The sequence below is a fragment of the Mercenaria mercenaria genome, chromosome 7, assembly GCF_021730395.1.
Source record: "Mercenaria mercenaria strain notata chromosome 7, MADL_Memer_1, whole genome shotgun sequence".
NCBI classification, from domain to species: domain Eukaryota; kingdom Metazoa; phylum Mollusca; class Bivalvia; order Venerida; family Veneridae; genus Mercenaria; species Mercenaria mercenaria.
Window position 1 is genome coordinate 49,765,625 of NC_069367.1, and position 144,179 is coordinate 49,909,803.

The 144,179-nt window shown below is 35.2% G+C and overlaps 2 protein-coding genes and 1 long non-coding RNA gene across 5 annotated transcripts; 1 reads left to right on the plus strand and 2 right to left on the minus strand.

Moving 5' to 3' along the window:
* The first annotated feature begins 30,633 nt into the window (after nt 1-30,633).
* LOC123555845 (uncharacterized) lies at nt 30,634-119,971 on the plus strand. Its single transcript, XM_053548376.1, has 24 exons — nt 30,634-30,737; nt 41,395-41,519; nt 43,910-43,980; nt 44,892-44,926; nt 48,984-49,044; nt 50,747-50,810; nt 54,422-54,502; nt 56,385-56,494; nt 58,030-58,064; nt 76,107-76,229; nt 78,080-78,250; nt 87,964-88,133; nt 90,304-90,408; nt 91,791-95,392; nt 96,227-96,326; nt 97,123-97,183; nt 101,143-101,267; nt 103,055-103,204; nt 108,011-108,134; nt 110,644-110,864; nt 114,380-114,500; nt 116,247-116,426; nt 117,280-117,375; nt 117,544-119,971. The coding sequence occupies exons 2-24, from the start codon at nt 41,424-41,426 to the stop codon at nt 117,744-117,746; spliced, it is 6,105 nt and encodes a 2,034-aa protein (XP_053404351.1). The 5' UTR covers nt 30,634-30,737; nt 41,395-41,423; the 3' UTR covers nt 117,747-119,971.
* LOC123554200 (uncharacterized) lies at nt 59,926-71,659 on the minus strand. 3 transcript variants are annotated; one of them, XM_045344174.2, is made up of 2 exons: nt 71,500-71,659; nt 59,926-61,079 (listed from the first exon to the last, which is right to left on the minus strand). In XM_045344174.2, the coding sequence occupies exon 2, from the start codon at nt 61,052-61,054 to the stop codon at nt 60,494-60,496; it is 561 nt and encodes a 186-aa protein (XP_045200109.2). In that variant the 5' UTR covers nt 61,055-61,079; nt 71,500-71,659; the 3' UTR covers nt 59,926-60,493. The 3 variants fall into 3 exon arrangements, with proteins under 3 accessions (XP_045200109.2, XP_045200110.2, XP_045200108.2); XM_045344175.2 differs by lacking the exon at nt 71,500-71,659 and adding an exon at nt 69,475-69,619; XM_045344173.2 differs by lacking the exon at nt 71,500-71,659 and adding an exon at nt 67,009-67,090.
* Nucleotides 119,972-139,728: 19,757 nt separating the features above from the next.
* Nucleotides 139,729-142,974, minus strand: LOC123555414 (uncharacterized). Its single transcript, XR_006687270.2, has 3 exons — nt 142,554-142,974; nt 140,751-140,913; nt 139,729-140,128 (listed from the first exon to the last, which is right to left on the minus strand). It is a non-coding gene; the product is annotated as an uncharacterized LOC123555414 (long non-coding RNA).
* Between the last annotated feature and the right edge of the window lie 1,205 nt (nt 142,975-144,179).

Here is a 144,179-nt window from a genome sequence, read left to right on the forward strand (position 1 = left end):
ATTGGAACCCAGGATCATAGACAGTTTATCCCTGTTATCTAATGAGTTAAAAGTAGGTATGTAACTAGAAATATGCTGAAACAAATTGTATCTCAAGTCATCATACAGTGGGCAGACAGTTAAAACATGTTCCTCACTTTCAATTACATTATTATTACAAATTGAACATGTTCTTTGCTCTAGGGGAATACCCTCAAACCGACCAGTTTCAAGGCGTAAGGGGTCAACCCCACATCTGAACTTGGCATAAGCACTTCTATGGTGGCCAGGCAAAATACACTTAATATAAGCCTCTGTCTTATAATCTTGCTTAAACAAACGGTATGTCCTCAATTTATTCCTTCCATTCCCTCTTACAGCATTCTCAGCATTTAAATTACATTTCCAGTTGTCTATAAGTTTCTCATTCTGTTTCTCTAATACTTTATCTTTTATTCCCACTTTATCAATATTTGAAATGTCAATCGCATCTAAGATGTTTCCAACACCCCCTTCCATAAATAATTTTCTTAATCTAAAAGACCAATTTTTGCATGAGGTATTGATTTGTGACACTGACCATTGGTAGATATTATAATTCAATCTACTGCTGGACATAGATCTAATACGATACCATTGACTGAGAACTGATGATAACTGTTTAATATATACATCTACCCAACTAATATCCCCATTTACCGCCACATTTGGGGTGTATTTACCAACCCCCATGAAAAATCTTGCTGCTCTGTTCTGAATTGCTGATATACAAGAAAACTGTCTATCACCCCAAATGCAACCCCCCAAATTATGTATGAACATCAATCAGGTTGAAAGGACTTGCATTTCTTTTATCAAGTTCTAGTAAATTATGGCGAATTGAATGCCAAAGTAATAAATTCCTATAAATATATGAACATATACTTAAATAGTAAGATAGAAGAATGTACGTGCGATACGGCTTATATCGTGAGTCGCCTATAGCCTGAAAGAGAACATAGAACAAATCTAAACAAGGAAATTCATTGATGCAAGCATCAAAGACGCCGCCAAGTGTTGTGTCTGAAGTACGTTTATTGCAATATGAGAAATCACCTAATCATTACTTTATTAGTCTGACCGGCTACAAATTATCAACATTAGCACATGAAACAATATATGTTATAAACTGTTTAAAACATGAAGAATAAACATGATAGAAAAGTATTACCATGCAATACAAATCCTCTGCTTGCAATGACATTGACATCTCGAGTAGGTGGTCTCTTTACATACAAAATTAAAGTTATTATTTCACTAAGGCCAGCACCTGTGAAATATCTTATATGCAGGAGCGTGTGTATGAAGTTTCACAGAAATGCAGTTTGTTGGAAAATGAGGTTGTGTTAAAAGATAATTATTTCAAAGTTGTGGTGCACAGAAACCATTATTTTTATTATCATATAATGTAATGAGTGTTTTCTGTTCATTGATGAAGTTTCATAGACCTTAGTCACCTACATTATAGATTTCAGAATGAAGATTATACACACCATTTTACTGTTTCCGTTGCCAAAACAACCGAAAATTTTGTCCAAGAAAAGAATGATGTTACACGAGTAATCTCTATATTGCCCCTATTCACAAAGCATGAATCTTTCTTGTATACTTTTGGAATATCATAGAATTCATTTTTTTTCGGACGAACGATTAACTTGAAGTCCTCGTTGAACCGTAAATAAGACAAAAGGTTAAAAGTAAGTTAACAGTGGCACTTCCTTCGTTCATTTCAACATATATATGCTTATTGATTCCTTTATTTAATTTGTTAATACGTTTTACAATGAATTTTATGCAGGCAAAGTGTAATTTTCCGTATTTTTATTTTTTAATATTCTCTTCGAAGTTACTGAAATGGTATTGTAAAATACATGAATGCTCACTTGTCCGCAATTCACACGTTGCGGTATATCTGCGGTGTGTTCTATTAATAGAAAATGAGATAGGTAAGTAGGTCATGCTAAGATCAGAAATAGAAAACTTGACTTACAGAGTAACCTCCCATATCAATAAATCGGATCAACATTTTGACGAAATTATAAATAAAAAAAATCTTTTCTGCTCTACAAATAAGGAGAGGAAAGGCAGATAACATTGTTTTATATCACATAATAAGTTGCATTACATACATTTTTTATGTTTTCTTTTTGCCATTTTTTGTTTATTCACTATAATCTATTGTGCATTATCGTTGGTCATTTTAAAAACTATTCACTGTGTTCAGTTTATCACTCCGAAACTATTCATTACCATCTTTACAGGGTCCGAAATAAAACTGTATCCCATATATTCGACGCCGCCTCCTGGGCGGCGTCGAATAATCTAAGGAAATCTAAAAATAGATGCCTGGAGAAAACTCCATTACTTGAATTTAGGGATCTATAAAAAGACATCGTTTTAATGTCTGTCAAAGTTTTAATGTATTTTCAAAATTTATTTCGATGTTTCTAACACCATAAAAAATGGGGTATTCTGTTCACTGTGATTAGCTGAACTAAAAACATTTCCAGGATATTTAATGTATATTTTAGTGCAGTTTGTTAGAATTTACATATGTGTAAGATATGGATATCAGAGCCAGTAGTTTCAAAATTAAATGTCAGGGAGCTGTAAATGTAAAAACAAATATTCTAACATTCATTATGTAATATTCATACTGACATTGTTATAATTCTGAGAGATTCAACAATACTGTGAAATACAATTAAGCTAATTAAGCTATTTCTGCATACATAAAATGCTAATCCCTGTGTACCATTGCTCTGATACTGATACAAAAGCAGTTAGGTTTGAACTTCTTAATGTAGCAGTGTCATTTTTAACACTTTCATTATGTTGTCCATTTAATGTTTTTAACTCCTCTCATATTTCAGATTTGTCAACATGGGCCTTTAAACCTTTTATTTATTATTTAACATAGGGCCTTTAAAGTATAGAAAAGTGAGATGTTGTCACCATTTCCACGAACTGATTATTTTTAGATCGGCTAGTTTCACTTTGTTTCGTCCAATAAGATTGGAGTATTGGTTGTTTTGTGGTCATGTGATCTTGGTTTGCGATAGAGACCGCCATGTTTAATTTCTGGTTAGCAAGGCAAAGTGGCGTATCAAGTAGTGTTTTACTTTTTATAAGTTGGTATGGTGTATTTGGATATAGGAATTAGCACAGTTACAGCTCTTGGGGGTGTTGGTACACAGCACAGGTGTGAGGAGACTGGAGAGTGTTGTTACATGTACATGTAATGTGGGTGTTTATTCTACAAATAAGACCCGGACATGTTATACGTCTTTATGGGTTGGATGATTTATGTGTTCAAAGACATGTACCATATTTTACATGATGACAGAATGAACTGATATTTATACAAGAAGATTATATAGACAATTAAAAGTAGTAGAAACTACTAGACTTGACTAGACTTCCTCCAATCATGTAAATTATTAGTATTTCGAAAATGGAATATAATTGTAGATATGCCCTGGTAGATACATAGTCTTTTTTCATTTGTGGTTAAATATTTACTACAATTTATTCAGATCTGAAAACTAGTTGTTCCTGTGTACACAAAAGCACACATGTTTCTGTTTGCTAGAGCTAAAGTTTCGCCCATAATCTGTCAGATAAGCCCAACCTACTCTCTAAATATGCTAAATGGCTTTACCACCGCTGTATCTGACAGGTAGGACCCGGCGTTTAATACACAAGAGCTGTCCGTAAGACAGCACGCTCGACATTTCTCAGTGCTTGACTCTGAATTAGAGCTTTGCCAGTAAAAACTTAGAAAAACTTTAACCAAAAATACCTAGGTTAAAAAGGGGCATATCTCTGTCAAATTTCAAATCACAGTTATGGGGTTTGCTTCTCCTGGTGTAGACTTTGATATTAAATACTATTTTAAGTTTCAAGTCAATAGCTTTGATAGTAACAGAGATATTTGACTTAATCATAAAACTTCTATAAAAAAGTCTAAGTTTAAAAGGGGCATAACTCTGCCAAAATTCAAAAATCAGAGTTCTTGGGATTGTTTCCCCTGGTGTAGACTTTGATAGTAAATACCTATTTTAAGTTTCAAGTCAATAGCTTTGATAGAAACAAAGATATTTGATGTTATTAACAAGTTTAACCAAAAAATCTAAGTTAAAAAGGGGCATTACTCTGTCAAAAATCAAACCAGATTTATGTGGATTGTTGCTCCTGATGTAGACTTAGATAGTAAATAGCTATTTTAAGTTTCAACTCAATAGCCTTGATAGTAACAGAGGTATTTGACTTTATCAAAAACCAAAAATTCTAAGACAAAAAGGGGCATAACTCCATCAAAATTCAAATCAGAGTTATGGGGATTGTTTCTCATTGTGAAAACTTCGATAGTAAGTATCTATTTTAAGTTTCAAGTCAATAGCTTTGATAGTAACAGATAGTAATAGACTTTATTAAAAAACTTTAACCAACGGCGACGCCGACGCCAACGCCGGGGCGAGTGCAATAGCTCTGTTGCTCTACTTTTTCTTCGAAAAGTCGAGCTAAAAATTAAATGTAACTTAAATCATATCAAAGTTTTGAATGCAATTGCATTACATTGAAATTAATATAAACAAAATTTCAAACTTTACTTTCAATTTACTTTGCGTTTAATAATTCGTGAAATTCTTTTTCCTTTGCAATTCAGTTGCTCATAAATGTTATGATTTTTTTTATTTGGTGGTAATTTTAGGACAATAAATCTGATGATTTATATGAAGTAAGTAATTCTTCATGTAAGTAAATTTTGAATGCCAAATCAAATGATCAAATTTCACACAATGTTCAAGGGCTTTTCAGTAAAAGGTATAGATTATGTTTGAAACCCTACACTAGGATCGTTCGGGCTCGAACATGGGTGCCAGGTTCAAAGGCGAAAAGAGCACCAAAATGCACCTTATTTGTCTAAAAAATCTACTTTACATCAACTAAGACTGAGAAGTAACACGCTTTGGTGTATAACTATTATTTCTATGGAAATAAATATTTTTGTGTAAGTTGTGTCCGTCTGTACAATCTGTAGACTAGCTATTAGGACCGTTAAACAGTAATTTTGGACGTTTTTTGCCTTAAATTTCATTAACTTCAATTTGATATAAAACTGTTTGGAATAACATATCAGACTAAACTTTCTTTTAACAAGTAGTTGGAACTAATGTCTAACCGAATACACAATAATTCCCGTCGGGAACATTTGCTCACTTTTGGCCTTTTTGCCGTAAAATTTTAGCCGTAAAGTGATTATTAGGTACAAATACATACAATTCTAACACGATCCGATTCATTTTCCTATTAAACAAAGAAGGCAGAAAACAGTGAATTATTATACAACAAATCACTGTTCTGACGTCAAAATTATTACGTCATGGCGTCAAACGGCATAGCGGCGCGCTGGAAAAGAAACCGATTGAAAACGGGCAAATATTTAATGCACGTCATCAAGGATGTACTTAAAAATCCTTTGTAACGTGTTAGAATCGAAATAATATATCTCATTTAGTGATTTGCTCTTGAATAAATCATTGTTTGTCGTTCAGATGCGTATTATTATATCATTCGGGCTGCGCCCTCGTGATATAATTCCCTCGCATCTGAACTCCAAACAATGATTTATTCAACGACAAATCACTGGATGAGATATATTATTTCTTAAGTAAACATTTCCTTTGACAGAAAATAATAATATCTAAAAGTTAGTTACAAAACACCGATAGACAACATTTGTTCTTCCGTCTGTACGTAATTTAGGCTTTTCAGGTTTCATAACCTGTATTACCGTACTTTTACGTACGGAAAAGGTCTGTTGTTTTTTTCATTAATTTTGAAGATATTTTATTGAAATAACTTTAACAAACTTATTCAAGGCATTGTCTAAAAAGATACGTAATTTGTATATATTTACCGCCGACGGTTCGTTCATGGGAACCTCTCAAAATGTACTAGTTTCGTGAAAATATATGCTTTCTCTTAATGTAATAAATAGATGGGTGGGCTATGTCTGACAAATCAAAACTTCATTTCCTGATGTCCGATTTTAATAAATGATACGTTGTGGGAAAGAACAAGCTAGTACCTAAGTGGAAAAGGCTAGAAACGTGATCGAACGTTACTAACCGCACCTTTCTTAAGAAATAATTTAAAGCACGTGCACTTTTTTTTTTGGCATGTAGTGTAAAAATATCCCTTTTCTTTTATTTCAGGCTGCTGGGTATAGTGTATCACTATTACGTGCGTTTGCACATAGAGAGAAAACTTTGTATATCATTTGATAGAACTTCATTACATGTAACTTGCCTGCCCACTTAGCTCAGTAGGAAGAGCGTTGGTCTACGGATCGCGGGGTCGTGAGTACGATCCCCGGGCGGAGCGTATGTTCTTCATGACGATTTGATAAACGACATTGCGTCTTAAATCATTCGTCCTCTATCTCTGATCCATGTAGGGAAGTTGGCAGTTACTTGTGGAGAACGGGTTTATACTGGTACAAAATCCAGGAACACTGGTTAGGTTAACTGCCCGCCTATACATAACTGAAAGACTGTTGAAAACGGCGTTAAACCCATCACAAACAAACAAAGAAAAACATGTAACTTATAAACTTACATGGATAAAAATTACAAAAAAAACAGTCTTTGTTACTGTCTTTGCATGTCTTTGTGTGTCTGTCTCCGTGTGTTATGGTTACTGCGTGTTTGTCCTTGTGTCTGTCGTTGCATGCCTTTTTATGTCTTTGTGATAGTTTCAGTGTGTGTCTTTTTAACTGTCTTTGTGTCTGCTTTTATGTCTGCCTTTGTGCGTCTTTGCATGTCTTTGTGTGTAGCTTTGCATGTCTTTGTATGTCTTTGTTACAGTCTTTGTATATTCTAGTGACTATCGTCGCAAGCCTTTGTATGTCTTTGTGACAGTCTGTGCATTTCTCTGTGTTTCTTTTTAACTGTCATTGTGTCTGCCTTTGTGCGTCTTTGCATGTCTTTGTGTGTATCTTTGCATGTCTTTGTATGTCTTTGTTACAGTCTTTGTATATCCTAGTGACTATCGTTGCATACCTTTGTATGTCTTTGTGACAGTCTGTGCATTTCTCTGTGTTTCTTTTTAACTGTCTTTGCATGTCCTTGTGTCTGCCTTTGTGCGTCTTTACATGTCTTTGTGTGTATCTTTGCATGCCTTTGTATGTCTTTGTTACAGTCTTTGTATATCCTAGTAATTATCGTTGCATGTCATTGTATGTTTTTGTGACAGTCTGTGCATTTCTCTGTGTTTCTTTTTAACTGTCATTGTGTCTGCCTTTTTGCGTCTTTGCATGTCTTTGTGTGTGTCTTTGCATGTCTTTGTATGTCTTTGTTACTTTCTTTGTACATCCTAGTGACTATCGTTGCATGTCATTGTATGTTTTTGTGACACTCTGTGCATTTCTCTGTCTTTTTAACTGTCATTGTGTCTGCCTTTGTGCGTCTTTGCATGTCTTTGTGTGTATCTTTGCATGCCTTTGTATGTCTTTGTTACAGTATTTGTATATTCTAGTGACTATCGTTGCATGTCATTGTATGTTTTTGTGACAGTCTGTGCATTTCTCTGTGTTTCTTTTTAACTGTCATTGTGTCTGCCTTTGTGCGTCTTTGCATGTCTTTGTGTGTGTCTTTGCATGTCTTTGTATGTCTTTGTTACTGTCTTTGTATATCCTAGTGACTATCGTTGCATGTCTTTGTATGTCTTTGTTACTGTCTTTGTATATCCTAGTGACTATCGTTGCATGTCTTTGTATGTCTTTGTTACTGTCTTTGTATATCCTAGTGACTATCGTTGCACGTCTTTGTATGTCTTTATTACTGTCTTTGTATATCCTAGTGACTATCGTTGCATGTCTTTGTATGTCTTTGTTACTGTCTTTGTAAATTCTAGTGACTATCGTTGCATGTCATTGTATGTTTTTGTGACAGTCTGTGCATTTCTCTGTATGTGTCTTTTTAAGTGTCTTTGTGTCTGCCTTTGTGCGTCTTTGCATGTCTAAAAGTGTGTGTCTTTGCATGTCTTTGTATGTCTTTGTTACAGTCTTTGTGTATCCTAGTGACTATCGTCGCATGCCTTTGTATGTCTTTGTGACAGTCTGTGCATTTCCTTGTGTGTCTTTTTTAACTGTATTTGCATGTCCTTGTGTCTGCCTTTGTGAGTGTTTGCATGTCTTTGTGTCTGCCTTTGCGTGTCTTTGTGTGTCTTTGTTACTGCCTCTGTATAGATATCCTAGTGCTAGCATTGCATGTCATTGTACGTCTTTGTGACAGTCTGTACATTTCTTTGTGTGTCTTTTTAACTGTATTTGCATGTCTTTGTGTTTGCCAACAAAAACAGCATTAGTTTTAAAGATGAACACGCGGATACATACTTACCTGATAAAAAAATAAAGAAAACCGCGATCTGAAAAACAACAGAAACAACAGCAGTATTAGTTTTAAAGATGAACGCGCGGATACATACTTACCTAATAAAAATACCGAAAACCGCGATCTGAAAAATAACAGAAACCTCCAGCATTAGTTAATGGTAAACATACATTAATATCAGATCACAAACGCAAACATGGATATAAACCTGTGAGTCGGAAAATAAAGCGTCCAGGTTAAACTTGTAAATTTTGCATTCCTACAAGATGGAAAAACACCGATACTGTGATCTGAAAATTACATGGACTTGTTTCTTGTCCGATAAAGAAAAATCTCAAAAGGCAAGGGCCTTTCAGTTTCTTCTGGATATTTTTCCCTTTTTGAGAAATCAAACTTGCAATATTAAATGCCAATGTATTTAGTATTTTCAAACTCAAGACAATCCTTGGTTCACGCTGCCAAATTTAAAGAAACTGCCTTAGCTTTAAAGAAAAACACCCTTAAGAAACAAACCATAAATACCAAAAACCGCGATCTGAAAAACAACAGAAACAACAACAGCATTAGCTTTAAAGATGAACACGCGGATACATACTAGTACTTATATAATGAATAATACTGAAAACCGCGATCTGAAAAAAACAACAGAAACAACACCATCATTAGTTTTAAAGGTGAACACGTGGATACATACTTACCTAATGAAAACTACTGAAAACCAATATTTGAAAAACACCTGAAACAACAACAGCATTTGTTTAAAGATGAACATGCGGATACATACTTACCTAATGAAAAATACTGAAAACTGCGATATGAAAAACAACAGAAACAACACAATCATTAGTTTTAAAGATGAACACGCGGACACATGCATACTTTATGAAAAATACCGAAAACTGCGATCTGAAGAAAAAAAAACAACAACAGAAAACAACAGCATTAGTTTTAAAGATGAATATCTGAAAATCAACAGAAAACAACAGCACTAGTTTCAAAGATGAACACGGGGATACATACTATAGAAAATACCAAAAACTGCCATCTGAAAAACAACAGAAAACAACAACATCATTAGTTTGAAAGATGAACACGCGGACACATGCATACTTTATGAAAAATACCGAAAACTGCGATCTGAAAAAAAAAACAACAGAAAACAACAGCATTAGTTTTAAAGATGAATATCTGAAAATGAACAGAAAACAACAGCACTAGTTTCAAAGATGAACACAGGGATACATACTATAGAAAATACCAAAAACCGCCATCTGAAAAACAACAGAAAACAACAGCATTAGTTTTAAAGACATACCTATCTAAAGAATAATACGAAAAACTGAGATCTGCGAAACAACAGAGAGGCAACAGCATTAATTTTAAAGATGAATATCTAAAGATCAACAAGAAACAACAGCTTTAGTTTGAAAAAATGAACATCTGAAAAACAACAGAAAACAACAGCATTAGTTTTAAAGATAAACACGCGGATATATACTTAGCTAATGAAAAATACCAAAAAGCTTGATCTGAAAAACAATAGAAACCAACAGCATTAGTTTTAAAAATGAACATCTGAGAAACAACAGAAAACAACAGCATTAGTTTTAAAGATGAATATCTGAAAAGCAAGAGAAAATAACAGTATTAATTTTAAAGATGAACATAAGGAAAACGACAGATTATAACAGCATTAGTTTTAAAGATGAACATCTGAAAAATAACAGAATACAACAGCATTAGTTTAAAGATGTATATCTGAAAAACAACAGAAAACAACAGTATTAGTTCTAAAGATATACACGCGGATACATACTTACCTAATGAAAATACCAAAAACCGCGATCTGAAAATCAAAAAAAAAAAAACAACAGCAATAGTTTTAAAGATGAACACGCGAATACATACTTACTTGATGAAAAATACAAAAATAAAAAAAAAACGAGATCTGAAAAACAAAAGAAAACAACAGCATTAGTTTAAAAGATGAACATCTGATAAGCAACAGAAAACAACATTAGTTTTAAAGATGAACACGCGGATACGTACTTATCTAACGAAAATACCAAAAACCGCGATCTAAAAAATGACAGAAAACAACAGCATTAGTTTTAAAGATGAACACGCAGATACAGACATACATAATGAAACATACCAAACACCGCAATCTAAAAAACAACAGAAAACAACAGCATTAGTTTTAAAGATGAACACGCGAATATATACTTACGTAATGAAAAGTACAAAGAAGCGCGATCTGAAAAATAACAGAAACCAACAGCATTAGATTTAAAGATGAATATCTAAAAAACAACAGAAAACAACAGCATTAGTTTTAAAGATGAACACGCGGATACATACTTACCTAATGAAAAATACCAAAAGCGCGAACTGAAAAACAACAGAAACCAACAGCATTAGTTTTAAGGATGAATATCTAGAAAACAACAGAAAACAACAGCATTAGTTTTATTGATTAACACGCGGATACATACTTACCTAATGAAAAATACCAAAAAAAAGCAATCTGAAAAACAACAGAAAACAACAGCATTAGTTTTACAGATGAACACGCGGATACATACTTACCTAATGAAAATACCAAAAACCGCGATCTAAAAAACAACAGAAAATAACAGCATTAGTTCTAAAGATGAACACGCGAATACATACTTACCTAATGAAAAATGCCAAAAAGCGCGATCTGAAAAACAACAGAAACCAACAGCATTAGTTTTAAAGATGAATATCTAAAAAAGAACAGAAAATAACAGCATTAGTTTTAAAGGTGAACACGCGGATACATACTTACCTAACGAAAATACCAAAAAGCGCGATCTAAAAAACAAGAGAAAACAACAGCATTAGTTTTAAAGATGAACATGCGGATACATACTTACCTAATGAAAATATCAAAAACCGCGATCTAAAACACAGCAGAAAACAACAGCATTAGTATTAAACATGAACACGCGGATACATACTTACCTAATGAAAAGTACCAAAAAGCGCGATCTAAAAAAAACAACAGAAAACAACAGCATTTGTTTTAAAGATGAACACGCGGATACATACTTACCCAATGAAAAATACCAAAAAGAGCGATCTGAAAAACAACAGAAACCAACAGCATTAGTTTTAAAGATGAATATCTAAAAAACAACAGAAAACAACAGCATTAGCTTTAAAGATGAACACGCAGATACATACTTACCTCATGAAAAATACCAAAAACCGCGATCTAAAAAACAACAGAAAACAACAGCATTAGTTTTAAAGATGAACACGCGAAGACATACTTACTTAATGAAATATACTAGAAAGCGCGATCTGAAAAACAACAGAAACCAACAGCATAAGTTTTAAAGATGAATATTTAAAAAACAACAGAAAACAACTGCATTAGTTTTAAAGATGAACACGCGGATACATAGTTACCTAATGAAAAATACCAAAAACCGCAACCTAAAAACAACAGAAAACAACAGCATTAGTTTTAAAAAATGAACACGTGGATACATACTTACCTAATGAAAAATACCAAAAAGCGCTATCTGAAAAACAACAGAAACCAACGGCATTAGTTTTAAAGATGAATATCTAAAATACAACAGAAAACAACAGCATTAGTTTTAAAGATGAACACGCGGATACATACTTACCTAACGAAAATACCAAAAAGCGCGATCTAAAAAACAAGAGAAAACAACAACATTAGTTTTAAAGATGAACACGGGGATACATATGTACTTACTTGATGAAAAATACGAAAAAGCGCGATCTGAAAAACAACTGAAAACAACAGCATTAGTTTTAAAGATGAACATGCGGATACATACTTACCTAACGAAAATACCAAAACCGCGATCTAAAAATCAACAGAAAACAACAGCATTAGTATTTAAGATGAACATGCGGATACATACTTACCTAATGAAAAATGCCAAAAAGCGCGATTTAAAAAACAACAGAAAACAACAGCATTAGTTTTAAAGATGAACACGCGGATACATACTTACCTAATGAAATGAGATATTTCCGGTAATGGCGGCTAGCAAGACGTACAAAATATAAGAGAGAAGGAAACGGTTGAAAATGTATATTTAGTGGCAGTTAACGTTACAGCTTCGTTTTGAGTGATGTACTAAGAAACCAGTTATTTGCTTAGCGGTCAAAAACACTGTTATGACGTTAGTATTGTAAGTTTTCGAGCTGATAATTTCTCAACGCTTGTAGACAAAGGATTCCCGCGTTACGGAAATATTGCTTGTTTCAATGGACTATTTTGGATTCAGTTAGGTCGATTAGGTCGAGGAATGAGATATTTCTGCTTCAGGTGATGTTGTCGCATGGATGGGAAATGAGAAAACTACAGAAATATTAATTTTTACAAAATTTGCTGACGTCACATTGTTTATAAACAGCGACCATACTTTGTTTACAGTCAACATTCCAATTGTGATCGATCGTTTACAGTCAACATTCCAATTGTGATCGATCCAACTATCGATTTTAAGTTTATATCTGAAACTGTGGATATCAATAATTGTCCGAAATGCCAAAAACTCCAGCAGGAAAACGCACAATTGAACAGACTGTTAGTCCCACTGATAATGTAAGCGGAGATCACGTTCGAGCACCGCCAGCTCTACGTAGATGCAATTCATTGCAAGAGTTAACTGAAATTCCAACCGATAAGCCAGTTACTCTCAGCCACCAAGGTAAAACATTCAACATAACTGAGCTTGTTCACTCAGCTTTCATTAGCCCAGGTTTTAATGAGACTATCATGCCTTCCATATTGAATGGTGTGGCACCTGCCATTTCTGCCATAGTTGAAAAAAACTTGAAACCATTGATAGAAACCATAGAAATTCAAAGCAAAGAAATAATCTCCCTTAAACATGACCTGTGTGAAAAAATTGACCAACAAAACCGTATAATTGAAATGCTGAAAAGTGAAAATAAATCCTTGAAAACCGAATTAAATGACCTGAAAAGACAAGTCAACATCCTAGAATCAAATCAAGATGATCTGGAGCAATATGGACGGAGAAATTCACTTAGATTTCATGGTGTTCCTAGGAATTCAGCTAAAACTACAGATGATATTGTTGTTGAAATAATTAATGAGAAAATGAAAATAACTCCAAAAATAACATCCAATGACATTGAAAGATCCCACCCAATTGGCAAGCCAAAGGATGGTAAAATCCAAATTCTTTGTAAATTCAAAAGCTGGAAGCTGAAAAACCATGTATATCTTAACAAAAAGGTCATGAAATCTGTTAAAACTGACACATACAACGTGTACATCTCAGAAGATTTGACAAAAAACAGACAAGAAATTGTCAAAGTCCTCAGTATGGCTAGAAAGGCTGGTAAAATTGATTCATACTGGACCCTAGATGGTAGAATATTCTACAAAGTGACAAATGAGTCAGAGAAGATTCTAGTCAAGGGAAATTCGGATGTAGAAATATTGCGAAAAACTGTCGGTGACATGGAATAAATGCACAAAATATTGACAGTTCATGTGTTTACCAGTCATGACATTCACTTTACATTATCACGTATAATTAAGTTTGCTGTTGTTATAAAAATGTACATGTCATTTTGCTCTACTACCCATATTTAAAAAAATCCTTCTATACTCATGATCATCTGATCAGATACATCTCATACATTGCAGATATTGAACAATGTTGAAACTTCTTACCTTGTGAAGTTTATATTCCCAGAACAGTTTTTCCTTTTTTTCACTTTTAAATATCCAAATGTTCTCTGAATATCCGCACTGATTACCTTTAACTTATCTTTTAATAATGTTTAGTACTTCACATACAAATATGTTTGACATAATGCTCTATCTAACAGTAAACAAAATGTCAACTACAGTTAGCAATTTTTACATGTTGCGTAGCTGTGCGTTCTTTTTATATAGATATATATGTTATGAAACGAAGCGCTCTACATACTATTCAGTTCGCATATAGCACCTACGTTCAGTATTGGCATACTGCTTATATTTTAAGATTGCATATTGTTGATCTTGCTTAGTTCACCAGTAATCATTTAATCCTAAATTGTACTAAATATGCAACTGGGTTATAACTGAAGAGAACAAGCAGCTACGCCACTGTCGGTGGAAACTACTACCCATGACGAACTTTAATTTTCGGGAAAAGTGTGAATAATTTAATGGCGAGGCGTATTTGAACGATACTGCGTCAACAATGTATTACAAAGCTGCAAAATCAAATCAAACTGAATGTAGTAAACTTGTTTTCGCGTGTTATGCATGTGAAGTGTAATCTAAATAATCTAAATATTTACTCATATGGAGAAACAGTCTGTGATCATCTTAGAACATCTGCTCGTACTGAAATGACACGAATACTATGACTTCTTGTAAACGTTTCGAAATGTTTTATTATAAAGATTCCCACCTACTTATGTAATTTAAACTTAGCTTTGATTAGAAAGTGTCGTATGTGACTTCATATAAATGTTCCAAAGTGTTATTATAATAATAACTATTATTATTATTATTATGTAGACTTCCACCTACTCTTAACTTTAACCCAGGATGTATCGTATATTACGAATAAGTACTAAAATGTAAAAAAATGTAAAAAACTAATACAATCGCATTTTTTTTTCACAACTTTTTTATTTTAGATTTTTGTTTCTAGTTGTTTGTTTTCGATTGTGATGATTATGTGATCGGAAAAGTGAGTGATGTAGCTAGCTTCTGGACTTCGTTAGTATTTTAACTATTGTAGTCGTCGTTTTGTATTACATACTAACGAACATATGTTATAGATTGCCGAAAAATTGTAATAGGCTGTTATAATGTACATATTACTTTTGATTACATTATGTTTTCAACCCCAAATTTCCAATCGGAAAAGCAGTATCGCTCATGTACGTACATCTTCTTCTTTTGTTTTTATTGTTGTGGACAAACATTTGCATTTTTGAACTTGGATGTTTTTACGATGTACGCTTCAATGGAACGCCGATGCGCAAAATCTCGGTGAACTATGGCTTTGTATTTGATAATGGTTAATATTTATCTAAATGTTTGAATTAGCTATGTGCCATCGAGTTGCAATCGGTCATTTCTATTGCAAAGCATATTGTAGTGGTTTCCTCAAGAGAAACTGTTCCGTCATAGAAATAAACATACCTCTTCTCTACTTGTAATCCTTGTGAAAATGCTTGTCATTATTTCTTTGAATGTTGTTTGTATGATGATGAAAGATTTACTCTCATGAGAAGTTTGTCTATGTATGATATATCACTTGATTTGTTATTGTTCGGTTGTGAAACTCTCTCTCTTGAGGAAAACTCATATATCTTCCAAACAGTGCATCGTTTTTTGAAGAGTTCAAAACGCTTTTAAGAAAACTGTATACTTTATTATTATATGAGTATGATGTTTTCTAGAATGTCCACACCCGCTATAAATAATCCTTTACTTTCAGTAATTATTGACAACCGTTTTTTTTTTTTTTTTTTTTTTGTTTATTTAAATTATACAATGTATACTTTTGATTTTGTAACTACATGTATTAGTTTTAAAGTTGAATATCTAAAAAAAGAACAGAAAACAACAGCATTAGTTTTAAAGATGAACACGCGGATACATACTTACCTCATGAAAAATACCAAAAACCGCGATCAAAAAAAACAACAGAAAACAACAGCATTTGTTTTAAAGATGAACACGCGGATACATACTTACCTCATGAAAAATACCAAAAGCTCCAATCTAAAAAGCAACAGAAAACAACAGCGTTAGTTTTAAAGACGAACACGCGAATACATACGTACCGAATGAAATATACTAGAAAGCGCGATCTGTTTTTTCTAGATATGATTTTCTACATCGATGTTTCTATGTTAAGAATGTAACCAAAGACGTATAGAATGTAACCAAAGTAACCAAAGGAATATAGGTGGGTACAAATGTAGATGGCTGCAATTGATGTACGTTTACCAATGTTCAGTCACAATATGTAACCAAAGACATATAGAATGTAACCAAAGTAACCAAAGGGATATAGGTGGTTACAAATATATACTTTTGCGCAGAGGTGCACTTTTTGGGCTATATATGTGAAAAACCGTCCGGTTTTCAGAATTCAGAGTTTCCGGTATTCAGAGTGCTTTTTTAATTGAACTTAAAAAGAAAAAACTTGGAATTTTGAAAATCGTCCGATTTTCAGAGGATTCCGGTTTTTGGAGGGTCCGGTTTTCTACTGTAATAGAGATAGAGAGAAAGTGCACCAAAACTTTAACTGAAATTCTAAGTAAAAAGGGGGCATAATTCATGAAAGATTGGTTTCAGAGTTATGCACATTGTGTCATATGATGTGGGTGATGATGTGAAACAACTACCTGAAATTTGAATTAAATCCATTTATTAATAACTGAGATGGGGGGGGGGGGGGGGGGGGTAATTGTAATTGCAGAGATAAAGAGAACGTGCATGAAAACTTTAACCAAAGTCCGGACGCGGAAGGACGCCAACGCCGACACCGGGGATCGAGTAGGACAACTCTCCATATTTTGTATAGTCGAGCTAAAATCGATTTGCTGATTTTCTAGTGTTACCTGCATTTTTTGTCGACTGAGCTATTTTCCATATGCTAACTGGTCAGTTAAAATGAAAAAAAAATACGGATATTTGCTTGCCAAGTATTTAAATGTACTGTTATTTGAAGTGGACACGTCCACACGTTTGCACGGTAATCACATTATCAGTACTAATAAACTTTGATAATGTGGCAGTTGAGTCTAATAAGTCCAGGGGTGTTCAAAGATAATCCGTCATAGATCTATTGCAAAGCAATTATTGGATTTACCTGTATTGGACAATAAACAATGTCGATTGTATTCAGGTCAACTGCCACATTATCAAAGTTTATTAGTACATACATGATACAAATATAAAACAGAGCTATTTTTATAAATGAAAACTAAACATGCCAAAGACAAGGGCGTATTCAGAGGGGGTGCGGTGGGTGAGAACGCATCCCCTTTTTTCGCCAAAGTTTGCAAACTTCATTCCGTTAAAAGCCATATCTATATGTTTTCCGGTATTTTTTCCGGCTCGCTTTGCTCGGCAACTAACATATATACTTTGTCAGATGTTGCATACGTAACTTTCCTGCACGCAAAGCAGTTATTAACTTTACAAAGATTGCAAATTGGGTGCCCCTACCTCAAATCTGGCAAGCATATACTTTTTATAGCTTAAAATTGAGATAGATCTATCAATATTCTTTACAGTTCGACATCATACCAATTTAACCAAGCTACGGCCATGTATTTTCTTCTAAAATTTACAAATCTACAAAAAGACAGTGTAAAAATATACGTATGCGCAAACATTGACACTAGCCTTTTACCCTCTCCTGATCTGTTTTGTTGTTTCTTTCGATCTTTTACATTTTTTTTATTTTTAATGTTACTCGGCTATCAGTATGTAAATGAGTACATCGCCCCTGGGAATAACCTCTAGATTTTCGGATGCTGCTGGAGAATATTGAATAAATGCGTTACTCTGAAATCACACTGGATATTAGGCTACCTACTCATGTGAGCGATACCGTCCTTATGCGATTTATATACATATAAGTTGTTTAATGTAAATAAATATAATGCCAACATATGATGTTGAACATTTTAAAGCTGCTCACCCGCACAAAGGTTTACGGATTCACCGCACTATATGGTTATGTAGGAAAAAGTAAAGCGTTGCAAACGGTTTTTTTTTCAATATAGCCATATAGTGCTGTGAATCCGTAAACTTGTTTTCATCATCCATTTTCTCAAAACCTTACGTAGATTTTTGCTTATTTTGTTGATTATACCTTTTCATTTTATATTCTTGTTACAAAAATGTTGCTTTTGAGAAATCTAATTTTTTCGCTCAAACTGAGGCAATGCAGTCATTCGTACCGGTGAAAATATCAGTCATCAATAATATTGACATGACTATGAAATTTGAAAAAAATGTATCGAAATTCATGTTTTTTGACGTTTTGAGACGTATTTTTCTTTGTTCAAAGTTCAAATATTTAACTGCATTTGCCACTCTCCTTGGTAGAATTATACATACTCAACTACAAAACGTATGGATCCTATACCTGCAATTTATGTTTGTTGATAAAATTTCAATTATATACACACTGTCGCTGTTTTTGATGATACATCTGACGATGGATAAAAATCAACAAAGATACCTACCCGTCTGCACATAGATAGCGTCTTCGTTATGTCAATGAATATTCATAAAACTCCCCTAAGCAATATAACTTCCCCTTACGGTACACTAAATGAACACAATGGTAACCGCTGTGAGGAGCTTGGTTATTTATAAGAACTAGATGATGGAGTACATCATGTGAAACCCGACCTTTAGTAGATCTATATGATTAGAAAGATGTAAAGATGTGAGAGTGGATCGTGTTGGCAGTATTTTATCAATTTTAAGCCTTCCCTAACACCCATTCACTACTACACATTCTATCCTCTCTTCTTGAAGTACTTCTTTTTTCTCCTTCGGTCTCTTTCTAAAAACGACAAAACTTGTGGACGCCAAGTGCACCTGAGCGTATGATAAGACGTTTCATTTCTTCCCGCAAGGGAATTCGGGCCCCCTCTCCTGATCTGCGCATGAGAGAGAGGCTTCGGCTTCATCAATTTGCCTGATATCGAATCGGGTAATAATCGCCTCAGTTTATTATGCTCATTACGCGACTTACAATATACACTAGAGTGTATATATAAGTGTCTTACAGGTGGAGACTAACTGATGAAACAGAAGCAGATATGGAAATCCGGGTGTCAAACCCTATCTCTTCTTGAATAGACCCCTAACTGTTTGTTCACTAGAGGTGTAACAATGAAACATTGTGGTTACTGTCAGTCTCAATTTCAAATTCTGCAATGCTAGCTTACGGTTCTGGGTCTCTTCGGTTCATAGTGGCTTAGGAACGAAGGCGGGGACAAGGGGTCACCTACCTCCCAATCTTGGCCAAAATTGACAAATTTTCTCAATTTAACACTGAAATTTTACAACAAAAAAATGGCTATGTCCCCAAATAATTATGAAATATAATCTGGAAAGTAGATCCCTCGGAAGCACCGAGAACAATGCAAACAGTGAAAATTGCAGACTCGGTTTGACCGAGTCTGTTCATGAGCAGTAATGGAAAATGCAACACTGCCCACACTCCCTAGCACCGGCTTAAACAGTATTCAATTTTCAGATCTTAATAAATTGAAATCAATGATCCCGAAGGACTAGAAAATATAACAACAGTGAGATGAAGTCGGGGCAACTTTTTACGGCTGCCACACAGAACTTAACATCCGCTGTTGTGAAGTAAATATAATCTGAAAAGTAGATCCCTCGGAAGCACCGGAGTTGGAATCAATGATCCCGCAGGACCAGAAAATATAACAACACTGATGAAGTCGGGGCGACTTTTTACGGCCGCAAAAACATAGGTTGTGCCCCTCATTCCCGAAATGCTTCCTACGGGCCTGGTTCAGGAGCACATTACTGGCTTTGTAAATCAAATTCAGTCGCATACAGATCAGTTATATTCATCGGGATACTATTAGGAATTCCAAATACCTTTTAGATCTATACGCTATATTAAAAAACTTTGAGAATCCTGAACCGATTTTAAACACTTTAAAATTGCTTGAGTTTGCAGGGCGTCGGAACGGGGGGAGGGACATGGGGAACGTGTCCCCAATAATCCTGTCATAATCTAATTTTACAAATGAAAACTTACGAAAATTTGACTGTGCCCCCTTTCCCCTCTCGCCCCCTTAAAAAATGGAGGTCTGACTGGTACGAGCGTCTGAAATACATACAGAAGTCAGTTTTAGGGGTTATTTCGAGTAGCAGACATTGACAAAAAGGGCAGAAAATCTGCCAAGGTAAATTTATAGCTCCAGAAAGGGAGTGTCATAATGTCTATAGGCTGCAAATTTTGATTCCATACCTCATGTTTTTATTTCGATGTAAATGAGATGCGAAACCAAAATTTGTAGTCCCGTTTGGCGCCATATAACCTATACTGTGTCGGTGCGCCTTAAAACCCAAATAAATAAATAAATAAATAATGCCTATAGGCAATACTCTATCTGTAGACACCGCTGCAGTGAAATATTAGTTGAAGAGCTGAATTCGTGAATATATTAAGCACGACAAGACAACACTTACTGACAGACTGTTGCTTCTGAAGTCGAAATTCAGTCGGTAATTAAAAGTACACACAAGAATGGGTCTATATGGATGGATCTTAGTAGCAAATATGAAGAAATTATGCAAGAACAAGTTTTCTTCGAATAGGGTAGCTGAAGGGTATAGAAAACCCAAGTTTTATCTCCATCTTGGTTGGTCATTGCATGTTATCGCTAAATTAGAAAAGGCATCTGCGCCAATTTAATGTTCGTTCCGATAACAACGGTATCAGCTCGATTGACAGGAACAACGAGGATGGTATCACGATACATCGTCAGAGGTATCCCTTTTTCTACACAATGTCTTTGAAAAAAACGCCCTAATTTTACTTTGCTTCCAGTTTTTGTGAAACGAAAGCAATGGCTTGCCTGCTTTTCATTTTCTTAACAAAAAAAAATCCTTATATAATCCTAAATGATACCATTATTTATGAAAATAGATAGCATCGCCTTAAAATATCTTCATTTTCGCGACAAAAACGTACTTTTTCACAATTATTCAAATCATATGAGATAGAAATTTGACATGGATATAGTTAAGGTATGACCTTACACATTCAATACAAAAACTTTTCAAATCTTAAGTAAAATACGGAATTAATACAGATTTAGGTGTGAATATCCAGTACACCTATATAAATCACACATGTATAATATAAATCAACAGTCCATAGGAAACAATATATTTCAACTCAGAAAATACTTCCCAATAATAAACAGCACATACAAAAGAAAAATACACAGTAATAAAACCCTCTAGGATGGACTTGGGTTTGGGGGATGGTGGTACATATAAAAACAAAAGGAGAGAGAGAGAAGTAGAGAGTGGATATTTGGTGATATCACCCAACTGATTCACGGCGTTTATAGATTGAATGATCTATACACTATAATAGGCACTTTTCGTAGTTCAATAAAAGATTCGTGGCCGAGTGGTCAAGGTCGCTGACTTCAAATCACTTGCCCCTCACCGAGTTGGGTTCGAGCCTTACTCGGGGCGTTGAATTCGTCATGTGAGGAAGCCATCCAGCTTGCTTGCCGAAGTTTGGTGGTTTTATCCAGGTTCCCGCTCGTGATGAAATAATGCACGGAGGGGCACCTGGGGTCTTCCTCCGCCATCAAAAGCTGGAAAATCGCCATATGACCTATAACTGCGTCGGTGCAACGTTAAACCTAACACAACCAAAAATCAATAAAAGATTTGCCGTAGCGATAAAAAGATAGATACACACTGCTCATTTCAAGTAATACGAATATGATAATTAATAATGGATATAACAACCATAACATCACAACAATTTTACAAAAAGTTTAAAGCATTCGTTGATATCATTGAATGTATTTCATTTTAGGAAGTTTTAGAAGTCCCAACAAATCTGAATCTCCGAGACCCTTACATCTATAAATTAATTAAAGACCCTTCAAGCTGACTTAGATATCCTAGAAAAGTAGAAGCTGTTTTTGGGACATGGAATTTAACCAGTCCAAATGTCAAGTAATCCGCGTCACTAAAAGGAAATATCATATCCCAAGAAAATGCTCCCTACATGGTACAATTCTAGAATCGGTCACATCAGCCAGATACCTTGGCGTGGATACATTAAATGACCTGTCATGGGACGGACACATCAATAGGTCAACAAAGAACTCTCCTCCGAAGTAATGTCAAAGTAAATTCTGAACCCCTTAAATACATAGCTTATCAGATCCTAGTTCGACCACAACTGGAATATGCATCTGATATGAAATCTGGTCTCCCCACACCCAAACTCAAATTGAATGATTAAAATCTGTCCAAAGGGTATAGATCTGCGCGCTGGGTCAAGTCTGACGTCAGATGCACATCCTGTGTCACACAGATGTTGCAGTCACTAAATTGTCGCTGACTGGATCTTCGTTGTATTGACTGTAGGCTCTCCATGACTGCTGAGTTACAGGTTTTAGATCAGCCGCAACAGATTACTGCAAGTTCTCCTTTTTCCAATGACTGTTTCTCACTTGAACAGCCTGTCACCTGATATCCCGCACTTACCAACACTGAAACAGTTCAATATGGCCATCTCGCTGCCATTCTGTTTTTACTTTTAACAAGCTTCTTATTTTCTTCTTTATACTACTTTTACTATTCTCTTAACATCCTTAGTGACTTGACGCACCAACTGCTTACGTCCTTGTAAGGAATTTGACAGAAACTGGGTGGTATGTAGGTAGGTAGATCAGTCATAATACTGACCACCCTGACCCGCTGTGCCTTATTACAGAAATGTTAGAAAATGTGTTTTGTCATATATCATCCTCATCTTCATCTTCAGTGATCGCCTCATTCTACAAGAGTATACTCGCAATTTGGTTAAAACTTTGTACACATGCGTGGCATGCAGGACTGACTTGGCCCGGCGTAAAAGTGTCTCTAGATACAGTTGGACTGGCTTGGCCCGTGTGGTAAGAATTCTCTATGTACATCAGGTTAAAAACTGGTAAAACGGTAGCTCGAGTTTAGTTGTTGTGCTGGCTGGCCAAGACCGACTTGAAGCCTTCCAGGTTTGTCTGGTCAACAGAAACTTGAGGCAGTGAGTTCCAAAGAATGACAGTAGCGGGATAGAAACTTTGCTGGTGGCTCTACGTGCGAGCTCGGATTTTGTAAAGACGTTGGATGTGCCCCCTGGTGGATCTGGCATGTACAAGTGGTGGGTCTGGCGTGATGTCGACTAAGTTGTGTATTATTTTGAAGAACATGGTTGTTCTTGCATTGTTTTGCCGGTGTTGTAACATGCTGGTGACACTGCTTGTCCGAGCATAGTTGAGGAGCACAAATCTAGCAGCTATACGCTGAATCATTTCAAGCTGATGGATGTGACTTTCGGAGAAGGGACACCAAACTGGTGAAGCATATTCCAAAGTAAGGCGGACATAGGTCTTGTATGCATTGACTTTAGCACTGGCCGGACTGGAACGGATGTTTCTACTGAGAAAAGATATGGTCGAATTTTCTTTCTTGGAGATATTATCGACATGTTTTTGTTTTTTGTTGTTTTTTTCAGGAGAGGTCGTTTGAAAGAGTAACGCCAAGATACTTTGCACTACATGTAGTTTTCAGGTTTGTTCCATGTAGACTATAGGCTGTAATGATAGGGTTTCCCTTCTTTGTAATGAGGATGAGTTCACACTTCTCTGGATCGAAGTCCATCTGCCAGTCCTTCTCCCAAGTGCTGAGACTATCAAGATCTGCTTGAAATTGGTGTCCGACATCCCGAGTCCCCGAATGTTCGTGTACATGAAATCATCGGCAAATAGACCGGTGCTGGATTTGACCTTGGAAGGTATGTCATTTATATAGGCCAGAAAGAGTAGAGGCCCAAGAACACTGCCCTGGTGGACGCCAGAAGTGACAAGGGAGACAGAGGAACAAGTGCTCTGGGGGACAACTTGTGGAGTTCTGGACGGCAGAAAGTCTCTATCCAGGCATGGATGTTGCCGCGGATGCCATAGTGGTCCAGTTTCTGGAGAAGCCGAGAATGGGGCCTTTATCAAAGGCTTTGAAAAAAGTCTTATAGGATAACATCAATTTGTTCGTTGTTGTCTAAGCCTTTGGCGAGGTCGTTGATGGTGTTGATTAGTTAGGTGTCGTGGGACCGTCTCTTCCTGAAGTCATGCTGACAGTCAGTGAGAATGTGGTGGGCATCGAAGTGCGATATGATGTTGCTGAAGATGATGTGTTAAAGAATTTTACAGGAGACAGAAGTCAAAGAGATAGAGCGATAGTTGGGTGCAGAAGCACCGTTTCCTTTCTTGAAGACGGGCGAGACTTTAGCTGTTTTCATGTCGTCTGGAATTTTACCGAGATCAATCGGTAATTGGAACAGTTTGTCTAGTCCTTGTGCGAGTTTTTCTGATGCTAGCTCCAACAATCTGGTGGGGGTCTTGTCTGGCCCTGCTGCCTTATGTGGCTTCAGATTGTGCAGACGTTTTTGGACACCCTTTGGCTCTACATTATGGCACCGACTGTGGGAATGGTAATTGGGTGACAGAGTTGGACGACTAGATTTGTCTTCATTTGTGAAGATCGACGAGAACTAGCCGTTCAGTAAGTCTGCTTTCTGTTTCGCATCACAGTAGGTTAGGCCATTTTTCTTTAGAGGGGGCACGCCAAAACTGTCTTTCTTCTGGATTTAAGGTAGCTCCAGAAAACTTTCGGGTTTTCGTGGTCGTCAGTCAGCATGTCAGAGACGTGTTTGTCATGGGTTGAGCGGCATAGGCGCAGTTTTCTATGTTTAATGCCCTGGTACTTTTCCCATGTGGCAGGACCATTGGACCTCTTGGCACGTTTGAACCAGCCTTTCTTCAACATATGTAATACACAGATAGTTGGGATCATTTTTGAAGGAAAGAAAAATGAAGGTACTTGTCGAAGGGAGAGTAGATGTCTTATCCGGGGTTCCGCAAGGCACTATGCTGGGGCCTTTATATTCTTATGTCACATAAATGACCTACCGGATGTAGTAAAATCACAAGTTTGCTTACTGTATAGACCAATAAGAAACCAACATAATCAAGATAATCAAATGCTACATAACGATCTATCCAACATTGAGAACTGGGCAAAAGATTGGGGAATGCGTTTAATGCTTAAAAGTGCTATATACTAAGTGTAAAGTCACGATCTTCATTCTTCTATCAACTTGACAATACAATCCTGGAAGAGGTTAAAACAAACCCATACCTATGAATTATCATTATATGATTTACAGTGGTGCACCCATATACGAAACATCTCTAAGAAAGCAAACTCAACCCTTGGGTTCTTAAAAAGAAACTTGAAGCATGCTCCTAGGGATAGTAAAAGATTATCATATATTGCATTTATTAGGTCAATGCATTAATTAGGTCAATGCGGCTATTGTATGGGACCCTTAAACAAAGTGATATCACAAATCTAAAAAAAATCAACGAAATGTAGCTAGGTTTATGAAAAATGATTATAAATCTCGATACGATTGTTGTGTAATTGAAATGCATAAAGAACTTAATAAACCACCCCTTCAAGATAGAAATAAAGAAAAACGACTTATAATGCTATTCAAGATCGCTAGGGGTATGGTACCAGCAGTCAGTGCCGACGAGTTCCTACATAAAATTCCAGCTAAAAGGCAAATCAAAGTGAAAACATTTGACGATTTTAAAACAAGCAATATAGTGAGCAAATTCCAAACAAATAACTCTCAGTGCTATAAGTGGAACTTGTCAATAGTGAAGTATATAAAAAATAGTTTCTTTTTAAAAACAATACCTGATTGGAACGCCCTTAATGACAATCAAATACATGCAGAGACACTAAACGGCTTCAAATGTGCCATACAGAAAAGGTAATAAATTTCCTAAGCGCATACCCGTAGTTAATGTGCCAGAATTGGACTTCTACTACGTACAGATACAGATACAGTACAAATACAGATACAGATACAGATACTATTTCTCATCATTTCATGACAGATGAAGCTCTGATATCAAATTTATACGGGAAACCAGAAGGCTTTTCCGTCCATAGATAATGTGTACCTGTATATGTCAAAGTAAACTATATACCGTTCAACTTGGGAATATGTTCTATACTTTCACCGTTTTTTCTTCTTTTCTTTTTTTTTTTTGGTGTTGCTGTTTCTACCCATAATTCCCGGAACTGCTGCCGGGTAGTTCACGCAGTAAATAATTATCAGGACGAGATTTGATAAAATAAAATTGCTTATGAACGATCCGGCGCCGCATTACCGTTATAGAAATGTGAAAAAGAAAACATATTATTCTTATACATGTACTGTCGTATTCTAACGATTTGAATTCGCGGTATTAATAAAATTGGTGCTATTCGGGTTTCTTCCTGTAACGAGTTTATGGATGATTCAAGCGGCCCGCTTTTTGTTTCCAATATTGAATGATAATGTACATTACAGTAGTGTTTGAATAACAAAATCATCGCCAATTTATTTTTTTAATGTAGAAAAGCCAAAAATTTCAAAAATGTCAAAGTAATACAAATTTAAACACGGTGCCGTAACAAAATTTATTTATATACGTAATTTTATCACTTAACAATGTCACAGTCTCGGTGGCCCAATGGTCAGCGTACGTGATTTACATTCGCGAGGTCCGGAGTTCGAACCTCGTCAGATTCCGATTTTTTTTTTCTTTAGGCCCCAATTTTTTTTATTGGAACAGAAATCAATAATGCGTATAGTTAACCAATGTTCTGCCTGTAAATAAACAAAAAATTAAAGGCATGGAAAAGCATATGCTGCTTATCTCCCCTCCCTTCCACAGTCTTTCACGTTCATTGCAACTACTTTCTCAAAAAAATCGATTCATTGACTAGAGTTTTACACTTGTAAAAACATGTTGGCTATAAACTTGGGAGGCCCCAACTACGATCCCTATCGAGCTAAGAAATTAACCTTAATCATATCCAAAAAAAGGCCCCAGACTGTTTCTATTAGGAGTTAGGTAAATTAAATTGGATTTCTTGAATTTCGACCAAGAGTGTTTGTGTTATGGATAAAATTCTGGTCAAGAACTTTTTAGAATGAATTTGAAATAAGAATTTTACATGTAAATGGTTGTTTGTCATTCTCACATACACACACACACAAGAGGTTTGCGGTAGCTGTAATAGTGGGCCAAAATTTGTCCTAAAAAGAGTGGCATTTAAAAAAATTTGCAATAGTCAGTGTTTAGGAAAACAGGATTATGTAAGTTCCGGTATTTATACTACAAAGGAATATTAGAAGAACATGAGGTTGAGCGTGATGTAACACGGGCTTAATTTGTAAATTGTTGTGTGTGTGTGTGTGTGTTTTTTTTTTTTTTTTTTTTTTGTTTTTTTGTTTTCTTTTCTTTTCTTTTTTCGTCTTTTTTAAAAATTATTTGTAACAAATGAACTGAAAAGAAACTGTGCATTCACGGATTCAGAAATTTGTATTAGAGAAACAAACTGACAGCAGAGGCATGATCGTTGAGGCGGATAGCGCCGAGTGCAGGTATAATCACTCACTCAGAACAGGTTTAAATATTAGTACTTCTTGCATACCAGACGGGGATTTCCGGTATTTTTACCGGTGCTGGAAAAATCCATCTTACACTCCGGGGTGTAAGATGACTCTCATGCTGTAAATGACGTATTACGAACTACATATATGTAGAAGATTTATGTAGTAATTTATTAACCAGGTTTTCAACGAAAACCTGAGTTATTTTTTTTTTTTTTTTTTTTTTTTTTGATTTAACGTCTCACCGACACATGATAGGTCATATGGCGACTTTCCAGCTTTAATGGTGGAGGAAGACCCCAGGTGCCCCTCCGTGCATTATTTCATCACGAGCGGGCACCTGGGTAGAACCACCGACCTTCCGTAAGCCAGCTGGATAGCTTCCTCACATGAAGAAACCTGAGTTATTAGATTGGGGTATGTCGTTGGTCGGGCGGGCGGGCGGCGGCGTCAAACTGGTGTTTCCGGTCAATAACTTTTGTTTCGGTAAAGATATTTGAATAAAACTTGGTATGTATGTAGCTTATATCAAGACAAAGGCTGGGATTGATTTTGGGGTTTCTGGGGTCAAGGTCAAGGTCACTGTTACTTAAAATAGAAAAAGGGTTTCCGGTCAATAACTTAACTTAGGAATGAGCTATCATAATGAAACTTGGTGTATAGAAAACTTATATAAAGTTGTAGCTTGGGATTGATTTTGGGGATCAAGGTCAAGGTCATTGTTACTAAAAATAGGGTTAGGGTTAGGTTAGGGTTAGGGTTAGGGTTGTGCTTTAAAGTGGTGCACTGTGATTCAGTATACTTTTTATACGCCCGAAGGGACGTATTATGTTATGACGCTGGTGTCCGTCTGTCCGTCTGTCCGTCCGTCTGTCCGTTAGCAATTTCGTGTCCGCTCTGTAACTCTTGAACCCCTTGAAGGATTTCAAGGAAGCTTGACACAAATGTTCACCACACCCAGACGACGTGCAGAGCGCATGTTCCGGATGTCTCGTTTCAAGGTCAAGGTCACACTTAGGAGTCAAAGGTCATATCAGTTTGTTTCGTGTCCGCTCTGTAACTCTTGAACTGCTGGAAGGATTTCAAAGAAACTTGGCAGAAATGTTCACCACATTGCAACGATGTGCAGAGCGCATGTTCCGGATGTCTCGTTTCAAGGTCAAGGTCACACTTAGGAGTCAAAGGTCATATCAGTTTGTTTCGTGTCCGCTCTGTAACTCTTGAACTGCTGGAAGGATTTCAAAGAAACTTGGCAGAAATGTTCACCACATTGCAACGATGTGCAGAGTGCATGTTCCGGATGACTCGCTTCAAGGTCAAGGTCACACTTAAGGGTCAAAGGTCATATATGACTTTGCTTTGTGTATATTGCTCTGCATTGCAGTGCACTTGTTTTTATTTGGCAGATCTCTTTTTTTTTGTACTTACAATATTTTATTTTGAATTCCTTCCCTTTTATGTTACTATAAATAGCTTATTTTGAAACTTTTTTATTATTGGCCGTAGGGAAAAACGTTGACCACTTTTCTGTGGTACAACATGGATGGTACCTCCAATTTTAAGGTGTATTTTTACATACCTGTACCTGATAAGGATTTTTTGTAGACTTAGAATTTTTTTTGTGGAATTAGATTTGTTTTTTGAAGTTTTCCTTTTGTTGTTCCAGTCCTTTGGGGCTTCAACAGTCAAGTTCTTAAAATTTGGCTCCCATCCTATGATGTAAGCCTTCGGGCGTATATTGCCCCGCTTGGCGGTGCTCTTGTTAATTCTTATGAAAAGTGTTGAAAACCTGGTTTCGTGGCATTGCCGCATTTCTTGTATTTTATTTAAAAAACGGAATAAAAATTCAGTACCTTGACAGTTCCTATTGGTTCCTGATAGTATATTTCTCGATTCAAATCACGTTATTTTATCGAAACTTCATAACGTTACGCTGCAACTGATAAAACAAAACCGGAACTAAACGTTGTTATTTGTTTTGAAATGTCATGACGTATTTCCTGTTTACGGATGTTGGTTTCCCGCGCTTTGTTTAAATACACTGCTATAGGAAATAATTCTAAAAAGAAAGCCATTCGATTGATTTAATTTTTATTATACTTTCTTGAAATCGGTATCCAAGAAAAAGATTCTGTCACTGGTTATAGGTGTAGATGGAAATATCCAGCTCTCGGGTAACTGTTTAGGTGATAACTCGGCAGGGAGCCTCGTTACTGCCTAAACAGTTACCCTCGAGGCCGGATATTCCGATCTGCACCTACAACCAGTGAAAGAATCTTATATTCTTTAACTGGTGACCTACAGTATGGGCGCATTTTGGGACTAGATTCTGAGCACCCAAATATCACTATTATCTTTAACTCATAAACACTATTTTCCATTGTCTGTCTAGACCTGACACATTTGAAAAAAAGATTAGATCTACGTTCATTCAAACAAAACATTTTAAAACATTTTCCTTTGTTGTTAATTTTTATAACAAAAGCAAAACCATTAGGCTTAATGTCAAAACTGAAAATATCAGAAGGAACAATTTATGCAAAAAGAAGAAAGAATCTGTGTGACTAGGTTTTCCCGCCAGATAAGCAGCGCCTAACTTCACTTAATTTAACTTAATTTTAATTATGTCTTAATGATGCTTTTATTTACAGTTTCTTTGTTTGTATATTACAGTATAGGATAATATGTTTATGTCGGATACAAGCTTCAAGCTTATATTGTAACCTTTATCTATAACCGACGTTAAATAAATATTAGCTTATCTTATCTTATCTTATCTATCATATTATATACCTATGTATACATTGCGTGCTATTTTGCGTCATTACGCAACATTTTGCTACATTACTCTACATTACAGGGATCTACATTACACATCTTTGGGTACATTTCAATCCGTTAGACCCTTTACAATTCACTTCCGGTCAAAAAAACAAAAACAGAATATCGTGTTAATTTCGTTTTTGTTACTTTTCTTTGGAAGAAATGGATTATTTTCTTGTGTCATTAGGTTTGTCACGATTAATGATTAGTTATGTAGCTAAGAATCTTGGACGTTTCGACCCCAAGACTTTTCAACCCCAAAATTTAATTTTCTTGGACAATTCGACCCCAAAGACATTTCGACCCCAAGACATTTCGACCCCTCAGAAATAGTTGTATGTTTTCATTTTATATTTCTTCCATTTTGCATATTTTAGACAATATGAATATATATTCTATTTTTAAGTGAATCATACACAAAATACATGTCAGTGAATAAACCGTGCTGACCGGAAAGGACCGGCCGTATGTGTATTATTGGAACTAATTGAATTATTTCATCATGTTTAATTTGATAATTTAAGAAGAAAATACATTATGAAAAATCAGTTTTTAAAAGAGTTATATCATGTTTATATATGAATATAAAAACGTTTACTGCATTTATGGTTTACAATTTCAAAAACGTTGTTAAAAACAGTAAAAGATGTAGTTTGTGGCATTGTCTATGTACCACCAGAGTACTCAGAATATTCTACAGAAGACCCGTTTTCAGAAATCCAAAGTGATGTTAACAAGTTTGCACAGAAATATGACATGTATTGTTTATTTGGAGATTTTAATTCCAGAACTAAATGTCTTCAGGATTATATCATAGTAGATACTGAATTTTTTGAAAGTCAAAATTTGGAAGAAATATGCTTAGAATATAATCTCGAAATGAGTATGTTTGACAGGTCTTCAAATGTAAATAAAGTACGTGTAAATAATGATAAATCCTCAAATAATTATGGGCATCAATTTCTTGAGTTTTTGAAACTGAATAATTTTTACATTTTAAATGGGAGAACAAATATGGACATTCCCGGGAAAACCACATGTAAAGGTACAAGTGTTGTTGACTACTTTGTTTGTAACTCTAATCTTTTTAAATATGTGTCTTCACTGCGAGTATTAGACTTCAGCCCATTGTTATCAGATGTTCATAACCCAGTTGAACTAAACTTAACATTTAACATAAGTAAAAGCAACTACGAACATGATGAGGAACAATTGTCTGTTAAACTATGGGATAGAACTAAAGCAAACAAATTTGTAGATAAAATTAATGTACAAAAACTGCAAAATATAAATGAAACACTTGATAATCTTACACTAAATATGAACTTTACCAAAGAGAATGTAGACGAAATAGTCAGTGATATATCATCACTGTTTTTAAATACATCTAGCGAAACTTTTGGATATACAAAGGTAAATAAAAAATCATACACGGGTAATTCTAATAAAACTTCTTGGTTTGGACCAAAGTGCAAGAAGGCTAGAAAAAACTTTCACACGGCAAAGTATCTTTATAAATTAAGAAAGAATAACGAAACAAAGGAGATTCTAAAACGAAACGCTAAAATTTACAAAAATACATTAAACCAATTTTATAATAAAGACAAACGTTCAAGTATTAAGAAATTACGGGATGTTAAAAGTAAAGACCCGCGAAAATACTGGAAAATCCTAAATGGAAATCCAACACAGAAAAGTGAAGCTGACCTGTCAGATCTTTATAATTTCTTCAAAAATGTAAATAACAGCGATGATGAAAATAATGATACCGATAATAATAATAATAATACTAATAATAATGTTGAAAATGAAATAAACAGAAATAAATGTTCCCATTACTGAAAATGAAATAATGGCAGCAATAAAAACTTTAAAAAATAACAAAGCAAGTGGTTATGATAAAATTGTAAATGAACAAATAAAAGCATCTTTACCATTGATGAAAAATATATATGTTAAACTCTTTAATCTAATTTATGAAACTGGTGTAATCCCAGAACTTTGGACAATAGGTATTATCAACCCAATATATAAAAATAAGGGCGACATAACAAAACCTGAAAATTATAGGCCTATAACATTGTTAAGCTGTCTAGGAAAAGTTTTTACCAGTATTTTAAATAAAAGAATAACTGACTATGTTGAATCTAATAACATTTTAAACAATATACAAGCGGGTTTTAGAAAAGGTTTCTCAACAGCAGACAATTTATTCGTCTTACACCACATTATTCAATATCTAAACAATAACAAGAGAAAATTATTCTGCTCATTTATTGACTTAAAACAAGCTTTCAACACGGTCTGGAGAAATGGTTTATGGGAAAAATTAATGAATACCAAAATCAACGGAAAGTGTCTCCAAGTCATCAGAAATATGTATAATGACATAAAATCCTGTGTTAGAGTAAATTCAAAATTTTCTAACTTTTTCTCCTGTAATATTGGAGTTCGTCAAGGGGAAAATTTATCACCTTTGCTTTTTTCACTATTTTTAAACGATCTAAAGGACTTTTTTCAAAATAATAGTAATGTACGAGGAATAACAATTCAAAATGAACAAAATACAAATGAACTCTTTAATCTCTTAAAAATCTTTATTTTACTTTACGCTGATGACACAGTAATATTGGCAGAAACAGCGAATGACTTACAGGAAGCTTTAAATACTTACGAACAATACTGTGATACTTGGAAACTTAAGGTAAACATCTCAAAAACGAAAATTGTTGTTTTTGCTAAAGGTAGACAACCTATATATAATTTTACTTTTAAAAATGAAGCCCTAGATGTCGTGAATGAATATAAATATCTTGGTCTGTATTTTAATAGAAGTGGCTCTTTTCTTAGTTGTAAAAAACATATTTCAAACCAAGCAACTAGGGCAATGTATAGTCTTATTAAAAACTCCAATCGTCTTAACCTTCCAATAGATTTACAAATAGATCTCTTTAACAGAACTATCAAACCTATTTTACTTTATGGAGCTGAAATATGGGGTTTTGGTAAACTAGATTTAATAGAGCGTGTACAATTAAAATTTTTAAAATATGTATTAAAATTAAAAAGGTCTACTCCTAATTATTTTGTTTATGGTGAAACGGGATGTATGCCATTGTCAATAGATATAGAAGAAAAAATAATTTCGTTTTGGTCAAGGCTCTGTGTAACTGAAGGTGGAGACACCCCAAACAAATTATCAACTGCAGTTCATAAAAATATTTTACAATCAACAGAAACCATACCTATTGAAATGCTTAAAATAAAGTACCCATGGTTATACAATGTTCGATCTATTTTGATTAAATGCGGCCTTGTTAATATATGGACAGATCAAAATTTTCCGAATGCAAAATGGTTAAAGATGACCGTTAAACAAAAACTACAGGATTTATTCTTAAATATTGGTATTTTTTAGTTGAAAATTCAAGCAATAGCACATTCTACAGAGTATTTAAGAACTCTTTTGGTATTGAACCTTATTTATCCAAACTACAACCCTCTCTATTATATAATTTCATTAAATTTAGAACAAGGAATCACCGCTTACCTATTGAAACGGGAAACTGGTCAAGAATACCAATAAATGAAAGAACTTGTAATTCATGTAGAAACAAAATTGGGGATGAATTTCATTATTTATTCGAATGCGATCAGTTCTCCGATGCCAGAAGACAATTTATCAAACCATATTTTTATCGACGTCCGAATATGTTTAAATTAGAAAAATTAATGTGTACTAGCAACAAATCAGAATTTTTGAAGCTTTGTAAGTTTGTAAAGGTTATCCTACGAATTGCTAGAAATTAGAATGTAATCTTTCCTCCATATTTACAGATTATTATTTCTATTAATATGAATTGTGCATATATCATGTGTTTAATATTAATTGTTTATAACTGATATACTGTACTTTGATGTGTTTATATATGGTAGCCTCGTAATAGATCATGTTGTCTATTGTAAATTCCTCATATTTGCATGTGTGTACATGTATTGAGAGAATAAACGAGATGTTCTGTTAAAAAAAAAAGATGTTCTGTTATTTATTGCCAAAGCACAATTAATGTCCTTTGAATATATGCGGCGTAACAAACACGTGCCTCTGATTAGTCCTGATAGAGTTTGATTGGATTATCACACCTATTGATTATATCAATTAATCAGTATATTTGTAAGTACACACAAGTGACATGTGACAAATAATGTTTAACAAAGTTCAAAGTTCAAATTTTATTGGCAAATCAGCAAAGTACTTGCCTTTGGCCATTTACATTGTAATAGAAATATGGCAAAGACACAATTTTACAAAATCATAACAATATATACATGTACACATAGATAACAAAAAATTTACTAGGAAACAGTAATATTTGACAGGGTATTGTTGCGTTGAAGCATAGCTTCTTTTATAAATTTACACAGGTTTAAGAGATGTTTCTTTCTCATAACTGACATAACAGAAACAAATTTATTTAAAGAGGGCCAAGAAACATTGCCCAGATATTTATGTCTAATATCTCTATATTTGTCACAACACAATAGAAAATGATACTCCGATTCGGTTACATTTTGGGTACATAATTTGCATACTCTTTCATTTCTATCTACACCAGTATATCTTCCTACTTCAATTTCTAATTTATGAGAGGATAATCTTAAGGACGTCAAACACTTTCTTAAATTATCGTTTGGTATAATTTCTATATAATTTTCAAAACAAAATGTTTTCTTATATTTGCAGTAGTATTCGAGTTTAGGCATAGTATTAATTGAGGCAGACCAGTCTTGAATATATTGATCTTGTAATCTGTTTATAAACATGGGTAAATAATTAAAGTTTTCGTCGAAGTTATTTCTAATATTCGTAAAACCCAAATGGTCAATAATTGAATTAATACGAGTTGACCAGCATGAATTGTTTACATTATTCAAAAGGACGTAATACATACTGTAGAGTGGGGAATCAACGTTCTTCATTATTTTTAACCAGAACTTAATAGAACGTTGCTTGCAGATGATAGATAGATGAAATCTTCCCAATTCTCCAAATACGGCAGCATTTGGAGTTTGAGATTTAACTCCTAAAACATACTTACAAAATCTTAAATGTAATTTGTCAACATCTTTTGGGTTGTATACACCCCAAACTTCGGAGCCATATAACAGAATTGGCACAATCATTGTATCAAATAAGTGGAGTTTTGTTTTTACATCTAGAAGTATTTTATCAAATAATATCATTAAATTATGGTAGGCTCTTAATGCTTGATCATGAAGACTTTTTAGGCATGATTCAAATTCCCAGTATACGAAAATCTAACACCAAGATATGTGAAACTATCAACAATTTCTATTTGTTCTCCATTGATAAAAAAGTTACCATGGTGGAACTGTTTGCGTTTTTCAAAAATACAAACTTTTGTTTTGTTGATATTAATGTTTAAACCCCATTTTATGGAATACTGATATATACAATCAGTTTGCGCCTGAAGGCTTACAGGATCAGTAGTGAACAGAACAATGTCGTCTGCAAAAAGTATTAGATACATAGATAATAGATCTAGATCTTTATCGGTTAAAAGATTAAAATCTACATTATCTACAATGTCATTTATGAAAAGAATAAATAAAAGAGGTGAGAGTGGTTCCCCTTGTTTCAATCCAATAGTTACATCGAAAAAATCCGAAAGGGGCATACTATTTGATAGCTTAACACAAGACTGGACTTTATTATAAATAGACTTGATCATGTTGATCATTTTACAGCTTATTCTAGTTTGAATTAACTTATTCCACAATTCATCATGATTGACGGTGTCAAAAGCCCTCTGGTAGTCAATAAACGTGCAGAAAAGTTTCGATTTATTGGCTAATACTTTTTGAATAACTGTATATAATAGAAATATAGCGTCAGTCGTAGAACGGTTATCACGAAAACCAAATTGAGAATCAGTTATAATATGCTCCGATTCACACCATTTATTTATACGGTTTCTTAAAAGCAATGAAAATATTTTACCCATTATATTAACAAGTGTAATTCCTCGATAATTGGAAGGATCATTTTTATCTCCCTTTTTGTATATAGGTGCAATGACACCTTTTATCCCGGTTTTTAGGTAGATTCCGGTTTAATGTGTGACCAAAATCGCTTGAAGTTGTTAAAATCATATTTTTAAAATCATACTTTAAATCACGTGTATTTGCTAAAATATTTAATAGAGAAAAAAGTAAAATACACTCTGTATAAATCGCTTGTTAAAATCATACTTTAAATCACGTGCATTTGCTAAAATATTTAATAGAGAAAAAAGTAAAATACACTCTGTATAAATCGCTTGTTAAAATCATACTTTAAATCACGTGCATTTGCTAAAATATTTGAATATAGAAAAAAGTAATACGGCTGACACATTTTCCTTACAGATATGAAATATGATAATAATTTTTCCCCGTTTTTAACGGAACCATACTCACATATTCTTATATTTTGCAGTAACGGGTATTTCGTGTTTGATATTTTACAACTGGAAGGAATGTCGTTCATAGAAAAGAAAAGAGCAGTTTGTAAATAACAAAAATCATATGCTGTATTCTGTAAAGCAAATACTTTAAGATGTGTGCATCAAAATCGCTTACGAAAATAACATTTAATGCGAAAATAAGCAATATGTTGTTTAATTTCCTATTGTTTTCTTTACATTTTCGCTCAAATTAAAGATAATGTTGACACACGTTTATAAATATCCGATGTCACCACAATCGCTTAATTGATTGTTAATTCCAATGCGCACCGCAGATAAATATACATGCACGTGCTGTATATCAACAAACAATTAATCAAGGTGTGATAATCCAATCAAAAGATCACGTTTTTTTCTGATTATGGTTTTAAATACCAATATAATGAAGATGGTGACATGAGTTACATTATAATTATTTATATTTGGTTGAATCCCATAGAAACGAGATGCTTATATCTTTCACAAAAAAAAAAAAAAAAAATAAATAAATAAATAAATAAAGAGGTATTAAAGATGTGATTTTATTAAAGTTATTTTCATAATTAAAATCAGCGAAATTGGCCCATGATTTAAAAATATTTGTTTTTAATATAGCCGTGTACTCTTTAAGATGATTTGAAAAAGTAAATAAACACCAATTTTGAAAATATGTCATATGAAGGTTATTTTAAGATAGGTAATCAGAACGATTTGTTCATAAATTATTTACGTAATAAACGCGGCTGATACATAAATCCCGTTATTTTTGTTAATAAAAAAAATAATTTATAAATGATGATTATTTCGTTATTGTGAGATAAAAATCACTCATTTTTCATATGAAGGCATGTACTAATATAGTCTTTAAAAAATTTAAAAAAAAAGAATTTTTGAAAATAAAGAAATTTAGACAAATATGGCTCATTTTTGTAAAAAAAAATTATTATTTTCGCGAAAATAACTGCATTTTAACATTTTAATTGGTAATTAAGCGTTATTACATTTTGGAATTGATCAATTATCTATAGATTAAAGCTTAATTATAATAATGACGGCATTCTTAGATCTTTTCAGGCATATCATTAAATGGGTGGGGTCGAAATGTCCAAGGAGTTGGGGTTGAAATGTCTTGGGGTTGAATTGTCTCTTGGGGTTGAAATGTCTTGGGGTCGAAATGTCTTGCTAGCTGTAGCTAATGCTACTGTGTCGCAAGCTTTTTCAATGAGAAAGCCATTCAAACTTGTTAAAAGTATACAGGTCTTGAAGTTTCATGTCTGTTTTAGTCATGAAATGGTCTCACACCACAAGATTTAGCTTAGCAAAAGGTGTTTTGGGCGCCATTATTTGTTGTGCATATATTCGATCTTTTAAGAAATTTGTTTTTAGCATCATGTTACAGCTGTTTAAGGTTCATGTAAAGTTGTTTGAAACAACCCCTCTGGTGAATTTTTGTTTTAGTTTAGTTTTTAGTATTTTGTCATTACTTTTATAATCATTGTGTGTGTAACATATTTATCCAGGTACTCTGTGAGTTGAAAGTGTTACAAACTATGTACATTTCATAAAAATGCAAAAATTGCAAAATGAAAGTGGAAGTAGATCGTAATGGGCCGTAGGGCGGGTCTTTTTACCACAAGACACCCCAGGACTACCCCAAAACAAGTATGAAATTGAATAAAAGCGTATCATATTTAACTGCACTTACTTTGTCAGACATTATTTGGCATATGTCGCCAAAGTCATATCATAAAGAAAGTGCTAGTACCATAAAGCCAAAGTGGCAAGACGACAGAAAGATTCTTTTTGTCAAAATATTGACGTTGATCACATTGAATCAATATTTAAAATGTTTTTAAATGATTCTAGTGGTAATACACAGGTTGTTGAAACTGTAACAAATGAACTACAGACTCTGTTCCATAACGCCTCTACTGCAACTTTCCCATCTAAAGGTACATTTATTCCAAGAAAAAATAATAAACCCTGGTTTGGTCCTAAATGCTACAAGGCAAGACAAAATTACCATAATGCGAAATCTGAATATCGATGTAAACGTAATATTGATAATAAATTGCGACTTCAAAACGCTAGCAAAGAGTATAAACGAGTTATGAATTACTATATTAAGAAATTTAAACAAAGTAATGGTAATAAATTGAGAAATATGCATGATAAAAACCCAAAACAGTATTGGAAATTTCTTAAAAAGCTTAAACCAAAGCCCAAGTCTGATGATGCACCATTGGTTTCGAACTTCTTTGATTTTTTCAAAAATATCAATGCTAACCCTCATTCTGATAATGAAGATGAACGGTTCTTAACACATGACTTCTTAGAAAATTCAAACCAGTATTTAGATGCACCTATCACGGATGCTGAAATTTTGAAATGTATAAACAATTTAAACAATGGAAAAACGTGTAGCCCTTCGGACAACATACTAAATGAATATATCAAAGCAACAAAAGATATGATTTTACCGATATATAATAAACTTTTCAACTCTATTCTTGATTCTGGTAACATACCTAGGACATGGCTTGAGGGATATATTATCCCAATTTACAAAAACAAAGGAAATCCTTTAGACACCAATTCCTATAGGCCAATTACTATTGTATCATGCCTGGGTAAACTTTTTACAGCAGTTTTAAATCTTAGGTTAACAAAATATATTGAAGACTCAAAACAAATAAGTTTCAATAATAAACATGACATGCCCTTTCCGATCCGCGCGGTTTATGTCAGGACCCGTATTGTGTTTATGATCCATTTAAAATCGAATATTGATGCTTTTTTATCTTAAATTATTTTCTTATTATTTGAAGAAACAATTAAGTAAATTTTAATAATCAACCTTCAGGTATCTAGTCATGCGACGTAAGCGTAAAACATTTCCGTAAGATCGTAAAGTTATAATCTCGTATACAGAATTAACTTTTAATAAACTTCTCTCAAATATTCATTCATGTTTAATCTGATTGAACATGGTTCTACAACTTACAAAAAATGATAAAAAGTGTTTATTTTAGAGAATACTATTTATTTTTTAAAAAAGGACGAGTGCATTTATGTTATGGAAACTTCCCGTGCGCTCGCCAAATTCAAATCTCGTATAAAATAGTTTTGCGTGAAAGTATTTTATTTTCCTTTTGTAAACATATTATTTATATTATACACGAATGATTTCTGCAATAAACCCTACAGAAATACCATTTATTAATAAAATATGAGTGTATTTCGGTTATGGAAATTTCTCGCGCCGTCGCCGAACTTCAATCTCGTATAAAATCATTTTGCGTGAACGTATTTTATTTTTCTTTTGTATGTTAATTATTTATGATATATATGATTGAATTATATCAAAAAACCTTAAAAAAATACCTTTAACTTAAAAAATACAGGTGTATTCCGGTTATGGAAAGTGTATTCCGGTTTTTAGGTGGATTCCGGTTTAATGTGTGACCGTGCAAATTATCATGAAAAAACATCGAAATTTAAACAGAGTAATGATCAAGTATAACACTGAATGACTTTTTCATTGGTAACTGGCGTTGACAGGTAAATCATTTTTATGCCCCCGGCATCTACTGATGCGGGAGGCATATAGTGATTGTCCTGTCTGTCCGTCCGTACGAGGTTAACCAAATGGGAGTGTTTCGTCTAGCATCAATACCCCTAACTAGAATGACTTGATACTAATGCAGATGTAACCTGTGACCATTCCTCATCTTCAGACATCACCTGACCTCAGTTTGACCTTGAACTTGACCTTGTTTTGGACTTAGGTTGCTTTGTATCGACATGGATGCCACCGGGGGCATCAAGCGTTTATTGAACGCAGCTCCTTGTTAATGCATGACATACTAATTTCTTTGCTGTATCACGTTTTACAAATATAATGTATATTGTAATACAGTGGTTGGGGTAGCACCGATGTCATGATTTCGTTTCGGACCAGTTTAGTTTTCAAAATTTCCGTAGCCCTGATCTGAACTATAACTCTTTTCTTATGTATTGACCAGCACTTGCAGATGAGCGATAGCACCATAGGCAGTGCTCTTGTCACATATATATACACCAATCTAGAATGATGAAAAAAGATGTCAGAAATACCTCCTGTATATTTATGGGACAAATGAAACAGCACCCTGCCTGCATGCAATACTTGTACAATGCCAAAGCTTAGCAGATGTGTATTAGATGGTAGCTACAAATTCCTCACCCTCTTAACTACATGTAAAATGCATAATACATGAAAATCTACAGGAATTGCTAGATTCTGTTTCATACCTGATGAAAAGTACATATTAGATATTTAGATATTTATTTTTCCAGAAAAACAGCATCTTTGACAATTATGAGACATGGAGTCATTGTTAGATGAAGTGGACTCCCTAATTACTCCAGGGCTTTCAACAGACACCCCTGAATGGTGCAGTAACTGTCAGTCACTGAAACAGGTCAGTTCTTGAAATGGTGTTTCAGAAATGAGTTATATCTGTATTAGTTTTACATCTTTTACTTCATATACATGATATATAAGCTGTTATCAGTTAACTAAGTTATGTTCTTGGATTCTTCATAGGTACATGTATCATTCTCTTTTAAGGAAATAATTTACAAGTTTCCTGACTCAAGTTTGATGAGATAAAACTCTTGAGAATTAAGCTGGATACTCAATTCAGGATATGTTGTTACAAAACTTGATACAAAATTCTGTATCCATTCAGACATCAATGATTAATTCCAGTTATATCAACTGTGTCCACAAAATAACTTTTTAATCCTCCACCTTTTGTGTCGGCTCTGTATCTCGGTTAAAACTCCATGAAGGATTTTCATGAAACTTGGATCAAATGATCACCTCATCAAGACGACGTGCAGAACTCATGAGTCAGCCATGATGGCTCAAGGTTTAAGCCTTCCATTTTGTGTCTGCTCTTTATCTCTGGAACCCCTTGAAGGATTTTCATGAAACTTGGGACAAATGATCACCTCATCAGGACAATGTGCAGACTTCATGGGTCAGCCATTTCGGCACAAGGTCAAGGTCCCAACTCAAGGTCAAAGGTTTGAGCTCTTTATCTCCTAAACCTTCATGAAACTTGGGTCAGTGATCACCTCTTGGACTTGATCAAGAGGATGAGCAGAACTCATGAGTCAGCCATGTCATCTCAAGGTCAAGGTCACAACTCAATGTCAAAGCTTTGAGCCTTCCATTTTGTGTCTGCTCTACATCTTTAAACCTCTTGAAGGATTTTCATGAAACTTGGGTAAATAATCACCTCATGGACTTGATCAAGAGGATGTGCAGAACTCGTGAGTCAGCCATGTCAGCTCAAGGTCAAGGTCACAACTCAAGGTCAAAGGTTTGAGCCTTCCATTTTGTGTCCGCTCTACATCTCCTAAACCCCTTGAAGGATTTTCATGAAACTTGGGTCAAATGATCACCTCATCAAGACAATGTGCAGAACTCATGGGTCAGCCATGTTGGCTCAAGGTCAAAGGTTTGAGCTCCTAAACCTCTTGATGGATCTCCATGACACTTGGGTCAAATGATCACCTCATGGACTTGATCAAAACGATGTGCAAAACTCATGAGTCAGTCATGTTGGCTCAAGGTCAAGGTCACAACTCCGGTCAAAGGTTTGAGCCTTCCATTTTGTGTCCGCTTTGTATCTCCGAAATCCCTTGAAGGATTTTCATGAAACTTTAGTCAAATGATCCCCTCATCAAGACTATGTGCAGAAATCTTGAGTCAGCCATGTCCACTCAAGGTCAAGGTCACAACCCAAGGGAAAAGGTTTAAGCCTTTCATTTTATGTCCGCTCTACATGTATATCTCCTAATCGCCTTGAAGGTTTTTAATGAAACTTGGGTCAAATGAACAGCTCATCAAGACAATGATTATGTGCAGAACTCATGGGTCAGCCATGTGGGCTCAAGGTCAAGGTCACAACTCCGGTCAAAGGTTTGAGCCTTCCATTTTGTGTCCGCTTTGTATCTCCGAAATCCCTTGAAGGATTTTCATGAAACTTTGGTCAAATGATCCCCTCATCAAGACTATGTGCAGAAATCTTGAGTCAGCCATGTCCACTCAAGGTCAAGGTCACAACTCAAGGGAAAAGGTTTGAGCCTTTCATTTTATGTCCGCTCTACATGTATATCTCCTAAACGCCTTGAAGGTTTTTAATGAAACTTGGGTCAAATGATCAGCTCATCAAGACAATGATTATGTGCAGAATTCATGGGTCAGCCATGTGGGCTCAAGGTCGAGATCACAAATCAAGGTCAAAAGTTTGAGCCTTCCACTTTGTTTCAACTCAGTATCTCCTAAATCTCTTGAAGGATTTTGAAATTCATTGATTTCCACATACATGGACTATAAAGTATACTTAACAACATTAATGTTTCCACCCAATACCATCAGCCTTTTCACTATCCATAACAGCGGCGAGGATATAACTGTCTTTTAGACTGCCTTGTTATTATTGTAATGAACCAAACAGAGCAACTAAAAGCTACCTTCCAGGAAAAATGTCTTATTTAATAATAACTAAAAAGCCATTGAGATAATTATGAAATGATGACTCTTTAACATCAAGGTCAGAAACATATCTTAATTGAAATACTTTTTTCTATAAGGTAATGTATTTTCATGATCCTTTTCACATGTGCACTTGTACCATTGAGAGATCTATTGGAGATTTGTCATATTTGAAAACATTTAGATTCTCTGTTAAATTGAATTAAACGAACAACAGCCAATATTACAATTATACAAAAATACAAAGTTGAATTTGTATGTGTAGGCATTTCTTTTACTGTGTTGATGCCTTTCATATTTCAGGAGATAAAGCGATTACAAGATGAACAAATACAGAACTTTGGAAAGTTGAAGCAGAAAATAATTTCAACAGAGTAAGTACTCACATAAAGTGAATTTATTCTGTAGCCTATGTTGTTTGGTTTTAAGCCAAATGGACACAATGATATTCAGGTCATATGTTTGTTTATTAAAGTTTTGTAAGCTTATTTATAGTTGCCACTAGTAGCCCATATGGAATACTCCAGAAGACCGTTAGTAATCTTAGCAGGAGGATAGTGTAAAATGTAGAAGACACTCCAAATTTCAGTTCTAAGCTTCCCCAGTTCTTCAGCTTGCCAAGTGTAAAGTACCCATGTACAGGATTCTTATTTTAATGTTAGTATTTTTAGTTGGAGGAGCAGGGGCTTGAAATCACTACCCCAGGTTTAGAAGTCGAACAGTGTTACCACTGGACCACAGTATCTGCTCGTAATTCAGGTCATATGATAAGTGTCAAGCTTTAGATGCAGAAAGAAGGTTGCACGTGCATCTTGTGCATCTCTTGGCATTATCTCGGGCACATGCTGGGTACCAGTTGAACTGCTGACCTTTTGCAAATCTGAGCTGGGAGGCTTTCTTTCATGACAAGAGCAAGGCATGAACTTTTAGAGATGAGGGGCAAGTGATTTGAAATCTGCAACCTAAACCAAGCATATCATAGGCATTGTCCAGTTTAATGATTTTCAGCAGAGTTATGACCCTTAGTTGGTAAAATTCTTTGATGAATGTGCTACTTTGCCTATTCTACTGGTCGGAATTCTATCAAACGACACAGGAGTGAATAGTGCTACTTTAGCTTTGTATATCGTTGGACCACTCTAACCTTGTATATCATTGGAGTAATATAGTTCAGTGACTTTCACTGGAATTTAACAATATCTGTTTGGCAAGTGATGGGAGACATTTGTGTTTTTTAAAAAATGATCTGTAGTTGCTTATTAATTAAACTGATGTCTTTTTTCAGTTTGTTGATCAAGAAATACAAGTCCAAGTGTGATGATATCCTTTTTAAAATATGATTATTCTACTAGTTATAGAATATTGAACTGACATATTGTTATTAAGTGCTTTCACACAGACGTAATGTCTGGGATCTGCCTTTTATAACCTGTTTTTCTTAAAGGCACTGGCCTCGAGATCGTTTTAAAACAAAAAAAAGTGTTTTTTTCTTAGATATTTGGAAATTAATGCTGTATTTCTAAGAATGCTTTGAAACTTAAATTTTGACAGACTGTATGTTACAAAAACACATGAGAATTAGTTGTTTTTACTACTTTTTACTATGAAAATTGAAAAAGCGTTTCTAATGCTTTACTAGAGGTAAATTATCTGTATTTAACACGCATTGAACACTAGATTTATCTTCTATTGCAGTACTGGTAACGGCAATTGAAAACTTCTTTACAGCTGCGGCAGTCATCTTTTATTCTTGATGTAGCATTTTTAAAATAGTTTAGAAACAAAAACTCATATTCTAATGTTTGTAATATGACCAAACTTCAGTTTGAAAGAAAGAAAAATCTGGAGGTCAGTGCCTTTAAGGAACTATATTCATGGATTAATGTAATTTATTGATCAAGCTAGATATCCATGTAAAACCACATTTATTGCATGTTTATTAAGAGTAAAGTTACACTGTTACATGTTCACACATCCTTATTTATTAAAAAAATATAAAATTTGAAAGACTGGGTCATGGACTGGGTTATAAAGTATATACAGGTACTAAGATTGTGTTGCATATTTAGCTCACCTGAACTTTGGATGGTGGTCAATTGTTCTATGCCAGCATTCTTACTCAAATAATTGAGCCGTGCCATTAGAAAACCAACATAGTGGCTTTGCGAACAGCATGGATCCCGACCAGCCTGCGCGTCTGCGCCGTCTGGTCAGGATCCATGCTGTTCACTAGCAGTTTCTCTATATACAATAGGCTTTGAAAGCGAACAGCATGGATCCTGATCAGACTGCGTGGATGCGCAGGCTGGTCTGGATCCATGCTGGTCGCAAAGCCACTATGTTGATTTTCTCATGGCATGGCTCAATCATCATTTTCCCTTAGACGGCAGATCAGGATTACACTAACATGTTCTGTAGCTCCCTGGCATGGACCTTTCTCAATTTTCATTGGGATGGTTCAGGTAGATTCTACTACTAGAGCTAGAAATAGAAAAACTGTCAAACATCTCATGAACCACATAATGTGTTCTCAGCAAACTAGGTCTGTGAAGTCTTGTTTGTGCTTTTCTTAATATTGTTCAAATGATTCTGCTTGGCCCCTTTAAGGTTCCCATAAGACCTCAGAAAAAAAAACTTTAACCTTTAAAAGACCATCTCTTGAACCACATGAATGGATTTGCACCAAACTTGGTCTCCAGTGGTCTTGTATAGTTGTATTAGTCCTTTTTCAAGTTTCCCGTACAGAGCGGGGTTGGGGTGGGGGTGTCATCTGAGCTAAAATGTATCTTCACCAAACTTTGTTGTAAACTTGTAAGAACCATTCTAAAACAAAAATTCTGCTTAACCCCAAAGCTTTAATTTGAAGAACATTGAACTGACTCTTCTCACATGATCGATTTTCACCAAATATAGCAACCTTGGATGGCTCTCCCATACGTTTATTATCCCCCGACGAAAGTCGGAGGGATATAGTTTTGGCGTTGTCCGTCTTTCCGTCCTTCCGTCTTTACGTCCGTCCGTCCGTCCGGAGCCATATCTAGGAAATGGTTGGGAATATTTATTTAAAACTTCATATACATGTTCACCACAATGAGTTCTTGCGGCCCGTCAAGTTTCAGTCAGATTGCCCAAGTAACACCAGAGTTATGGCCCTTAGAAGTTTCTAGTGTTAACTATATAGGGTACTATAAATATGGCAATTTCTGCATCATAACTTTTGATATATTTGACCTAGAACTATGAAACTTAAACAGAATTTAGATCACCATAATGTGGTTGTGTACACACAATTTCATTTGGATTTCTTTGTAAATTAAGAGTTATTGCCCTTTAATTGTATAGAAATCCACATATTTGTACATAACAAACTTACCATTTTGTAGAATTTCATTAAATTTCTTTCATTCTTTTCCATGAACATTTATTGTAAACATGTGAAGTTGTGTACCCACACCTGGTCGCCCCCTTACCTTGATCACACCCCCCCCCCCCTATCCCCCAACCCCCCCCCCCCCCCCCTCAAAAAAAAAAAAATTCATTCCTTATTTTAGATTTTTTTCAAACAAACTTATATACATGTTCACCACTATGAGGTTATGGGGCCCATCAAGTTTCAGACAGATTGCCCAAGTAACACCAGGGTTATGGCCCTTAGAAGTTTCTAGTGTTAACTATATAGGGTACTATAGATCTATAGATATGCCAATTTCTGCATCATAACTTTTGATATATTTGACCTAGAACTATGAAACTTTAAAAGAATTTAGAGCACTATAATGTGGTTGTGCACAGACAATTTTGTACGGATTTCTTTTTGTAACTTCAGAGTTATTGCCCTTTAATTGTCTAAAAATCCACATATTTGTACATAACAAACTTACCATTTGGCAGAATTTCATTAAATTTCTTTCATTCTTTTCTGTGAACATTTATTATAAACATGTGAAGTTGCGCACCCACACCTGGTCACCCACTTGCCTTGGTCACACGCCCTACTCTCCCAACCCCCCCCCCCCCCCCCCCCCCCCCCTCCCAAATTTTTTTTTTTTTCATTTATTTTAGATTTTTTTCAAACCTTCCAAGTTGTACTATTCCCCCACCTCACTTCTCCACCCAGTCATGCCCACCTCTGATCCGCACTCCAACTTCACCCTTTTACCTTTTTTTTTTTTTTTTTCATATTTAATTTTCAATCAATATTTATAAATCAGCATGTGAAATTTTGTTTCCTCTCCCGTTCTCCTGCACCCCCACCCCCTAGAAAAATAAATATATAGATATATCTATATATAGATATATATATATTTCCATTCCTTTTTTTTTTTTTTTAAATGTTCAAACCTTCAACATGTTAAGTTGTGACTGCACAAACCTTGCCCTCAGCCATGTTCAAGATATCTTATCTGTGTTCTCTTAAGGACATCTGATCTTTTAAGTTCAAATTTACATGTAAAACAGCAACACCTGGTGCCAAACCACTCAAAGACAATATTTCATTCCAGTTAAATTTCAAGCTCACATTTCAATTAACTGCATTTAATTTTAAAAGCTAAGCTTATTACAGTAAGCATATCCCATTCAAAATAACTTCTTTAGTCCGGATCAAAGTATCATACATTTATTGTGTACTCTTTAATTAAACATTTGTTTTCTGTTAAATTGATTTTGACTAATGAAATTATTTGCTTCTTATTAACATCCTTAACTTTTTGCCGGATATATCTTTTTGCCATTCCTCACCACAAACCCTTTCGGCGGGGGATACCAATTCATCGAATTTGCTTGTTCAAATAGAGTTTACCAGAAATGATAAAAGAAGTCATTTACAACTTCTTATAAATTAGTTGATGGATCTTTATTAAACTTGGACAGTATTATCCTTGTATGGACACCCCCCTCCACCACGTCTTATGTCTGTTCAGATGGTTTTGCTTGTCTCCTTTTAGGGCTGCCAGAGCTTATAATGGAGAAATAAACCTTAAATGACTTCTCATGAACAGATTGATGGATCATCACTAAATTTGGTTAGGGGCTCCCATGGATGAACCTTTCAGAAGTTTTTCCATGTGGTTTTGTTTCATCAGTTTCTATTATCTTGTGTTTCTGTATTGTGTTTTGTAGAATCCATACCCGACCCTGCCCCACCGACCTGGTGACTCTTACCCCAGAACCAAGGGTTATATTAAAGTTTATGTATTTATGTAATTGTTAACAAGTAACATATGACCATTCAGTTACAGGATTTAAATTAATTTTGGGTTTATATTGAGGGAGTCAAAATTGGCTCAACAGGTTTGACTGCCAGTAGTGATAAAATAAAATTGCCACCAAAATTAAATGTTTTAAAATATCAGAATATATCCTTAACTGTTTGTACATTATGATGTTCAATGCAAGAGAAATGAAGAGGCAAACAAGAGAGCAGACAAATATCAGAGGTGAGTAAATAAACATTTAGAATCTGAAAGAGTCTTCTATTCTCTGTTTGATGCAGCTCCTTTTTCTCATTCTGAAATCCAGTAAGCTGATTCAAGTGGCAGTGGAAATATTTTTATCTCATCTGAACATTAGTTACATAATTATGATGAGCTTGTCAGGTCATTTGATGGCTGTAGTCAGCCTATCTGCAGTTTCTTTAAAGAAATCTCCTAAAAAGCCAATCTTCTTGTAAAGTAATGGTCCGATTTTGAAATGATTTAAGAGAAATAATATGTAGTTGTCCCAATACAAAGTTTGGTCAAAGTATTTTTGATTTTCAAAAGCATGGCCACCAGAGAGCATAGTCACTTTGTCCTACATAAAGGTTCAAATATGTAGATGTTTGTCAGAAACAGCTAGTACAATTTCAAAATTATTTCACAGATATTTTCTTTTTGTGACACTACGTTTGAAGCTTGTTCAAGCTTACTATGAGCAGTCTAGGGCCATTGGGGCTCTCTTGTTTTATGTTCTGCCTTTGATGACAGTCCATGTAAATTTATATGATACTCTCTTTGACTATCAGCATCAGTTAATTCTCTACTCAATATTTTGTGACTTTTGAGAAATTGTAGTTTATTTTATCGCAGATACTGTTGTGTCTGTCCACTAGTCTGTAGGTGAAATGATTTCTGAAATAAAAATGACTCGGCACTTGCAGAGAGTGAGTCAGAAAGGAACAAAATTTTAAAAGTATGTCAACTGGCCATAAAGATGTTGTTGGAAAAATGAAGTCTTATTTGTGAGAGTAAAATATTACGGTAATTGTTTAAGTAACTGTTTTGGTTAATAAAATCTAATCTTATACTCCCCCCAAGAACACACACACACACACAAATCTTATTTTTTTGGCATGAAATGTCACGGTTGTGACCAAAACAGCTCAAAGAAAAAGTAGAGCTATTGCACTCATGTTGGTTAAAGTTTTTCATAAAGTCAAATATCTCTGTTACTATCAAAGCTATTGACTTGAAAACTTAAAATAATTATTTACTTTCAAAGTCTACACCAGGAAAAACAATCCCCTTAACTCTTGATTTGAATTTTGACAGAGTTATGCCCCTTTTTTACTTAGAATTGTTTGCTTAAATTTTTTGATAAAGTCAAATATCTCTGTTACTGTCAAAGCTTTTCAGTTGAAAGTTATTTACTACCAAAGTCTACACCAGGAGAAACAATCCCCATAACTCTGATTTGAATTTGGACTGAGTTATGCCCCTGTTTTACTTAGAATTGTTTGGTTAAAGTTTTTGATTATGTCAAATATCTCTGTTTCTATCAAATTTGTTGACTTAAAACTTAAAATATTTATTTACGATCAAGGTCCACACCAGGAGAAACAACCCCTATAACTCTGATTTGAATTTTGACAGAGTTATTCCCCTTTCTAACTTAGATTATTATTTTGGTTAAAGTTTTATAAAGTTTTTACTGGCAAAGCTCTAATTCATCACTTAGAAAAGGCGGGCATGCTGTCTTACAGACAGCTTTTATTTTGTTGGGATCTCATTTCATGGATTGATTTAACATGAAATTTATGAAAATTAGTCCCGTATGAATATTAATGATTGTACTGTATATTTGTCGTGCAAATGAACCATTCAGCATTGTTGTACTGTTAAAAGTGACATAAAAATAATATAATGATTTGATGTCTTTCAGGCAGTGTGAGATTTTGGAGACCCAGCTTAAGGCAGCTTTACTCGATACTGAACCATTGAGGAAGGTATGTCATCACAAATATCCTGATCTGCTTTCATCTGGAAGAAAATTCCTCTTAAATCATTTATTTCCCCTCATCTAACATGTACACATATACATAGGTCAAAATAATTTTAGACTTTCAATACCAATCTTTTAAACGGACAGCTTTTATTTAGACTGATCCGCCTACTTAATTTTGTGTCCACAGAGTCAGGAAGATTGCAAATTTAAGATTATTTCATGAACAAAATATTTTAAGAGGGTAGAATTTACATGAGAAATTTAATAGTTCGTTTCCTTGTTATGATAAAGTCACTCCTTTAGAGGAAGTAATTGCTGTTGAAAAAGTCAAGAATGACTGTCATTAATAATGGTGTACCTGTCTGGTTTTGTAACAGTATTTTGTAATTATTTTGTATGAGGAAGCTGTAACATTTAAAAGGCATCTTCTTTTGAGAGCAGAAAAAAAACAACAGGAAATCTTGTAAATTTTATCCTGAATGCGTTAAATGTTGCATCAGAAAATTTGTGTTGAAATTTGTATTAAAGAAATTAGAATTTAACAATTTCTTTTTTTAGCTCATCTGATTTTTTGAAAAAAAATGATGAGTTATTGTCATCACTTGAGCGGTTGTCGGCGTCGGCGTCGGCGTCTGCGTCGGCGTTGCCTGGTTAAGTTTTATGTTTAGGTCAGCTTTTCTCCTAAACTATCAAAGCTATTGCTTTGAAACTTGGAATACTTGTTCACCATCATAAGCTGACCCTGTATAGCAAGAAACGTAACTCCATCTTGCTTTTTGCAAGATTTATGGCCCCTTTTGTACTTAGAAAATATCAGATTTCTTGGTTAAGTTTTATGTTTAGGTCAACTTTTCTCCTAAACTATCAAAGCTATTGCTTTGAAACTTGGAATACTTGTTCACCATCATAAGCAGACCCTGTACATCAAGAAACATAACTCCATCTTGCTTTTTGCAAGATTTATGGCCCCTTTTGTACTTAGAAATATCAGATTTCTTGGTTAAGTTTTATGTTTAGGTCAACTTTTCTCCTAAACTATCAAAGCTATTGCTTTGAAACTTGGAATTCTTGTTCACCATCATAAGCAGACCCTGTACATCAAGAAACATAACTCCATCTTGCTTTTTGCAAGATTTATGCCCCTTTTGGACTTAGAAAATCAGTTTTCTTGGTTAAGTTTTATGTTTAGGTCAGCTTTTATCCTAAACTATCAAAGCTATTGCTTTAAAACTTGCAACACTTGTTCACCATCATAAGTTGACCCTGTACAGCAAGAAACATAACTCCATCCTGCTTTTTGCAAGATTTATGCCCCTTTTGGACTTAGAAAATATCAGATTTCTTGGTTAAGTTTATGTTTAGGTCAACTTTTCTCTTAAACTATCAAAGCTATTGCTTTGAAACTTGCAACACTTGTTGACCATCATAAGCTACCCTGTACAGCAAGCAACATAACTCCATCCGGCTTTTTGCAATAATATTGCCCTTTGGACTTAGAAAATCATTTTCTTGGTTGAGTATTATGTTTAAGTCAACTTTTCTCATAAACTATCAAAGCTATTGGTTTAAAACTTGCAACAGTTTTTCACCATCATAAGTGGACACTGAACATCAAGAAACATAACTCTATCCTGCTTTTTGCAAGAATGATGGCCCTTTTTAGACTTAGAAAATCATGGGTAGGACAATATTTCTATTACACAAAAAAAATCAGATGAGCGTCAGCACCCGCAAGGCGGTGCTCTTGTTTCACTTGGTAATGAATGTTCATTATATTAAGGCAATAATTGTGAAAGCTCAGGAGCATCACAAAAGCTGAAACACGCCACACAGATTCACAAGACATTTTAATTATTAGTTTCCAGTATCATCTAAAATTATTGAAATTACAAATTATGCTATATGGAGGATAAGATAGACATCAATGAGAAACTTTATTTTTAGGTTGGCTATTTGAATTATTATGTCTCCCAATACACAGTGGTGTGGGAGACATATTGATTTACTCCAGTCTGTGTGTGTGTGTGTGTATGTGTGTCTGTCACAAAGCTTGTCCACACTCTAAGTCGAACATTTCTCATCCTATCTTCACCAAACTTCAACAAAATGTGTCAGCCAATAAGTGCTCAGCCAAGTTCGATAACTAGCCAAATCGGCCTAGGCACTTTGGAATTATGGCCCTTGAATTACCGAAAAATGCTCAGATTTTAGGCGCATTCCTAGAGCCAAAAGGATCCCTATACTACTCATGAGTAGTCATGAGTAGTATAGGGGTCCTTTTGGCATGAGTAGTATAGGGGTCAACTTCGAGATCTTCATGAAAATTAGTGAGAATGTTCACCTTGAAAACTGGGTCAACTGCGGTCAAAAACTAGGTCAGTAGGTCTACGTCGTCCATGTGTCCGTGCGTAAACTTTCGCTTGTGACCACTCTAGAGGTCACATTTTTCATATGATCTTTATGAAAGTTGGTCAGAATGTTCATCTTGATGATATCTAGGTCAAGTTTGAAACTGGGTCGTGTGAAGTCCAAAACTAGGTCAGTAGGTCTAAAAATAGAACTTTTGCTTATGACCACTCTAGAGGTCACATTTTTCATGGGATCTTTATGAAAGTTGATCAGAATGTTCATCTTGATGATATCTAGGTCAGTTTCGAAACTGGCTCATGGTGCGGACCAAAACTAGGTCAGTAGGTCTAAAAATAGAAAATCCTTGTGACCTCCCTAGAGGCCATACTTTTCAATGGATCTTCATGAAAATTGATGAGAATGTTCACCTTGATGATTTTTAGTTCAAGTTCGAAACTGGGTCACGTGCCATTAAAAACTAGGTCAGTAGGTCAAATAATAGGAAAACCTTGTGACCTCTCTAGAGGCGATATTTTTTATGGGATCTGTATGAAAGTTGGTCTGAATATTCATCTTGATGATATCTAGGTCAGGTTTGAAACTGGGTCAACTGCAGTCAAAAACTAGGTCAGTAGGTCTATGTTGTCCGTGTGTAAACTTTTGCTTGTGACCACTCTAGAAGTCACATTTATCATATGATCTTTATGAAAGTTGGTCAGACTGTTCATCTTGATGATATCTAGGTCAAGTTCGAAACTGGGTCATGTGAGATCCAAAACTAGGTCAGTAGGTCTAAAAGTAGAACTTTTGCTTATGACCACTCTAGAGGTAACATTTTTCATGGGATCTTTATGAAAATTGATCAGAATCTTCATCTTGATGATATCTAGGTCAGGTTCGAAACTGGGTCATGGTGCGGACCAAAACTAGGTCAGTAGGTCTAAAAATAGAAAATCCTTGTGACCTCCCTAGAGGCCATATTTTTCAATGGATCTTCATGAAAATTGGTCAGAATGTTTACCTTGATGATATCTAGGTCAAGTTTGAAACTGGGTCACGTGCGGTCAAAAACTAGGTCAGTAGGTCTAAAAATAGTTAAACTACTTGGTGGTTTTCAATGGAACAAAGTTGTGTGTGGACAGGTGAGCGATTCAGGACCAGCATGGTCCTATTGTTTATTTATATAAGCTAGTGATGGATGGAAGGGCTTCAAGTAGTCGTGCATGGTGTCATTAGACAGCTCTTGTTTGTTGTATATTGTAGACAAAGATTACTCTAGAGGCAGAAATCAGATTGAAAAATGCTGAACTGCAGTCAATGTCGGACAGAATGCTGGCTGTTGAGGTAAGTGGACAGATTAGAACATTTACCCCTTGTTACTGCTTAAGTGATTTCTCTGCTTCACATTAGAAAATACAAGGTCTATGATATCTGTATTCTCCTATACCAAATGGTGGGAATTTCACAAAACTTCACAGGAGTGATCAATGCCAAACCTGGTTCTGTATTATTATTGGCGTATTATGGTATAGTGATTTTCACTAAAGTTATTGCCCTTTATTTGTGGCATAAAGTGGCTTTTTCCACTATATTAGTGGATGCAAGTAGGAGTCATCTGCTTTATTATGCCCCCCTTCGAAGAAGGAGGGGTATATTGTTTTGCAGATGCCGGTATGTCTGTCGGTCAGTCTGTCGGTCGGTTGGTATGTAGACCAATCCGTTTCCAGATGATAACTCAAGAACGCTTGGGCCTGGGATCATGAAAGTTGATAGGGAGAATAGTCATAACCAGCAGATGACCCCGAGGTCAGTAGGTCAAAGGTCAAGGTCACAGTGACCTAGAACAGTTAAATGGTTTCCGGATGATAACTCAGGAACGCTTAAGCCTAGGATCATGAAAATTGACAAGAAGGTTGGTCATGACTAGCAGATGACCCTATTGGTTTTGAGATCAATAGGTCAAAGGTCAAGGTCACAGTGACACAGAACAGTGAAATGGTTTCCGGATGATAACTCAAGAATGCTTTGGCCTAGGATCATGAAATTTGACAGGGAGATTGGTCATGTCCAGCAGATGACCGCTATTGATTTTAAGGTCAGAGGTCAAGGTCATAGTGACCTTGACCAGTTAAACAGCAGATGACCACTATTGATTTTGAGGTCAGTAGGTCGAAGGTCAAGGTTATAGTGACCTGGAACAGTTTTATGGTTTCCGGACGATAACTTGAGAATGCTAGGGCCTAGTATAATGAAACTTGATAGGGAAGTTGATCATGATAAGCAGATGACCTCTACTGATGTTGAGGTCAGTAGGTCTAAGGTCAAGGTCACAGTGACCCAGAACAGTTAAACCTTTTCTGGATGATAACTGAAAAACGCTTGAGCCTAGGATCATGAAACTTAATAGGGAGGTTGATCATGACCAGCAGATGACCTCTATTTATTTTAAGGTTAATAGGTCAAAGGTCAAGGTCACATTTACCCAGAACAGTAGAACTTTTGTAGTCAATGACCAAATAATTTCTGTTCCGGGGCCTCCGTGGCCGAGTGGTTAGAGTCGTTGACTTCAAACCATTTGCCCCTCATCGATGTGGGTTCGAAACCTCATTTGGGGCGTAGAATTCTTCACGTGAGGAAGCCATCCAGCTGGCTTACGGAAGGTCGGTGGTTCTACCCAGGTGCCCGCTCGTGATGAAATATGCACGGAGGGGCACCTGGGGTCTTCCTCCACCATTAAAGCTGGAAAGTCGCCATATGACCTAAAATTGTGTCGGTGCGACAATAAACCCAACAAATAAAATATAAATAAATAATTTCTGTTCCTTGTGCAATTACTGAATGCATCAAGGGGGGCATTTCATGTTCTAGGAGCTCTTGTTGCTTTAAATACGTAAAACAACAAACATTTCAAAATGAATCTTGTCAGGATTTTATACCCTTACAACTATACATGTCTGCCAGAAATCTCATTTAGAATGAAGTCTTGTGATTTATTTATATTAAGTATAAATTGTCACTTTACTCCTTTTTGCATCAAGGAGGCAATATTTTGTAAGAGTAATTTCCCTGTAGTGATGAAATTCAAAATGGCAGACCTATACCAGATATTTCTCTTAAAGTGGAAAATATTGACTGAATCTGTGTATGATACTCAACCCTAATTTTAGAGTAGCGGAACAAAAATATAATAATATTTTTTATCTATTTATCAAAATAAATTTTTTAGAGTGCGCAGAAACAGTATGAGCATCTTTCAAAAGCTAGCTCCCATGATGTTGATAAACTAGAAGCTGAAAAAAAAGATCTGTTGGCAAAAATCAAATCTATGGAAGCAGGGTAAGTCTTGTTTTGCTTAAATCTACTTTTTCACATTTCTGTTTGCAAATTTTCTCCATAAACACAGTTCCATTTAAAGTCAAAATATGCCCTAATTTCATATTTGAAAAAACAACAACAATTTTCTAAACTGTCTACAGAAATATCATGGGTAGCATTTTGTGACAAAATAGATCCTAACTATTTTCATAAAACTTCGTGTGTCATTTTGGTAATTTACTCTTCAGTTTCATGAAAAATAATTTCATGTTTGTAATTTAAAAACAGATTCATTTGTTTTACTAACAGTTATATTTTGAATAAAGTTTTATTTGCTTGACATCTATCAAGGTGTTTGCTGAATGACTTTGTCATTAGCACCATAAGCTAAGCTTCCTTCATCTCAACAGCTGTTACTTAAACAAACTATGTCATCTTGATAACAAATCAGCTTATTAATTTTACTTAAGCCCCAATTTCACTGTCACGGTTTGGTCTCCCGGTTTATCCCGGTTCAGTGGTCCAGGATAAATCTGGTTCAATTTTGTTGAACCGGCGTACAACCTTGACGATTCCGTGAACGTCCGGGAAGATCCTTGATGAACCTTGTTGAACCAGCAAACGGCCCCGGTTGTTTTAAAATGTTTGGCCTCAAGTGACTACAAGATAACTTTTGGGGATCGATGTGCATCCTGTTTTATATGCTACTGAGTAAACACCGGTAGGCGCCGGTGTATCACCGTATCACAGCCGGGTCACTCGGGATTACACCGGAATCAATAGGGTTTACACTGGACAATCACCGTGGATATCCAGTGTCAGACCGGGATCAAAGTGTAGATTCTGCTTCATTATTGGGGGTTTACCGGGACACAGTCGGGAATATGAGATCCATCTTACATTTTTGCAAAAAAACTGTCATGTTTCTTCCAGGTATACCGGCTAATGTTTACTGGGAGGAACCGGGGCCGTCACCGGGAATGTGAGATCGGGCTTTAGGTTTTCATGAAATTCTTTAATAGCAAAACAAAATGAGCCATGCCATGAGAAAATCAACATAGTGGCTTTGCGACCAGCACATATCCAGATCAGCCTGTGCATCCGCAGCCACTATGTAAACATTAATTTTCTATCTTTATACATACATTTTGTAGAAATTCACTTGTCTGGAATGTGTACCAAAAAGGTTAGAACATGGTCTTAAACAAGTTGTTAGGGGACATTTTTACAAAAAAAAATGTAGCACATCACTACTTATTCCCTATAATCGTTTTGATTTCAAAGTACATTCACAATGAGATAGAAGTTTTTGTGCAGATAGGGAGTAATTCTTATATTGATACTAAGAAATTAGGCTGCTCTAAGTTTCACTGACTTGTGTGATCATATAAATGGAAGGGAGGTAATCGGAATTTACTGTTTCAAGATACTGGAATTTTGAGACTGGTGTCCCATCGCACGTTTCTAATATTAGATAAAGTATATAATATTTGTAAAATGTTAGATAAATTTTTATTTAATGGAAAAATGATATGTTCTGTTTATTTTATTTGTAGGAAATTAACAAAAGAAGCTGCTAAAGAATTCAAGCGTGAGTATCTATTAATTGGAACAATAAGCAATTAGCTGCAGAGTATACTAGATTACTGTTCGATCCATCATTCCTGTAACAGGGTTTTTTTTTTAAGAACTGAAGAATTTTAAGGCTAACATTTTAGTTAGTTAACTCAGGATTGGGTTTTTTGGTGTAATAAAACAAATAACATGGCTGTGCTTTAGTGATATGGGATATTGACAACCCTCCAAAGGTAATAACACCTTCAGCCAACACCTTGTGTTATTACTTTCTGAAGTCAACAATATCCTATGTCACATGCAATGACCCATGTTATTTATATATTACCTACCACCCTTTGAATTAGGTAGAATTTTGTATGATATCAATATTTATGTCTCACATCAAAGAAGTGGAGGTAAAATACTGTTATGCTGATGTTGGGTTGTCAGTCTGTTTGTAGAAACTTAGGTTTCCCCTTAAAAAAAGCAAAGAAGTCTTGAACATACAGTTTATGTCAGACTTTACAGAATGATTGCCAGTAGTCATTACATGAATCCTTTTACTTTTTGGGGTTAGTATGTCAAAGTCATATTGTCCTTAAGACTGAAAACTGTTTCTGCTCAATAACTGGAAAAGGCCTAGACCTACGGTTGCCAAACTGAATAGGACAATTTCTTAAGGTCATTAGAACCCTGTCGTTTTTATGCCCCTGGGATCTACTGATGCGGGAGGCATATAGTGATTGTCCTGTCTGTTCGTCCGTTCATCTGTCCATACGAGGTTAACCAAATGGGACCATTTCGTCTAGCATCAATACTCCTAACTAGAATGACTTGATACTAATGCAGATGTAACCTGTGACCATTCCTCATCTTCAGACATCACCTTACCTCAGTTTGACCTTGACCTTGAACTTGACCTCGTTTTGGACTTAGGTTGCTTTTATGAACAAGGATGCCACCTGGGGCATCAAGCGTTTATTGAACGCAGCTATTTGTTGGGGCCTGTAGGTCAGAGGTCAAGGTTACAGTTAAAACAGTTTCAGCTCTATCATTTGGGAAGGATTTGTCCTAGAGCGGCCACACTTCAGAAAGTGATTGCTTGTGACAAGTAGATGACCCCTGTTGTCTTGGAGGTCTGTAGGTCGAAGGTCAATGTGGCAGTGATCTTCAGACTAAAAATTGTTTCTGTTAAGCTAGAGAATGCTTAGACATACAGGGGTGAAACCTTAACAGCCTAACTGCCTTAGTTTACAGGAAGACCTTATTGCTTAAGGCTTGAGCTTACAATTGTCAGTTTTCTTGGAATTATTACTTATGGTGAGTAGATGACGCCTGTTTTCTTGGAGGTAAGTAGGTGAAAAGTCAGGATCACTGTGATCTGGTTTCCACTTAGTAACTGGAGGCTGGTCAAACTACTTAGGGTGAATGCCTGTGGTCAGTTAATGACCCCTATAGTTTTGGGTATCTGTAGGTCAAAGGTCATACTCTTAGGCACCTTGCATTTCCTTGCAATGTTTGGAGTAGGCTTGGGCCATTGACCTGTATTGATTTTAGTATACCTGAGACAGAAAGTAATACACCCTGATATTTTTGACAGACCATGAAGTATTAAAGAACCATTTTTGCAAAAAACCCTGAACCGAATATGTGGATCAGACAGTAGACATTATAGCTCACTGAAGTATACACTGCTGCTTATCCCAGTATAGATAATTTAGAACACTGTAGGAACTAAACACTGTTCTTTGTTCCTGCAAACTGCTAAGATGATTAGAACACTGAAATTAATAATGTTACTTGTCCCTTCAAACTGCATCGGTGATATACAACACTAAAGTAAACACTGTTGTTTGTCCCAGCATGCTGCATACTGAATAGATAATATAAAACACTGAATTTAACACATTTATTTGGCCTCGCTTACTGTAAAGATATTATAGAACACTGAAATAACCACTGTTTCGTGTCCCAGCTTGCTGCATAAATGATATTGTGGGTTATATAGAACACTGAAATAACCACTGTTTCGTGTCCCGGCTTGCTGCATAGATGATATTGTAGATTATATAGAACACTAAAATAAGCACTGTTTTGTGTTCTTGCTTGCTGCATAGATGATATTGTAGATTTTATAGAACACTAAAATAAGCACAGTTTTGTGTTCTGGCTTGCTGCATAGATGATATTGTAGATTATATAGAACACTGAAATAAACACTGTTTTGTGTTCTGGCTTGCTGCATAGATGATATTGTAGATTTTATAGAACACTGAAATAAACACTATTACTTGTCCCCAAATACTGCATGGATGATATTATAGATGACATAGAACACTGAAAAAAGCACTCTTTGTTAGCCCCTGCATACTGCATAGATTATGTGGAACACAGATTGATGATATATCGAACACTGAAATGAATTTCTTTGTCTCTGCATAGATAGTACGCTTCATAAATGATTCAGCCTTTTACAGATGTTGTAATCATTTCTTTGTGACCAAGTTTCCGTTTTCTTGTTGCTTGTTTTCTCTCCTTTTGATCTCGTACGAAGTTCCAGATTGCACATAAGATAAAAATGGCTACAAGTACTGCATTTATAACTAATACCACAATTATTTCTGTTGTGTAAGATGGCATGTTATATACCTTCACAATGACCTCAGTTTCATAGTCATCTTTCTTACATTTGTATGTCCCTGAATCATCTAGTGTGACATTGTCAATAGTCAGAGTCCCATTGTCAGATTTGTATCGGAGAATATTTGAGTTGGTAGAGTTTATCACAGACTGGTTTGCAGTAAGTTGAGAGATTGGAATGGTTCCATCCGGCATGAACCATTCTAACTTTAAGTCTTCATTAAGGTCCTTTGGATAATGTTGGCATTTCAATGTGATTTTCTCCCCTGGCTGTACAGCAGTGTTAGGTGGCACCACCTTAAGTACAGTTTCTGAATCTTCACCATTGGTTCTGGATAGGCAGACAAAAAGTAGTATGAGAACAGGTTTCATCATTTGCTCCATTATGCTTTCTGATTTTTGTCCTGAGCTGTTCAATAGAATAAAAGCAATTGTGAGACAAAGTTGGGAGGGAAGCAGAGGGTCTTGGGTATGTTAATTTCAGAATTCTATTCGCAGTGTGATTTATAATTAAATTTATTACATACTCGTTTCTATTCCCCATTAAATTACACTGGTACCAGAAACGTCAATATTTTTCCATACACTGACGCCTGAATTTCATATCGAGTGCGTGACGTAATTCAGTGTGTGTTGTTGCACTATTTTTTTCTATTTAGTTCAGTATTGTCAATCCTATTCAGGCTATTGAACATATTTATGATATTTATTTAATATTTATACATGTAGATGCGTATGAAATAAAAAAGGTTATTATCTTTGCATTGGAAAATATGCACTCGTTCTTCAGCGGAAGAATATTGCGCTCCTAATGTCGCGCTATATATATATTTCCTCTGAAGAACTCCATATTTCCCTGATACAAAGCTAATAACCTATAATAATTACACTGTCATGCCATTGATCCAAGATATGAAATTTGTTATTTTCATAAATTTTCAGAAATAAATGGAAAACATTTAGAATTTTATTTTGAAAAAGAATAATAAAAAACAACATTTTTCTTTAATTGAAAAGAGATGAAACTAAAAAAAATGTTTTTTTTTGTGAATTAGTGCAGCCAGGTTTTCTAATCTGCTAACCACTCCTAATTTTACACACAACACCATGAATCATTGAATGAGGGATGGGCAAAAATCGTCTAATAATAAGTATAAAGAAATGAAATTAGTACTATTAAACAGCTGTAGTGATCTTTATTGCAGATATTAATTTTACGGAAATGTGTATGATTTTTCAGTGTATGTAGTGCCTGATATAATAATAAGCTTACACCGATTTGTCTCTCTCGAAAATTAATTAGTTGTTATATTGGTTGAAGGGACAAACTTGTTAGTACATAGATAAACCCGACACCTTGCAAATTGAAACAACTTTATATATATGACACTATCTTTTATTCTAACATGCCCCGGTTTGTTTTCCTATTAAACAAAGAAGGCTGAAAACTGTGTGTTATTATGTCTCCCACCACACAGTTGTGTGGGAGACATATTGATTTACTCCAGTCTGTCTGTCTGTCTGTCCGTCTGACACAAAGCTGTCCTCACTCTAAGTCGAACATTTCTCATCCGATCTTCACCAAACTTGAACAAAATGTGTTTGACCATAAGTTTGATTACTAGCCAAATCGGCCGAGACACTTCGGAATTATGGCACTTGAACATAATTACCAATAACTACCAACACAGCATTGTAGACCAGTGCAGCATTGCAGACCGGTTACCACTACCAACACAGCATTGTAGACTGGTTACTCCAACATGTAAATACCAATAGGCCACAAACAGTATACAAAGACAGACTTACTATATTATGATTAGGCAGTTGTGGAAGACATGTGCTTTTCTCAAAAGTTATTAAACAATTCATTTTTCTGAGGTCACAATTATTAAGTCATGGCGTTAGACGGCATAACAGCGCGCTGGAAAAGAAATCAACAGAAATCAGGCAAATATTTTATGGATATCAGCAAGCACATACACAATAATCCTTGTTAACGTGTTAGAATCAAAAAAATATATCTCAAACAGTGATTTGCGCATGAATAAAATCATTGTTTGTCGTTTAGATGCATATTATTACATCACGAAGGCTGCCTCGTGATATAATTCCTTTGCATCTAAACTCCAGACATTGATTTTATTCAATGACAAATCACTGTTTGGGATATGTTATTTCTTAAGGTTTAGTAGTATATCACAAAACAACAGATTTTTTGAACGAATGAACAGCATCTTGACACACAACTTATCTGTCCAATGCATGTTTTACTGTTCTGTCCCACAGAGTTGGATACTTAAAATATTCTGAATGAGTTGTCCCCCTTTAAATAAGAATGTCATTTGTAAACAAATAAATGTAAACAATCATCAAAAACGATGTTTTACTTAGTTATGTAAAGTTTAAACACTCGCACGATGTTGCAAATGCATCAAAACAAAGACGTGAAACAGCTTTTAAAAAATGGTGAGTTTTTAAACTTGCTGAACTGTCCAAAAGTGTGGCCCCTTCTAGCAGTCCCTTTCCGGAATCCAGTACATATATCAGTAAATTGACAATGGTTTTGTAGAATAATATAAATGTTTTATACGCCGTTAAATTTTCAGGTAAAACGATGCTTTCTTTCTATGATTTGATGACGTTCGAACTTTTTTCTCCGAAACATGGACCTATACCTTAAACAATATATATTCTGGATTCATTAGTTCCCTACTGTTTCAGGGAATATAGGATTGCGCTTTTCCCTCAGTCCGTCCACAGTTATGTGTCTGTTCCATAACTCTGTCATTCATCAAAGGAGTTTAATATTACATGGCACTTATGCTCCCCATGATGAGATAACATGTTATGTGCAAAACCCAGACCCCTAGATAAAAGGTCAAGGAGGTCAAAGGTCAACAGGGCTTTTTTGCTGTCAGGTCTGTAACTCAACAATCCGTGAAGAGATTTTAATATTACTTGGTACAAATGTACCCCATGATAAGACGATTTGTCATGCACAACTTTCAGGCCTCTTGCTCAAAGTTCAAGGTCACACTTGGCAGTCAAATGTTTACAGGGTTTGTTTCATGTCCAGTCCAGAACTTTGTCATCCGTCATAGGATTTAAATATTGCTTGGCATAAATGTTCCTCATAATCAGACAACATGTCGTGTGCAAATCTCAGAACCCTAGCTCAAAGGTCGAGGTCTCACTTGGAGATCAAAGGTCGGTAGGGTTTTTTTCCTGTCCGGTCCATAACTTTAACATTCTTCAAGGGATTTTAATATTAGTTGGTACATATCGAGGGGTGAATTAATGCGACAAAGTGCTAAGTGCATTTCATGAAATTTTACAGGAGAAGGAAAAAACATTCCTGTTGCTTTATAATTCTGACAGCTGTTGTAATATTTTTAAATCTGATTAAAAACAACTTTATTTTTTTAAATCTAGTGGAATCTTTAAAGAAATGTCTGACAGAAAAGAAATTTAATCAAAATGTCACTTAGAACTTTTTCCAGTCCAAATAGATAAAAATTTGCAAAAAGGTAAGTGCGACAAAATTCTAAGTGATTTTATATTTTATTATTAAAGGGACATAAAATTCATCTTTTTGTACCCAGTTTTTTGTAGTGTTTGAAATCATTGAATAAAATGAACCTTACTAAAACCATGTCACTTAAAACTTTTTCGCAGTCATTTTTGTTTACTATTATAAAACTTTGTGACTTCGAAAAGAGTCTAAGTGACATTATAAGTAAGCCTTTACAATGTATAGGTCATCCAAAGTTTTTGCTTTTGAGCTTATTTTTCTTTAGAAGGAAATATTTTTCATGTATCTATTAAAACAACATGGTGTTTGATGGCTGGACACAAGAAGTGGGTCCTTTAATTTCTTTCACAGTTATAACGAATGAAACTGCATTATCTGCTGATAATTATTTCAATAATACATGAAAATATTTATCACACTAAGAAACAACACATAATTGTTTTTCATTTTATTTATTTAAAGCTTTTAAACTTAGTAATTTCTCAGACTCAAAATTACACTGAACAAAAATGGCTAGCCAATCACATTGTATCTTTATAAATTATATTCTTTGGCTTAGTTAGTGTATCAGTTTTAAGAGAATTATAAAAACTGTATTTCAGGCATGATATTTTCCTCAGAGTTAAAAATTCATGCATTAATATTCTAATATGACTAGCAATGCATTATTCATCACAACGTTATTATGTTAACATCATGTCAACATGATATTTAGCACCATTTAGTGCTTTCAAATTTGGTTCAGTATTTTACCAAAGAGCATTTTTAAAATGAAATTTAACTGTCTAGATTAATTTACGCACATACTAATCTGGTATATTCGCTTTACAGAATAATTTGCCATCATTTTCGCCCAAATTGAATTCTTCCGCAAGACGTATTACCATTTCCAATCCTGGTGTGTATAAACAAAGGAGCGTGATGACACGCCATGCATACACTGTGTATGTAACGCAAGGAAACAGTTCCATAATATTGATCTAAATTTTACGACAAAGACATATTAGAAAGGAAATTTTCTATAGCAAAATTATTTATACAATCTGGCAGTAATAATCATTCGAAATAATTTCACTCGAGCTGCGCCCTTGTAAAATTATTACACCTGATGTATAACCACCTATCATGCATAAATAATGTTAAAACACTGCTTTGGTGTAAATTATTTCTTAATTACTGTATCACTAGAATTAAATATTTCTAGAAATATTTACAAATGTTGGACAGCTGGTATTGTTCAGTATAATGCTTTGATCCAGTAAAACAGTTCTCTTTCAATAGCAAAATGTTTTTTTCCTGTAAAAAAACTGTTTACAATAAATAAAGTTGAAATCATCATGCATTTTCCTATTCTGTACTTAGTTTAATGTTGAGTACAGAAAACAGTGTTTCAATTTATTTTTTGCCCAATGAAGCTTCAATACTTTAATTATTGAGAAATATACATATAAGTTGGAAAGCTTGTTTCAAGATCTAGCCTCTCAAAACAGTATAATTAAATAACTTAACCTGACTAAATAATCTATTATAAGAGTTAGTTTCAGTTACACTACACCGTATAGCGTTAGCGGACGTTTAACGTATAACCAAATTTCCAATCCGTTCGTGTCCATTCACATGCGTTTCTTTTCCGTTTCTCATGCGGCACCTGCCCTCCTTGTTCTGTGAAATTCGTTCCATCCAGTGGAAGGTTTTGAGCATGTTCAAAATTTAGAACGTACACCACCAGACAAAGTTGTCCGTTAGATGTAGGGTAGCAATGCGCTGATATGCGTTTTGTTCGTTACTCGTGCGTTCCCTATTCTGATCTTGACCGGTTCGCATCCGTTCTTGTCGGGTTCGCATTCGTTCTTGTCCGGTGGACCTGATTCACGGCTGGACCACTACCGAATGATACAACGGATGTAATGTATGTTCAACGGACGATAACTGACAAGAACGTTTTGTCAGTTTCTCATGCGTTGCGCTTTTGTTTTACACGGTACAAGTCTGTTATTAGTACGGTGATATCCGTTAATTGAACATTGTTTGTCCTGTATATATGCGTAAATCTTGCGGTCATTGTGTGTTTTATGTGCCCAATACACGATCGCGAGAGCATCGAGCAGCAGCGGGGAATGCCTTTCGTCACCGGATAACTTTCTGTCACAGTTTTTATATACATTTGGCGTCCGTTAACGCTATACGGTTTAGTGTGACTTACACATAAGGAGTTAATGTCAATCTACTCCACGTTGCCATTTCTCTCCAGTGCAGGACATGCATACTAGTAACATACACTACAAATCAGACTGCCATTGTGTAACATAGATTCCACTTTAATATTAGATGTTTCTTCAAGATATATTAATGATTTTGAGTTTTTATTTAGTTACAAATATGAAACAGTTTCCAGAGATATGGCTTTTTTTCAGTGTGGAATTGTCAATCAAATTCTCTGTGGCATGCTGGCATTAATCAACAGTCACTTTAGGTGACACTGAACCTTTTCAAGATCGTTAAACTTTGATTCCAAAGATTTCATTACATGTTCTATGAAATCCTCCAGATATCACTATAATTATACACGGCAGTTAACCAACAATAAGATACATGTGTTCCTAATAATTTTTGGAAAGCCATGGTTATGCAGTCATTTCAGTTTCATCATTATAGCAGTTACTGTAATGACTGTGTTAAATGTCATTGAACACTACTGATGTAAAAGTTGTATTATACTGTACTGTTTGTAATCTAAAAACTCATAACATTATATTAGTAAATTTATGAATACTTAAAAAGTACACAGATTTTCCTAAAAAACCTGTTTTTCTTATCCAGAGCAGTAATCACCAGAAGCTCCGATATATGCATTCATTCACTGTTACTGGAGACATACAGAAAATGTGGTTAAGAAATTTAAAAAGACACCTGACAAGGTTTAAGTTAACTGTGAAATGACAAAAAGATGAGCAATCAATCTAAATTACAGGCCAAGATAAACTTATTCGTATATTCTTGTGATTCAGTCATATACTATGAAAATGCTACAGTACAACTGTATACTGTGATTCACATTAAACAAGAACTGTACAACTGTACAAACAGTCATTACTTGCCGATCGGTCACACATTAAACCGGAATCCACCTAAAAACCGGAATACACTTTCCATAACTGGAATACACCTGTATCTTTCTAATTAGAGGTATTTCTGAAGGTTTTTTTATAATTCAATCATATATATCATAAATAATTAACATAAAGTAAAATAAAATACGTCATAAAAATACACCTGTATTTTATGAATAAATGGTAATTTTGTAGGGTTTATTGCAGAACTCATTTGTATATAATATAAATAATTAATTTACAAAAGGAAAATAAAATATGATGATTTGTCAGTTTCCGCATATTAGTTGTGTGCTAAATTACACGACTGTTCTTAGTATTCATATATTACTATGTAGTTAAGTACTTTTTGTTTTGTGTGGTAGCAGCACATAAAACACATGACATGCTGCTGAAATAAGAATAAGGTCATTATATTTGGCAGGCATCGTGGGATCAGATTCTCCCTTAGCTGTTGCAACCGAGTATACTGCTTGGATCAGGGGTAGTTCCATTTGTACACCTGACCCAAGAGGCAAGATTTACAACACGTTAGTCAGAACTAGTGCAGTTGTACATATAGAAATACTTTTTGAGTTCAAATAAGTATATTTCACTAATGTATACTTTTCCCTGTCCTGATTTAGATAAAAAATCTTGAGACAAATGTTTGAAATAAAAAAAAAATCAGACAATTTCATCTGAAGAACTTTAAATGCATTCTGTCACTTAGCACTTTTTCACAGTAAACAATACTTGGTTTACAGCCACATGTTTACTGTGAAAAGTACCAAGTGAAAAAAAAAGAAGAATAAAAATCAACTGTTTGTGAAAAAAAATAATAATCCTTTATACCAGATACTGATAATGATATCATACTTAAAGAAAAAACAACTAAATGGCACAATTATTGAAAACTATTTGTCACTTGGTACATATACTGAGTGCAAACTTGATATAGTTCAGTGCGAAAAAGCGCCAAGTGACGTAGGCACTTAGCACTGTGTCGCATTCAAATGGTATATCATTTTCACTTAGCACTTTTTGACCATTTTGTTATAAATTCATTTAATGACTTGCTATAATCTTGATATTTTTACAGGACATGGGCAAGGTCATAAACACTTGATATATGAAAAAAAGTGATTTTTTCAAAAAATGTCACTTAGCACTGTGTCGCATTCACCCCTCGATTAATATTCTCATGGATGAGACGATGTGTTGTGTGCAAAACCCGGACCCTTAGCTCAAAGGTCAAGGTCACACATGGAGGTCAAAGGCCAACAGAGCTGTTTTCCAGTCTGGTCTGTAACTCGACAGTCCTTTAAGGGATTTTAATATTACTTTGACATAAGTTGACATGTCATGTGCAACACTCAGACCTTTTTGTCAAAAGTCAAGGTCACACTCGCAAGTTGAAATCAATGGTCAATAGGTTTTTTTCCTGTAAGGTGGATAACGCTGTCATCTGCTAAGGGATTTTAATATTACATGGAACAAATGTTTCCCAAATTGAGACAACATGCCTTACGCAACACCCTTAACCCTAACTCAAAGGTCAAGGTCACAGTCAGAGGTCAAAGATAAATAGGGTTTTTCCCTTTCTGGTCCATAACTCTGTCAGCCATAAAGGGATTTTAGTATTACTTGACACAAATGTTCCCCATAATGAGAACCCAATTCCCAAAAAATATTGGTATATTATTTTCAGAATTACTTCCCTTTAATATTATTATTATGATTTCTTACATTTTTTCTGATATTTTCCCACCAATTTCAAAATGAAATGTTATCAAAATTGAAAGTAAATACTTTTTTATATTTATAGATGTTATAAGCATTCAACAACAGTTTCTGTAGATTTTAGTATATGCAAATTTTAATCAAAGTGTTGTGTTATAACATATAATATAGTGCCATAATGTTTATACATGTACATCATTGACAGATATAAGATCATTATGTTATACTATAGTACAAAAATTTAGTCCAGTAGGGGACTTTGTATTACTTCATTCACATGTTTCAAATTTAATAACTTTTTCACATTTTAACAAAAAAAAATTGGCATTTACATCAAAATTAGAATCTATTTCTGGCATTTCATTGCCAGAGTTTTCCTATTTAATTCTATTGGAAAAGATTTTAAAATTGTATGTGTTGGATTTATTTACTCTTACTGTTCGAGAAATATTGTTCCAAGGTCCAGGCTCTCCAATGTTGACTGTGTTTAATAAATCCTCATTATAATATAACGTAATTTTCAAGTTGAAAGGGAAAAAAATGATTTCTAACTAGTATGATTTAATAAGGGTATAACAGTATCAAGTAGGGCACAAATTGATATTCAGGTCACATACCTAGATAATAGAATACTGTCCTAGATATCTTATAATCTCATTATAGATAACAGTACCATTTTATATCAATACTTGAAACTCAATTTTATTATATACTTAAACTTTGTATCATATAATTTATACATGGGTTTGTTTTTAACAGTAAATTTGGTTAAATTATGAGATGGCATTTACAAACAAAATTGTTAATATGTTAAATTAATGGCAGATTTTACTGAGAATATTGTACAAATTTATTTTTTAACAAAGCATAAAGCCTATCAAGGAAGCTGTTATTAGGTCTTGCTAAACATTTCAGTTTTATTGATATAAATGTACATGAGAAAATAGTTTGAAATAACTGCATTTTGTATATTTAGCTATGTTTTTTATATTGCAACAATATTATTACTGTAATATTTAATAGCAGTATAAATAAAATTATAACGTAATAAGCTTTGTGAAATGAGTATATTTTAGCTATGTACAAAAAAAAAGAATCCTGTGAAGTCTAGACAGTACTTGCATGTGTTTCATAAAGGGCCAGGGGAGGAGAATTTTCCCTTGATGGTGTGGTCTTACACCCTGGCTACTTTCCTGTAGCACGTTAATAAAATCTGTAAAAAGATCCTTTGTAAGCAAAGAATGTAACCAAGAAGAATAATTAGCAGATTCTGTTTGTCAAATTGGTTGAGTCTGTTCATGAGAAGTAATGAAATGTGCAACACCTCTCACGCCCCCTAGCACCAGCTTTAGAGCGGAACTTCATTACACATAAAATGTTGAATGGACTCCATGATCCCAAAGGACCAGAAAATATAACAACACTGAATCCAAGTACCCTTATCCCATTGATTAATGAAACTCGTGTATTTGATATTAAAATTATGACTGATTTCAATTTTACTCAATCAGGGTGTTCACAAAAAATGCCAATGTTTCCATGTCACAAAATTTAATACTTTACAGTATATTGCAGTATCTGTTAAGGACAGAATTTTTGTTCAGGATAAAATGTTCTCCAACGATAATTAAGGTTTAGCCTGCTGGCGGCAAGTGATTCAGCCTTTGCGACCATGGTCTGCACTGTTTGCTATTCAGTCAATAAATCTTCAGTGAACACCCCTTTAAATAATAAGTAGTACTGCCCAAATTAAATGATGGACCAGTCCATTTTAGAAATTTAGCAGGGTAAGAGTTAATGTATGGGAAATTATTAGATACTTAAGGCCTAGTTAATACACTCAGTGAATCATTGTCATTAGGAACACTGGTTGCTTATCTGGTAACAATACATAACTTAAATATTTATTATGGAAACCTGGCTTTAGGTAAATTCTAGTGTAATTATGTTACAACATAATGAACAAGAAAGGAAAATTAACTTTACATCGCAATAAAGAGAAGGACTGTGATTCTGAATTTAAGTAAACTGTGAAATCATTAATATTCATGGGGGACTAATTTTTCGTGGATTTTGTGGTTCAGTCAATCCACGAAATTTAATCCCAACGAATAAGTAAAATTCTCATTCATTTTATGTTCATAAGTTGAAATCCACAATTCATATCCCCACGAAATTGCCGTTTTGATCAAAACCACGAAATTTCATGCCCACGAAATTAAATGATTTCACAGTAATAGAGATAAAAAGATGTTTTAATTAAGAGTATTATAAAATTGAGTTATGTAAAACTGAGGAACATGAAAATGAGTAAAGTAAAAAGTAAAAATTAACATAATAGTAATCAATTTAAAAATCTTTATTCTCTAATTTACTCCTTGTGAAAACCTTTTCCTTAAAAACAAAAAGCTACTTACAGGCTTAATTTAATCAAACTGAAATATTATTGGTAATACACCTACCTGGAAATGTAATACCAAAGCCTTGTATTATTTATGTTTTAGTTCTCGCAAATAAATATACACAGAAAGCTATGTTCTGCATTGAAACTTATGTGTCCTATATATTAACATATATGCCACATAGATAAAGTTAGTTATTTTGAAACTTGATACTGTTTACTTTGTGAAGAAGGTAGATCTAAATTTGAACTTAAACTTAATTTGACTAATGCCTATAAATATTTTTTTTTTGTCTGTTGATGCAGTAATGTAAATATGTCATGAACTGATTGGTGGAGTTCCTGAACAGATTAGAACATCAGGACTATTATGACAGTAACTTGATCTGGGGTATTGTAGATGCTTAAGTGGACTTTGTCAGACTTGAATCACCAGAGGCATGCAAGCACTAAGTGTGATCCAATCTTGTAAGATCTGTTTGGGCCCAAATAAAACATCCCAGATCAAGCTACAGCTGTAATGGCACCTTCATTACATGCCTCCATGTACTATAAGTACCACAGAGTATATGGCATTTTAGCTTGACTTATTCTTCTCAATCTGGCGTTGGTGTTGGTGTCGGCGTCAGCGTCACAGCTTGGTTAAAGTTTTATATGCAAAAACTAATGCAGATATTGAATTTTGAAACTTCACATGTGTCTTCCAGGTTATAAAATTAGGTAATAGCATCAAGTCCCATAACTCTTAACATGCATTTTGGTCAAATTACACCTCCTTTTAGACTTAGAAAATCCTGGTTAAAGTTTTGCATGCAAGTACATATGACTATCATTTAAAGGCATAATAGCTTTGAAACTTATTTTTTCTTTTTCTAGGTCAATTACCAGCCTCCCTAGATCAAGTCCTATAACTCTGACATGTATTTTGGCCAAATTATACCCCCTGTTGGACTTAAAAGATCCTGGTTAAAGTTTTGTGTGCAAGTTTCTATCTCCAAAACTAAAGCAGATATTGAATTGAAACTTCACATGTGTCTTCAGGGTTGTAAAACTAGATGATAGCATCAAGTCCCATGTAACGTAGCGTGGCCATTTAATACAACAAACATAACCTATTAACCAGTTTCATTTATCATAGCAACAGTCTTTAATATTTAAACGTAACATTTTAGCTAGATATTATTAAGTAAAGGTGACCTTATCAATCTAGCATCTATAACCCATCTTTCTCTCTAACTCTAAATCTAACTCTCTCTGCCTCTAGATAATCATATTTCAGCATATATATTTAATTAAGCAGTCTAGCCGCTATGTAAAATTACACAATTCGTGGTGCCTTTTCCTTAACATACCTAACTTTGATCCCGGAAGTAAATGATATAAACAACTAAGTATACCTGTTTAACCCTTGGGCTACATGTTTTGTGACAGGTTTGACAATTCAGCAACTTTCAATATTTTCAAGTATTACAGTTTATCATCTTTGTACGTAGCATATTAAACAATGATTTATAGAATATACAATATTCCGAACCTTTCAAACCTGTTACATTACAAATTCCTTCATTTCTTCCACAAAAAAATAATAAAAAAAAGATTAATAGTAAATATAAGCTATAACAAATCCTTAATGTTGATCGTTTAGAAATGTTGCCGAGGGTTCGCCAGGTATAATTTTAGTAAACATAATTAGCTTTTGAATGCACGACTTAAACAGTTGGGTAATTTTACACATACATATTAAAAGACAATTTAAAGTACATAATATTACAGATAAATACAATTTCTCAGTATTTAGGCATCAGAATAGTTAGTGCAAGCATAATACAAATATAATCGAGGAATTTCTTAAAACGTGATGATTTCTTTCATACAAATAAAGTGCATTATATATCTTTTCAAAACATTCGGCTGTAGTTTTACAATATTACATTATACATTGAAATTAAACAGTTTTTCATTTGCGAGTCACATCTTTCTATATTTTCACGATTACATGTATATAACAGAATATAAATATAATATATATAACTCTAAAGTATCACGTTTGTCAGATAAACGTCTGTTTCGTTTTTCGTTCATTTTGTGGAAATTCCGTCTTTCTGATGCATCTATCAGAGCTTGTCATACATATAAAACATAAGTGGTTCTTGTTTCTCGGCGTGATCATCTAGTGGTATTGCGTACTTCATCGTAGTGCCCTGACAACATTCCAAAGGTTCATCCTGGTCTGTGGCTCCAGAAACGCGCGTTGTAACGTAGTGTGGCCATTTAATACAACAAACATAACCTTTTAACCAGTTTTATTTATCATAGCAACAGTCTTTAATATTTAAACGTAACATTTTAGCTAGATATTATTAAGTAAAGGTGACCTTATCAATCTAGCATCTATAACCCATCTTTCTCTCTAACTCTAAATCTAACTCTCTCTGCCTCTAGATAATTATATTTCAGCATATATATTTAATTAAGCAGTCTAGCCGCTATGTAAAATTACACAATTCGTGGTGCCTTTTCCTTAACATACCTAACTTTGATCCCGGAAGTAAATGATATAAACAACTAAGTATACCTGTTTAACCCTTGGGCTACATGTTTTGTGACAGGTTTGACAATTCAGCAACTTTCAATATTTTCAAGTATTACAGTTTATCATCTTTGTACGTAGCATATTAAACAATGATTTATAGAATATACACTATTCCGAACCTTTCAAACCTGTTACATTACACCCATATCTCTGACATGCATTTTGGCCATATTATGCCCCCTTGTGGACGTGTAAAATTCTGGTTAAAGTTTTGCATGCAAGTTACTATCTTCAAAACTATAGCAGATACTGGATTGAAACTCTATAGATATTTTTACATTTGAGGAATTATTCCTGCTTCTGGGACAACAATACGAATAGTCGAGCATTAGCTGTCTTAAGGACAGCTCTTGTTATTTTTTAATCTAGGCCAGGTTAAATGGTAGGTTATCTGGGGGAAGAACTAGGTGAGGGGAGCAATACAGTGCCTTCAGGGCCCGCATGTTGAAATTGTTTTTTAATGCGCAATTCCATTTTTGTCACCACTATCCCTGTTCTTCCATTCTTCTCTGCAACCCATAGCAATCTACATCTGTCTTGAACATTCACTCAGTTTCTGTAAAGAAACTCACTTTCTATTTGTGATCTGTATGCAGTTAATTTACCATTTCCCTGCATTTTCTGTGAGACTTTGTTGTCTCCCTTTCATCCCATTCTTATTATGCTGTTACCAGGTTAGTAACTATTACAAGGTATGTACGCCTTAATATAGATGTTAATACAAACAGATACAACAAGCCGAACCTCTGATGATGCAGGTACCAGCGAGTTCCATCTTAACCTTTACCTCGCTATATTTCTAAAATGGACTGGTCTGTCATTCAATTTGGGCAGTACCATTTATTATTAGAAGGGGTGTTCACTAAAAATTTACTGACTGAATATCAAACAGTGCAGACCATCCATGCAGGCTGATCTTGGTCTGAACTGGTGCAATTTTAGGCAGAATTACTTGTTTCCAGCAGGCTAAAGTTTAAGAAGCCAGGTTACTACTGACTGGGCGGTGGATAACTCTCTTATCTGTTATCACACAATCAGTATGTAGTCTTACAGGCCTCCTAGTGAAACCTTTAAAACCTTTAAAAACCTTTAATTTCAGAGCAAACCTTTAAAACCTTTAAATCTTCTGAAAAAAAACCTTTAAAACGGCCAAATAGCCTGTAATTTTCACTCTAAACCTATATTTTTGTTCAGACTGCTTGCCGTGCCAGTTTAAAGCAAGTAATGGTTATACTATTGTATTTCTTCCCCCCTTTTAAGTGTTGTTATTAGGATACTGCTTGTGTATCTTTCACCTTGAGTTTTTCAGAATGCTGTTGTGTTCACCAGACCACATACATGTAGTAAATACCTATATATATTATGTGTTTTCAACGAGAATTCCGACAAAAGTAGCCTTTATTTACCCTTTATTTTTTAATATTTTACACTAAAAGGCCTTTATTTCCATAGATTGGAGCCTTTATAAAAACCTTTATTTTTGTTCAGGCCTGCTAGGAGGCCTGAGTCTTATCTAATTTTAACTGAATCAGTGGCCTCCTTTAAAAGTACTAACTGAAGCTTATATACAGGTTAATTGATATTCAGGAGTATATGTAATTGCAATGACTGAACAACAGCTCCAGTATCAAGATTTCTCCCTGTGTAAATCTAACCATTAATATCAGTTTCAAAGATAATGTAAGTGAATCACATTGTACCATTCTTAGAAAGAATACATATGAATTTATGTATTGTTTGAAATAGCAAAGAAATTAAGTAACTGGATAACTTAAAAGAAACATAAGGGAATCTGATTTATTCTAGACGCTGTACCTGCCCACCCTATCCACCATTTTAGCGGCTGTGGTATCCCTGATATATAAATGTAAGTTACCAGTGACCCAGTATTGTTCATACTAACATTTTTCATCTGTCTGTCTGTGTTTCCACTAACCTGGTTGATTGTAGCACATAATCAGTTTAAAAAAAGTGTAGTTTTCCCATGCATTCATGAATCAGAGATGATGGTTTTCTCATGACATATGTGTTTAATGTTATTTGTGATATAAAATGTATGAAATATATGATTTCAGATGAAATCAGTAGCTTGAAGAGGGAGAAGGCAGCAATGTTGAAGAATGAGAAAAGACTGGAGAGTAAACTGTCTGGAGCTCTGACAAGGATTGAACATCTTACAACTGTACTCAAAGAAAGAAGTATGTTTTGCTCTGGTACTGAGATGATGTACAGTGATGATGTACAGTGATTTTTGGGTTGTTCTTTAGCCCAGTTCCCGTATCCAAAAATACTTTCCCCCACATTTTTATGCCCCCCACTTTTGGGGGAAACATATAGATTTGCCCTTGTCCGTCCTTCTGTCCGTCCGTCCTTCCGAGAATGTTGTGTCGCACATAGCTCCAAAAGTATTTGACGTAGAGTCACAAAACTTTACAGGAATGTTGGTCAGCATGTGTAGTCGTGCACCTGGGGTTTCGCGTTCGGATTCATTCAGTCTTGTAGGAGTTATGGCCCCTGACTTTGTAAAAATTGGTCATTTTAATGTTGTGTCGCACCTAGCTCCAAAAGTATTTGACCTAGAGTCACAAAACTTTACAGGAATGTTGGTTAGCATGTGTAGTTGTGCACCTGGGGTTTTGCGTCCGGATTCATTCATTTGTGTAGGAGTTATGGCCCCTGACTTAGTAAAAAATTGGTCATTTTAATGTTGTGTCGCGCATAGCTCCAAAAGTATTTGACCTAGAGTCACCAAAGTTTACAGGAATGTTGGTCAGCATGTGCAGTTGTGCACCTGGGGTTTTGCATCCGGATTCACTCAGTCTTGTAGGAGTTATGGCCCCTGACTTAGTTAAAAATTGGTCATTTTAATGTTGTGTCACGCATAGCTCCAAAAGTATTTGGCCTAGAGTCACCAAAGTTTAAAGGAATGTTGGTCAGCATTTGTGGTTGTGCACCTGGGGTTTCGCATCCGGATTCATTCAGTATTGTAGGAGTTATGGCCCCTGACCTAGGTAAAAAATTGTGTCCTTTGTCATGTAGTGGGGGCATCTGTGTCCCATGGACACATTTCTAGTTGACAGAAATTCCTTCCTTCCCCCTTAGATCTACCCTGCACAAAAAAGAAGAAAAATAATTGACCAAAACATGTAATACATAAGTAAGCCATACTATTAAAAAAAACAAAAAAAAATACAAGACATTGTGCTTTAAATTCATTTTCTTCTGGAGTGTAACATATTATTTATGAAAAATACTATTTTTTAACATGATTTTTTTCTTATTTTAGTTCTTAGGAATTTCCCCTGAAATAACAGGGCCTACCACCATTCCCCTAACCTGAAAATCACTGATGTAGGTCAACTTCAGACTTGTAGTAAAGCTTGTTTCCAAAATAGTTAAATCATACACTTATTAACCCTTACCCTACTAAATTTCTAGAATAGACTGGTCTGACATTCAATTTGGGCAGTACAATTTATTATTTGGAGGGATGTTCACTTAAAATTTACTGACTGAATAGCAAACATCTTGGTCTGCACTGGTTGCAAAGGCAGAATTGCTTGCCGGCAGCAGGCTTAAGGTTAAATGGCAGTGGTTATTAGCATGGGTAAAGCTATGGTTGCTTGAAGGCATAACCCAAAAATGCCAAATATAGGTTTAGCAGCTCTAGTAAGAATGTGAGGCATGCCATTGCCATTTAAAAAGACGTTTATTATATACTAGTCACAATAACATGTACTCGACTTTGACAGATATAAAATTGATGTAAATGAACTTTTTAACATGATGATACAGTGTAAAATGATGTCACACATCCATTTATTGTCTTCACATGATTTATAACATTTTTGTCTTATTATCAGCAGCTTCTCAAAACATATAATTACACAAAATTATCAAATACCCCATTCAAAAATGTCAAATAGTTTTATGAAATTTCATCACCTTGATGCAAAACCAGAATGTATATAATTATAGCAGATGCAGTAGTTTTATGCTTAGGCAATATGGTGTTCATTTTACACGCCAGATGTTTTACCATTTCTAGAGTTCAGTCCCAAGCGACGTAGAAGAACATCATCAGGAAATATATCAAGTCCCCTGAAGTCTCCAACTCGCAGCCCAAGAGGTCACAGTCCTCGTGACTATAGACCATCTCCTATTGGTCGAAGACGTTCAAGGACATTATCTGAAAGGCAGTCTGAATCTCAGAATATAGGTAACATAGAAAGTTTCTGTGCATGCCAGACAAGATTTTCCTGTGTTTTTAGCTCACCTGAGCCGAAGGCTCATGGTGAGCTTTTGTGACTGCTCAGTGTCCGTCGTCGTCCATCGTGCGTCGTCAGTCGTGCATCCGTCAACATTCTCTAAAAATATCTTCTTTTTGAAAACCACTGGGCAGAATTACACCAAACTTCACAGGAATGATCCTTGGGTGGTCCCCTTTCAAAATTGTTCAAAGAATTTTATTCTATGCAGAACTCTGGTTGCCATGGCAACTGAAAGGAAAAACTTCTTGTCCAAAACTGCAAGGCGTAGAGGCTTGATATTTGACATGTGACATCATCTTATGGTTCTCTATCAAGATTGTTCAAATTGTGCCCCTGGGGTGAAAAGAGGCCCCGCCCCAGGGGTCACAAGTTTTACATAGGCTTATATAGTAAAAAACTTTAAAAATCTTCTTGTCTAAAACCACATAACCTAGGCCTTTGACATTTTGTATGTAGCATTGCCTTGTGGTCCTCTACAAAAATTGTTCAAATTATGCCACTGGGGTGAAAAGAGGCCCTGCCCCGGGGGTCACAAGTTTTACATAGACTTAAATAGTAAAAAACTTTAAAAATCTTCTTGTCTAAAACCACATGACCTAGGCCTTTGATTTTTAGCTCGACTATTCGAAGAATAAGTAGAGCTATCCTACTCACCACGGCGTCGGCGTCGGCGTCTCACTTTGGTTAAGTTTTTCGTACCAGTCCGCTTTTTGACAAAGTTTTTTGAGATAAAGCTTCGAAACTTTCAACACTTGTTTACCATCACCATGGCCAGTTATAGGCAAGAGCACATAACTCTATCACGGATTTTGGCTGAATTATGGCCCCTTTTGACTTAGAAATCATGGTTAAGTTTTTCGTACCAGTTCATATTTTGGCAAAATCTTTTGAGATAAAGCTTTGAAACTTTCAACACTTGTTTAGCATCACCGAGTCTAGTTATAGGCAAGAGCACATAACTCTATCACGGATTTTGGCTGAATTATGGCCCCTTTTGACTTAGAAATCATGGTTAAGTTTTACATACCAGTTCATATTTTGGCAAAGTCTTTTGAGATAAAGCTTTGAAACTTTCAACACTTGTTTAGCATCACCGTGTCTAGTTATAGGCAAGAGTACATAACTCCATCAAGGATTTTGGCTGAATTATGGCCCCTTTTGACTTTGAAATCTTGGTTAAGTTTTACATACCAGTTCATATTTTGACAAAATCTTTTGAGATAAAGCTTTGAAACTTTCAACACTTGTTTACCATCACCATGTCCAGTTATAGGCAAGAGCACAAAACTCCGTCAAGGATTTTGGCTGAATTATGGCCCTTTTTGACTTAGAAATCTTGGTTAAGTTTTTCGTACCAGTTCATATTTTTGCAAAGTCTTTTGAGATAAAGCTTTGAAACTTTCAACACTTGTTAACCATCACCATGACTAGTTATAGGCAAATGTACATAACTCCATCAAGGATTTTGGCTGAATTATGGCCCCTTTCTACTTAGAAATCTTGGTTAAGTTTTTCGTACCAGTTCATATTTTGTGTAAAGTGTTTGACATATGACTTTGAAACTTTTATCACTTATTCAGTATAATAGTCTATATCTGTAGGAAAGAGTACATAACTCTATCATCTATTTTGGCTGAAATAAGGCCCTTTTTGGACTTGGAAATCTGTTCTGTTTTCATACAAGTCCATGTTTTGTCAAAACTATTTGACATATATCTTTTAAACTTTGAACACTTGTTTATCATTATGATTTCCATCAGTAGGCAAGAGTACATAACTCTGACAACTATTTTGGTTGAATTATGGCCCTTTTTGGACTTTGAAATTGGTTCACACATTGCCGTTTAGTGCAAGACTTATCGAAATCCACAAATACTGGAACACTGTCTAATCTATTTTTAGCTCATCTGATTTTTTGAAAAAAAATGATGAGTTATTGTCATCACTTGAGCGGTTGTCGGCGTCGGCGTCGGCGTTGCCTGGTTAAGTTTTATGTTTAGGTCAGCTTTTCTCCTAAACTATCAAAGCTATTGCTTTGAAACTTGGAATACTTGTTCACCATCATAAGCTGACCCTGTATAGCAAGAAACATAACTCCATCTTGCTTTTTGCAAGATTTATGGCCCCTTTTGTACTTAGAAAATATCAGATTTCTTGGTTAAGTTTTATGTTTAGGTCAACTTTTCTCCTAAACTATCAAAGCTATTGCTTTGAAACTTGGAATACTTGTTCACCATCATAAGCTGACCCTGTACATCAAGAAACATAACTCCATCTTGCTTTTTGCAAGATTTATTGCCCCTTTTGGACTTAGAAAATCAGTTTTCTTGGTTAAGTTTTATGTTTAGGTCAGCTTTAATCCTAAACTATCAAAGCTATTGCTTTAAAACTTGCAACACTTGTTCACCATCATAAGTTGACCCTGTACAGCAAGAAACATAACTCCGTCCTGCTTTTTGCAAGATTTATGGCCCCTTTTGGACTTAGAAAATATCAGATTTCTTGGTTAAGTTTTATGTTTAGGTCAACTTTTTCTCTTAAACTATCAAAGCTATTGCTTTGAAACTTGCAACACTTGTTCACCATCATAAGCTGACCCTGTACAGCAAGCAACATAACTCCATCCTGCTTTTTGCAATAATTATTGCCCCTTTTGGACTTAGAAAATCATTTTCTTGGTTGAGTATTATGTTTAAGTCAACTTTTCTCATAAACTATCAAAGCTATTGCTTTAAAACTTGCAACAGTTTTTCACCATCATAAGTGGACACTGTACATCAAGAAACATAACTCTATCCTGCTTTTTGCAAGAATGATGGCCCTTTTTAGACTTAGAAAATCATGGGTAGGACAATATTTCTATTACACTAAAAAAAATCAGATGAGCGTCAGCACCCGCAAGGCGGTGCTCTTGTTTTCTTTTGTCTGAATATCTATGTTAATATTTTGACCCCATTCTTCAATCAATTCTTCGAATAGTCGAGCGCACTGTCATCAGACAGCTCTTGTTTGTATGTAGCATTGCCTTGTGGTCCTCTACCAAAATTGTTTAAATTATGCCCCTGGGTTGAAAAGAGGCTCTGCCTCACGGGTCACAAGTTTTACGTAGACTTGTATAGTAAAAAACTTTAAAAATCTTCTTGTCTAAAACCGCATGACCTAGGCCTTTGATATTTTGTATGTAGCATTGCTTTGTGGTCCTCTACCAAAATTTATCAAATTATGCCCCTGGGGTGAAAAGAGGCCCTGCCCCGGGGGGTCTCATGTTTTACATATAGACTTATATAGCGAAAAAAATCTTCTTGCCTGAAACTGCAAGGCCTAGGCTTTTGATATTTAGTATATTGCCTTTCCTAGTGTTTCTCTACCAAAATTGTTCAAATTATGTCCCTAGGATGAAAAGAGGCCCTGCCCTGTGGGTACCAAGTTTAACATAGACTTATATAGGAAAAAAATTAAAGATCTTCTTGTCTGAAAGTTCAAGGCCTAGGCATTTGATATTTGGTATGTAACATTGCCTGGTGGATCTCTAACAAGTTTGTTCAAATTATGCCGCTGGGGTGAAGAAAGGCCCCGCCCTGGGGGTCACTTGTTATGATTATGAGTTATATAGGGAAAAAAATACTTCAAAAATTATCAGGTCATATTTCCTAGACTGTTTAATTATAATTACCTGATGACCCAAATGATTAGGGATCACTTGACTGTGACCTTGACCTACTGACCTACTTTCTTGTTTTTTAAGATACAGCCTTGGAATTTGGATGACATGGACAGTTTTGCATACCAATCTTAAAACTGTCTTTCAGTGACCATGAATGTGACCTACTGACCTACTTTCTAATATTTTAGCGTCAGTTTTTCGTTTGAAACATGTGGCTCATATTACTCAGGTGAGCGATTCAGGGTCTCATGACCCTTTTGTTTTTTATCGGTGCTGGAAAAACTCTTCTTGCACACCAGACTGGCGTTTCTGGTGATTTTACCCATGCCGGCAAAACCTATCTGGTACCCACCATGCCAGATGACTCTTGTGCTGTTAATGACAACTAGTGATTCATGGATTGATAATATATTGTTTATGTAAAAATACGAAAAAAGCAGGTACCTTGGTAGTTTCTCTCCATTCCTTATAGTATATTTCTCGATTCAAAATACAGTAAACCTCGCTTATAAGGAACTCGGATATAAGGAACACTCGGTCATAAGGAACAGTTTTCAATTCCCCGATCTAATTCCTTCTTTATTCAGTGTAAAAATCCTCGGTTATAGGGAACTCGGTTATAAGGAACACTCGGTTATAAGGAACACTTTTTCTAGTCCCAGAGTACTAAATTCAATATAAAACCCTCGGTTATAGCGAACAGACATAAAGAATAAAAATCATTGAAAACTGGAAATAAACAGGAGAATCGCTGATGACGTCAGAGTAACGTCGGCACTTTCACGCGCTTTTATGCACATGAATAAACACATATTATTTCATTTCTATGATCTTTAGTTTGTTCACGGATATGATAAAAAGAAAATAAATAATATCATCATTTACTTATATTTACTCGAGATTATGTCTGAGAGCTACATGTATTAGGTATCTCATCTTAACAATAGTGAACGAAAATCAGTCGTGGACACGGTCATGTCATATTATCCTAAATAAATGTGTTAATTACGCATGATTAACAATGGCAAACAGTCCAGTTTACCAAATTTTCAATTGTAAAAATTATAGCAGGTGCTAAAATGGACAATAGCAAAACTGTAGGTATAATTTACACTTTAGTATGTATGGCGCCGTTGTCTAGTCATAATGCACTGTATGTCATAAACACCCTACTTTTAAATTTTAATTGGTAGTCTAATTCAACATTTTTTTATTAATTATTTGAACATTTATTTTATATTAGTATTGATGCCTTTTCAAATAACATGCTGCCGAGCAACTTAAGGGCTGCAACATATCTTATAATCATAATGTAGTGCTCTCCTAAAACAAGAAGATAGAAATAGCCGACAAAAAATAAACACAAATCACATCATTCTTACCGACGTACATTTTAGCTTAGTTTAGGTTTAAACGCCGTGTTTCAACACTATTTCAGTCATATACACGCAGTCAGTTTACCTTACCATCTCTCTAGGAAAGGACCGGTACTCACATTTCTCACATAAAGATTCATGGTCGACCCGGAGCCCTTTTCAAACGTCAGTCAAATAGTGTTTGCTATACAAATTGTGTTCGTTATACAAACCTCTGATACGAGGAATTAGTTCGCTATACGGATATAAGGAACCTCGGTAATAAGGAACAATTTTTAGAGGTCCCAAACTGTTCCTTATAAGCGAGGTTTACTGTACGTTAGTTTACCATAAGAACATAACGTTACGCTACAAACGATAAAACTGAATAGGAACTTTGTTATTGTGCGTAACGCAAAAACATCATGACGTCACTTCTGCTTACGGACGTTAATTTCCCGCGCTCTACTATAAGAAAGAGTGCTACAAAGAAAATATTAAATTTCTACCTGTTATTTGTAAAATACGGTATGCAAGAAAAATAATCTGCCAGAATAAAATGCTAACATGTAGACGATATGCAAGAAAAAATATCAGTCATTACCGCCTAATGCGCAGGTGCCCTCGGGACGGATATTTCTATCCGATTCGTAAACACATGACAGATATTATTATTCTTGCACACCGGACTGGCATTTCCGGTGATTTTACCCATGCCGGCAAAACCCATCTGGCACCCCCCCATGCCAGATGACTCTCGTGCTGTTAATGGCAGCTGGTGGTTCATGCACTGATAACATATTGTTTATGTAAAATACGAAAAAAGCAGGTACCTTGATAGTTTCTCTCCGTTCCTTATAGTATATGTCTCGATTCAAAATACGTTAGTTTACCGTAAGAACATAACGTTACGCTACAAACGATAAAACTAAAATGGAACTTTATTATTGTGCGTAACGCAAAACATCATGACGTCACTCCTGCTTACGGACATTAATTTCCCGCGCTTTGTGTTCATTCTCTACTATAAGAAAGAGTGCTAAATAAATATTTCTATCTGTGATTTGTAAAATACGGTATGCAAGAAAAATAATCAGCCAGAATGAAATGCTAGCATGTATACGATATGCAAGAAAAAATATCCGTCCCTCGGCCACCTGCGCATGGGCGGTAATTCAGCAAGCCTCATTACCGCCCAATGCGCAGGTGCCCTCGGGACGGATATTTCTATCCGATTCGTAAACACATGACAGATATTATTAATCTTTAGCCATGGTGTAAGATGACTGTTGTGCTTAATATGAATGAAAGTGTAAATACTACTGTTATAAAAAAAAGTGTATATCATGATGAAAGAAAAACATTCATTTTTATTAGCTCATCAGATTTTTTGAAAAATAAAAGATGAGTTATTGTCATCACTTGGTCGGCGTCGGCGTTGCCTGGTTAAGTTTTATGTTTAGGTCAACTTTTCTCCTAAACTATCAAAACTATTGCTTTAAAACTTGCTACGCTTGTTCACCATCAATAGCTGACTCTGTACAGCAAGAAACATAACTTCATCCTGCTTTTTGCAAGAATTATGGCCCCTTTTGGATAAAGAAAATATCAGATTTCTTGGTTAAGTTTTGCATTTAGGTCAACTTTTCTCCTTAACGGTCAAAGCTATTGCTTTACAACTTGGAGCAGTTATTTGCCATTAAAAGTTAACTTTGCATAGCAAGTGCTGCAACTCTACATTGCTTTTTGCAGGAATTATGGCCGTTTTGGACTTAGAAAATCATGGGTAGGACAATATTTCTATTATACAGAGACAAAAACGCAAGGCGGTGCTCTTGTTTTGATGATTTCTATTATTTTAAGAATATGGTATGCAAGAAAAAGAATCTATCATTGGTAGAAGGTGCAGGTGGAAATGTCTGGCTCTCTGGTAACATTTTGTACAGTAACTCTGCAGAGCCTCATTACCACCTAAACAGTTACCCTCCAGCCAAATACTTCCATCCACACCATCAGCCACTGAAAGAGCTTTAAATTCTGCTAAAGATAGTCATTTATATGTCAGAAAAGAAAAGAATTTGCACTAGTATTAAAATACAGAATGTTGGAAAGATTAGGAATGAAGAATCTGCCACTTTTTGAAGTCTGGACTTCTTTAGTAAAATAAAATTTGTAAGGAAAGTACACCACTTTACAGTTTACAAGGGATAACTGTTTTTAGCTCACATGTCACAAAGTGACAAGGTGAGCTTTTGTGATTGCGTGGCATCCGTCGTCCGTGCATGGGTCCGTAAACTTTTGCTTGTGACCACTCTAGAGGTCACATTTTTCATGGGATCTTTATGAAATTTGGTCAGAATGTTCATCTTGATAATATCTAGGTCAAGTTCGAAACTGGTTCATGTGCGATCCAAAACTAGGTCAGTAGGTCTAAAAATAGAAAATCCTTGTGACCTCCCTAGAGGCCATATTTTTCAATGGATCTTCATGAAAATTGGTCAGAATGTTCACCTTGACGATATCTAGGTCAAGTTCGAAACTGGGTCACATGCGGTCAAAAACTAGGTCAGTAAGTCTAAAAATAGAGAAACCTTGTGACCTCTCTAGAGGCCATACTTTTCAATGGATCTTCATGAAAATTGGTCATAATGTTCACCTTGATGATATCTAGGTCAAGTTGGAAACTAGGTCACGTGCGGTCAAAAACTAGGTCAATAGCCCCATGTGGTTCTGGGACGATCTGTTTATGAAAACAATTGGAACCACTGCCTTACCCTTGCATGATCATAAGAGGCGAGTAATAGGGTCTTAACACTTGGTTTTGCAGTAACTGTGATTCCAGCAGGTAAGCAAATTTTGATTCCATACCTCATGTTTTTATTTCGCTGTAAATGAGATGTGGAACCAAAATTTGTAGTCCTGTTTGGCGCCATATAACCTATACTGTGTTGGTGCGCAGTGAAACCCAAATAAATAAATAGGTCAAATAATAGAAAAACCTTGTGACATTCCTAGAGGCCATATTTTTCAATGGCTCTTCATGAAAATTGGTCAGAATGTTCACCTTGATGATATCTAGGTCAAGTTTGAAACTGGGTCAACTGCGGTTAAAAACTAGGTCAGTAGGTCTAAAAATAGAAAAACCTTTTGACCTCTCTAGAGTCCATACTTTTCAATGGATCTTCATGAAAATTTGTCATAATGTTCACCCTGACAATATCTAGAGCAAGTTCGAAACTGGGTCATGTGCGATCAAAAACTAGGTCAGTAGGTCAAATAATAGAAAAACCTTGTGACCTCCCTAGAGGCCATATTTTTCAATGGATCTTCATGAAAATTGATCATAATGTTCACTTTGGTGATACATAAATCAGTTTCGAAACTGGGTCACATGCGTTTAAAAACTAGGTCAGTAGGTCTAAAAATAGAAAAACCTTGTGACCTCTATAGAGTCCATACCTTTCAATGGCTCTTCATGAAAATTGGTCATAATGTTCATCTTGATGGTATCTAGGCCAAGTTCGAAACTGGGTCACGTGCGGTCAAAAACTAAGTCAGTAGGTCTTAAAATAGTAAAACTTTGTGACCTCCCTAGAGGCCATATTTTTCAATGAATCTTCATGAAAATTAGTCAAAATGTTCACCTTGATGATATCTAGGTCAAGTTCGAAACTGGGTCACATGCGTTTAAAAACTAGGTCAGTAGGTCTAAAAATAGAAAAACCTTGTGACCTCTCTAGAGTCCATACTTTTAAATGGATCTTCATGAAAATTGGTCAGAATATTCACTTTGATGATATCTAGTTCAAGTTCGAAACCGGGTCACGTGCTATCAAAAACTAGGTCAGTAGATCAGATAATAGAAAAACCTTTTGACCTCTCTAGAGGCAATATTTTTCATGGGATCATGAAAGTTGGTCTGAGTATTCATCTTGATGATATCCAGGTCAAGTTCGAAACTGGGTCAGCTGCGGTCAAAAACTAGGTTAGTAGGTCTACGTCGTCCGTATGTCCGTTTGTAAACTTTTGCTTGTGACCACTGTAGTTTAAGATCCAGCCTTGTAATTTGGATGACATGTACAGTTTTGCACACCAATCTTTAAACTGTCTTTCAGTGACCATAAATGTGACCTACTGATCTTCTTTCTAATATTTTAGCATCAGTTTGCCATTTGAAACATGTGGTTCGATATACTCATGTGAGCTATTCAGGGTCATCATGACCCTCTTGTTTAAATTTGGGTACTTTGTCATCCAGCACATAGAAACACTTGAGTTGAAAATAAGGGCAATATGAAGAAATGAAGGCATTCAAGAATATTTTCTCCAAAACTAACATTTGTAGACAGTCTTGGTAGCTGATTGAACATAACACATGTCTGTGACATGAAACTAGCCAACAGAGCAAGGTTCCATAACTCTTACTTATATTATAACAAAGTTATGCCCCTTTCATAAATATTTTAGATAATTTTACTAAAGCTTTTGTATGTAAAATGATATTTTATAGGTAGGTGCGGTAATGTCTCAACATATTGTTATTAAACAGCTTTGGTTGTATAAAATATTTCTGAGTTTTAACTATTTTCAGTCACTGATTCTGCTTTATAATATCTTACAACAAAGTTCTTCCTGTTTGCAGACGTTATTTCTTCACCTCATGGGAAAGAGAAGCTTGAACCAGGAAGTGCAAGCAGTTCAGAGGACTCTGATGATTGTAAGAGTTTGTGTAGTGTGTCCTGGACATTTAGTCCACTCATGAAGTGTTTGTCACCACTACCACCATCACCAGCATGCTTTGCAGAAAGGAAGGTACCAGATTTGATTATATTATTCTTATTTAAGCCGCGCCATGAGAAAATCAACATAGTGCCTTTGCGACCATCATGGATCCTGACCAGCCTGCACATCCGTGCAGTCTGGTCAGGATCCATGCTGCTTGCTAACACTTTCTCTAATTGCAATAGGGTTTGAAAATGAACAGCATTGATCCTTACCAGACTGTGCAGATGCCCAGGCTGGTCTGGATCCATGCTGGTCGCAAACGCACTATGTTGGTTTTCTCATGACATGGCTCATTTAAAAGAAACTGTACTTTATACATCTTCCATTTGTACGTACCCTACCAGTTGAGAAGGCCCAGCTGCCCAATTGGTAAAAGCTCCATAACTCTGACATGAATTGAAGGACTTTGGGATTATGTTTTTACATAAGATCATTGTGTTGTATAAAAAGATTTAGAGCAATTGTACTAAGATCAAGGTCACACAGGCCAAACATTTCAAGCACACTTGTAGAATAACTTTGTACAAATGACTAATAAATAGTTAAGAATGTGTTATGCTCATAAGACTTTGTCCACACTTTTACAAGAAAGTAAATGGATTGTGGGACCTTTCTGTTGTCTTATATGTAACTCTGTAACTTATGTTGAGGGATTTAAAAAGAATTTAGTTTGTAGTATTCAGTAGATTGTGACTGGAAGAGAATTCAGTTGAAATTCTTTGTTACTGATAGAACATGTTTTTATGGTTTGTTTGTAAGGAGACTTGGTTGTTATGGTGTTTGTAAAAGATATATTTCTTATGGCATGTTAGTAAAGAAGGAAACATGTTTCTTATGGTTTGTTACAAAGAGACATTTTATCATTGTATGTTACTAGGGAGGCATATTTGTCATGGTATGTTACAAAAGAGACAAGTTTCTTATAGTGTGTTATTAAAGAGACAATGTCATGCTGTTATGTTGCATTACTAAAAGGACATGTTAAGAGATTGTGTGTTTAAGAAATAATTTATAGCAAAACTGTGCTTAATCACTATTTATACACGATGGGCGGTTATACATGTGAACAGATAGCTCAGTGGTTTGCACACTGGCCTTCCAATCCTGAGGTCGGGGGTTCGATCCCCGGCAGCTACTCGGGGAATTTTCAGAAACGCTTTACAGTGTTTCCCACCCAACTAGTGGTGTACTGGCCAGGAACCCAGGAAATCCTTGCATATATCAGTGCTATACACTGGGCACGTTAAAGAACCAGGCTGTCTATTCGCAACGAGCTAGGCTAAGTTAGCCAGACAAGCCTGTATCTGATTTCTGATCTCTCTGTCGTGGGGGCTTTGTCTCACTCTGTCCCTCTGGTCAGATCGCTCTGTCTGTACTAGTAGAGGATGAATTATGCACCCTGTGTGGCTGCATTTGAACTATGTAAAGCGCCTTTGAATGTGAAATTGATCATGAGGGCGCTATATAAATCTGGTATAATAATAATAATAATTTCACAAGGGCGCAGCCCGAGTGAAATTATTTCCAAAGATGTATAACCACCCGAGTGTATAAATAGTGATAAAGCACTATTTTGCTATAAATTATTTTGATTCTAATATGTTCTTTATTGTTAAATTTATATCAAATATGGTGGAACTGTTTCTTCGTGCAAGCATGGTGCCAATAGTAGGTCTTTGTTTACTAGGGCCTGAAATGGTAATACGTCTTGCGGCAGAGTTCAGTTTGGGAGAAAATTAATGCGAATTATTCAGCAAAGCGAATTCCAAATCAGCATGTGTGTTAATTAATCAACACATTTGTGCAGTGTGACGTTTCGTTTAAACATGTTATTAAGTAAAATATTTCATGAAATTTGAAAGAGCTATTTCTTGATGCGTACATGGCGCTAAATATCATGTTGTGATGTCAACATAATATCATTGTGAAGATTCAAGCATTGTTAGTCATATTAGGATATTAAATGAACATGTTTGTTGTGTTATATTAGTGAAGAGACATGTTTGTTATGGACTGTTACTAAATGGAAAAAGCCATAGAACTTGTCTGTTATTATTTATATGTCTTATGAAATAAAAACATTATCCCCTTGATGTAAAAATGGGAAATGTTTGTTACATTTTGTTAATAAAGAGACATATTTGTTATCTTATGTTAATAAAGAGGCATGTTAGTTATGGTGAGTTTTTTATGACAGATAAAGAGACAAAAGGACAGTGTAGAGATGGATGATGAAGGTGAAGTCTCTGATATAGCTGATGTACTGGAACAACAGTTATTAGAAGATGATGCTCAACAACAGGTACATAATTATGTAACATATGAGCCATGCCATGGGAAAACCAACATAGGATCCATGCTGTCTGCTAACAGTTTCTCCAATTCCAATAGGCTTTAAAAGCGAACAGCATGGAGCCTGACCAGACTGCGCGGATGCGCAGGCTGGTCTGGATCCATGCTGGTCGCAAAGCCACTATGTTGGTTTTCTCATGGCACAGCTCATATACAGTATAACCTCTGTGAAGAGCACCTCATGTTCATTAGTGTGACAAGTTGTGTAATTCTTAATGCAGTGTTTCAAAAATTATACCCGTTTTTAACTTAGAAATATTGGTTAAAGTTTTTATAAAGTCCAATATCTTCTTCTTTCCTTAAGATTTTAATTGAAACTTAATGTACTTGCTCATAGTGGAAATATGAATTAGTGTAACTCGAGATCTACCTGCAAAATTTACAAACTAAGGCCCTTATTTAACTTAGAAATTTTTGTAAAAAAATTGCAAAGTTCAATATCATCTTCATTGCTTAAGGTCCATTACTAAGGGAAAGTGAGTTGGCAATTTTTTTCATAGCCAGTGCATAGACTTCTGCAAGACACTAAATAATGAAGATTGGCAGGTCAAAATTTACAGAAGGTCTTTGGAACTCAAAGAAATGTATGTGTATTATGTTGAAATTTCAATGAATCGACAGAATGACCCCCCAGGTCTTTTTAACTTTCTTCATACTTCATAGAAAAATAATTGTACATATACTGCGATTTATTTCAAATTTCTACATACCAACTTTCATTTTCCAATAAAATGAAATAGTTTCTGTGCTTTTTAAAAGAAATTAAAATGTTCACTTTCCTTAGTATTGGACCTTTAAGGTATTAAATTGAAACTTGCTGTACTTCCTCAGAGTGACAAACATTTGTTTGACAAGATGAGTAACTCTACACAGTATTATCAGAGTTATGCCCCTTTTCAACTGAGACAGTTTGGTTAAAACTTTTCAAAGAGTACAATACCTTGTTTTTAACCATTGTAGATACACATGTACTGTGTTAAAAATCACACTCATCTTTAAGGCAATAACAGAAGGTTACAGCATCAAGTACTATAACTGTTACATGACTTTGGACAATATACATATTCTTAGATAGAAAATCCATTCAACTGACAAGTCTTCAAATAGTTGGGACAGCTGTTGTTTCTTTAGAGCTTTAGATCCACAAATTCATGTCTTAATGCAATAGCCATTCAGGATAAAATCACAGAATGTTATACCAAAAGAATCAGATGATTTTACGGTATTGCACATGTTAGACACACCTGTATTATTTCAGATTTCACAGGTGATCAGCAAGTATGAACTCAGCAAATCTTGAATTCTTCCATGTTCTTGTTTCTTGTCTTTCAGATAATATTAACAGGTAAAGAAACAGAAGAAAAGATAACTGAAAATGTGAACAACACAGATGAAGAAACTTTGGGAAAGTATAAAGATGAGCAAATAGTTAAAGACTCTACAGATGTTTCAAAAACTTTTGGAGAAATTATTAATGTTAATGATCTTGAAACTTTGAAACCTAAAGCAAAAGTTGAGAATGGGGGCAAACAGGATAAAAACTGTAATCCTGTTAAAGTGACAGATGCATTCTCTGCAGAAGGAGATAGAGATGGTCAGCAGTCTTTAAAAGAAAAGCTAGCTGAAAGTATTGTCATTACATCACCAACTGCTTTAAGAAAGCGAACTGCTCACCAACCGAGCCAGAACAAAATAAATGACAAAAACGTAGACATGGATTCGGATAAAAACACAAAAAGCTTGACTGGTGTTTCTGTGAGTCTTGAAAGAAATTCTGATAGGAAAATAAAGAAACCTCTAGTGAGAAGAAGTGCCAGAATAAACAGTCAGAAAGATAATGAAGCTAGTGACCAAGTCTGTGATACAATTGAAAAACAGGATACTGATAAACAAGTAGAAGAAAGGTGTAATGATAATGTAAGAACTTCTGATAATGCTTCTAATTCAAGTAGAAATGATAGTGATATACCAGAATGTGATAGGTTAGAGAGAAACGATACTGAGGAATTTACACCAGTATTTTCTGAAACATTATCTGATTCTGAAGTAGAAGCTGAAACCAAAAGTATTGTAAAAAATATGTCAAACACTGGGGAGGGTGACGACATTCAGGCTGATATGAGATTAGGTAATAACTTTACCAACAGTTCTAGTCAAAATATTACAAATAATACTGGAACAAATGTGGATGAAAATGTAAGCAAAAGTGACACCCAAAGTATAAGGCATTGTGTTAAAACCAGTTCTAATGAAATAAAAGCAGATGGCACTGAGGAACACATAGAGATTTGGAAGGAGAAAGAAACAATTGAAGTAAAACCTGTCCCGACTCCCAAATCTTGTCTACAAAAGCAAGAAGCAGTGGATACAGGAGGCAAAGTAACTACACTGCATAAAGATATTGAAGCTCTGAAATGCAAAGCAGTTAATGAAACCTCCAGTAAAAGTCATCTGAAAAAGTTTGGACACAATAAGTTTATTAATTTTCAGAAGTCTTCATCAGGAACATTGTCTAATGAAATTGAAGACTTTAGTTATGTCGGTGATTATGATGTTCTTGATAGATCTGACAAAGACACCAAAAAGTTTTCTCCTAAAGCAGGAGGAATGCACACAAAAAATGTAAAACGAAGACTGAAAAGGACTTGTAAGTACAGAGACCTTGACTCAGAAATTAATACTGAAAATAAAGAAGTTATATCTAACATAAGAAATGAGCAGGTTGACAGCAAAAAAGTACTACACAAAAATGAAGAACAAGTTTTGGAATCTTGTAACTCTAATGAAAACAGTGACAGTAAGAAAAAGGGATTTATTAGAGAAAACCCTCTAAATGTTTCAAATGGTATAAAATCAACTATTAAATCTGACAAAACAGCATCAAAACCTTTGTCACAAAGAACTAACAGTGAGGAACAAGAGCAGGAATCAAAATCAGTTTGTACAGCAGAAATGAGTATAAATGGTTCCATTCAAAGTAGTGTTAACACAAGTGTTGATGGAAATAAAAATGGGGAAGCTATGTTAAAAGAGGCAGATCAAAATCAAGTTGGACATAGTGTTAGTGTTAAAGAATCAGCGCTTGAAGATAAGTGTGATAATTCAGGTGAACGAACTCGATCAGAACTTGACAGTTCAGGTAACTGCAGTGAAAAAGTGACTCCAAATAGACAGATGAGCACTGGTTTTACAGTCAATGCTTCAAGCTTTGAGAGAGCCCCAAGTACTGATAGTGCAGTGTCCTTTAGGAACTCTCCATCAAGACTGTTTCACTTAGAATCAGGAACCTGTGGTACTATTGTTGAGGAGGATATTGGAGAAGACTTTGATAAAGGTGACAATGGTGAAGAAAGTGTTGCCAAAATTAATAGTGATGCAAATTTTGTATTTGGAGTTGAGGATTTATTAGATGTTAGGAAAGAGGTATCACCACCTGTCAGCCAACATTTGGTGAATGCTCAAAATGTTGCTAAACCATTCTGTGATATAAATGCAAATACTGACAATAACTCTAAGACTCAGAAAGTAGATAAAACTATTTCAAAACTTGGCACTGATACTCATTCAGTATCTAAGGTTACATTCGAAGAGGAACAAAACAAAGCAGGATGCTCATATCATTATGTTGAACCACCTGATCATTTATCACCACACAGGGTAGTCAAGGATACTGGTGCTGAAAAAGATGCTCTCTATGACGAAAGGATACCTTTTTTATCCAAAACATTGCATCAAGATGATTCATCTTCCAGATCTTCAGTTCAAAGTATTACTTCATTTGATAGGGCATCACCTTTATCACCTCTTTCCATATCACCATTTGATTTCTTAAACCCAATTTCACCTCTTCCGCCTTCGCCAATAAGGGATATAGAAAGAGTGTCTCCTCTTTCACCTGAACATACGAGTGATGAACAAAAACTGAAGTTAGGTGATGACAAAGCTTATGACATTGAAAATAATGAAGAAGACATTCATGAAAGTATTTTGAGAACTGATACTGATGCTAATTCTGCAAATTCAACAGATATTGAGAAGCAAGCATTGACATTGGAAAATACCAGCATTTCTCAAATTGAAGTGAATTCTTTTGAAAGCAAAAATGAAAATGAAGATATGTTTAAAACAAAAAAGGATGATTCTTTTAATGTTTGTGATAAGGTGAAAAATTCAAAAAGAAAAGAAAATCGAAAGAAGTTAGAAAAAGTGCAAGATATTCCCAAAATGAATGCAAACTGTGATGTGGACAGTTTAAAACTGTTCAATATACCACTTATGATAAGTCCTGTAAAAACTCCTAAAAGTCATTCCAAAGTGAAAAATGAACAAGTAAAAATTTCAAAAAGTATAAATGAATTAAGAATGAAAAATGAAGTCAAAACTGAAAAATCTAGTGTTATGGAAGTTAATGAGGAAAACTGCTTCAACCAGCCCAAACAGTTTCTGACTGAAGCACCTGAAAGTGCAGTAGCAGTTAAACCAAGACCAGCAAGAGGAAGGACATCTTTAGATAAATCAAATATAGAAATGTGTATAAGAAAGTCTAGTAGAACTGCATTAAAAAGGATTTCGTCTACAGACAAAATAGATCCAAGTAAGGCAAAGAAAGTTTCAGTTGATGCTAAGGGTACTGCTGTAGGAAACACACCAGGTTGTGAATTAGAATCAGATGAAATAGATCTTAAAACTGTTAATGATACAAGTAATGAAATAACAAAAGCTTCAGATAGAGCAACAGATATTGTAGAAATGTTACCAAAAAGGATTGAAGATTCAGATGAAATTAGAAACAAAGAAAGTATTGTAGAAAAGATTGATGAGAAAGGAGACAGCAAGGTGGATATTGAAGAGTGTCCTCAAAGTCATGATAACTTGGCATTCAAGAGAAAGGCCAGAGTGGCACATAAACCTAATATACAGCCACTGAAACCACAGTAAGTAATTTAGTTAATTACTTTTGTTCCAACTTTTTATAGTTTTGAAGTGGTCAGAAATAATTTTTTTCTGTTGCAGCAAACTGCTGGGGTGTTAGATCTCAACATTTTAACTTGAAACGGAAACTTACATTATTTAAGGTCTTAACAGAAAACTGTCCGAACTCACTGAATTTAATGAACAAGTTACGACAGTTTTCAGCTTTACACTAAACTATTGTGCATATTCTTAATGATTACCTCAATTGCTGTTACATCTACTTCTTAGTTCAACACAATTTCAACCCGCCCGCTTAGCTCAGTAGGTAGAGCGTTGGTCTACGGATCGCGGGGTCGTGACTTCGATCCTTGGGCGGGCCGTATGTTCTCCGTGACTATTTGATAAACGACACCTTGTCTGAAATCATTAGTCCTCCACCTCTGATACATGTGGGGAAGTTGGCAATTATTGGGGAGAACAGGTTTGTACTGGTACAGAATCCAGGAACACTGGTTAGGTTAACTGCCCGCCTGAAATACTGTTGAAAAACGGCGTTAAACCCAAAACAAACAACACAGTTTCATATTGAATTGATTTGATACATTTAAATATATTCAGATGCTTTATTGCATTAAAGTTATTGAGAAATAATACAATGTATGTTGTATGTTTTGTTGTGATAAGCTTGCATTGTGCATACTTCACTCCTAAGCTTAGTGGACAAGCAATTCTGACTTCCATAAGTCTCTGAAGAACAAAATCATTCATATTGTTGTTTTTTTCTCCAGAATTATGTGCAATAAGTGATCATACAAGTGGAGTTTTCTTCTCATTTGAATGTTGTTGTATTGCAGTAAGATCCAGATTATAGACGCCCCAGTATTACCTCCAGTTACAGTAGGCAGAAAGAGAAAAAGTCTAGATAACACCAAAGAGGCACAGGACAAGAAACATGTATGTATACTGGTAGATATTTTGATATCCAGATAAAAAATAAAATTAGAATTCCTTAAAACATAGATCCACAAGCAAACACTGTGTTAGTACTTGTAAATTCTGCTTATGTAATTGTTTGTTATCTGGTCACATGGAGGTCTGTAGAGAGTGATGTTCACTATAAAAAGGGATATTTCTAGTAAACAAAATACTTTTCCATAATTGCAGTATTTCTTTCATTAATATTTTACATGGAATTTATCTACATACAATATTACAGTGCCTTAACTGGACATAATATATTTTTAAATAGTCTGAGAAAATTTCTAGAGGAGTTATTAGTAAACTGTAGGCGGTTTGACAATTGTAATGAACTATAGAATATCAGTAATGGACCTGACCAAGGTGATATTCACTGAGGTAAATAAAGGTTATAAAGCAAGGGTCAGACAGAATATAACTGAGCATTTCAAGTCATAGTTTATATTTTCTTTTAGACTTGTTTTTAAAAGTGTTAATGAAACATGTCTAGAGGTGTGCCTTTTTATACTCGGCTGTATTAAAAAATCACATGATAAAGCTTTTTACTGACATGCTGTAGAATGAGTATGGTTGGGGACTATTTTCTTTGGATTTTGTGGTAACATCAGTTCCCATAATTAAATCACAACATACAATTAAAACCCCCATTCATTTAATCTTCCAAGGTTGAAATCCACAAATTCATATTCCGCAAAACACAGTTGTTTTTATCAAAACTACAAAATTTCCTGCTCACAGAAGTAGATGATTTTACAGTGTACTGTATTTTCAGTGTAAGGAGAGTGCATTCAAGAAACAGAAGTCTTCCACCCCTGATAGAGCTATAAATCCAGGTTGTTCTTTTTTTCTTTTGCTTATGTGATCAGACATGTGCATAAGACCACTTGACTTTATCAAAACTTAGTTTTTTATTCAATTTTAATATCTTTATAATAATTTGTCCAGCAAATAAAAACTGTTTTCTTCTGGTGCTTAGAAAAGTGGTTTTCATATATATATAATTATAGACTTTACCTTCTTAGAGAGCTGATATTTCAGTAACATATCCTGAAAATGCTTGTCTTTAGTGGCATTTTGTAATTTGGTCAAGTGCCTGCAATGATGTCAGTTGTAAATGTGAATTTTGTAAGATCCTAATGTAGAAGCTGTAGTATATAACACTTTGATTTAACCAACTGGAAAACTCATTGAGCTCAAAGGGAAAACTCCAAGCTCAAAGGGAAAACTCATTGAGCTCAAAGGGAAAACGCCAAACTCAAAGGGAAAACTTAAAGAGCTTACAGGGACACTCACTGAGCTCACAAGGAAACCACACTGAGCTCACATGAAATCCCGCCAAGGTTATAGAGAAAACTCACCAACCTCACAGGAAAGCCCACGAAGAAAACTTGCAGAGCTCACAGGAAAACTCACTGAGCTCACATGAAACCTCACTAAGGTTACAGAGAAAATTCACCAGCCTCCCAGGAAAGCCCACTGAGCTCACTGGAAAACTAACAAGCTTACAGAGAAAACTCACTGAGCTCACAGAAACTTACTGAGCTCACAGGAAAACTCACTGACTTCACAGGAAAACTAACAAGCTTACAGAGAAAACTCACTGAGCTCACTGAACTCTCAGGGAAAAATCTCCAAGCTTACAGAGAAAACTCGCTGAGCCCCCTAAACACTCAGGGAAAACTCACCAAGCTCTCAGTGAAAAACTCACCAAGCTCTCAGTGAAAAACTCACCAAGCTCTCAGTGAAAAACTCACCAAGCTTACAGAGAAAACTCACTGAGCTCACTGAACTCTCAGGGAAAACTCACCAAGCTCACAGAAAAAAACTCACTGAACTCTCTGGGAAAACTCACCAAGCTCACAGAGAAAACTCACCAAGTTTACAGAGAAAACTCACTGAGCTCACCAAAGTCTCATGCAAAACTCACCAAGCTCACAGAGAAAACTCACTGAGCTTACTGAACCCTCAGAGAAAACTCACCAAGCTCACAGAGAAAACTCACTGAGCTCTCAGTGAAAAACTCACCAAGCTCACAGTGAAAAACTAACCAAGCTTACAGAGAAAACTCACTGAGCTCACTGGGAAAACTCACCAAGCTCACAGAGAAATTTCAACAAGCTCACTGAGAAAACTCACCAAAGTTACAGAGAAAACTCACTGAGCTCACTGAACTCTCAGAGAAAACTCACCAAGCTCACAGAGAAATTTCAACAAGCTCACTGAGAAAACTCACCAAGCTCACAGAGAAAACTCACCAAGCTTACAGAGAAAACTCTGACTCACGAAATCTCATGAAAACTCACAAGCTCACAGAGAAAACTCACGAAGCTCACAAGAAAACTCACAGCTCACAGAAACTCTTTGGACTCACTAAGCTCACAGAGAAACTCACTTAGCTCACTGAACTCTCAGGAAAACTCACCAAGCTCACAGAGAAAACTCACTGAGCTCACTGAACTCTCAGGGAAAACTCACCAAGCTCACATAGAAAACTCACTTAGCTCACTGAACTCTCAGGGAAATCTCACTAAGCTCACATAGAAAACTCACTTAGCTCACTGAACTCTCAGGGAAATCTCACTAAGCTCACATAGAAAACTCACTTAGCTCACTGAACTCTCAGGGAAATCTCACTAAGCTCACATAGAAAACTCACTTAGCTCACTGAACTCTCAGGGAAAACTCACAAGCTCACATAGAAAATTTGTCTCATTTAGCTCACTGAACTCTCAGGGAAAAACTCACCAAGCTCACAGAGAAAACTCACTTAGCTCACTGAACTCGCAGGGAAAACTCACCAAGCTCACAGAGAAAACTCACTGAGCTCACTGAACTCTCAGGGAAAACTCACCAAGCTCACATAGAAAACTCACTTAGCTCACTGAACTCACTCAGGGAAAACTCACTTAGCTCACTGAACCTCAGGGAAAACTCACCAAGCTCACATAGAAAACTCACTAGCTCACTGAATCTCGGGAAACTCACTAAGCTCACAAAGAGAAAACTCACTAAGCTCACATAGAAAACTCCTTAGCTCACTGAACTCTCAGGGAAAACTCACTTAGCTCACTGAACTCTCAGGGAAAACTCACCAAGCTCACATAGAAAACTCACTTAGCTCACTGAACTCTCAGGGAAAACTCACCAAGCTCACATAGAAAACTCACTTAGCTCACTGAACTCTCAGGGAAAACTCACTAAGCTCACTGAACTCTCAGGGAAAACTCACTAAGCTCACATAGAAAACTCACTTAGCTCACTGAACTCTCAGGGAAAACTCACTTAGCTCACTGAACTCTCAGGGAAAACTCACCAAGCTCACATAGAAAACTCACTTAGCTCACTGAACTCTCAGGGAAAACTCACCAAGCTCACATAGAAAACTCACTTAGCTCACTGAACTCTCAGGGAAATCTCACTAAGCTCACATAGAAAACTCACTTAGCTCACTGAACTCTCAGGGAAAACTCACCAAGCTCACATAGAAAACTCACTTAGCTCACTGAACTCTCAGGGAAATCTCACTAAGCTCACATAGAAAACTCACTAAGCTCACTGAACTCTCAGGGAAAACTCACCAAGCTCACATAGAAAACTCACTTAGCTCACTGAACTCTCAGGGAAATCTCACTAAGCTCACATAGAAAACTCACTAAGCTCACTGAACTCTCAGGGAAAACTCACCAAGCTCACATAGAAAACTCACTTAGCTCACTGAACTCTCAGGGAAAACTCACTAAGCTCACATAGAAAACTCACTTAGCTCACTGAACTCTCAGGGAAAACTCACCAAGCTCACATAGAAAACTCACTTAGCTCACTGAACTCTCAGGGAAAACTCACCAAGCTCACATAGAAAACTCACTTAGCTCACTGAACTCTCAGGGAAAACTCACCAAGCTCACAGAGAAAACTCACTTAGCTCACTGAACTCTCAGGGAAATCTCACTAAGCTCACATAGAAAACTCACTTAGCTCACTGAACTCTCAGGGAAATCTCACCAAGCTCACATAGAAAACTCACTTAGCTCACTGAACTCTCAGGGAAAACTCACTAAGCTCACATAGAAAACTCACTTAGCTCACTGAACTCTCAGGGAAATCTCACTAAACTCACATAGAAAACTCACTTAGCTCACTGAACTCTCAGGGAAAACTCACCAAGCTCACATAGAAAACTCACTTAGCTCACTGAACTCTCAGGGAAAACTCACTTAGCTCACTGAACTCTCAGGGAAATCTCACTAAGCTCACATAGAAAACTCACTTAGCTCACTGAACTCTCAGGGAAAACTCACCAAGCTCACAGAGAAAACTCACCGAGCTCACTGAACACTGAGGAAAAACTCACCAAGCTTACAGAGAACTCACTGAGGTCACTGAACGGAAAAACTCACCAAGCTCACATAGAAAACTCTTTGAGCTCCTTGAACTCCCAGGGAAATCTCACCAAGCTCACAGAGAAAACTCACTGAGCTCACTGAACTCTCAGGGAAAACTCACTGAGCTCACAGGGAAAAACTCATAAATTAGTGCACTTAAAAAGAAAACTGTCTCACACACTACACTAAGAGGGAAAACTGTCATAACTCACTGAACTTATAGAGAGACTGTGTCTCACCTATATAATAAGAAAATCTCATGTAACTCACTGAAACTTAATGTACAACTTATGAAAGATTTTGTAAGATTTAGTTCAATTTGTATTTCCATTTATACATCTGAAGTTTCCAGTAAAAATGTTATCTGTTATCTCCTGTGGATGTTATGTTGTGTTATGTTCATGTTGTAGAATCCACAAAGAAGATGCAGACATATCTCAAGTCATCTGAGACAGCTGGAAGTTTTGTGTCCAAATTTTCAACGCAAGTCGATAAAGATGGGCTACATTCTGAACTACTGAATGTCTGTCTAGAGGTAATGGCTGATATAGATAGCACAAAACTTTTATACTGTAAATTGTTGTTGTACTATGTATATGTCTGATAAAAAATAATTGCTGGCCTGTGGAATAGTTTTGTGTCTCGTATATAATGATATTTGGATATAGATATGCTCCATATGTATGTTCTGAAAAAAATCATTTAAATTGTTCATTACCAGGAAGCATTGTTTCAACCTTTCTCTAACAGGGCTCATATAGTCCTTAAAAGTCCTGATATTTGATGCTCTTCCTTAAAAGTCCTGAAAAAAGTCGAAATGTTCTGGAAAGAACTTGATTTATTCCTGACTCTTAAAGGTGCTTGAAAAATTCCTGAAATTCAGTGAAGTCTGTGATATTTATGACATTATGCTTGAAGAAATTATGAAAAAAAAAACTGGTTATAAATATGGTAAACCTAAGAGGATCGTGGTGAAATACATTATTTGTACCAAGGTTTAATTGACAGAGGGCTAATATGTATTAGATTGGTGAGCAGAGCTTAAATAGGGTTGCCACTTACCTTGAAAAGTAGGGGAAAATTTTCAGGGAAATCTTGATAATGGTCAGTGAAGAATGAAATTTTAGAAAAGTCAGGGAAAAATAAAATTTTAGGTCAATGTTTAAAATGTTCAGTGGCTATGGCAGTCGTCAAGCATTTCCAAACACATTTTGGTTTAATTGTGCATAAACATAATTTAAATGTTTTTGAATCAATTTTGTTATATGTTAACTCTGGAATTTTGGTATTTGTTAATGAAAGTTTGTTATATCTGAAACAAAATAAATATAAAAGGGTGGATTGGACGGCTGTAGGGAAGGAGGAGTCCGAAAAAATATGGTGGTATTGGTCAGTGAAAAGTATGGTTTAGTTAGGGAAAAGTAAGGGAATTTCATTTTTTCAACTAAGTGGCAACCCTGTTAAAGTGTGTTAAAAACATGTTTGCCAACATGGTTGAGATTGAAGTAAAATCACACAGAAAATGTGAAGGACATGACTTGTTAGAAACATTTCGTCACCAAGAATACTTTGAATTTAGAATTTTTTACTGTCACTAAATCATTAATCCTTGAAAACAGGTGAAAAGTAGTCCTGAAATTGAAGGGGAAAATCTTTAAAATGTCGTGAATTTTTTCACCTGTTGGTCTGTATGAATCCTGTCTATAGGTAAACTGTACATACATATACATGAAGAAAAGGAACATCTTGAAGGGGCCTTATTAAATTTAATTACTACTTTAGTATCATAATTTGGTGGTCAGAATATAAAATCATAGTGGTTAGTTTCAAGAATCATGATTGTGCAGAAATTGCAAAATATTTTAATTTCACAATCTCAGTGTAGATATTCTCTGTGTCATGTGTGCCATTTTCAATAACATGACTGCACTGACATAGCATATCAGAACCTGCCCGCTTAGCTCAGTAGGGAGAGCGCAGATCTACCAATCTTGGGTTCGTGAGTTAGAGCCCTGAGCGAGGCATATGTTCTCCATGAGGATTTGATAAAAGACATTGTGTCTGAGATCATTCATCCTCCACCTCTGATTCATGTGGGGAAGTTGGCAGGTATTTGCGGAGAACAGGTTTGTACTAGTACAGAATTCAAAAACATTAGTTAGGTTAACTGCCTGCCGTCACATAACTGAAATACTGTTGAAAACCGACATTAAACACAAAACAAACAAATAGAACACTAGTTGAGTTAACTATCCACTGTTACATATTGTTGGAAAAGCTCTGCCTATTTTCTTGTAAAATGTTGTTTATGATATATTTCAGTGTTTGGGACGAGTTCAGACAGACACGCTGGAAGTGGTATACAGAACATGTGAAAATGGCCGGTACCTGACTATTGTGGATCAGTTTCCATTCATGAGTGATGTTGACAAGAAAGCAGTAGAGTTGATTCAGTATTTAGGGACAGAACTGGTAAGATAATCTTAAGTATTTTTAGCTTTACTATATGAAGAGCTATCCTACTCACCCTGGCGTCAGTGTCTTTCCACGTCCCCACCTTGGTTAAAGTTTCTTTACACTTTCTTTTCTCCTTATCTCTGTAATACTTAAAACAGTTATTCCTCATCAACACCCACATCATAATTATGGTACAAGGGCCATAACTCTCACACAAATATTTCATGAGTTGTCCCCCCTTTTCACTTAGAATTTCAGGTTAAAGTTTAGATGCACTTTCACTCTATCGCTGTTATTCCTAAATGTATTTGATTCAAACTGAAAGTAGTTGTTCAACATCATCTCCCACATCACATGACACAAGGCCCATAACTCTGGTACCAATATTTAATTATGTCTCCCACCACACAGTGATACGGGAGACATATTGATTTATGACACAAGGTGCATAACTTTGGCACCAATATTTCATGAATTATTCCCCCATTTACTTAGAATTTAAGGTTAATTTTGATGCATTTTCACTATATCTCAGGTATTACGAAATGGATATCAGGGGTGTAAAATTCCACTCGCCCGCTCGCATTGGCGAGTTTAAGTCTGGATAGGACGAGTGTATCTCGCTGTATACTCGACCGATCGGGTGAGTGGTTTTTACGTCGTAGCTTTAATGAATCTTGAAAAACGTTAACAAACTTTGAGATAGTTCAGTTGCTACTTTGACTGACTGGAATTTACCCGCGAATCGTAAAGATATCAAAACGTCATGCCAGTAATTTTCCATTCTGAGAGCACGTGTGACCTATCGTAATATCAAATTTACATCTCCGTTACTTTTGTTTATCGACACGTACACAAAAAACGTGCGTAGTGCATTCATTTTTTTTAAATTATCGCTTCAGTTTTTCAACATCGCTTGAGAAGTAATTCAATTTGAATTCTACTGAGATTTCAATAAAATATCGACGGAAATGTAAGCATATTTGTATGAAAACGGTCGAATTTTCATATAATCATCTGTTAAATTTCAAACAGCGCGATCTTAATTACTGATTTCTTTCTAAGAGAAATTAAGTGATACATACTATGGGCATAAAATTCGGACTTTTGACCAGAAAGAACAAAAAACAGAATTAAAAAATCTTAAATAATGAAAAAGCGGCAGTAATTTAAATACATTGAGTAAAACGATTTTTTGGTAAAAAGGTTTCTGTTAGTGCGGCGGAATACGGTACGTGACCTCGTGGACGTAAATAGAAATGTGGTTTTAAAATAAAACAAATGATGTTGTTGCGGTTTTTAATAAATTATAAGTTTTAAATGAATCTTTGTACATGTATTGTTTTTATATAAAATATTCTTCTCAAACGATAATGTAAATTCCTTGAGGACAAATACCGGTAGGTCACACGGCGCGAAAACTGTAATATGACGTAATGCCATGACAATCTCGTACAACAATACCGCTTTGATCTCCACTTCAGATGTCATGATACCGGCACACTTCTTTTTAGCTCTTTTGAGGGATGTTAATTGATGATGAAAACAGGCCAATTACTTAGTTTATCAACAGAATAATTACCGATGATCGTCAACTTTTTTTTTTTCGTTTTCAAGACGGTAGGTGGATGATGATTATTGTGTCCATATTTTTAGAACACTTTTCAAATAATTATTTTTCTGGAAATAGTCTGAGAAAATGAAAATAACTGATGTTTAATACTTTCCCGACACTTTGGGAACTAAGGTAGGGTGTTAGACTGTGATTATTTTTACTATCGATGCAGTTATTATGGAGAGCAACTTGATGGTGAGATGACAAAATTAGTGAAAGAAAATGTCTGGTGTGAAAAGGAAATTTAAGAGTAACAAAATGAATAATCAAAAGGAAATGTAGTGTACGAGCTATGTGTTATGTTTGAAATTTGCTTGTTGTACATAATACTAGGAAACGTAGTGTACGAGCTATGTGTTATGTTGAAATTTGCTTTTTGTACATAATACTCCTTCCATAAAACGTGACAGTATTAAAAATGCCAATTATTAGGGCGAGTGACTGTCCACTAAGGGCGAGTAGATTTTACTAGCTACTAGTCCTGCAGGGCGAGTGGTGTGAAAAAGAATTTTACACCCCTGGATATGAATCAAACTTGGAGTAGTTATAACACATCATCACCCATATCATATGACACAAGGTGCATAACTCTTACACCAATATTTTATTAATTATGCCCCCTTTTTGCTTAGAATTATACTTACTTAGTGTTTTGATACATGTTATCTCTCTTATTACTTAATATTTTTGATACAGACTCAAGCTGTTGTGCAATATCTTCATCCACCATTGGAGTCATTAAACACTCCAGTAACAGTGCCAGTTTCCTCAGATGTGCCAAGTTTCACTATTCGGCATCAAAATAGTCGAGCGTGCTGTCTCCTGTGACAGCTCTTGTTTTTTTTTTATTCATCTAAATTGTACTGAACAACTGATGAATGCAGTCAGTGTTAACTGTTCAGTCACTTCTAAGTCAGAGTGTATGATCATAATATACATATATGTAGTTGTGAGTATAATATTTGATATAATATAGTCAGTGACTGGGAAAGAATCTTGTCCATGGGACAGTGGCCCGTCATACACAATAAATCATGTGACATTTAAAAATTTTATGTGACAATCAGAAATTTCTATGGGACAGTTGCGACTTGGGTACTAGGTATTGGCACTGTAGTATGTATATATTCAGACAAAAGAAGCTCTTAATTAGATGCAAGTATAGTAACTAATACTGTAACAGCTTTAATGTTAAAAATATTCAAAGCAGTTTACATTTGATACTGGGTAATTCGCAGTTCATTTAAACTACTTTCCTGGTAGAACTGAACAGTACTCCTTTATACCACTGATAATAAATATAAGTCTTCCGAACAATGCTCTAATCATACCCTGGATAACATTCTTAAAAGAATTTTACAGCAATGTATATGTTCGTGATAAAAGTAAAATTTGTCAACATTTAATACTTTGGAAGAAGAAACAGACTAGGTGTATCCGTACTTCTACGAACAATTATTTAAAAACACAGAGAACTTTACATACATGTAGCCTTAGACATCCACACATTTTCAGACTAGGTATTACACATTCTGCTTGTTTACTTATAATAAAAATTTCAACAGAAATAGATATATTTAAAAACAGGGTGTTGTAACTTTCATCGCAAGTCAATTCCTCATTATTGTTGATATCCTTTTCGTAAAACTTAAAGGTAACTTTTTTTGCCATTTTACATACAACAATGTCCTCTTTCTAGGGTGGGGGCAAATATTGAAAACTGACATAAAAATAAAAGTAAATTAGAATAAAATATGATGTTAACACATGTTTTTAAACACTGGAAGCAGTTTAAATCCACACACTGGTTACATTCCTTTACATAAGATTTGCACTATTTAATATAACGTTTTTCATTCAATACAGTTAAGCCATGTGACACAGGGCTCATCAGCACTTAAAACATATGTGACATTTTTTAATTTTATGTGACTATGGCTCATATCTCATGGATTTCCCAGTCACTGTATAGTGATTTATTAATTTAAGTAATCCAAAACCTACTTTTCTGTTTGATCTGTCTTTTCCATAAAAAAAAATGTTTTACTTGATTCCCCTGTAAATATAAGACAATAAAAATGTTGTTATACTTTATTGTAAAGAACTCAAAGGATAGTAATATTAACATTTAATTTTTGAAAATACCTTGATTAGTTTCAGCCATTATGACCCCAAAATGTTTATTCCATTTTGACTTTATTTGTAGAGTGATTGTTCTAAAACCTTCAGAATATCTTGGTTAGTATCAAACAACAGTTCTGTGTAAAAAAAAATGTATAATTTTGAAAAAGACAGAAATTTAAACTTGTGATTTGGCCCTATTTTTACCAAGGGAAAAACACATTTTGACATGATTGAAAAAATCAAAAGATCCTACCACTCTAGGAGAAATAATGTATACATTTTAGTAGTTCATATCTAGGCCTTGCAAAATAAAGCAGCAAATCCCAAAAAAAACTCTTGTTACAGATTAAGTTAATTAAACGGTACATTTTTTTTGTTGATGGAAACTTACATACTGTTACTTGAGAACATGTTAATATAGATTAGAAATCCAGAAACAAGTTGGTTAGATAACTGACAATTGTGAGTGAAATACTGTTGTAAAATGGCATTTGACCAAAAAAAAAAAAAAAACATCAAAAAACTTGTTAAAATGGCATGTGATACATTTCAATACAAATTACATGCAGCACAGCAGTTTATTGAGGAGACTGTTAATTAGGCTGCTTCATTTGCATCATTTACTGTGTAAAATCCAAAACTTGGAGAGAAAAGTAACATAGACATTGATTTTATAGGAATGTTTAGTGCTGCTGTCTTTTCATAAAAGCAGATTGTAGGAAAAACTTCTTTACAAATGGAAAGGTAGTTAATATTGACATTGTTTTGAAACATATGTCAGTATCGTTACATGCTTGAAATGTTTTTAAGATTTCTGTATTAGTAAAATGGCATTTCAAGGCATTGCCAGTAAAAGAACCAAGTATCAGGACTAGGCTACTTTGTAAATAACTTTTATCAGTGTGTTACATTTAAATTTATATTTGCATTTTTAAGAAAAAGAGAAACTGAATTTTGAATTTTAAGACTTACTTAAACAGAAGTTTTGTCAAAATCCTGTTTAACTGTTGCTAAATGTTACAATGTTGAAGTATGGTGTTCAGATATTCTCATTTATACCGTAACATGATATTCTGTTTTAGAAGACTGATTTGACTGTTGTCATGAGGAAAATCTGGGACAGAATATTTAATCGTGATGTCTCAACAAGTATGGTTGGAAAAATGGCACAATGCAGAGTGTTTGTGGCACTTTGCTCTCTCCAAGGTATAGCATTGCTACACAAATTAACATTATACATTCTCTATATTGTTAGTCAATGAAACTGGATATTCTGATGATATAATTTCAGTTTAAACGACAAATTTTACAACTAACATGTAGAAACATTTTTTTCTAACCTCCTAAAAGTTTCCAATGCTTTTATAGGCGTCCAGAAACTTGTCAGGAGCATTTCTTCTTCATGCATGGAGGGATTTTGATGTAAATTGGCACAAATGTTCACCATCATGAGATGGAGTGTCATGCACAAGGAGCAGGTCCCTAGGTCTAAGGTCATACTTGAAGGCCAATGGTCAGATACAAGAATGACTTTGTCCAGTGCATTTCTTCTTCATGCATGGAGGGTTTTGATGTGACTTAACACAAATGTTCACTTCCATGAGACAGAGTGTCATGCACAAGAACCAGGTCCCTAGGTCTAAGGTCAAGGTGACAGAGGTCAGAGGTCAAATTCAAGAATGACTTTGTCCGTAACATTTCTTCTTCATGTGTGGAGGGATTTTGATGTTACTTGGCACAATTGTTCGCCATCATGAGACGAAGTGTCGTGCACAAGAACCAGATCCCTAGGTCTAAGGCCAAGGTCACAGTTAAAGGTCAAATGTCAGATACAAGAATGACAACTTTGTCCGAAGCATGTCTTCTTCATGCATCAAGGGATTTTGATATAACTTGGCACCAATGTTCAACACCATGAGAGAGAGTGTCTTGTGCAAGAACCAGTCCCTAGGTCTAAGGTCAAGGTTACATTTAGAAAGTTAAAATACAAAAAAAAGAAATTTTCTTGTATGGCATTTTAGTGGGTTTATGAATGGTTCTACCTATTGTCATTAAACTTTATATGCAGGTCTAACAATGCTCTCAACAGGCATATTTTGTGACTTATAATGGCACCCTTGTTGAAATTTGTAAATACACAAAATTATTTTTAGCTCACCTGAGCCAAAGGCTCATGGTGAGCTTTTGTGACCACTCAATGTCCGTCGTGAGTCGTGCGTCCATCAACAATTTCTATAAAAATCTTCTTCTTGAAAACCACTGGGCAGAATTACACCAAACTTAAAAGGAATGATCCTTGGGTGGCCCCCTTCCAAAATTATTCAAAGAATTAAATTCCATGAAGAACTCTGGTTGCCATGGCAACCAAAAGGAAAAACTTTAAAAATCTTCTTGTCCCAAACCGCAAGGGATAGAGCCTTGATATTTGGCATGTGACATCATCTAATGGTCCTCTATGAAGATTCTTAAAATTATGCCCCTGGGGTGAAAAGCCCCACCCTGGGGGTCACAAGTTTTACATAGACATATAGGAAAAAACTATAAGACCTAGGCCTTTGATATTTGGTAGGTAGCATTGCCTTGTAGTCCTTTACCAAAATTGTTCAAATTATCACCCTTGGGTGAAAAGAGGCCCTCCCACGAGGGAGTCTCAAGTTTTACATAGACTTATTTAGGAAAAAAACTTAAAAAATCTTCTTGCCTGAAACTGGAAGGCCTAGGCTTTTGATATTTAGTATGTTGCATTGCCTTGTAGTCCTCTACTAAAATTGTTCAAATTATGCCCCTGGGATGAATAGAGGCCCTGCCCTGGGGTCCCAGATTTAACATAGAATTATATAGGGGAAAAATACAAATCTTCTTGTCTTTGCGTTCAAGGCCTAGACCTTTGATATTTGGTATGTAACATTACCTAGTGAATCTCTAACAAGATTGTTCAAATGTTGCCCCTTGGGTGGAAACAGGCCCTGCCCCAGGGGTCAGTTGTTATATGAGTTATATAAGAATATTTACTTCAGAAATTATCAGATCATATTTCCTAGACTGTTTAATTATAATTATGTCTCCCACCACACAGTGGTGTGGGAGACATATTGATTTACTCCAGTCTGTGTGTCTGTCTGTGTGTGTCTGTCTGTCACAAAACTTGTCCGCACTCTAAGTCGAACATTTCTCATCCGATCTTCACCAAACTTGAACAAAATGTGTTTGACCAAAAGACCTCGGCCAGGTTCGATAACTAGCCAAATCCTCCCAGGCATTTTGAATTATGGCCCTTGAATTACTGATTGGGTCCATTCATCAAAGTCATCGAGAGAAACTAGACATTTTTCAATGGGGCAATTGTGGGAGACATGCGCTTTTCTCAAAAGCATCTCTAGTTACCTGATGACCCCAGTGGATTATGGGTAACTTGACTGTGACCTTGACCTACTGACCTACTTTTTTGTTTTTTAAGATACAGCCTTGAAATTTGGATGACATGTACAGTTTTGCACACCGATCTTAAAACTGACTTTCAGTGACCATGAATTTGACCTACTGACCTACTTTGTAATATTTTAGCATCAGTGTGCCATTTTAAACAAGTGGCTCATATTACTCAGGTGAGCGATTCAGGGTCATCATGACCCTCTTGTTTATATTAAACTATTGTTTAAGAATTCTGAAAGATGTTGATTTGAATTAGTATAAACCTGTTTGTTATGTGTTGTAGGAGATGTGGAGCAAGCAAGAACCCTGTTCTACCATCTTGTCACCTGTGGTCACTTGAATTGCACACTGTTTATAGTGTCAGTGGTCAGTGTGTGGCCAGAGGTCATGAAGAAAGATCTGTCTGACCGGCCAGACAAAGTGGCCAGTCATGGTATGACCCTGGTGCTGGAAGAAGTTATTACAAAAATGCTTCTTTCTCAAGGATCAGAGGCCAACAACAAGGTAAAGTACAAAACAATCTGCGTAGTCTTTCATTTATAATGCTTTTAATAAATGTTGAATTGAAAACCATGCTTACCCATTTGACTTACAGCACAACTGTAACTGTTTATCATGTGATTAAGGTAGCTGACTTACTCCTCAACTGCTTTGGGTTTGAGCCCCACGTATGTTGTCATTAGTGGAAGCCATCCAGCTGGCTTGTTGAAGGTTGGTGCTTATACCTAGTCTGCAAAAAAGCCTGAGGCAGGGCCTAGGGCCTTCATTCGACGGAAAGCTGGAAAGTTGCTCAATGATTTCTATAACAAGGTTTTTACCATGATTTCTCTTTTGATGTAATAGGGTCATTATAACAGTACCTAAATTTACATGTATTCAGCTCAGATGGATTTTCCAGCCCTGGATTCCTCAAGGAGCTTGTGCCCAATGTGATAGTCTGGCAAAATCCACAAGAGCTGAATGGATCATTAGTGACCCAGTTATTATTATGCCCCCCTTCGAAGAAGGTGGGGTATATTGTTTTGCAGATGTCGGTCGGTCGGTCTGTCGGTCGGTCGGTCGGAATGTAGACCAATCCGTTTCCGGACGATAACTCAAGAACGCTTGGGCCTAAGATCATGAAAGTTGATAGGGAGGTTGGTCATCACCAGCAGATGACCCCTATTGATTTTGAGGTCTGTATGTCAAAGATCAAGGTCACAGTGACCCTGAATAGTAAAACGGTTTCCGGATGATAACTCAAAAACGCTTGGGCCTAGGATCATGAAAGTTGTTAGGGAGGTTGGTCATCACCAGCAGATGACCCCTATTGATTTTGAGGTCTGTATGTCAAAGGTCAAGGTCACAGTGACCCTGAATAGTAAAACGGTTTCCAGATGATAACTTAAGAACGCTTGGGCCTAGGATCATGAAAGTTGATAGGGAGGTTGATCGTGGACAGCAGATGACCCCTATTGATTTTGAGGTCAATTTGTTAAAGGTCAAGGTCACAGTGACCCTGAATAGTAAAACGGTTTCCGGATGATAACTCAAGAACGCTTGGGCCTAGGATCATGAAAGTTGATATGGAGGTTGGTCATGACCAGCAGATGACCCCTATTGATTTTGAGGTCAATATGTGAAAGGTCAAGGTCACAGTGACCCTGAACAGGTAAACAGTTTCCAGATGATAACTCAAGAACGCATAGGCCTAGGGTCACAAAAGTTGATAGGAGGTTGGTCATGACCAGCTGATGACCCCTATTGATTTTGAGGTCAGTATGTCAAAGGTCAAGGTCTCATTGACCAGGAACAGTAAAATGGTTTCCGGGCAGTAACTCAAGAACGCTTGGGCCTAGTGTCAGGAAAATTGATAGTAAGGTTGGTCATGATCAGCAGATGACCCCTATTGATTTTGAGGTCATTAGGTCAAACGTCAAGGTCACATTGGCCAGGAACAGTTAAAGCAGTTTCTGATCTTCTTGTCTAAAACCACAGAGCCTAGGGCTTTGAAATTTAGTATGAATTATCATCTAGTGGTCCTCTACCAAGATGATTCAAATTATTGCCCTGGGATCTAATATGGCCCCGCCCTGGGGGTCACATGGTTTATATAGACTTATATAGGGAAAACCTTTGACAAACCTCCTGTCCAAAACCACAGGGTCTAGGGCTTTGATATTCTTCTTCAAACCACAAAGACTAGGGCTTTGATATTTGTAATGTAGCATCATCTAATGATTCTCTGCCAAGTTTGTTCAAATTATCCCCCTAGGGTCAAATATGGCCCCGCCCTGGGGGTCACATAGTTCATATAGACATATATGGAAAAGCTTTTAAAATCTTCTTGTCAATAACCTACAACATTTAAATTTTGACCACATGTATGGTTTTGATTGGCAAGATGAACCTTGACATGAGTTGACCTTGACCTTGACCTAGTGACCTATTTTCACATTTCTGTAGCTACAGCCTTCAAATTTGGACCACATGCATAGTTCTGTGCACCAAAAAAAATTTTGACCTTGACATTGACCTGTTGACCTACTTTCACATTTTTGAAGGTACAGGCTTCAAATTTGGACCACATGCATAGTTTTGTGTTCCGAAATGAAATTTGACCTTGATTTTGACCTAGTGACCTACTTTCACATTTCTCAAGCTACAGCCTTCAAATTTGGACCACATGCATAGTTTTGTGTACTAAAAAAAGTTTGACCTTGAAATTGACCTAGTGACCTACTTTCACATTTTTGAAGGTACAGGCTTCAAATTTGGACCACATGCATAGTTTTGTGTACCGAAATGAACTTTGACCTTGAGATTGACCTAGTGACCTACTTTCACATTTCTGATTGTACAGACTTCAGATTTGGACTGCATACATATTTTTGTGTTCTGAATTGAAATTTGACATTGATTTTTACCTACTACTACCTACTTTCACATTTCTCAAGCTACAGCTACCAAATTTTGAAGCACTTGCATATTTCTGTCTACCGAAATGAAGTTTGACTTTGATATTGATCTAGTGACCTACTTTAACATTTCTCAAGCCACAGCTTTCAAATTTGGACCGCATACACATTATATTGTACCGAAATGAAATTTGACCTTGATTTTTACCTTGAGCTAGTCTTGAAATTTGGAACATTCAAAAATGGCTCAGTGGATGGCACCAAGATCACTTTGTAATCTCTTGTTAGGTTAAAGGTCAAAGTCAGATTAAAACAGAATGGTAGAACTTTTGCTTACAGTGAGCCTATAATTTCTGTTCCTTGTGCAATTACTAAATGCATCAAGGGGGGCATTTCGTGTTCGACGAGCTCTTGTATACATTTACCTATTTCTACCATTATATCAGCCAGAATGGATGATAGTTTTAGACAAGTAGGGCTGAAAACTCCATTGAAACTTTTTGACACATAAAACAAGTAATGCCACTATTGAATATTTTTCATATCTGATAGGAGTTGAATACAGGGTTAAAATGCAGGCTGTATTTCAGACAGAAAATTCCTAGATATATGATACAAGACATTACTGAGATTATATATCATTCTAAAGAACTCCAAGGATGGTAGGAGGAAATTTTTATGCTCCCTGAAGGGCAAGCATATAGGTGCAACTTTGTCCATCCTTGCGTCACTTTTGTCTGGATTATAACTTGAAAAGTATTAATACTTCACATAATCATAGAGGCCATTGAGACAAAGTGCAGTGTCAAAGATTCTTTTAAGGGTCATAGCTACCTTACCAAGTTTTTGAATGATCTTCCTTTATTGTACAGAATAAGGCTTGTTGGAGCATAACTTGAAAAGTATTAATGTTATTTCATTGCCAAAAATTCTAGGAAGCTTGTCTTACAGGATGAGTTTCTTTCTAAGAATTTGTCAAGTCCTGAGATATCAGATCATTCTGTTATACTGCAGTTAAGATAATTATTCAACATCCATTTGCATGGCAATACTTCATTTACTTGTTACCCATGTATTTTATCAAATAGCTATGTCTTCACACTGAAAACTGTGCTATTTCAGATTCTGATGATTCTACAGAAGTTATGTTGCTGGTCAGGTATCACAGGCAATGCTGACTCCATCATTAAAATCCTCTGCAGTAGATTAATGGCCATTTTGGATGAGGAAAATACAGATAAATGTTAGTATATTTATATCTATTGTTGTATTTTCAGCTTTCCGTTTAAGTATTCCAGTCATTTTAGCTCACCTGAGCACAGTTCACACACAAAACTTTCTCTTGGTGAGATAGTAATGTGTTTTTATTTAGATTTTCTTATTTCTGAGTTCCTTATCTTAAGCTATATTTCATAGGTGTATATATTTCAGGCTGTCCAGCGTCCCTAAAATTCCTACTTTTTCCTATTTTTTTTTAATTGGCTAAAATTCCTATTTTTTTAAAAAAATCAAAGGAAATTCCTAAAAAGGCCCTATTTTTTCATAAAAATTCCTAATTTTTTAACTTTTTTGCAATGATCAAAAAGAGAAAATGTTTTAAATGTTGTTTAAAAGTTCTTCTAATTCAGAAAAAAACAGTTTAGCACCGTTCAAAGCAGTTTACCAGTGGTAGACGCCTTTTCTGTAAATAAAGCACTATTTGTGAGTTACTTTTATGTCAATCACATAAAGGTAAGCACATTACATGGTCTTTAAAGTCTATATTTTAATTTGAAAATTCCTAAATTTAGCCCTAAAATTTCCTTAAAATTGTACCAAATTCCTAATTTTAGCCCTATTTTTTTGTACAAATTGCCCTAAAATTAGCCCTAATTTTTTGTCAGGGTATGCTAGACAGCCTGATATTTTGCTCACATGACTTCATATTTCTAGCTCACCTGAGCACAAGTGTACGGGGTGAGCTATTGTGATTGCTCACCGTCCGTCCTTTGTCTGTCCATCGTCCTCTTTGAAAATCTTTTTGTCCAAAACCACAGGGCCTAGGGCTTTGATATTTTGTATGTAGCATCATCTAGTGGACCTCTACCAAGATTGTTCAAATTATCCCCCTAGGGTCAAATATGGCCCTGCCCTTGGGGTCACATTGTTTATATAGACTTATATAAGGAAAACTTTGACAATTTTCTTGTACAAAACCACATGGCCTAGAGCTTTTATATTTGATATGTCGCATTGTGAAGTAGTTCTTTACTAAGATTGCTCAAATCATGACCCTGGGGTCAATATATACCACTCTTGAGGGGTTCCTTGTTTTCATTGACTTATATAGGAAAATTTATATATATTATTAACATGTGAAGTTGTGTACCCATACCCGGTCACCCTATCACCTTTGTTAGTTTTAATGATTAAATAGTTGTTGGGACTAGAAATTTTGCATAGACTTCATGGTTGAGTCAGTCCATGAATATTAACCCTTACCCTGCTAAATTTATTAAATGAACTTATCCATCTTTCAATTTGGACAGTACCAATAACCAGTAAAAGGGGTGCTTACCAAAAAGACTGAATGGCGAACAGTGCACATAATGATCAGTCTGCACTGATGTGCAGGCTGATCATGATCTACACTGGTCACAAAGGCAGAATCAGTCGTGTACAGCATAAGGGTTAATCAAACAAACAAGTAAAATTCCCATTTATATTAAGTTTTAAAGTTTTGAAATCGATCATCCACAGAGTAGCCGATTTTGGTCCAAATCATGACATTTGGTGCACATGAATTTAGATGATTTCCCAGTAAATTGTCAAAGCAGTAATTATGTCATGATTCATAAATTAAGGAATCATTGTTTAGTTGGCAGCTAATGATAGCGTCTCCAGTTTATGCTTTACAGTTAACCAGTCACAAAAATAACTAGCATCCATATATACACTTTTCTTCATTGATGGCAGTTAAATTATCTGTAAGTTGTATTTTACTCTACAGCAGGTGTGTTGGAGCTGACTAAGGCATTAGAACTGCTGTGTACCAGTCAGAGCTGGCAGTGGTGTAAAGAACACTTCATCATGAGACATGGTCTACAGACTGCATCCAACAAATATTTAGCAGAGAAAATCATGAAACCAGTCCCTCCAGAATATGTGTGTGCAATATTGAGAATGACTAGTAAGTTGTTTTAGGTTTTTACTTGATTTGATGAGTTATTCATTGGGAAGCATATTTTCTTGAGAAGATTTGACCTAGTACAGTAGTACAGAATCCTACAGGTATTTTGGTGAACTGACCGCCATTAAAGAACCTTAACAATGTTTAAAAATTCCGGTAAACCTCTATCAAGCAAACAGATCCTGCACATTGTTCTGATGTATAACTGATAACCTTTACCCTGCTAAATTTCTAAAATGGACTGGTCCATCATTCAATTTGGGCAGTGCTACTTATTTCTCCAAGGGGTGTTCACTGAAAATTTACTGACTGAATAGCGAACAGTGCAGACTGCAGACCATGATCAGAAAGGCAAAATCACTTGTCGCCAGCAGGCTAAAGGTTCAATAAATATGACATGTCTAGTCCTCGAATTTAACTCTGTTGTACATCATTTAATGGCCCAGTGCTTAATGTCACTGACTGATTCTCTGTGGATCTGAAACACCATGTGTTATGTAGAATTCTTTATGGTAATGAAGCTACCCAGCTTGCTTGTGATGTGGTTGAACCAAAGTACTGTGAAACCATTTAATTTAGTGGGCATGAAATTTCATGGTTTGGGTCAGAAAGGCTGTTTCTTGGGGATCTGAATTAGTGGATTTCAGCTTGAAAATAAAATGAATGAGAAATTTTCCTGATTTCATGGAATGATTCATGAAACCCGCAAGAACTAGTTTCGGAAGAGTATTATTAATACAAACTCTTATTTTACCAATTAAGCTGGTAAGTTGCTTTAATGATCTAAATTATGCCATTCTTGTTTAAAGGCCGACAAAAACATGAATTGTATTTTCTCTGTTTCTCTGTGCAGGTCAATGCATGTTCGCTTTAGCAGCATCAGTAAAAGAACGAGAATATCAGCAGATCATCAGAAACTGGCTGTTACCTGTTCTCAGACACAAACCAGGTAATCTCATTTATATTTACGTTTTTCATATTTGAAATTTCTGAAAAGCAATATCTCACCAAGTCTTGTATGTCCTGACAATTTATGTTTGAACTTATTAAATATATGAAGCATCATTGCTGCAGTTTCTATTTTGTAGTAATTTAATCTAATGTTTGATTTCTGCAGGCAATGCCAAGGTACGTCAATGCTGTGTTGAGACTTTGCTAGAGTTGTCTCCCTTATATCCATCATGCTTGGACAGTATACACAAATGGTTTACAGAGGAGAAAGACAATGTGTCACATGAATTTACAGCAAGATTGGAATATTTAAGAAATCAGTATAAACAGAAGTTTGGACTACAGTGTAAACCATTTTTTAAGACGTAGATGTACTGAGCTGTTGTTAATTGTTGGTAATACAGGGTCTTGAGTGAAATGTGCCACTTTTTATCCCCCCCGCCAAAGGCGAAGGGGATATTAGTAATGCTCTCCGTTCGTGCGTGCGTGCGTGCGTCCGCAACGATCTTTGTCCGGAGCATAACTCCAAAAGTACTGGAGGGATTTTCTTCAAACTTCATACACTGATAGAACACATTGGGAGGAAGTGCAGTGTGCAAGAACAATAACTCTACCTTGCCTATTTTTTTAGTTATTCCCCTTTATCTTATTTTCTTAAAAAATTTTGTCCGGAGCATAACTCTAAAAGTACTGGAGGGATTTTCTTCAGACTTCATACACTGATAGAACACATTGGGAGGAAGTGCAGTGTGCAAGAACAATAACTCTACCTTGCCTATTTTTTGAGCTATTCCCCTTTATCTTATTTTCTTAAAAAATTTGTCCGTAGCATAACTCCAAAAGTACTGGAGGGATTTTCTTCAAACTTCATACACTGATAGAACACATTGGGAGGAAGTGCAGTGTGCAAGAACAATAACTCTACCTTGCCTATTTTTTGAGTTATTCCTCTTTATCATATTTTCTTTAAAAAAATTGTCCGGAGCATTTCTTCTTCTTGCATAGAGGGATTTTGATATAACTTGGCACAAATGTTCACCACCACGAGACAGAATGTCATGCGCAAGATCCAGGTCCCTAGGTCTAAGGTCAAGGTCACACTGAGAAGCCAAAGGTCAGATACAAGAATGACATTGTCCGAAGCATTTCTTCTTCATGCATGGAGGGATTTTGATGTAACTTGGCACAATTATACACCATCATGAGATGAAGTGTCATGCGCAGTTCCCTTCTTTAGAATTACCTCCCTTTGTTGTTACTTTAAATAGCTTTTATTGTAACTTTTTCATTACTAGTCGTAGGGAAAAATCGAGACAACTTTTCTGTAGTACAACATGCATGCTACATCCAATTTTGAGGTGTATTTTGACCAATCTCTACCTGGTAGATTTTTTTGTGGACTTGCAATTTTTTTTTTTTTTTTTTTTTTTTTAAGATTAACTCCCCTTAGTTGTTACTATAAATAACTTATATTGTAACTTTTTTATAATTGACCATAGGGAAAAAACAAGACCACTTTTCTGTGGTACAGCATGGATGCTACTTTCCAATTTTACGTGTATTTTAAGATATCTACCTGGTAAGGAGTTTTTTGTGGACTTAGAAAAACAAAAGACTTACAATGATTACTAAACAACCACAAAATTAAAATTACATTTGCAAATACAGCTGCTAGACTAAAGAAATTTGCTGTGACGGGCATATATTATGACATTCTGGCACTCGTGTTCCCTATTAGCTTTCCATTCCTTCTTTTTACAGTAGCCATATAGAAAAACATCATAGCTATACTGTTCATGAAAATTAATAAAATTTAGTAGTAAACCACCTCACCACTGACTTATTCTTTCTTTCACATCTTTAAAACCCCTGATGCGGACCACAACTAAATGGTTCTTCAAAGCTTTCCCCAAAATTAATACCTTCAGACACTAACTTGCCAGGAACTTTAGCCTTCAATTATAATATGCCCGGCGGGGGGATTGGCCATGTCTAACATGGCTCTTGTTTTTAATGATTTTGTTCTATATTAAAAGAGTCTGTCTCGTAAAAAGACAGAGTCATGGTTTATATAAATGGGAATCTTTTTAAATCAATTGTAGTGTACATCTTTGGATTGTGTTTTGTTCCCATTGGAAACACTTTGTTATATGTTGTTTACGAATATGCTGGAATGTTGTGTATATCATTGTTATGTTGTGTTTACAAACAAAATTTTTTGTGTAAAAAGTAGATCTACACTTGTTACTTTTGAAATGAAGTAGATCCTAATCTGTCGCATCAAATGCAAATGAGATTCAGATCTTGACCAAAATTGAAACTTACCCGTTAATATAGATGAAATGTTGTGAAATGTTTATTGAACAGTTAGTTTGCATGTTATAGGCAATGAGGTACCCATACCTACTATTCATACCATATTCCATTCTTCAACAACATCATAATTATTGTTCATCTGGAAATTTATAAGTTTATATTAGATATACATCCTGTCATCACCATATTTGTATTAGGATTTTTTAGCTGCTTGTTATTAATTTAAACCACTACAGTTATACAAATAAATGTTTTTACATATTTGAGATCTTAAACAAGTGTTGTTTTCAATCTCTTTAATCAGTGTAGATCTAATGATACTCCACCAAATGAAAGGAGAATTTTGCCTCTCTGTCTGTTTATTTTGACCCATATTGCTAATATTTTGGGTATTTAATTCCTGCATTATGCGACACAGAGACATTCTTGCAATGAAAAGCCTTGTCAGAATTATACGTTTACATATGCACTGCAGTTTTAACAGAATCGCATAATTGACATTTTTGTTGATGATACGAACTTGCGCACCTCCTATTTTTTAATCTTGGTCCGCCTCCTATTTCCAGAGTTATGGCCCCTGCAATGGTCAAAAATGCACATTTACACCTTGTGACATGCAACTCAAAAAGTGTAATAATAATTTATTTAACCTTGCATGAGTCTTTATCATGATATGAGTATGCGCACCTTCTATTTTTTGTCTCCCTCCACCCTCTATTTTCAGAGTTATGGCCCCTGAAAAGTAAAAAATGCACATTTTCACCTTGTGACGCACCTAGCTCAAAAAGTATATGATATAAATGGATGAAACTTGCATGAATCCTTATCATGATATGCAATGACTTGCACATCTCTTATTTTTTGCTCGACTATTCGAAGAATAGTCTAGCTATTCTACTCACCCTGGCATCGGCGTCGGCGTCGGCGTCACACCTTGGTTAAGTTTTTGCATGCAAGTACATACAGCCATCAGTTAAAGGCATATAGCTTTGAAACTTATTTTTTCTTTTTCTAGGTCAATTACCAACCTCTCTGGGTCAAGTTCCATAACTCTGACATGTATTTTGAGCAAATTATGCCCCCTTTTGGACTTAGAAAATTTTGGTTAAAGTTTTACATGCAAGTTACTATCTCCAAAACTAATGCAGATATTGATTTGAAACTTCACATGTGTCTTCGGGGTTATAAAACTAGTTGATAGCAACAAGTCCCATAACTCTGACCTTCATTTTGGCCAAATTATGCCCCCTTTTGGACTTAGAAAATTCTGGTTAAAGTTTTGCGTGCAAGTACATACAGCTATTTCTAAAAGGCATATAGATTTGAAACTTATTTTTTCTTTTTCTAGATTAATTACCAACCTCACTGGGTCAAGTCCCATAACTCTGACATGTATTTTGAGCAAATTATGCCCCCTTTTGGACTTAGAAAATTTTGGTTAAAGTTTTACATGCAAGTTACTATCTCCAAAACTAATGCAGATATTGATTTGAAACTTCACATGTGTCTTCGGGGTTATAAAACTAGTTGATAGCAGCAAGTCCCATAACTCTGACCTTCATTTTGGCCAAATTATGCCCCCTTTTGGACTTAGCAAATTCTGGTTAAAGTTTTGCGTGCAAATACATACAGCAATTTCAAAAAGGCATATAGATTTGAAACTTTTTTTTTTTCTAGATCAATAACCAACCTCACTAGGTCAAGTCCCATAACTCTAGCATGTATTTTGGGCAAATTATGCCCCCTTTTGGACTTTGAAAATTCTGGTTAAAGTTTTACATGCGAGTTTCTATCTCCAAAACTAATGCAGATATTGAATTGAAACTTCACATGTGCCTTCGGGGTTATAAAACTAGTTGATAGCAGCAAGTAGCATAACTGATATGCATTTTGGTCAAATTATGCCTCATTTTGAACTTGAAATTCTTTTGATATTTAACCTTTTTGGGTAATATTTTCCTGCTTCTGGGACAATATTTCGAATAGTCGAGCTTGGCTGTCTTACGGACAGCTCTTGTTTGGCTGGCTCCACCCCCTATTTTTAAAGTTATGGCCCCTGAAATAGTAAAAAAATGCACTTTTTCACCTAATTATGTGCCTGGCACACTTGCATTCTTATTGAGAATTTTACCCCTTATTACAGTCATGGCCCTTGAAATAGCCAAAATAGTGGATTTTTTTTATTTGTGATGCTCATTGCTCAAAACGTATATGGCCTAGAATAATGAATCCTTTTCATAAAATGTTTGTTGAGGCTATACCCCATTAAGACTGCAAATATTTGAATTATTTCCCCTTATTTTGACAAATGTACCAGTGGGTGGCACAACCTGTGTCCTACAGATACATTCTAGTTTACTTCAGTCTTTTGATGGAAAAAGAAAAAAAATCAGAAGTACTGTTAAAGTGTTATTCAAAGGCAAAAATCATAATCTTTCCATGGTCTCTTACTATTAAATTACCTAGAGGCACAAACTAAATGGAAGTTTTGAGGTAATTGATTGCAGACATTGTTTTGATAAAACCTTTAATACAGCAGTTTGGCAGCTTTTCGCCAGTAAAAGAAACATCACATAAATTATAAGAAAGTAGTTTTAATGAAAGACGCTTCATGGTTTTGATTTACTACATTTTCTGTTGCTGACTGCCTGGTTTCAGACGTTCTTGATACACTGATTTACAATTCAACATGAAAATGGCCAAGAATCAACTGAAATTTCTCATTATGTATGCCTGTTTCATGAAAGGAAACTAGCCGTAGTTCTTTAAGTGTTAATGAAAAATAATGCAGAAAGCTGGAGCAGTTTTATTTATCTAAGAATAATTGAAATAACTAATTTTTTCCAAGAAGAAATTGTCTTTCCTTTTATAATATACTATTCTTTAAATAGAAGTACTGATTTGAAATGGATTTTTTACTACAAATAAATATTAATTAACATTATGAGTGAGGTAATAATTGCAAAACAACCTGATTCACTTTAAACCTGATCTTTTAAGCTACTTATGAAACAACACCATACAAGTTATTATAGACATATGCTACAAAATAAAGTAATTTTTTTAAACTATGACAGAGAAGGGAAGTGCCAGACTTCCGATTGTCATTAGAATTAGGGCTGGGACGATTTCAAAATTTAGAAACCGGTTAATCATTTGTTTGAAACTGAACCGAACTGGTTAATCAGCTGCCTTATTGAAGATGCTGTTTCTTTCCTTAAGAATGTATCAGGGTACTTCCAGCAGCTGACTTCATAGGAACTTACGGACTTTATCTTTTGCAAGCAGTGTGATAATTAATAAGTCATATTTTGGTATATTCTATTTTAAATATATCACGAGAGGCAAATCCAGGACTATTGTCATTGTTCAATATGTTTTAGTGGAAATACACTGCAGGTCTATGTCCTGGTCAAAGAAATGTATAAAGATAAAGTACGATTCGTGATGTTTATTGTTTGAGAGCAATTACCGGCTTTGCAAAATTGAAACTTGTTTCACCTAGTAATTGAATCGGATCCGATTAACCGAGTAATTATCCCAGTCCTAATTAAAATTGTTCGGGTTTCAGTAGTAATTTTATGTTGATAAATAGTGGTTCGGTCTGGAAAAATGGTTTTGTTCCCAGCTAGATTAGAAAAGTTCCAGGTTACAGAAAATATTCTTTTGAAGTAAGAAAGCCAAATTTCAGGACCACAAGGTTGGTTCATTTTGGAAGCATTTCTACGAGCTTGTACTTGTAACAGTGTACAGAAGTGTGTTAGTCTGCCGTTAGACCCAAAGTTTTCTGAATTCCCTTCTTGTCTAGTATGAATGTGGTACGATTACATACAAAGATGTATTCTTGACAAGATGTCGTTAACAAACTAGAGGCCATATGTATGACCCTATCTTGTTGAAACTTGGTCTGAATAGTTATCTTGATGATTCCTAGGCCAAGTTCAAATCTGGGTCATATAGGGTCAAAAACTAGGTCACCCTGTCAAATCAAAGGAAAAGCTTGTTAACTCTTCATGAAATTTGGTCAGAATTTTAATCTTGATGATCCCTAGGCCAAGTTTGAAACTGGGTCATGTGGGGTCAAAAACAAGGTCACCCACTCAAATCAAAGAAAAAGCTTGTAAACACTTATGGGCAATATTTATGACCCTACCTTCATGAAACTTGGTAAGAATGTTTTTTTTTTTCTCATGATTTCCATGCCATGTTAGACACTGGGTCATGTAGGGTCAAAAACTAGGTCACCAGATCAAAGGAAAAGCTTGTTCACACTGTAGAGGCCACATATATGACTATATCTTAATGAAACTTGGTCAGAATGTTTATCTTGATGATTCAAAGGCCAAGTTTAACAGGTTAGTGATATAGGATCATCATGACTTTTGTTTACAATTGTAGGGAACGTCATCTACTGGTTTGTCGTCAAGCAGATTGTGCAAGAAATTGAAAATTTCCCAATCAAAATTAAGCCACTGTTTATATATAGATGGGTAAGGGTATAAAATAAGGGAGGATATGGAGTCTTAAGATCTACCTCGTGCAGGTCGGTCATGACCTACCTCTTGCAGAGCGGCCTGAAACGGCAGCATCCTCTCATATTCTGCTGTAGCAGCTATTCATGATCAACGGTAGCAGAAGACTCATTTCCCAAATAACTACATTAGCGGGCATTTCATCGGGAAGTATTCCTGAATAAACATTCGCATTGACAATAGAGCAAAAAGCTCAAAGGCTGCAATGTTGCACAAACTTCTAATAGACTATAAAAATGCAGATGAAGGGCGGTTAAATTAACTTTTCACTGATGATGAGACATGGGCATACTATTTCGAACCTCAAAGGCTAATTCCAAAAGCCCTGTTGTGCAATACTCCATGTACCCGACAGATCTCAGTATTGTTGGACTACTCTGTGACTTTCCGGTCATAGATAGCTCGAATAGAAAAGTGCGTTTCTGTTAACATGCTAAAATACATAAAATACAGTGTTTTTTGCTGTGCTTTATATGAATAGCTTTCATCTTTTCTGAATTCTCATAATTCATGGCATTTTAATAAAGAAATTTTTGATCATTTCACCCCTCGGACAGCAATAGATCTAAACGATTTTATGTCGAATATGATATTTCAGCTACTAGTAACTTAATTTTTCGTAACTGTAGTTTCCACTAAAATTTCTTAATTACAAACGTTTTATCCACCGGCACCGATTAAAAGGATTGCTGTGTTTATTTTGCTCTGCAATTTTCTTCAATTCTGCTTGAAATAAGTGAGAGAATGTTCGACCGTTGGAACCAAAGAATACCAAGTCGTTTATTTTCACTTGTTTTTTCTGAGAAGAAATATAGGGTTGACTTCAAAGCAAATACGTTTTCTCGGATGCTGTATCCTGGTATTAGATTGCAATGAATAGAGATTGATCATTAGACAAGTGTCTCGGTTAAACAACTGAAAATATCTAAATGAACTGTCTATTGATTTTTGTCAAGCTTCTGTCTTTTATCATGTCGGAAACACAAAGTAAATAAACATAATCAAACATAATTATTTTAGACTTACATAGGCAGTGTAAGGAACACCCAATCTAGACTGGACACCTTTAGTCATTTGCTAAAGCTCAACTGGCCGAAATTCATTAAATATTTCATGACAACGAAATGCATATGGAACCTTAGCATCGTTTGTGTATATGTGTAGCGAGCTGAAATCCAAAGTATTTCCTACAGTGATTGAAATTTGTAAATTTTATGGTAGATTTCTCCGTAAATAAATGCGTCTTTCTAATACATGTACTGTGCGGCGCTGTCGAGAAAGCGATCCACAAAGGATTAGTGGATTCAGTCTGGCGCCGTTTCACTCCAAATAACCCCATTCTCTGTTCATATTTTCACACCTTATTAATTGTAGTTGCGATTATATACTGGCTTCAATGGTTTGAAATTCTAAAGAAGTATAGAATTGTGTGCGACACATCGTCTAATTATGGTCTCATGATGGTGAACATTTATGCCAAGTTATTTCAAAATCCCTTAATGCATAAAGAAGTTACGGCATTGGCACAAAAAAGCAGACCATGTTTCACCTTTAAGTGTTACTTTAAAGAGAAAAAAAAATTATAAGATGGACATTAAGTACATATTGCTGATGTTTGTACGTAATCTTTGAGAGAGGTTGGTGCAATAGCATTGAAGTAATTGCACAACCAAATATATGAGGACACATATATAAACAGACCGAACAGACAAACCGCATGTTGACTGCTATATTCCATCCTCCTTCAAACTTTGTTTGCGGGCTATAATTATGAAGAAGTACTACAGGAGCATAGGAAACGCCGATATTTTATAAAGAAGTCACTCACAAACAGGCATATAGTCGTTTTACGAAACTCACAAGGACTTTCACAGTATTTAAGCAAGCATGCATACAATCAGGAAATAACACCGAATCTTCTTTCATTGACGGTTATAAACAAATTGGAGAATTTATCAATGATTTTATTTTATTTTACAAAACTAGTATTGTTTCTTTAGCCATGAAACAGTGAAATTTACATGTAGGTCATTCTTCAAACAAGAAAATTAGTACTTTTGATGCCGACAATGTACAATTCTGGACAAAATCAGTGATCAATCGAGTTTTTTGCTATAATTCTACCTGTCATCAGACTAACACATTATATACAGAAACAAATCATGTTCAGCTTCCAATAAAATGTAAATATACATACCTTCAAAGCAAATCAGTCACTTTAAAATGTTATTTTTTAACTTTTAGCTGTCAGTTTATTGTTTTGATCACTCGCAAGAGGAAGAGGGGGCTACAGATGTTTATAGGGTGTGCATTTTGTTTCTTCGGTGTAAGATAGTTATTCATCAATTTTCTTAAAACTACGCTGAAGAGAAAATGACTGAAAAAGTTTGCAGATGAAGTTGTGAACACACATTCACGGCAGGAAGGGCCTAAATTGTCCACCTGAAAACTTGTAGTATAGCTGCGTATTACCTTTTTGTGGGTGCAAAAAGTAGGTCACTAATTATGAGCGTCCAAGTACCACGTGTGTAAAATTGTGTTCGTATTTCTTACTACTAATTCGGATTAAGTAAGTACTTTTGAGTCAGAAGTTACTACCTTAGATACTCCCAGTTATGACTAAGTAACTCCTTTTTAGGAGATAATCAACTCCTGATTTGCAGGTGCAGAGATCCGTATCAAAAACGATGACTTCAGCTTCAACGGTGATGTCTGCAACACACTACGGTAGTATAAAAGACAACGGCAATTTTCTAACCCGGTGACAACTCTAACATGGACGTTTATAATGGCTACAACGAAATGGATATTATTGACGACAGTCATCCCAACGGCTAAATAATACTCTGAACGACTGCTACACTGGGTAGCGACAGTGTAGCGATCAAGTATACGTGGTAGATCTAGGTTTGCACGTTTGATAAACCTGAAGTGATGGCGTACTGAATTGGTCGTACGAAAATGAAAATAATTTTATGAATTAACGACAACCTGTGAATAAATGTATAACAATGGCACTGTTTCTATATTCTAAAATTAAAATATGATTTTAAAACATTTGACACGTTAAATAATTCAAAATAATGCCATAGAACTAGCGTGAAATGTGCGGGTCAAATAAGCACACGGATCTATACATTTTATTCCACCACATTATATGTATTTCTTTCTCTCATTCTATCTCTCATTCATACAAAGACGATTGGACATACATGACAAGTGTTCACAAAGACTGCACGGACAAACACACGGACGAACTGCCTCGGGAACCTCCGTGATAAACGTACATTACTTTATAAAACAGGCATTTCAGGAAAAATTCTGAAAATAATCAGATCTATGTATGAATTGGTAAGATGTAAAGTTAAACATTGTTCAGAATTGTCAGACTTTATCAATGTAGCGGTCGGATTGAAGCAGGGAGATATATGTTCGCCTTTGTTCTATTCTCTATTTATAGAAGACTTAGAATTATATTTACAAACTAGTCCTAACTCGGGTTTTAATATTAATGAAGTGATGTTAATATTGTTGATGTACGCCGATGATATGGCACTATTAGCAGAGACTCCGGAAGACCTACAGTGTAGTTTGAACTCTTTGAAAGAATATTGCGATAAATGGGGATTAACGGTTAATGAAGAAAAAACTAAAGTTATGGTGTTTAGAAAACGAGGCCGTATAAAAGAAAACGAGAAATGGTTTTATAATAATACACCTTTAGAAATGGTAGAAGAGTTTAACTATTTAGGAGTCGTGTTTAGCTCTTCAGGAACTTTCAGTGTCAACCAGAATATGCTCGCCGGTAAGGGTTTAAAAGCAATGAACATATTATTATATAATTTGAAATACTTTGATCTGAATCCGAAAATATGTTGTCAATTGTTTGATGCATTTGTTGGGGCTGTTTTGAATTATGCATGTGAAATATGGGGCAATACCAAGTCGAAAGAGTTAGAACGCCTGCATTTGAAATTTTGTAAAAGACTGTTAAATGTAAAAATGTCTGCTAGTAATGCAAGTATATATGGTGAATTAGGCAGATATCCATTGTATATAAACAGGTATATCAGAGTAATCAAATATTGGATAAAAGTAATCAACTCAGATAATTGTATTATAAAGTCATTATATTCAGAGGCTTTAAAAGACTGTAATAATGAGAAAAGAAATTGGGCATATAATGTTAAATCATTGTTATACAGACATGGTTGCGGATATGTGTGGGATAATCCTTCAGCAATAAATCAAAAGCTATTCCCTGCTATATTTAAACAAAGACTAATTGATATGTTCAGACAAGAGTGGCATGAGAACCTACAAAATAATAGAACATTATCGCTATACAAACACTTGAAGAAAGATTTTATGTATGAAAGTTATTTAAATTCAATGAACAGTAAATATTACAGAAGTTTACTAACAAGACTTAGAACATCGACACATACGCTTAGAATAGAAACAGGCAGATATGGTAGAAACAGGATAGAGAGAAATGAAAGACTATGCTTAATATGTGACAATAGAAGCTCTGACATAGAAGATGAATACCACTTTGTTTTAATATGTACAAAATACAGTGCATTAAGAAAACGTTATATTGCAAAGAGATATAGAAGAAATCCTAGTATGTGGAAATTTATTGAACTACTGAACTCAACAGATAGAAAAACTTTAAATAACTAAGCAGCCTTTATCAAAAATGCCATAAATATACGATCTGCCACTATTAACAATATCTTGTGATTATGAGATAGAAATATGTTTACTGTTTTATTTTAGTACATATTATATATTTTGGTACTTCTATAAAAAATGTTTTATGAAAATGTATTATGCTATGTGCATTGATGTAGCCAACAATATTATTTTGATATTATTTTTGTTCATCCTCAATACTGTACTTTATAACACTATACCTTCAGAACGTTATATGATATTATGTATATATGTTTTTTTGACCTTGTATTAGATTGTAATAGATTTATGGACGAGGAACCATAATGGCTCAAGTCCTTAATTAGTGAAATAAACTATTCTTCTTCTTCTTCTTCTTCATTACCGAGGATCCCCGATTCAATAAAACAACATAATGTATATCGGAAATTTGGCGCATTATTAGTTTAGTTTCCCGCTTTGGAAAAGACTTAATTCACGGGTAATTATAAACAGTCTATAAAAATAACGATCTGTGATACTTCCAAGGATCTTATTCCGGACGATATTCGAATCAACGAAAACGAGGGCAGCCTTAAGCACGCGACCACGTGTGATGATTTTGATGAGACTTATGAGAAAACGTGTGCGAAAGGAGAGGCGAATTACGGTAGTAGATCACGACACAGATTCCTGTCTCAGAATGCAACATTACTATATTGGTACATTCAAACAACTAATCAGGATGTGAGGTTATAAAGCCCAATTGGGAGACAAGTATTAGATCTGACGCATCTAAACAGTTTTAAAATTGAACAATTTCACACGGAAGCATTTTGAGACTGGTCTCCAAATTCCCATTTAAAGAATCTTGGACAGAGGATACCAGGCCATTAATTATATATATTGTCACATTTCTATCCCTAATCCAGGCCATTTACTATATAAATTGTTATATTTCTATCCCCCTTCCCCGCTAAAAAACAACATACAAACAAACAAACAAACAAACAAACAAACAAAACCCAACTTTTATCATAAACCATATGTAGGTTTCGTTAAGGTGAGTTGTAGGTATATTTTGAAATTATTGAATATCTTGATGTAAAAACCCTGATAATCATTTAATGTTACTCTGTTGTGTTTTGTTGTGTTGTGTTGACATGAATGCACACTTTATTTTGACCTTGATTACAAAATAACAAAAAATGCCCAGGGGCTAAATACATCCATAGAATGGTTTCTGCTTTTGCTTTTGTAATTTGACCACTCAAACCCGCACGAGCTTTACGTGAGTCTTCGCTCACAAGTCAAAAGGTCGGACATAAGTTTGTCGGGTGGAAAACTAAAAACAATGCTAAAGACTAGAAAATGATACAGATGAAATGCCGACGACGGGCTGGTAGTGGCATGTTTCATGAAAGAAGGTACGTTATAGCTTGATAACTTTAAAACTTGGTAAAAACTAGGTTTGATTAATACATAGCCATGTCGAACTGAAGGACTGTGCAGAATGTGCTTGAAATGCTTCTCCTGATAAAATTCGAACCCTCGTTCAGTTTACCTCAGGTCTGATGGGCCTTAGATGATACCTTCCTTTAGCTGTGTTTTTAATTATGCATCTCTTGTGCTTTTTTGCTGGTTCAGTTTCTTTTTATATTTCTCTTTTATGGCAGCTTTTAGGTCTTGACCTGGAACAGCAGCTACCACGATTTTTAATTCATCATTATTACATGAAAAGTTGTTGTTGCCATGTCATCTTATGTTCTGTTATGTGCTAGAAATGTATTTAGGTTCGACTTACAAACTAGATCTCTTAATGCTTGCAATCATTGTCTTTCTGTCACAGCTGGTTTTACTTAAAAATTATTCCTTATTAATTTGTTTGTGCATAGTCGGTTCAAAAGTGCCTGGAGTGCTTATGTTGTATTGTTACGTGTCTTGCCGACTCAAAGTAGAATTTATCTATTATTAGCTCGACTGTTCGAAGAATAAGTAGAGCTATCCTACTCACCACGGCGTCGGTGTCTGCGTCGGCGTCACACCTTGGCAAAGTTTTTCGTACCAGTCCACATTTTGACCAAGCCTTTTGAGATCAAGCTTTGAAACTTTCAACACTTGTGTACCATCACCTTGTCCAGTTATAGGCAATGCATAACTCCATCAAGGATTTTGGCTGAGTTATGACCCATTTTAACTTCGAAATCTCGGTGAAGTGGTCGTACCAATTCATATTTTGTGTAAACTGTGTGCCATATGGTTGTGAAAACTTTTATCACTTATTTATTATAACAATCTCTCTCTATCTGTAGGCAAGAGTACATAACTTTGTCAACTATTTTTGCTGAATTATGGCCCTTTTCGGACTTGGAAATTGGTTCATTTTCGTACAAGTCCACAGTTTATCAGAAATGTTTAACATGTGGCTTTGAAACTTTAAATACTTGTTTATTATCATAATTTACATCTGTAGGCAAGAGTATATAACTCTGTCAACTATTTTGGCGGAATTATTGCCCTTTTTGGACTTAGAAATTGGTTCACTTTTCGTACAAGATCACGTTTTGTCAAAACTATTTGACACGTGGTTTTGAAACTTTTAACACTAGCTCATCACCATGATTTCCAATCTGTAGGCATATATAGTACATAACGCTATCAACTATTTTGACTAAATTATGACCCTTTTTAGCTCGACTTCAGAAGAAAAAGTAGAGCTATTGCACTTGCTATTGCACAGCTATTGAAGTTTTTGATAAGTCAAATAACTCTGTTACTATCAAAGCTATTGACTTGAATCTACACCAGGAGAAACAACCCCATGACTGACATGAATTTTGGCAGACTTTTTTATGCCCCTTTTAAACTTAAAATATTTTGGTTAGATTTTTTAATAAGGTCAAATATCTCAGTTACTATCAAAAACTTAAAATACTTAACACCAGGAGAAACAATCCGTATAGCTCTTGTTAGAATTTTGACAAGAGTTATGCCCCTTTAGCATAGCGTTCGGTCAATAACCGTCTGTGCATGCAGTATTAAATATCATATTGCGTAGAGTTTCTTTACCCTGGTATCATAAATATAAATAATGAAAATTTTAATACATTATACATAACTTATACTTAGTCATTCCCTTATCTAATGATATGTGCTATTAACCAGTCTACGCTTCAACTTTAAACATTGAGGACGAAAATGCGTCCAGAGTTGTTTTTATTTCAACAGTATTTCAGTACAATTAGCCTAACCAGCGTTCTTGGAATCTGTAGCAGCGCAAGTAACTGCCAAATTCTACATTCAGACACTCCGTATTTAAAAAAAATACAGAAAACATGAGATCCGTAGATCTGCACTCTCCCTACTAAGATATTTCCGAAGTTTTGCAATAAAACAATTATTGACCGGCCAAACATTCAATAACTGTGTATGATTACATGCTTTTCTCTATAAAGCATCGGTCCATGGTTTATGTTATATGCCCGGTTAATGTTCAATGGCTACAGTCAAATTTTGAAAAACTCCTCGAAAAACTACTCGAAATTCATTTCTCACGTCTTCTGTCAAACATCGGGCAATAGTTTTTAGTATTGACCGGCAGGGCATTCCAATATATGTGTACTATGGTTCGTTGATTTATATAAAAAAGTCATGTAAAAGTTATTTATGTAGACTAATTTGAACCTTTGACTTTCAGATGGCGTCCCCGGTTGTAACCAGCATCGAGTAAGCGACAGATCGCGGAAGGAAGCGACTAGCAAGGCGTACCAGTTCTGACTGAGTGGTACAAGTACAACGTATTTTTAGAACGGCGGAGGTAAGTTAGCTTTAAAAACCGTATTTTATGATACAGCAATATCAAACACCTCTCTTTGGCTATTTCGAAAACTCACACTGAAATATGAATTATTGTGGTCGTGGACAACGTCTGCTTATGTCAAAATCCCAACTCCAACCTCACGTTCCTATCCCAACACTGCATTTTGGTATCTTACACGAAAACTCTTGTAAACATAAAATTAAAAAATTACTTTTTATCTATGACTCTTAGCTGCTGTTACTCAGATTTTAGCTCGACTATTCGAAAAATAATAAGTGATATTCTACTCTTCGGAGCCACACCTTAGTTAAAATTTTACGTGTAAGATCGTTACGTGTATTCACAGTCATCGTACATATTGTAATTTTCACGTCAACTCACTCGGATATGAATTCAAAGTCATTCAATTATAGCCCTCTTTCGACCTAAAGGATTTGATTATTAAAGTACCTCAATGACAACTATATGTATTTGACCAGTATATTAGATGATCCTTGGTTGAATTTAATGTAAATACACTCTTTTTCAACTTAAAAAATGGTTAAAGTAAAACAACAACAACACATGTCATTAAACATTGTTAATAGATGTTTGTTTCCACAACTGTGTAAGCTCAAACCTTAAATATACGTAAACGGTAACCTAAATTGTAGAATCATATTTTAATTAAAACGTCCCAGATTCTAACATTATATTCATTCATTAATCAATATTTCTAACTGAGAAAATGTATCTTTCATAGAGGTACTATTGTTGTTTTAGATTGATTTAAACTGACTAGACTGGTTTTTTAAAAAATATGTAGGAGGTCTTGTCGTCATTTGATCTTTGGTGTCGGTTAAAGACGCTCGCTACAGTTTCGTATTTTTTTCCTCAATAATAGATTTTGATGAAATGTTCTGTATTAAAAGATCATGTTATGATGTAGTGAAAAATGAAATGAAAATACTGGGTCACCAGCTTTGTTTCAATTTTATTTGCCCCTAGATATGGTGCTATTTTTACCTTTTTTCAAAATTTCTATACTCCTAAAATATATTTCAGTAAAGTACAATAACCAACATAAATTTGATATCTAAGCATTTTTATAAAGGAAAACAATATATCTATTTCACGTTCAAAGAAATCAAAAGAAAATGATTTTGTAAAGAAAGGAATACTTGTTCATCAGACTCAAGGTCTATTTTTGCATAATTTTGTCAATTTTAAGTTGGTACTTCTGCTATTTTATCGAGTTTCATATAATAGAATTTAATCAAACTCTGCACATACCTTTGGTTATGTCTACCTAATCTAAAACAAAAAGAAAATTGATAGGTCACCATATTAGATTTCGCTTAAATCAAATTACAACGAGGAGGGGTGTGGTGGGCATTCATACAACGCAGTACGAAATACGTAATCAATTTTATTTCAAACAAGGGCATATGTTCACCCAAACTCTTGACAGTATTCTGTATTTGTCCACAGCTTAAGGCAGAGGTATTTAACAAGAGGATCAAATATGGCCCAAGGTCGCTCACCTTAGGAACATTTGGAATAAACTCGCCGAAAGTGTGATTGTAGAAACTTTTTTTCTGGATTTCTATAGGAAGAAATCATTTCATCATTCCGGCTGCCGCATCCTTTACCTTTAACATATTGATCTTAAAAGGAAGATGTGTTATCCACTCCATTTAGCCAATCATCCCACTAAGTTTGAAGAGTACAGGTTAAAGGCTTCTCGACAAATGCCACGGAAAATATTTCAGTGTTTGAGCAAATGACTTAGAGATATATCAAATTGTCAAACGGCAGATTTCTTAATAAGCGGGTTTAACCTGTTTCTGAAGTATTTTGATGTCATAGAGCGATATAAGTTTCCGCCTTTCTCCGAACAAAACCTATAGTTTACGAGTACGGATGTACGGTATGGGTACGGTTCGGGATTAGAAACAGCTGTGATTCAATGCAGAGTTGGAGCGCCGGTATAAATTACAGACTCCAGTATATGCCGGATTGAAGCAATTTGAACTAAAAGTACTTTAAATGTATATATTTTGTAACCATGGTGATACTAGCCCTAACCTCTAGTCAGTATATCATACATTTAATACACTAAATACGTGCGAACATGCAATAACTTGCGCATTTTTGCCGTACGCGACATTAGATAATCATTTCCGGGCATGCGCAGAAGACCGCTCCAACTCTGCAATGAGCTACATGGATTAGAAACAAACCAAATTGGCACAGTGTTGGGGTAAATATCGACCCGTCCGAAAAGAACTATCGCGAACGCCTTTAAGATTTTTGCATGTGCCCACTTTTATTCTCATAAACTATATCTTAGATAACAGCAATTGGTAATTTAGATATTTTCTAGTTCTGTTTCAACAATTGATGCCCAATCTTTTGTTGTATTTTGCACATCAACACATATAAAATATACAAAGTGTACTTTTGATGTTTATGTTGAAACTCATTACACTATACAACTTGTAATTTGCGAAGCTGTGCTAACATTTTGTACTAAACGTCGGTGAAAAAATAAATGCAAACACGATTTCTGACACGTTCATTTCAGAGCTCTGGATAGGTTGGTAACAGTTACCAAAATTTTTATCTCGGCTGTACAAAGTATAGAGAGCTATCCTTCTCGCCCTGGTGTCGGCGTCCTTCCGCGTCCGCAAGTTTTGATGCACTTTCTCTTTATCTCTACTATTACATAATGGATTTGTTTCAAACTTTAAATAAATAGTCCTCATCATCACCCACATCATATGGCACAAGGGCCATAACTCCTGCATCATTATTAGCTACACTATTCTGAAAATAGGAGGGCTATTCTACTCGCCTCGGCGTCGGCGTGAGCTTTCTTGGTTAAAGTTATTCGGCAACCTTTGTTTTCTTTGTTACTATTGCTTATATCTTACTGTAACTTAACATAAACCTTGTCCAGCATAAAAACAAAGTATGTGAAGGGACTGGGCCCATTATACCCAAGTTCAAGGTCACCGAGGTTATTTTTAAGGTTAAAGTTTTTCGGCAACCTTTGTTTTTCTGTCATATCTTTGTTACTGTATCTTATATCTTACTGTAACTTCAAATAAATATGGTCCAGCAAACAAACAGAGTATGTGCTGGGGCTAGGCCCATAATACCCAAGGTCAAGGTCACCAAGGTGTTATACTTTGATTATTTTTAGGGTTACAGTTTTTCGGCAACCTTTATTTTTCTGTCATCTCTTTTTTACTATTGCTTATATCTTATTGTAACTTCACATCAACATTGTCCAGCATACAAACAAAGTATGTGCAGGGGCTGGGCCTATTATACCCAAGATCAAGGTCACCAATGGGTAATACTTAGGGTATCTTTTAGGTTACAGTTTCTCAGCAACATTTGTTTTTTCGTCATATCTTTGTTACTATTGCTTATATTTTACTGTAACTTTATACATGTATACACATTGTCCAGCATACAGACAAAGTATGTGTAGGGGCTGGGCCCATTTTACTCTAGGTCAATGTCACCAAGGTGCTATACAAAGATTACTTTTAAGGTTAAAGTTTTTCGTCAACCTTTATTTTTCTGTCATCTCTTTGTTACTATTCCTTATATCTTATTGTAACTTCACATCAACATTGTCTAGCATACAAACAAAGTATTATGCCCAAGGTCAAGGTCACAAAGGTGTTATACTTACGTTATTTTCAAGGTTAAATTTTCAAAGTAAAGTCTCTTATTGAGATATAAATTTATTTTACTGTCAAATCGCCGAATAGCGGTGCGCGCTGTCTTTTGGACAGCTCTTTTTACATGAATTATCCCTCTTTTTAATCCCCCGCCGTGGCGGAGGGATTATAGGAATGGTCTGCGTCCGTCCTTCCGTCCGTCCTTCCGTCTTTCCGTGCACGCGAAATGATGGTTAAGTGACTGCATAACGGTACTTTCTCTTTGATGTCATTCATTCCGTTCTGTTTATGTGACCTTTTTCTTTTTATGTGACTGTTAGAACAATAGAGAGAAAAATGGGGGTGTCACATAAATACCGTTTCGTTAGAACGTCCGTCCTTCCGTCCGTAACAAAATCGTGTCCGGTCCATATCTCCTAAACCCCTTGAAGGATTTTCATGAAACTTGGGTCAAATGATCACCTCATCAAGACGATGTGCAGAACCCATGAGTCAGCCTTGTCGGTTCAAGGTCAAGGTCACAACTCAAGGTCAAAGGTTTGAGCCTGCCATTTTGTGTCCGCTCTATATCTCCTAAACCCCTTGAAGGAATTTTATAAAACTTGGGTCAGATGATCACCTAATCAAGACGATGTGCAGAACCTATGAGTCAGCCATGCCGGGTCAAGGTCAAGGTCACAACTCAAGGTCAAAGGTTTGAGCCTTCCATTTTGTGTCCGCTCTATTTCTCTTAAACCCCTTGAAGGAATTTTATAAAACTTGGGTCAAATGATCACCTCATCAATACAAAGTGCAGAACCCAAGAGTCAGTCATGCCGGCTCAAGGTCAAGGTCACAACTTAGGGTCAAAGGTTTGAACCTTCCATTTTGTGTCCGCTCTACATCTCCTAAACCCCTTGAAGGATTTTCATCAAACTTAAGTCAAACGATCACCTCATCAAGGCAATGTGCAGAACTTATGAGTCAGCCATGTCGGCTCAAGGTCAAGGTCACAACTGAAGGTCAAAGGTTTGAGCCTTCCATTTCATGTCCGCTCTATATCTCCTAAACCCCTTGAAGGAATTTTATAAAACTTGGGTCAAATGATAACCTCATCAGAACGATGTGCAGAAATTATGAGTCAACCATGCCAGCTCAAGGTCAAGGTCACAACTAAGGGTCGAAGGTTTGAGCCTTCCATTTGGTGTCCACTTTGTATCTCCTTAACCCCTTGAAGGATTTTCATCAAACTTGGGTCAAATGATCACCTCATCAAGAACTCATGAGTCAGCCATGTCAACTCAAGGTCAAGGTCACAACTGAAGGTCAAATGTTTCAGCTCTGTATCTCCTCAACCCCTTGAAGGATTACATGAAACTTTGTTCAAATGACCACCTCATCAAGACGTTGTGCAGAATTCATGAATCAGCCATGTCAGTTCAAGGTCAAGGTCACAGCTAAAATCAAAGGTTTTACCCTTTCACTATCCATAGCAGTGGCGGGGGATTTAGCTGTCTTTCAGACTGCCTTGTTACTTAAAATTTTAGGTTAGTTTTGGTGCACTTTCACACTATCTCAGTTATAACCAAATGGATTTGATTCAAACTGAAAACAGTTGTTTGACATCATCACCCAGATAAGGAGACACAATGTCCATAACTCTGGCTCTGGCACAGATATTTCATGAATTATGCCCCTTCCCCCTCCCCCCTTTTTATTTAGAATTTCATGTTAATTTTGATGCATTTCACTATTTGTCTGTTATTCCAAAAGGAATTTAATTCAAACTTAAAATAAATGTTCAGCATCGTCAACTACATCATTTGACACAAGGACCATAACTCTGACACCTATATTTTATGAATCATTCACCCTTTTAGCTCATTTGATTTTTTGAAAAAAAGAATGACGAGTTATTGTCATCGCTTGATCGGTGTCGGTGTCGGTGTCGGCGTTGCCTGGCTAAGTTTTATGTTTAGGTCAGCTTTTCTCCTAAACTGTCATAGCTATTGCTTTAAAACTTGCAACAGTTGTTTACCATCATAAGCTGACCATGTACAGCAAGAAACACAACTCCATCCTGCATTTTGCAAGAATTATGGCCCCTTTTGGACTTAGAAAATATCAGATTTCTTGGTTAAGTTTTATGTTTATGTCAATTTTTCTCCTAAACTATCAAAGCTATTGCTTTGAAACTTGCAACACTTGTTCACCATCATAAGCTGACCCTGTACATTAAGAAACATAACTCCATCTTGCTTTTTTTCAAAAATTATTGCCCCTTTTGGACTTAGAAAATCAGATTTCTTGGTTAAGTTTAGGTCAGCTCTTCTCTTAAACTATCAAAGCTATTGCTTTAAAACTTGCAACAGTTCACCATCATAAACTGACCATGTACAGCAAGAAACATAACCCTGTCCTGCTTTTTGCAAGAATTATTGCACCTAATGAACTTAGCAAATATCAGATTTATTGGTTAAGTTTTATGTTTAGGTGACCTTTTCTCCTAAACTATCAAAGCTTTTGCTTTGAAACTTGCAAAAGTTTTTCACCATCATAAGCTGACTCTGTACATCAAGAAACATAACTCCATCCTACTTTTGCAAGAATTATGGCCCTTTTTGGACTTAGAAAACCATAGGTAGGACAATTTTTCTATTATACAAAAAATCAGATGAGCGTCAGTATCCGCAAGGCGGTGCTCTTGTTAGTTAAAGTTTTAGGTTAAAGTTTTGATGCACTTTCGCTCTATTTTTATTATTACCAAAATGATTTGACTCAAACTTTGAATAATTGTACTTCATCATCAACACCAATGCATATCAACAGACACAAGGACTATAACTGTTAATAATATTTTACGAATTACTACCCTCTTACTTAAAATTTCAGGTTAAAGTTTTGATGTACTTTTACTCTATCTCTGTTATTACCAAACAGATTTTATTCAAACTTAGAGTAGTTGCACCACATCATCACCCATATATCACGCAAGAGCCATATCTACTGCAGCAGTATTTCATGAATAATCCCTATTTTAAGGTAGAGATTTCATGTTAATTGTGCTGCACATTCACGTTAAATTTATTATTACTTAATTAATTTGATTTAAACTTAAATCAGTTCTTTCACATCCACCTCATCATTATATGGCAAAAGGCTAATAGTCTGTGAATTATGCCAGAATTAAGGTCGCTGACTTTGAATTACTATTAACATGATCACCTGGCTTAAATTTAGATTTTTCTATTTGAGGAAGTCAACTGTGTGCTTTTTTTAATCAAGCTTTATTGTTATAGCTTTCATTATTTATGTAACTTAAAGTCTGCACATTTAGAGCAAAATACTTTTTTCATAAACTACATCTCATTCTTACCGATATAGCACATCTTGTGATGGAACCCTCTTCACAAAATGTAGTAAAAGAACACATTCAATTTAAATGTTGAACACTACAGTTTCATAACCCATTTACTTTTCTACAGTCCTAATGTTTTCCTAAGATCTTAATATTTTCAGCTTTGAAGACAAAAATATATGATAGTTTTCGTTTAATAAATCAACTTTCTCAGAATCATGATGAAAGTCTATACACACAAAAATGTTCACTGTGCACCTTTTCAGTATAGTTTAGTGTCAGACTCCTTATATTCTTTAAATTAAATGTTTTTTACATAGGCCCCCACTTCCACAGTATATCTTGCAGTTTCTTCCTTTCACATGGCAGATATATTGTATTTAAGGAGATACATCAGGAGGAGATACATCAATCTGAAAAGGAATTGTTTTTTCTATGTTATATACAGTACACTATATAGCTATCACAAATTTTTGTTATGCATAAATTTATCAGCGAAAATTCCTTTTTTTTGTATTTTGTTTCAATATGATTCAATTTTGCCATAGTATTTCAGTCATATAATGGTGTTCAGTTAACCTATCAAGTATTCCTGCTTTCTTTGCTAGAAATGACTTGTGCTCACAGACAACTTCCCATTGTAAATGAGTAAGAAATGTTGGACAAATGGCTTCAGACATGTTCTTCTCCCAAACTGTCAAAGATATTGCATGCATAGCCAAGGGATCAAACTCACAACTTTTCTTGATTCATAGTCTAGTGCTTTATATTCTGAGCTAGGCATGCAAATTATCAAAATTGAAAGTTTCAAACCAGACAAACCAAAACCAGACTGATCCATTTCAAATGATTGTAAATGAAGTGCCTCTATTCAGGGTTACCCAGTATCAATTTGGTTTCAGTATATTTTGCAAGCATGATTTTATTTATTGTTCTCCTATATTTCCTTTGGAGTAAAATCAAAATCTAGCATGGTTTGAATTATAATAAAGTCTGCATTTAGGAAACATTGAGACTAACTTAGTCAATACATACTATACTTGAAATCACAGGCCAGACACCAGTACATGTACTGCATTCAGTTCCATCAGTGTTTTGAAACGTTGGTGAATGGTCCTAGAACAACTCAGAATGGATTATCCACTGTCATTAGCATCACAGCTCAGCCCTAACCTCTGTATAAGCAGCAGGCTGTGACCTGATATAAATTAAATAAAAATGTTTGTCTGAAAATTGCTCTGTAACCAAGTTTAAATATACCTTATTCCATTTATAAGAAGGAATACCAATCTTTAAATTACACAAAGGTTTTGATAATATAGAAAATCTTAAACAATAAGTTTGAGCCTTAGGTATACAAGATCAATGGTTATTGGGTGCATGTATACATAAGCTTATAATTATTAGCTATATAATTTTGATCTATAAGAATCTTAATAAAATTGTGTGTGGGTGTGTATTATATAAACCACATATAAATATATATTTTAAAAAGCCTATATATGACACCTGTAGTTTACATCTCAAGTGAGACTTACTATTGTCTTACATGACATATTGGTTATTCAGAAAGTCTGGGGGTTGAAAGTGCTGCAAAAATGTAAATTAAATGAAATGGAACACAGTTCAAACTGAAAGTGAAAGTAGAAATGAAATGTAGAACTCTGCTGATATATACGTGTTAAGGGTCATGTAAAGCCTTTGAGACCCCCACATGTAAATTTTCATAAATGGAAATTATACGTGACAGAACAATATTATTTATAGCACATATACACAAGTAGCAGATACTTTATATAAAGGTCACCTTGTTTGGTTATACTTTGTATTTTGTTAAACACATGTACCTCTAACTGTCCACATTCTATCTACATTTTTAGCCCGACTGTTCGAAGAATAGGGGAGCTATCCTACTCGCCCCGGCGTCGACGTGAGCGTTAGCGTCACACAAATGTTATTTTAAAGTTTGCGTACCACCCCAAATATTTTCAAAGTTCATTGAGATATTGCTTGAATCATATATATATTGCATACTTGTTTACCATAATGACCCCAGTCTGTAAAAAAGGAGGAGGCAACTCTATCAAGCATTTTGACTGAATTATGGTCCCTTTTCGACTTAGAATAAATGTTAAAGTTTGCGTACCACCCCAAATATTTTCAAAGTCCATTGAGATATTGCTTTCATATTTTGCGTACTTGTTAACCATCATGACCCCAGTTTGTAAAAAGGAGGAGGCAACTCTATCAAGCATTTTTGACTGAATTATGGCCCATTTTCGACTTAGAATATGCTTATTGTAATGTTAAAGTTTTATTCATTGCTTATATTATACTATCAAGCACTGAGAATATTCGAGCGCGCTGTCCGCTGACAGCTTTTGTTTTTCTCTAAATTTGTTTTTGTTGTGTGTCTAATCTTATCTGGGTACTCTAGTTAATGAAAACTAATTAACTTTTATATTTTTTGAAATACTGCATTTTTTTTATTTTGACAGCTCTGCCTACTTCCACTTTCATTTAAAAAATGTACATGGTTTGCAGCACTCAACTCACACAGTATCTTGCGAAATACGTTAGACACACAATTAATTTATAATCATGACGGAAATGACAAAATGCTTTTGAAAAAGAAGCTTGATATCTTTTACAAAATAGAAGAATGTGAACAGTCAAAGTATTGTTAACAAACTGTGTTGTTCAAAGTGAAAATTGAAATGCCTATACAGTAGAGAAATGCATAGCTAGCTATTTATGTCCCGGCCTGCAACCATTGATGTGAATATTATACACTAATTGCAGTAATTAATATGTGAATCACAAACAATGTATACTTACGTATGACGACCCGTGAGGGTCAAAAATGCCGATTTAGCTTTAAGACAATTCGATTTAGTATGACCCAGGGTCGGACATATTCCAATTAGTATGACCCTGGTTGAGAATTAGCTTAGAACTCTTTCATTTAGTACGACCCAGGGTCTGACAATTTCAATTTGTATGATACTAAATCGAATTAGTACGACCCTGAATTAAGACAAATCTATCTAACTTTAAGACAATTCAAATAAGTACGACCCTGGGTCGAACATATTCCAATTAGTATGACCCTAGGTCGGACGTATTCAAATTAGCTTTAAGACAATTCCGAATTAGTATGACCCTCAATTACAGCAGCCATCTTTAGTACGACCCTGGGTCGGACATATTCCAATGAGTAAGACCCTGACCGGACATATTTACAATTAGTATGACCCTGGGTCGGACATATTCCAATTAGCTTTAAGACAATTCCGAATTAGTATGACCCTCAATTACAGCAGCCATCTTAAGTAGGACCCTGGGTCGGACAAATTCCAATTAGTATGATCCTGGGTCGGATATATTCTAATAAGCTTTAAGACAATTCCGATTTAGTATGACCTTCAGTTACAGCCGCCATCTTTAGTACGACCCAGGGTCAGACATATTCAAATTAGTATGACCCTGGGTCGTACTTAATTGAATTAACTTAAAGACATCTAATTTAGCTTTAAGACAATAGAATTAGTATGACCCTCGGATCAAACAAAATAAATACCAGAATGCACCAAATCCACTGACAAATGAAATCAGGTGTTACATTTTCTCGTACATAATCGTCTATATCCAGAGGCCACCATAGGTCAGCTGAAATAAAATTTTGAAATCTTGAAAACAGTTACCATAAAATGTCGCTTTCAAGTTTCCTTGATCGTGTGAGGGATATAGTAAATGGTGTACTTTTGATACGCCTACACAAAACGGTGTAAATGATCAATCGATTAAATATTCGCTTATAAATGAGGCTTAATTAATTGCTTTTAAACATTAATGCTTCTTTCGATGTTGAGGACCCAAATATTTTGTCAGATCATTGCACAATATTTTTTTCTATTCAAGGTAATAACGTAGGTAAGCAAAACAATGATGAAAATATGGCCGATGAGAATATGGAATATGTAAATTATAAATATATCTGGAACCAAGACAAAAAACAAGCATTTTTAGAGTCGTTAAATACAAATGCATATATAAAACTAGAACCTTTAATTTTAGAGCTAGAATCTATTACAGATGAACAGGGCATTGAGGAAAATTTACAACAATTTAACGACTTTTTGACAGGCGTCTGTGACCCACTTTTCAAAAGAAATACTCATTTCTCAAAGCCTGAAAAAAATAAAAAGCCTTGGTATGATACTGAATGCAAAACAAAGCAGAAAGATTTTTATACAAATTTGAATATATACAGAGAAGATAAAAGCTCCGAAAACAGAAAAAATATGGTCCAGTCTAGAACTGAATATAAAACAATATTGAGAAAAAAGAAAACAGATTATGATGGTAAGCAAACTAAAAAGTTAGAAGACTTACGGTACAAAAACGCAAAAGAATACTGGAAATTGTTAAAAAATACAAGTGTACGTGATAACAAACAGAACG

What these genes read in the sequence shown, in the direction of transcription:
- LOC123555845 (XM_053548376.1), top strand. Translation starts at nt 41,424, where the DNA reads ATGGAGTCATTGTTAGATGAAGTGGACTCCCTAATTACTCCAGGGCTT. An exon ending in GTCTGAATCTCAGAATATAG is followed by an intron (nt 78,251 to 87,963) that starts GTAACATAGAAA and finishes TCCTGTTTGCAG; the next exon opens with ACGTTATTTCTTCACCTCAT. An exon ending in AAGATGATGCTCAACAACAG is followed by an intron (nt 90,409 to 91,790) that starts GTACATAATTAT and finishes CTTGTCTTTCAG; the next exon opens with ATAATATTAACAGGTAAAGA.
- LOC123554200 (XM_045344173.2), bottom strand. Translation starts at nt 67,058, where the DNA reads ATGCATATATCGGAGCTTCTGGTGATTACTGCTCTGGATAAGAAAAAC. An exon ending in GCTCTGGATAAGAAAAACAG is followed by an intron (nt 61,080 to 67,008) that starts GTTTTTTAGGAA and finishes TCTATTGAACAG; the next exon opens with CTCAGGACAAAAATCAGAAA.